The sequence below is a fragment of the Dermacentor albipictus genome, chromosome 10, assembly GCF_038994185.2.
Source record: "Dermacentor albipictus isolate Rhodes 1998 colony chromosome 10, USDA_Dalb.pri_finalv2, whole genome shotgun sequence".
In the NCBI taxonomy this organism is placed as follows: domain Eukaryota; kingdom Metazoa; phylum Arthropoda; class Arachnida; order Ixodida; family Ixodidae; genus Dermacentor; species Dermacentor albipictus.
The window spans coordinates 96,570,618-96,681,513 of NC_091830.1; the positions used below are offsets into that span (position 1 = coordinate 96,570,618).

The 110,896-nt window shown below is 47.0% G+C and overlaps 1 protein-coding gene across 1 annotated transcript; it reads right to left on the bottom strand.

The window, feature by feature from the left end:
- Positions 1 to 15,587: 15,587 nt before the first annotated feature.
- LOC135921437 (17-beta-hydroxysteroid dehydrogenase 13-like) lies at positions 15,588 to 72,919 on the bottom strand. The gene is made up of 6 exons (XM_065455800.2): positions 72,346 to 72,919; positions 34,729 to 34,971; positions 32,608 to 32,714; positions 31,382 to 31,522; positions 20,751 to 20,876; positions 15,588 to 15,995 (listed from the first exon to the last, which is right to left on the bottom strand). Exons 1-6 carry the CDS (start codon positions 72,571 to 72,573, stop codon positions 15,887 to 15,889), a joined length of 954 nt encoding a protein of 317 aa, XP_065311872.1. The 5' UTR covers positions 72,574 to 72,919; the 3' UTR covers positions 15,588 to 15,886.
- Between the last annotated feature and the right edge of the window lie 37,977 nt (positions 72,920 to 110,896).

Here is a 110,896-nt window from a genome sequence, read left to right on the forward strand (position 1 = left end):
CAGTCTGTAACCCTTAATGACCATCGGTTATCTTCCCTCCTCATTACATGTCCTGCCCATTCCCATTTCATTTTCTTGATTTCAACTAAGATGTCATTAACTCGCGTTTGTTCCGTCCCCCAATCTGCTCTTTTCTTATATATCGATAGATGGGCACAAAACGGATGAGCCCATCTATTCCTTTAAAGTAGAGCTTCTCAGACCCTTATTCTTAGCTTCTGACTAGCTTCTCAGACCTAATCCTCCGACTCGACTTTCTTACGGCGCATTGAGCTTTGACCGACTGTTCTGCCGGTACCCTCTGCCCGAAATTCCTATATTGTGCATTTTCGTGCTGAATAACTTTAGTACGGCCATCTTCGTCCGCCTGCTGCCTAAAGCCTTCACTTTCATTCATTTCCTATCATTTTTTCCTGTGCCCGACTGCGATTACGTCGCACACCTGTTCCTGATGTCCTTTTGATGCGCAATATCACGGCGCCCCACCCTGTCATCACTGTCGCCGATAACAGAACATGCCTCCCCATCGTCAATTTTGGCCTGACTAAGGAAATTCTACAGCAATGTATATTGCTTGCGACGCTGCGTGAAATAGGAAATGACCACGTCACGACGTTTGCGGTAGATGTCTGCTCTGATTCTTCACCATGTCCAAAGGATCCTATCCGCCCTGACCGAACATTTCGTCCACTGATTGCTGCGGACCTATTGCCTGAACAAACAGCAGCTCTGTCTCGCGTTTTGGTTTCCTATCACAACACCTTCGACCTCAACAATCGCCAATTGAGCCACACTTCAATTGTTAAGCATCACACAAATACTGGTGATGTCAGTCCTATTCTTCGCAGGCCATACCGAGTTTCTGCTCCAGAGCGTAAAATTATTCAAGCTGAAGTCAACAAGATGTTTGCTAAAGACATTGTTGAACCTTCGTTGAGCCCTAGGGTGTCACCCGTGGTGTTTGTTAAAGATAAAGATGTCACATGGGGTTTCTGCGTAGATTATCGTCATCTAAACCGCATTACGAAGAAAGACATCTACCCATTGCCTGGCATTGACGACGCCCTCGATTGTCTCCACGGTGCCAACAACTTATCATCAATAGACCTTTGGTCTGGCTATTGGCAAATTTCTGTGGATGAAAAGGACCAAGACCGCGTTCGTCACTCATGATGGTGAACATCCATTAAATGTTTTGCCATTCGGCCTCTGCAGCGCCTCAGCAACGTTCGAACGGACGATGGACTCTGCTTCAAGGGATCAAATGGTCAACATGCTTTTGCTACTTAGACGGCGTTCTCGTATTTTAGCCTATATTTGAGACGCACCTTTAGCGCATATCAGCTGTTCTTCAAGTCTTTCGCGAGGCTGGGCTCCAAAAAATTCATCGAAGAGTCACTTTTGTCGTCGGCAGATTACAGTGCTGGACCACCTCGTCGACGCTTCCAGTATTCAACCATACCCGGAGAAAATTCGTGCTGTCACGTCTTTTCCAACACATCAGTCTGGCAAAGACGTCTGAAGTTTTGTAGAACTCGGCTCCTACTTCCGACGCTTCATTACCGACTTCGCAGTAATTTCCCGCCACTTCCTGCTCTTCCGAAGAAGGAGCATCTTCAGAATTTACGTGGGGCCCCGCTTAAGCTGCCGCGTTTGCCCAGATTACCAACATTCTCACCACGCCACCTATACTGGCCCACTTCGACCCGTCCTTTCGTACAGAAGTGCGTACCGATGCCAGTGGTCACGGCATCGGAGGCGTCTTAGCCCAGCGCCAACAGGGTCAAGATCGTGTTATCGCCTACGCTAGCCGCACCTCACAGCAGCGGAGCGCAACTATTCGATTATAGATCGTGTATGCCTGGCTCTCGTCAGGGTGGCTTTCAAATTCCGCCGGTACTTTTATGGCACGCACGTCTGTGTAATCACGAAACACCACGGGTTCTGCTGGCTTTCCTCACACAAGGATCCTACCGCCCGGCTTGGTCCCTGGGTTCTGTGGCTGCTACAATATTCCTGTGCAGTTGTGTACAAGTCGGTGTCGATTACATAAAGGCGTAGACTGCTTATCACGCTATCCAGTGAGAGAATCACCCGCTGACCCTCACCCCGATACTGACGTTTGCGTTTTCTCCGTTTCTCAGCTGCTACGTGTTGCCGACGAGCAACTCCGTGAGACCACCTTGCGCGCCATCTTTGATGGCTTGGAGCCTTCGCCTTCTGATTCGCCCCTTCACCTGTTTGTTCTCCGGCATGGTGTATTACACCGCCACATTGTACGCCCCGATGGTCCTGCCCTACTCCTCCTCATTCCCAAGCACCTCCGGTCAGTGGTTCTCCAAGAACTTCCCGTTTTATCTATGGCACGTCACGTTGGCGTCTCCCGCACCTACGACCGGATTCGCCGACGCTTCTTTTGGCCAGGCCTTGCCCGCTCCGTCCGGAAATACGTTGAAGCGTGTGAGAATTGCCAGCGCCGCGAAACACCATCAACGCCCCCTGCCGGGTGCCTTCATCCGCTCGACATTCCTTCGAAGCCGTTCTTTCGCGTTGGCTTGGATTTACTTAGCCGTTTCCCTCTATCGACGTCTGGCAACAAGTGGGTCGCTGTGGCGGCAGATTACGCCACGCGCTACGCCATCACCAGAGCTTTTCCAACAGTCTGCGCCACAGATATCGCCGATGTTCTTTTACGCGACGTGATTATGCAGCATGATGCTCCACATCAGCTGCTCACTGACTGTGGTCGGACATTTTGTTTTAAACTCATCGCCGACATCCTGCGGCCCTGCTCCACCAAGCACAAGCTGACTACGTCTTACCATCCCCAGACTGATGGTCTGACGGGGCGTCTGAATCGCACCCTAACAGACATGCGTGCAATGTCTCGTCTGACCATACTGATTGGGACCTTGCCCTACCCTATGTCACTTGTGCATACAATTGTTCGCGTCACGAGAGTGCTGGTTATTTCCCGCTCTCTCTGTCGTTCGGCCGAGAACCCACATTGCCACTCGACGCATACCTTGCATCCGCCGCAGCAGAGACCAGCGAGTATGCACTTGACGCCATCGGCAGGGCAGCCCAAGCACGCGGCATTGCCCGCGCTCGCCTCCTGGCAACCAAAGAATAGAAACGGCGTTCGTTTGTACGATTTTGCTCAGCCCCAAGTGCCATCCTACGTTGACTGTCGACGCTTGCCTGATGGTACATTAAACCATCTGTCCTCAATTGTGACAGCACGCACCACAGCAAACCGTCATAATGTTGGCGTAGTTACCATTTTTCGGAACAGGCAGCTGGTCGAGAGCAAATTACTCTAAAACGACATGTAACTCGGTTTGCCTTATTTGTTCCTTGTAGTTTTATCTAGCAGTGTGCATTTAACATTCCTCTTGCTGAATTTTACTTACTGCATCATCCAAGCAACTCACGTTATTTCTCGGTTACTGCGAGCTATTGCGCTACAGAAAGGTAATGTTGTGAATCTATATTTACCTATAGCGTTACTTCGCAGATCATGTCATGTTGCTAATCAGAGTCATGGATAATTTCTTTATGTGTATGCAAGACTACCTTCACTCGGAGGTCTAGTGTGTGAGCATTACTAAATTTCTCGTGCAGGATTTTGCATTTGCGCAATATGATATGCAGGATGTTATGACAAAAATCACAGTTTTGCCACAAGGACGAAGCAATGAATGCGACAGCAACACGTTAGAAAATTACAATAAGTGTAAGACCCGTATGAGCAGTGTCATTATGAATTGAAGTAAACGTAAGCTGACTAAGTAAAAATCAGCTGTTGTGTTCGTGGTCTTCTGTTTGAATCCTACCGTTGGACAGCTTCATTCATGTTTATTATTTAAAGCCAACGTCCTTCCTGACGATTTTACCACCACTTTTCTGTATCGGCTAGGTATCAAGCCTCCTTCCTGAACCGATTCCGGATGTAGTGCACAGCCGCGCCAATAAAATTGCACCATTTCCAGGTTCGAGCTCTGTTATTGTTTGGCACTTTTAATATTTAAGTATGACGTGATTTAAGATAAAAGGCATGCGCTGTCCACATTTTGTTTAGAGCTGACATTCTCAAAACTCTGAGGAATAACATTTTGAAACGTGTAATGCCTTGTACGAGCAAATTTATTGGTAGAATGGTGGCCCGAATATAACGCATGTAATATAGTATTACATGATAAATAGCATACATATACCTAAATATTTTCACGAGCAACTTACTTGGACGAACGAAGAAGACGGTGATGGCCGGATCGTTGCGCATGTTCAGCCATCTAGGCCATTCCTCTAAGTACTCTTTGCTCGCAATCGTGCTTCGCTTTCATCTATTTGACGCCCTGTCACACGTTGGTGGAAGTACAGGTTACACTCTCCATACCACGGCGCTACGAAGCGGTGGGCGCCGTGGTGCCCCTACCATGGCAGAACAGCCGGAATCTACTTCTGCGACGGGGACCACCATTGTTTTAGCGCCCCTCAAGACTCCAGAACAGTCAACGGGACCAATGACACCAACGTAAAGGATTGGCTGACCTAATTCGAATGGGTGCGCGATCACAATCACTGAGACCTGGCGGTCATGCTGGCCAATGTGGCCTTTATCTTAGTGAAACGGCGAAGTTGTGCTGTGAAAATCATGCGGCCGAATTTAGGAGCTGGGATACATTTAAGCAAACGTTCCGTGGCTTGTTCGATACGGCGTCCAGTGACAGAATGACTGCAAAGAAACAGCTGTCAACTCAAGCTCTAACGTCCACGGAGTCGTACATGTCGTACAGGCAAAACCTGTTGGCGCTCAGCCGTAAATCTGACAGCGACATGTAATTGCCTGACAAGGGGACAGCGGACGACGCATTCAGTCTGCTCTTGGGCAGAAATCGTGCTATTTTCGATGCCTTGATCGAGGAGTGCCAGCGCTTCTAGCAGGCCGTCATATTGAACGACCATTCGCCCAGGTTCCCAACACCACCGCGACGACTCCGAGTGCATAGCAGCCGCCACCTCAGCCTTCACCGCCTTCGGCTGAATGGACGAGGATTGGCCGGTGGGAAATCAAAACGATGGCTCCAGCTGGCCTCTTTACCAACCCTAACGCCGGCGACTCGAACGCACCAGTGGTTTTACTCGTCCAAGCCATCGTGCGACACTAACATGAGAGTCTCGGCGTTCACACTCCTTGTGCCGTGGATAGTCGTACGTCCACTTCTCGGACCCTATGGTTATAAAAGCTTCGCTCCACAATCTCGGAACGCTGCTGATCGGAGAAGTGAAAACAATCGACCTATCTGTTTTAACTGCCACCGTGTCGGGCACGTTGCTCGCTACTGTAACTGCCGCTGGTTATTCCTGCAACGTACTCCTTCCTTTGCCCATGCTCGCCGCTTGATCGCCACCCCTTTGAGCCCCCACCTGTGGCATATCCATGCAAGCCTGACGATGCCACCACATAGTCCAGCCGCTCGCCATCACCTAGTGGTTACCAGTATCGTTCGTAACCTTCATGCCATGCGTTCTTCCGTTCCCCGAAAACTCGCGAGCTACCGTGGCTGCTTTCCTCCGGAAAACTGTATGATGCAGGTGCCGAAGGTAACGCCGCGTCCGCGACTCGACCCCAAATCCCTCTGATACTCTGCCCACTCGACGATGTAGCTGGACGTTGACGTTGATGGCGTGACCACCTCTACCTCTGCATTTGTTGACACCGGGGCTCATATTTCTATCATGGGCTCTGGTCTTCGCCGTCGCCTGATGAAGGTGGTCCCACCTGCTGTATCCGGCGTTGTAAGAGTGGCCGATGGAGGCATTCCCGCCGTCCTTGGAATCTACACTGCCCGCATCAGCATCACCGTCAACTCAACTTTTTTTATGTGCTGTTTTTGCGCAATGCCCTTATGACGTGGTACTTGCTATGTACATTCTGATAACTTATCCTGCTCTAACCGACTGTACAAATGACCTCCTGCAGCTCGAAATACCTCACCCAGCCGATGCTCCAACCTCGCCTTCGGCCCGCCTCTGCTCGCTCGACTATGTGCGCATGCCGTCCCAAGCCGCCATGTATATATCCATGGCCTCGAGCTCCCGTGTGTAGGATGGCAATCTCGTGCTCTCCCCATTAACATACGCTCTGCTCGCCAGAAACGTTGCCGTGCCTAACATCCTCGTGACTGTAACGGGCAATCACACCTGCATTCCCATTTTACACTTCAGCGCGTCTCGTCAAATGATTCCAGCAGGCATGTCGCTATCACTACCACCGAAGACTGCAAAATTTGCGGGATGGACTTCACCAGTCCTTCCAATTTATCCTTCCTTTGTACCACAACCAGTTTGCTGCGCGATGACTGTCGGAATGACCCTGCTGACCTTCCTCCTCCTCAAGCTGCCGACCTTCGCCGCCTTCTGGAGTCTTACCATGACATTTTCCAATTTAATGCTCGTTCTTGAAACCAAACGTCAGTTTTCGAGTATCAACTCGACACAGGAGACACGACCCTCAGCCGCCACCGTCCCTAGCAATGCCATCCCTAGCAATATTCCCTAAAATGAGCAATGGCGGTGGTATTCGGAGGCGGAAAGTTCCATCACTTCATGCACGAACGCAGTGTCGTTCTCGAAACCTACCACCTCCCACTAATAGCCATCGCGCAGAAAGCCTTCGGTGAAATGACACCGCAACTGCAGCGTTTTGTTTCCTTTGGCTGCTCAAATATGATCTTCAACTGCAGTTTACTCCAGGGAAACGGCTAGCGCTGGCGGGCATGCTCTCGCGGCTTCCAGTCAGCAGACCTGACACAGATGAAGACAACGACGACATGAAATTCCATGCCGTATGCGTCGTTTCGTCACTCGTTTGCGAAGGAAATGAAGATCGATTGTCGCAAGAAACGAACAATGAGGGTTACTTGAAGTGCGTCATCGAATCCATGAGGAACACGCCGATAGGCGAACAGCTTAAGACCTTCTCAAGGGGCTGACTCTTGTAAACGGTATATTGTTTAATGGGTGCAAGACAGTGATACCAACAAGTATGCGTCCGGAGGGGAGACGACAAAGTGTCCCTGCTAAGGTGGCTGCTCACCGCTCCTGTGAAAAATCTCGCCTTCCGCGTAAATACGTTCCATACATCAAGAGATTGGACCTCAAGATATTCGAGGACGCTCCGGACGCTCATGCACAGCCTGGTTTTCTGGCATTCAGCGAATGCCACTCCATCGGCCCTGCAGCTGAATTGTACACCGAGACTAGGCCTAGTGCCTCCGGTGACGCGCTGGCGGCGGTAAATTTTCGGGCACCGCTCGTCACGACGGCATTACCAGCCGCACAATTGACACCTGAGCCTGGATCCCAGCTCCTGGCTCCTGCTCCGAGACCTGCGACTACAGCCCACACGCCGCCTTCCCAAAATGCACATCAGACCGCGAGTGATCTGCCCTCAGGGCGGAGCCCGCCCATGGCTTCCCAGACACCGATTGGGAATGGGGCTCAAGTTGTGGTGCATGATGAACCGAGTACCCCTATGGACTTCTCTTCTGCGCTACGATCTGGGCCGTCGGCCCCCCGTGGTTCTCAGAAGCACCCTTCGGAGCAATCTGCACCAGATTGGTCTTCGGCCAACCGCGGTTCCCTAATTAAACGTTCCTGTCTAACGACTGACCACCCAGCTGCCTTGACACCGGGCTCGGTTTGCTGTAAAGCAATCATTAAAGCTCTGGTCCCCACAAGCCTCACGGAGATTCCGAACAGGATTATTCAGGCGAACCTAGACGTTTGTCTTGGCACCACAGGCGTCCGCGGCTTCACGCCAGTAAGAAGTCGAATACCATCGCCTTGTGGCTCCCGACATTGGCTGCTGTGGAGCGTTTGCAAACGCTTCAGCGTCTCTCGATCACAAGCGAAGTCACCGTGCCGGTCCAGGTGTACGTGGTAGAGGGCTCGGATTTTCCGCGCTGTGTCGTTTACAACGTTGACGTTGGCGAGGATCAGACTGCTCTCCAGCGTGAGCTCTACTGTACTACTTACCGTGTCATTCAAGCGTGTTAAATAGGAAAGGGGCGCTCTTGTATCGTCACCTTGCAGGGCCCACCAACTCACCCAGCCCGCCTGTGCTGCTATGGCTGCATTCTACGACCTCGGTCATATAAACCCAGTGTCGTGTATTGTTACAACTATTTCCGACCTGGACACATGCGCCGATCCTGTACATTTACAGCGACAGATAAAGCTGTACTAGCTGGCACAGTGTCTTACCGATGTGTACTCTGCAAGACCGGCGAACATGAGATCACTTCTCCAACTTTCCCACAAACCAAAAGGCCACTCGGAACGTTTGTCTCGGGCTTCATAAGCAATGGCCTCACCATGCTGCCACACAACCAGTGCCGATATCTAACAGGTTTGCGGCACTCCAGTGGCATGACGACGACTGGCCAGAGCTTTCCGAGCCCGACCCGCCTGCACCCAATTTCCAACAGACTTACAGCGACAAAGTTTGCAGAGACCGCCGTCGCCCGCTGGTTACACAGAAGCAGAGCGTGCCTGAACAACCGCGTGATGATATGGCAGCAGTTCAGAATCAAGTTGGCCGCCTTTTAGTGGAGGTTTCAAAGCTCCAACAGCACCGTGAACTGCTGGCGCGACGCCGACGTGCAGTGGAATCTCACACCACTACAACTATCGATTCCGCTGCATCATAGTCTCTGTCACGCCCTGCTGTATCGTTCGCAGAGTCTACCAGGTTGCGCTTCGGAGGATCCAGGTCTGTGTTGCCCTCACTCCTGCCGTGACTCGGAAGTGGCCGCACTTTTGCCCGTTATATCCTCGCCCTGAGTGACCAGTCTGCTAGTCGCGAAATGCTAAGCCGACTTCCACCACCTGCTGTGGGTTTGCCCTGCACTGAAACCCGCGAGGCACCGGCACCTCGCAGCAGCGGGACTTTCGCCGAATAATCCAAGCGATTACACTGCTTGGACGCAGGCACCAGATTATCGATTCCTCTGGGACTTCATTAGATCATCAAATCTCTTTTCATTTAATTAATCATCCTTATTCACTCCCATTCCATCCCCTGTATGCCCTGAGGCATTTACTCTCACATTTAAAAAAGTGCCTCGTTTTCTGGCAAGGAATAAATAATGGCATTGACAATCTAGTGAGCACGTGTGTAGTTTGCAAAAATACTCCTACAAAGAAGAGACTAACCTATCATGATACGTTCTGTTCTTGAACACGCGTGATACAGAGTCCATGTAGATATAACTGAGTATTCAGGGAACTCCTATCTCCGTGCACGCGATACGGTGTCCAATTTTCCCGAAGTGGCATTACTGCTCGACGTATCGTCTGCCATAGTCGTTGTCAAATTGAGCGCGTATGCCATTCCCATTGAGGCTTGTACTGACGGACGGCCTCAATTCAGCAGCCGAGAATTTTCAAGCTTAGCAAGAAACTGATCTAAACACACCATTTCAAGCACTACATTTTCCCGTTCAACCGGGCTGGCCGAAAAAGGCGTACAAGTCGTGAGAAGAATTCTCAAGAAAACAACCGAAGAAAAAAATCATTTTTGGCTAGGACTGTGCAACTACAGGCCCTGCCCCTGGCAGGCAGTCGGTCACCAGAATAGATCCTTCATGGTCGGCGACTGCACACGCCAATACCGGACTTCCAGGAAACAACATGCCAGGCTGCGAAAAAACACCAGCAGACTATGCCAACGAGGGCAAATCTTCCACCCTTACAGAGAGGGTAAGTCGTTTGAATTCAAGGAGACTCATGGCTGACGAAGGCGGCGAAGGAAGTGAACAAGATGCGGCATAGGTCTGAAGTTGTAACAGACAAGGACAAAGTAATGCGACGTAAGCGCCAACACCTGCTTGCAGCGAAAAAAAAAAACCATTCGGCAATTCTGCGGAAGATACGTAACTTGAGGGATCGGACGATGACGAACCAGTCCGGCATGAAGTACCAACAGGCAACGAGACCACGTGAGCCTATACGTTGAGATCTACCCGAAACAGAAGGCCTCCGGAGCGGTTAGCCTGCGGCGCGGATTTCGTTCAGGCCCTAGGACATTTGTTCCCCTAGTTGGTCGAACCACATGTTAATAGTTCTTGTTTTGCTCCTTCAGAGCAAGGAAAATGCTATCGCTATGGTTATCTAGACTCATGATACACGTCATACAGATACTTATCACCACACACACTCTGTACGATTCCCTTTTGCTGTCACTCGCCTTGCACTAATAAATACGAGCACTCTATAAACCAAGCTGTCTTTTGCTTGCTCGGAGATGGCCCGCTCGTATCTTACTTAGATGCTCAATGAAACAAGCTCCAATTTGCATATGCGATATGTGTCCTCAACTATTTAGCGTAATCTTATAAGTGATATTTTGTTAATTAGTCGAATATACCTTTCGATTTCTCCAGCAAGTAATACCCACCTCTTCGGGTAATCTAGCTCACGGGCTAAAATTGTTCTATATGCGATATTTAAACATTCTGCCACCACACACCACCTTGTGTAGATCTTCGGATACTATAAAAGAAGCTTCACTAAACGCTGCCTCCCAATTCCAGTCCGTTTTGCACCACTGGTGCTCTAGAAACCTTTTGCCCTGAAGTTGATACGTGTGAAGTGGGTTAATTAACCTCGACAAAATATGCAATCAAGCAATAGAAAGAACAATGCGACTTGCTGCATACGATGGCCAACAATGTGCATTTGGTTTCATGCTCCTACAGTGTTTAGACATATTTTAGAGCGCAGCTCTTTGGCGTCCGTTCCTGGGTTCCGCGTCGTCGTCGGCGTTGTCGTCCGCCTCGTAACCAGCTCCGCCCCCCTTTCATCCCCCCAGCGCTAGCAGCGACCGACTGATACCGCTGGATGCCGCTGACGCCGCTAGAGAGTCAAGATAACGTGACTGCATAGAACACCGTCGCCGCCATGCAGAAAGAGGAGGAAAGGGTCCCCCCCCCCTGTTCTTGTGTGGCGGATAGGGTGCTTTTCAGTTGCCGACGCACCGGTTATTAACGCGATAGCGTTAAGGAGCTCGTGTCGCAGAAAAGCCGGTGTCGTCGGCGTCGGTGTCGGGTGTCGGCGTCGGTGTCGGCGTCAGCGTTTTGCGGCGTTGACCGTGAGCGATAAATCACGGCATGCACTCCATAAATAAAAAGCAACTTCCAAGATGGGCTGGGTGGGAATCGAACCAGGGTCTCCGGAGTGTGAGACGGAGACGCTACCACTCAGCCACGATTTCGATGCTTCCATAAGGTACAAACGCGCCTCTAGTGAATGCGGTGTTGCCTTCGAAACGAGCCGTGGAAAGTTATACTGTGGTGTATATCGGTAATTATGAACATATAACTTACAGAAGTCGCAATTACACCAGTAGCGAAGTGCGTTTCGTTGCATTTCTTCTACGCTTTCCGCACACGGAGAGCCATCTTGCGGCAAACACAGAAGACCCCCTCCTCTCCATGTACGGCGCTGCCCCGACAGATGGCGCGCCACGCGCGCATTGGAGCTGTCGCGGCTCGCTCCCTCTGTAGAATCAAGCGTCCTTCCTTTCTTTAGATCACTATCTCTCTATCTCTCTGCCCGTGCCGATCACGGCGTTTGGCTGGCGTGCATCATTTCCCCCTCCGGGATACCGAGTTCTTTGGTTCGCTCCGCTTGCTCAGGCGCACGTTTCGTTGCTGCGCCGAACGCCGCGTTGCTCGACCATATGGCTCGACGCTCACCGCGTCTGATGCGGGGCGCCTCGTAAGTGATGGCTGCCCTGTAGCCCATTGTCTTACACCCATTGGCGGGTCGACGGGAACGCTATCGCGTTCCACTCTTGAAGGCGAAGCTTAAGCGTCCTCCAATTTTTTCACGTAGGCCCCGGCACGTCGACGAATACGTGACCACCTTCCCACGGCTAGACCTGGTTCTTAGCGCTGCGGAAGCGAGGGTATCATATTGTTTGTGTCGGCATCGGTGGCGTTGTCCCTGAAACCAACTCCGCAGCTGGGGTTGACTCACTATCGGCGTCAGCGGCATCAGTCAGTCGCTGCTATCTCTTCCCTCCTCCCTTTATCGTGTTGTCCGCTTGCTGCGCGCGCTTCTGCCCCCATCGTTTGCCGCTGGGTGTACACGCCGCCCCCCTCCCCCCTCTTCCTGCTAGTCTCCGGTTGTCAAAGCGCCGGCTCGAATTTAATTCCTTTCTTCGCTCCTCCTCCAATGCAACCCCTGTGCGGTGGCAATCAGAGAGCCAGATCGGTGGCGGCGGATCTGTATATGTGCACCGCCCGAGCCGAAATTGCCGCTGCCGTTCGCCCTGTGCGGTGGCAATTTGCCTCGATCTATCGAAAAAGTGAAACAGCTTATTTGCTGCGCTCAAATTTCGCATTAGGAAGTAACGTAATCGTCGGTCATTTTTTTAAACATTGACTAAAATTAGCTGCGACACTCTCCATATCTACGTTTAAGCGATGATGTTCAATAAAATATTTACTTGATTTCAGGGTAACGTAAAGATGTCTGCTGGAATACCGCAGACATGTCCCTCCACCCTTACCACTCTGGCTGTATCCATTGCAACAAATTTCACATATTAGGCTGCAGCATATCTGACTTCGAATAAAACAACGGTGCGATTGCCTTGGCATCTACTTCAGGGTTACAATTTGCATTCGTTGTCAGCTTAAAGAGCGGACGTTCTTACTTTTATTAATCGGACGCGCATCTGTGGAGTGTCCTCAGTGCAAGGGCACCGTCAGGGAGGTTGGACACCTGCATACCGAAAAGTATCTGAAGTATTCAAAGAATGCTAATCTAATAAAGGTTGTCATCACCATCATCATCAGCCTGGTTACGTCCACTGCAGAGCAAAGGCCTCTCCCATACTTCTCCAACTACCCCGGTCATGTACTAATTGTGGTCATGTCGTCCTTGCAAACTTCTTAATCTCGTCCGCCCACCTAACTCTCTGCCGCCCCCTGCTACGCATTCCTTCCCTTGGAATCCAGTCCGCAACCCTTAAAGACCATCGGTCATCTTCTCTCCTCATTACATATCCTGACCATGCCCATTTCTTTTTCTTGATTTCAACTAGGATGTCATTAACTCGCGTTTGTTCCCTCACCCAATCTGCTCTTTGCTTATCTCTTAACGTTACACATATCATTCTTCTTTCCATAGCTCGTTGCGTCTTCCTCAATTTAAGCAGAACCCTTTTCGTAAGCCTCCAGGTTTCTGCCCCGTATGTGAGTACTGGTAATACACAGCTGTTATACACTTTTCTCTTGAGCGATACTGGCAATCTGCTGTTCATGATCTGAGAATGCCTGCCAAACCCACCCCAGTCCATTCTTATTGTTCTGATTATTTCAGTCTCGTGATCCGCATCCGCGGTCACTGCCTAGCCTAAGTAGATGTATTCCGTTACTACTTCCAGTCCTTCCTACCTATCGTAAACTGCTGGTCTCTTCCGAGACTGTTCAACATTGCTTTAGTTTTCTGCAGGTTAATTTTTAGACCCATCCTTCTGCTTTGCCTCTCCAGATCAGTGAGCGTGCATTGCAATTGGTCCCCTGAGTTACTAAGCAAGGTAATATCATCCGTGAATCGCAAGTTACTGAGGTATTCTCCATTAACTCTTATCCCCAATTCTTCCCAATCCAGGTCTCTGAATACATCCTGTAAACACGCTCTGAATAGCATTGGAGAGATCGTATCTGCCTGCCTTACTCCTTTCTTTATTGGGATTTTGTAGCTTTTTTATGGAGGACTACGGTGGCTGTGGAGCCGCTATAGATATCTTTCTGTATTTTTACGTACGGCTCGTCCACACCCTGATTGCAAATGCCCCCATGACTGCTAAGGTTTCGAGTGAATCAAACGCTTTCTCGTAATCAATGAAAGCTATATATAACGGTTTGTTATATTCCACACATTTCTCTATGACCTGATTGATAGTGTGAATATGGTCTATTAGTGAGTAGCCTTTACAGAATCCTACCTGGTCCTTTCGTTAACAGAAGTCTAAGGTGTTCCTGATTCTATTTGCGATTACCTTAGTAAATACTTTGTAGGCAGAGGACAGTAAGCTGATTTGTCTATAATTTTTCAAGTCTTTGGCGTCCCCTTTCTTATCCTTTAGGATTATGTTAGCGTTCTTCCAAGATTCCAGTATGCTGGAGGTCATGAAGCATTGCATATACAGGGTGGCCAGATTTTCTAGAACAATCTGCCCGCCATCCTTCAACAAATATGCTGTTACCTGATCCTCCTCAGCTGCCTTCCCCATTTGCAAAGCTCCCAAGGTTTCCTTTACTTCTTCAGGCGTTACTTGTGGGATTTCAAATTCGTCTAGACTATTCTTTCTTCCATTATTCTCGTGCGTGCCACTGGTACTGTATAAATCTCTATAGAACTCCTCTGCCACTTGAACTATCTCATCCATGTTAGTAATGATATTGCCGGATTCGTCTCTTAACGCATACATCTGATTCTTGCCAATTGCTAGTTTCGTCTTCACTGCTTTTAGGCTTCCTCCGTAGCTTAGAGCATGCTCAATTCTATCCATATTATGCTTCATTAGGTCAGCTGTCTTACGCTTGTTGTATAACTTGGAAAGTTCTGCCTGTTCTATTCTAGCTGTAGGGTTAGAAGCTTTCATACATTGGCGTTTCTTGGTCAGATATTTCGTCTCCTGCGATAGCTTACTGGTATCCTGTCTAACGAAGTTACTACCGACTTCTATTGCACCCTCCTTAATGATGCCCACAAGATTGTCGTTCAGTGCTTCAACACTAAGGTCCTCTTCTGGGTTAAAGCCGAATACGTGTTCTGTAGCTTGATCCGGAATTCCTCTATTTTCCCTCTTACCGCTAACTCATTGATCGGCTTCTTATGCACCAGTTTCTTCCGTTCCTTCCTCAAGTCGAGGCTACTTCGAGTTCTTAGCATCCTATGGTCCCTGCAGCGCGCCTTGCCGAGCACGTCCACATCTTGTATGATACCAGGATTAGCGCAGAGTATATAGTCTATTTCATTTATAGTCTCGTCATTCAGGCTCATCCACGTCCACTTTCGGTTTTCCCACTTGCGGAAGAAGGTATTCATTAACGGCATATTATTCCGTTCTGCAAGGTCTACTAATAAAGGTTGTACGTCTACATGTATCGTACCCCGCATGTTCCATGTGATCGCCATTTGAACAAATGGGGGAATCATATAAAGGCCGGTAGGGTCCAATACACTGGATGACGCTTATAGAATCCTCTATGTTCCCATATATGGTTTGTGGAAAAGTCCTACGTGATATAAGGGAACGTACAAATTTTATTGCGGTAAGCCCTAAATTGTGCATTGGAACGTACGAGCATTTACAAGCCTGATACGATGTTTAGCAAAATACATTTGGCGTCGTCTAAGTTCATATATTAATGAAGAGCCCCCACATCATCAAACGGAAATTTTGCATTTTTGAAAAAAAATACATACTTTCTTTCGAAACGGTTTCCAGCCTTACATATCTGGTGTCGAGCACTGCTTCACAACCCGGCGAGAACACGACATTTGAAACACAGTATTTATTGCTTGTGGCAACGTATCGTTCTTTTCATGACTGACAAGACTCGAGGCATTCCGCAGAGCTCGACCGTCTTGTTCTTGCCTGCAAGCAGGACCCGTTTTGACGCCGCTCGTCCAAGCAGTCCTAGAACGAACGCCATGGGACTAGCGTCTCGAAAGTTTATGTCGCGTCCACTGCTGCTAACAAGCGAACAAACAACACCAAACTTGGGAAAAACAAGAGCGAGTGCGTCCGTTGGTGGCTCCTCCGGCTCGCACTTGGCACGAGCCGGAGGACCTGTCTTCATCCGAAGGCCGACGTTGTGGCGTTGGTCGAGGCAGCGCCCTCGTGCGGCTCCACAGTGCAACCCATGAACCGCTGCATGAGCTTCATTGCTTTTGACGGGAACAAACTGCGTTCGAGAAGTGGCACAAGGCAACGAGTTCAGACAACAAGGACGGTATGTAGTCCAAGAATCACTATATTTACGAACGTTGCTAGGCGTTCCGTAGCCTTAAGTAGCGGTCTCTGAGCTGTGCAAGAGAGCTATGAAATGTTCCTTAGCAGAATCGTGCGTATGTGTTTGTCTCCCGTGTAACCTGATGGAGACTAACGCTCAAAAACGCATTCGAGTTTCGGTATTCCTCTTTCTTAGAGGTGATTACAAGTTCGTCCAACATGCATTTCCCGGATGAGGAACTCAGTTTGTTTGCCGAAAATGTTTTACAGGCGAAGTTTAAGGTACTGGCGAACAAACTTTACAGACTTAAAAACGTTTGGGTGCGAAAGCACGAAATGGCCCATTGAGCGATAAAACCGGCGTCCGTAGCAAAGAAACACGGCACCCAAATTCCCATTGGCTGCGACGCCACAACACGAGCGTGCCTCGACGAAGTAGCGCGGGCGAATCGGAACGCCTGCTGCCGCGATAGCGCGCTAGGTGTTCCATAAGAGGAGAGGGCGTAGCCGTGACATCATGTGACCAGCGCGTCTCGACGGAGCAGATGGGATGACGCAGCGAGGCAGTCGCGTAACTGGCGCGTGCGGGAGCCTTGGGCTCGCTCTCGGAAGCCGACGCGCGGTCCGTATCTCTCTCTCTCGCCACACATTGCTTAACAGTTCTGCGTGCATGCTGGCGTTTGTGGTAGCTGCTGCTTCATCGGTCTCTCGTTGCCCAGGGCGTCGGTGGCATGTGGCGTCCTTGGTTTCTCAGCGATATCGTCCAAATGATTGCGGTCTACAGCCAATATGCTTACGTAGAAACTGCACGAAAAAGATATTTCGCACCAATTTTTTCGAAAAAATGGGTAACATAACCCGCAGCAAAATCCGAGATGATTATTCGCAGCGCCAAACTAGAAGCGGTGCTCAATGGGACATTAATGCTTTCACATTTGCATTTGATAAGGAGTGGTTGGGTGTTCTCGTAATTTTTTTTAACTTTTATCCGCGTTTTTTAATTTCTGAAAACACGGAAATAAATTAAGGAAGAGCGGTGTCACTCAGGTGTAACCTAAATTAATCTGCAGGTGCAAGTCGCAATTCAAGTAACCTTTACACGTATCTGCGTATATCGTCTGTATTACCTCAGTGCAGCCCCAGTGTCCATCATACGACATATACTATTTTACGAATTTCACCACTCAACTATTACTAGGATGTAGGGCATATGCTACAATAATATTATAGAACAAATAGCGTGAACGGAGAAGTTGAACTGAATGCCAGAAATGTCATCGGCGCTTCTCCAATCAAAAGGCCCTCAAAAAGGCACTACATGCACATCTTTTGAGCATGGTATAGAAAGGAAGCGAAGCTGCAAATGCAACTATAAAGTGGTACAAAACGTTATATGCTAGATTTAAGTCTTTTCCGAAAAAAAACTACGTCATTAACAAAGTTTATGTTTTCATAAGACGTGTCGAATGATACGGATAATATGCAGACAAATTTTGAAATTTGTTTTTCGATTAGGGGTCGAACAAAAATTGCGACATCCTTGTTTGCTGCTGCTCAGAGGCGTAATAGGAAACACTTGAAAGGTTTCTCCGCATGCCTGACAGGACTAGATACAGCAGAGATCACATAAACAGGGAATTGGGGCCAGTTTATGGGTAGCATACAAGGGAACATTTAGGTGTGTGCGTGACTCATGTGCTATTCAAAATAATTATTCAATACTCGTCCTCACCCGAATTCCTTTCGTTGTACATGGCACGTAGTCACTTTTGTTTGATTTCCTCGGATAACTATGCGCGGACCGGTGCTTATATATCATTGAAGTAGGAAGCTTGTTGCGATTGACGAAGGTCGAACGCTTAATCTGTGCAAGTTATTTATAGCCGTTCTAGAAAGTTACTTATTCGAACATTCCGGAGTGTCACATTGCCGTTATCCGCGACGTTTCCGACGTTCAAAAAACAAGAGATAAAGACAAAACCTTTGTGTGCCATGTTAAGGCCATGTGCATCAACAACTGCCCCTGTAACTAATTCGTGTGACTAGTTTTCAAAATTGTCACGACATTGCATTGAGCTACGTTTCCACATGTCCTAACAGTACTCTGCGTTAGAAAAAAAATATTGTGGAACTGAAATTTAGGGCATGTTAACAGCAATCTGCACCAAAATTTCTATATTCCTGGATTATTTTGGAGGTTAACAAAAATTACGGCATGTCTTTTTTTTGGTTCTTCCTGCGTGATATGAATATCGCCTGATGTCCTCGGTGAAATAAAAAAGGCAGCCTTTTTATGTTTATTTAGAGCAAGGACCAGGTAATAGTTGATGTCTCGGCAAAGTTGAAAGCAAGTGTGTTAAATGGGTCCTTGAGAATAAAGTGCGCATTTAAGGACTCGTTAACACTATGAAATGGTCTACCGAGTGGTGCAGAATTGAGCCTGTTGTTCTTGCATAACTACAAATAGCACAGAGATGATATCAAAGGGAATTGGTGGACGGCTACGCCAAATCTTTTCGCTAAGGTAAAAGATTGTGGTACAAATAAAGCCCTTGTAAAAAATGTTTCATTCAAGTGTTACAAATTGTTACATAGCAGCCATCACTAAATATCAGTGCGCAACTGTATGTTGCACTACGGTTATATGTTTAGGAAAAGGAGGCCACGGTAAGGTTAGTTTGTGATAACGTTTTCACATTCCTGGATTTATTAGAAGCATTGCAAATAAATGAGAAATCCTGGTCATTTTTGGTATGTTTTAGTGCGATCATACGACGTCCGCAATTGCTTTCACCCGTGTGCTCTGAACTAATCAAGGCATACTGTGTTTACATATACTGTGAATACGGGCCACGTTGTGGGTAATGTATGAGAAAATTTCAGAGCGTTGGGCTAATTACTGCCTTAGGAGTAAATTAGTGTGCCAGCGATAACGAGCTTTATCCGTGTCATGTTTGCCGATGGATGGAATAAACTTTATTGTGGCGACCAGGCTAGTATTGCCTTAGGTTGGCGGCCTCCTTATTCCAGGAAGCCATGGCTCCCTGCCGACGGCCTGACCCTGCCCACCAGCCGAAGCTGGTCCGCAGGGTCCTGACAAGTCAGCAGTGCCTCCCAACAACGCTGAATTTATGAAACTGGTTTGGATAACTGTGATCGCAACTATGATAAAATTGAGCGAAAATCGGGGAAGGGATGGGTGGGCCAAGGAAGGGGAAATATGGACAATGTTCTGGCGAAGGAAACTGTGCCAGGATGAATAAGTGGGACATTGTAAAGATTTCTTGACAAGTGTCCAAAGCGTTATGTGCGGGCAAGGTTTCAAAGTGAGTAGAAATTATTATATGGGCAACATATTCAAGTATGCATATAATTTCAGGTAGCTGAAACTCTTATTGCAACGGCTACAACCAGCTTCCCTGGAAATCGCATTATGCTTCTGTAAGGTCACGCAGCTCTGCTGTAATTGTTAACATCAGTTTTGTCTAAGCATCTGTTTTTAAATTTGCGTGGTTTCTTCCTCGAATTGTTCTTGTTGAAAAAGGAGTAAAACTCCAACCAAAATTTCCTCGGGTATTAAAATAAACTTTGCTTGGAACTTTCCTTTTCTTTCATTCGGTTGTCCCCAACCACGCACATATCTGCCCAAACCGTACCGTTAATTTACCTTCGTTTATTGAATAGTAGAAACTACATTTCTTGTTGCGCAACAGCCAGGCAAGGGTGCAGTGCGTTAGGGTGAGGCGTTCTGTACGACACCTTAAATTTATATCACATACGTCATGGACAGAGCATCCATACACAGTTGCTTACAGTGTACGTACTCCTATGTTCTTGCAACACTGTATTTTTTCAATATGCACATCTCGTTAAATGGCTTAGTGCATTCTGATTCAAACAGTTTTAACTATGCTATAATACATGTAAAAAAAACAACGCTACACGCAAGGCCATTAGTTTAGACGAGTTATGCGAAAAGAGGTCCTATTCTATTCCCCTCGGTCACAGTGAGTAGTTCACGCCTTCTTCCTGTATTACAAGGCTTTCTTTTCATCTGAAAGAAACAGCGAGGTTTGTGAAACAATTGAGTTCGTTTAACCACACAAATTCCAACCAATCATTTTAGTACGCTGGGTTCGATACTTAAAAAATCTCATTTGGCACCGTAAGCACCCCTCCGGCGTTTTTGATACGTCTCAGTTATGGCGAGTTGAGAAAATCACTTATTAAACGAATATACATTGCCCAAATTAATTTTATGAAATAAAATTTTATTGGTGGCAAAGGCTTCACGCAAATTATGTCAAGTAATGATGATTACAAGTAAACTAATCATGAAGTCATGATCACTGGCCAAGCATAGGCGAAAATACACAGAGGCGTGTCGTAGCCCGTACGAACTCATTACGCATGCAAGCAACCCATACGGTCTCCGAAATGTTACCGTATTTCTTTGCGTTCACTTGGTCAGTAACTGCAACTACTTCATAAGACTTCATTCTTTCTTGATACGAATGATTTCTATATGGACAGGAATAGCGATGAACATGTTAAAATTTTCCGTCCTACGTGATGCTGTTTGGGCTCAGTGAGGTCCATCATTAGGACATGCGCAATGAACCAAGCGCAACTGTCCGTCTAGAGTTCAAGCTTGCAAAAGCATTAAGTGAAGGGTGCAGTGAAAAGAGAACCAGGCATCCGTACTCACAACATGAGCCTGTGCAAAACGAGGATCCTGTACGGGATGACTACTTCGAGCTCTTCTCGAAGAATTGCGTCCATTGTCCGGTCTGCGACGGCCTTCGTTTCCAGGATGGGAGCCAGCCATGGGAACCTGGAAGGCATTTAAGGTACACGAGATGAGAATTGGAGCAAGATGGCGTGGTATCTGCGCTTTGAGCCTTGACTCTTTTGAAGTGATGAGACGGCTACCTTCAAGGTGCATCCTTCAGAAGGCGCGTGGATCATGGGTACATAAAAGTTGATACGGCATTTTAATCAACTAATTTCAAAAATAACGGAATTGTCAGTACCATCTAGCGAGCATTTAAAATTGAATAGTTTCACGTGCCCGACGTTCATGTACAATTGCATCAAACTACCTCTCTGGTACGCAGCATGATGATGAAGCAAATTCAGAATCTTACTTTCAAACCACTAAGACAAAATGAAATGAGACACGCGGAAAGATTTCGTACTGCATGTCATAGTTGCATGCGACCACTTCAAAACTGCACGACTCGAGAAAACGGCAGGTTGCAGAACATGTATCTTTATGGTCTTCAGGACACATTGTACACAATAGCGAGCGAGGAACGGTGTGGCGAAGAGCGCCTGCATATTTCCTGGTGTCGTTCCCATTAAAGTAGTTAACATACATTCAAATTTATTGATTCTTTCGCACACACAGGCCGATAGAGATAATGTGCGACAACGGTTAAACAATAATACGCGAATACGTTTCATTGTACGGCTCCCAGACCTCAGGGCCATTTACACTAGAAACCGGCCATGCTAAGCTCCTAAGAAAATATTCTACTTTAGCGTTTATTTAGACTTTCTATAGGTTGTTGCTGCATTTTGCGCCCATGAGCCATGTGCCGGGCTTTCTCTATAGCATCACGGTTGGACGCATCTGCAATGTAATTGAAAAACATTTAGAAAATGCATGTGATATAGGTTGAACATTCTAACTCTACGGATGTGAAGCGGGTGTTCTAAATTTATCCACAAGCACACTTATTTTCATGGGAGAAAGGGCTGCGCTATAATTCGTTAGTTCACGAAATTGTTTTTCACGCCCACGGATGTTTTAGCAAACACGAACTCACTTCTTTCCTGATTGACAATAAAAAGTAAACGTACGTAGAGCCGCAAGCATCACTACGGCTGCTCGTGTTCACACATCATTTAAAGAATAATAGTGAAATGAGAAAGCAGGAAAGAGTATACGATTGTGCCTTAATTTCATTTTTAACAAGATGCTTTGAACGGGTCACATTCTAAGTGACATCAAACATATGAAATGGCTCCTCTAGCGACATAAACAGGGAAAGCACCCACAGAAAGCTATTCTTGCCGATTATTGTGCGTAACTGCCCCGAACCATCTGCCACGTGCTAACCGCTAGACGCACAATGCCTCTTACGCAAGTAGTTACATTTGTATACTGTAGAAAACGGCTACCAATGCGTCGTTTGCGGAGTGCGCTCATCAGCAAAAACACCATTCTGGATAGGTGCGGCATGCATAACCGGTGCCCACGCTAGCCGTAGTTACATTTAGTTATTTGAGGATTGCAGTAACGTCAAGCTCTACAAATCTGTCGGACAAACTCGTGTACTCCTCATCAAGGCAAGACCTTCACGATAATTGCAAAGGGACCATTGCGCAAGCCCATCACCGTTTTTCCGGAAAACCTGTTCATCGGTGCACGTGACATGACGGCTTAAAATTTATTGCGCAAGGTTTGGTTCGGCTTCTTCGATGAATGTTGGTTTCGGTGAATTTTATTGAAGTGTCACGTTTTGAAATCGCGCGATTTTGCGACTTCTTGTCACGTTGTACTGTCGGCGCAGAACCGGACACTTGCGTCAAAAGTGCGCTAAGGTCGTTACACTTTGTAGGCGAAATGGTGACGGTAAATACATGAACATTGCACGCTTGTGAATATTAGAACGTGTGAAATGTAAGCCGGCCACTCGGAGAGCTGGTGCATTAGGAATGGCCGTGAAATTCGCAAGTCGACAGAGCAAGTGCAGCGGACGCCGTGTATGGTTATGGCAGCAGCATCGTCAGGAGATTTATTTGTCCCTAAGCAACGGAAGCACCATTAAAAGCAGGGTTATCCAGTCATCTAAAAACAAAATCGACAGAAGCACCTTTCGGATGTTTCGGGAATTTCTAAGGTTAGCGCGTGTAATTCGTGTGGCAAAATACCAGTCAGGAACCATCGCAATGTGGCGGTCATGAGGGCAGCCCTCAATCACGGTGTCCCAATGGAACGACTATTAGGAACATTACGACCTCGAGATGAAAGCAAGACGACTACCGTGGCACTCACACCAAGACTGGTCAATAAATATTTTGAGGTGTTCGATGCAGGCTTGCAGGCTGAAGAAAGACGACAAACTTATTTTTTGGCCAAGTGCAATTTGCTTTTTTCTTTGTGTTACAAAGAACATGTGCCATATTGAAAACGCTCTCAGTAGTTGGTTCAATACTACTCATTTGTAGCTTTACAAGTAATATTACAGTAGTACTATAGCGCCAAACAGACGAGACAAGAAGAAGAGACATGGACGAGCGCGTGTCCGCGCTCGTCTGTGTCTCTTCTTTTTGTGTCGTCTGTTTGGCGCTATAGCACTTCAGTAATATGCACCAACTAGCCCAAGAAAAAGTTCTGCTGTAATATTACAGTTCTTGTCTAAAGTCGAATTTAACAATTATGTTTTTTTTTTACTTTTCTTGTACCTAATGTCCAAAAACAGCTCTTTCTGGTACTTCTTTCCTCAGGGAACACGCTAAACAATAGCGTTTGGACCGCACGTGCAACGATACCTATCTGGTTATGAGGCACGCAATGTGGAGGACGCCGTGTTGATTACGACCAGCTAGAATTATTTAACTAGTACCAAAGTCTAAGTACACAAGAGTTATTGCATTTCACTTCAACAGAAATGCGGCCGCCGTGGCCAGGATCGAATTGCGGCTTCGAGTTGAGCAGCTCAACGCCATAGCCATTAGGCTAACACGGCGGGTCACAAGGAAAATTCATGCTATTTGTAATTTCACCAAAACTTTGCTGGACAACCTCCTTTGAGGAAGTTGGTATAATCTAAATACCTTGCACATATCGCTGTACTGGTAAATTTTCCGGCTGCAAGCCTGACCTAAACGATTTAACACGTCCACAGAAACTGTATGCCGCTGTCAACACTGAAGCAACAATTTGGTGTTGCGATGCGCGCAGGAGTTTCTGTTTTTATTTTTTCCACGTATATAACTTCCCAACCATTTCTTTGGAATGAAAACACACACAAGTGGTAATGAACAGTCGCATACTGTCTGCCACATCATAACGGCGAAACAAGCAGATGTTGGTCATACGCGTTTCTTGATGTTCATCGCTATGGCTCAAGTACGACGAAAAGATCGCATTCGCAATCACATGTGAAGGTTGCCCACCATGAGCTTTGAACAGCGACCTCATTTCATTATAGACCAGGGAAAGGCTGACAATGAGACCTCACGAATGGCTTGAGGTGGTCTAGAATGTTTTGTTCGATACAAGGACCTGGCCAGAATGAGATCACACGACTGCTTTAGTGCCGCTCATTGCGGCGCTGATAGACATTCAGACGACCATTGGTAGGTAGACTACAGACCTTAATGTGTATATGTAAAAGCAACTATAGAGCAAAATTTCCGTAAAATGTCAATCTTCGACAACGTGGATACAGCAAGGTTTGTTAAAGAATTTGGCGGCCGTGTATTACATACAATTAGTGAAATTCAGGGTACAACAGCAGGTCCCACAACTTGATAAGAATTACATTTCTGAAAAAGTCTATACGGATAAGTGATAACGCGCAAACGATAGGAATGATTGAGAGAGCATCCTAAATTAATCAGAAACGCTTCTTATCGGACAGAGGTTAACTCTGTCCGATAAAGAGATAAATATGAGGCAGCATGCAATAGAAATTTACAAATACTGTTTGACCTCAGTTAAACTGACTGCAAATTCATGATCAGCACAGTTAATGCTCTGAACACTCGCACAGCGGGTTAAATGGTCCTTAAATACCGACACGCAAGTGGCTTCCGTGGTGTCTTTTTGTGGTGCGTTTTGAAGCGCTGTTCTAAGATGCGCATTCCTGCATGAAGCGTCGGCATAACCGAGCGAACGAGCACAGCGAAGGATAAAATTGGAGGACGCTTAAGCTTCGCCTTCAAGAGTGGGACGCGACAGCGTTCCCGTCGACCGCCAAGGGGTATAAGACAATGCGCTACGGCACAGCAATCACTTACGATGCGCCCCGCATCGGACTTAGCGCCCACCTATCACGCGGTGAGCGTCAAGCAACGCAGCGTTCGGCGCGGCGACGAAACGTGCGCCTGAGCGAACGAAACGAACCAAAGAACTCGGTGTCTCGGAGGGGAAACGATCTACGCCAGCCAAACGTCGTGATCGGCACGGGCAGAGAGATAGATAGTAATCTAAACCGGAAGCACGGCGAAGCGTCGTCAGGGGAGAGGGAGTCCCGCGACGCGCCTGGCAGCGGTCCCAATGCGCGCGCGGCGCTCCTCCTGTCGGGGCAGCGCCGTACATTGAGAGGAGGGGGTCTTCTGTGTTTGCCGCAAGATGGCTCTGCGTGTGCGGAAAGCGCAGAAGAAATGCAGCGGAAACGCACTTCGCAACTCGTGTAATTGTGACTTCTGTACGTTACATGTTCATAATTACCGATATACACCGCAGTATAACTTTCCACGGCTCGTTTCGAAGGCAACACCGCATTCACTAGAGGCGCGTTTGCACCGCTTGGAAGCATCGAACTCGTGGCTGAGTGGTAGCGTCTCCGTCTCACACTCCGGAGACCTGGGTTCGATTCCCACCGGGCCAATCTTGGAAGTTGCTTTTTATTTATGAAGCGCCTGCCGTGATTTATCGCTCACGGTCAACGCCGCCGACGCCGACACCCGACGCCGACGACACCGGCTTTTCTGCGACACGAGCTCCTTAACGCTATCGCGTTAAAAGAGCAAACGCAGAGCGCAGCGCGGCATAAAAGACGGCGCTAGCGAAGAGATCGCGAGCCGGAAAGCCGAGGAGGAGGAGGGTGCAGCAGAAGCACGAGGAGGAAAGCGGAGGAGGAGAGTATGGCGAAAGGGTGAGGAGAAAACCGCAACGTCTCACGAGACATTCTCCACAGCAGCGGCCAGGCATGCAGCGATCTCGTCCACCGATAGCGCATATGAAAACGAAGCAATGCGCATGCGCTACTTCGCTTGTACATAGCGTCCCTATCCATTGAGCTACGCGCGAGCCACGCGATTCCGGGTTCACGCTTTCTTTCTGAGCAGCTAGCGATGGAACCATTGGAAATTCTTCGTCTGCTGCTTCTGCTGCTAAAGGAGCTGCCCAAGCAAAATCTCAGCGCGGCCTCCGAGTGGACCCTCCCGTTCAGTATCTAATTTCTTGTGGCATTATATCGCGAATTCAAAGCACCCAAACAGCTGCGCTCACAAGTCACGTTAGGGGTATCGTAACTGTCGGTCAGTTTTTTTATTATTATTTATTCAATACTGCAGAGTCAAGGTCCGAGCAGGGTGGACAATATGAATCAAACAAATGAATAAAACACAAAACAACACCAACGAAAGAACACCAATACATGCTCACAAACGTTGATTCACTCTCTGATCACTAGCTTCAGTAAGGCAATTCCAATAATGATTGCTCATTGGAAAATAAGAAAATTTAAACAGGTCAGTACGAGCAAAATATGGTGTTAGCGCCTTTTGTTGGCGGTGTCAGGTGGGCCTGCTAGTTGAGGGTGATGATACGGTGATAGACGTCGAGCTAGTTTGTTGTTCAAATATTGGAAAGAAATTCTAATCTGAATTTTTACTTCGTGTCTGTAATGTTGGTATGCCATTAGGTTTGATTAAATTATACCGCGAGTCTAACGCGGTAAGGTTGTCAAATACAAGCCTTACAGCCTTTCCCCGAATATGTTAAAGAATATCAGTGTTACGTTTAGCAAGAGTCCCATAAATTGCACGCATATTCTACCTTTAGAGGCACAAGAGAAGCGTAGCAGAGGAGTTTACCTTTAGCAGGAGCAGTTTTATGTTTACGTTTCAGAGCCTATAGCGTGCGGTAGGCAGATGAGCAACCACCGTCAACATAAAGATTCGAAGATAGAAGTCATTGTCACACCGAGCTATTTGTAGCAAGTTACTGTTGTAATGGTGAATACCCTAATAATTAAGTACATGAAAGTGTTCTTTTTTCAAGGTATTGAAAGGCACATTTGTTCACGTTTAGTGACATTCCCCGTTGTTTACACCTTTTATGTTCACTACCCGGCTAGTGTTGAGGTCGCTGTAATTGTCAGTGCAAATAATTCGCTTAACTAATACACAGTCATAAACAAACACTCTATTTTTTACACCAGCGCTAACAACATCAACAGTATTTTGTTCAGAGGAAGCCCACTGCATCAATGTATTTACAACTATTTACATGGGAAAAAGCTAAATAGGAAACAGCTAATCGCCCAGGCTGGTTCAAAGGTCACAGCGCCACGAGACAGTCGATCGCTTTCTCTTCGCCTCTCTCTTGCACGCACGGTCCTGTCCAAACGCGCCGTATGACAACGTCGTTAATACATAATAGAAAGAGCAATGGGCCTAGCACATTGCCCTGTTGTACACCGGATGTAGCTGGAAGACAATGCGAGAACTTACTCCTACACATACGTAATGCTTGAGATTAGTTCGGTAGGCTGAAATCCAAGAAACAAAGAATTCTGGAATACCTGTCGTTGTTTGAAAATTACTTTACTGTGTTGACCTTTGTCAAAAGCTTTACAGTGATCAAAGGAAAGCACACCTATTTTACCTCCTCTATCAAGAGTTAATGCAAGATAATAAAACAATGTGGCGAGTTCAGCTGCCGTTAGTTTCTTAACCCATGTTAAAACTTAGTCAATCCATAGCAAGCACTCTACCAGGAATATAGCTATATCGGTAGCTATGATATGTCCGATAATGTTACCACTTTACAAGTTAGTGAAATGGGACAGTAATATTCTAGCGTAGGTGCTCTCTCTTTTTAAAGATGGGCACACTTCGGGCTGTCCTCGATTCTGTAGGAAATTGGGAAGTCATCAAGAAAGAGGGAAAATACTAACCAGAACATTAGCAAGACGTAGGGGATGTTGTCGTGAAAACACGTTTAGGGTGCCGTCTGGACTGCACGGTGGTTTTCAAGTTCAGCAGCATATATACCACACATCGTTATGACGTTTTCATAGTTATGGAAGGCACTGATTAACAGCACGTTTTTTCATGCACCCAGCCATGTCCTCAACCGGCGATTAGCTGATTATTGTCCTTTGTAATGTATGAGATTTAGACGTCCTGCGTTCGCAGAGCAGCGCTGCGTTGGTGGAGTTTATTTGTGATTTCTAGGCGCTGAGATTGCGACCCTGTTTTTTATTAATGTGGCATTTTGTGGTGCACGGGCCAAGTATTGCCAAAAAGCTCCATACCAGTGTTAATACGTTCACAGTGGAGCGGCGACTCACGAGGAGTAGATGCGACGTGGCTGTAAAGGGCCCTAATTAAAGTCGCTGCAAAGAGCGTTAAAGCCATATGTGATACGAATAGCAATGACTAATGAGCTGCACTATGAAGGCGAAAGATATATACCGCACGAACGATATGGTATAATATAACATGTCAGAGGCACAGATTCGCGAGAAGCACTACTGCCCCAATAGGGCCCTTCAAACGCATGGCCTTTGGAGGCATGTGCTTTACAAAACACTACTGTAACAGCGGCATCCTCTGGCGGGAGGATGCACTATGAATTTATTGGGCTAATAACCTGTAACACTACATCGTTCAAAGAAACGTAGGGCTGCTTTGGTGCCAAAAAAGCATTACCGGACGGAGAAAGAGGCGCTGCCAGTGTGCTAGAGGAAAATGTTTATTTCTTTCATTTTCTGATTCCCAACACTCCAGGACGATGTGGATGACGACCAGCCTCTCAACACATCTACCACAAGCTGGATATTCATTGTCAGTCAGGAGAAAACTGTCGGTGCATATGTGTGTCCTATCTTGAGTCGACAGAATAGGACATATCTTGCAAAGGGGAGCGCAGAAGTGTTGCGGAAAAAAGGAGACCAGGACAGGAAAGACGCTCCCAGAGCCTGCTCCCACCTCACAAAACAAGTTCGTCCTGTTTTATTGTGGAGGGCCTGGAGTCTAACTATGGCTTAATTACGTGAAGCGTATCATGTTTTTCAGCGTCCCACGAGCGCTGTCAGTGGCTTCTCAGTCTCTTTCGCAGGAAACCTTTAGATCTAAGTAAGGGATAACAGCGGTAAGAGTGATAGCTTGCGATGCAATTGGTATGGCAACTCGGTCAACTAGCATATTATCCTCGGTGGCCCTAGGACCAAGCTCCAATCATATAACGACATGCAGCGGTGCCTTACGCTTTTCAGCGAACGGAATAAAACTCACTAAGTACAGGGTTCCTATTTTTACTCGTTAAACATTAAGGCTATTGTGACACTCAGAAATGCTGTCAACATAAATGTTTTTTTTTCATGTTTTAATTTCCTTATATGTTTTACAGCTCACAACAGTACATAGGTCTCAGTCGTAGAGACGCTTGTTTCCAAGTGCTATACATCGCATTCGGAGAAGGATGGACCGATTGCTTTAGAAAACAAGCGGGCATGTGACTTAAAGACATCAATCTAATATTCTGTGCACGAGTGCTTCGACTGGAATTATAGGGAATTGATTTGAATATGTGCCTCTGAAGCGTGTTTTCCTATTTCTATGAACACTGTATCACACTCTATGAGGTCTCACTGCGACGGTGGCAATGGCTTCGCTGGGACTATCAGGTTTAGATAAAGAATTGGAACTCCCGTTAACGCAGAAAGTTTACTCACGCGCAGAGAGAATGGTTCTCTAGCTGCAGGTCGATTACTAAACAGCCTAGCAGATGTCACATCGTTTATGGTTACGCAGGAGACATGGTCGTGGCTTCCGTTCACTTTCAGAAAGTACATGAAACGTTCAGTACAAGGCGTTGCACTCTCTACAGGACTTGTCCTGAAGGCACCAGTGGCCAGGCGGATACCTACGTTATGGGCAGAATGAAGCGTCTTCAAGGCGCTAGGAGTAGCCGATTGATACAATATGGCCCTGTAATCTAAGCGTGTTCGAATGAGGCTTTTGTAAAGGTTCATGAAACGCTTCCCATCACTACTCCACGTCGTGTGTGGAAGAATTTTAAGACTGTTTATGCTTGCCATGCATTATTTGTTTTTAGCGCACTTCAGGTGTGGAATAAAGGTTCATTTCGCGTCTTACATGATGCCTAAAATGTGTGCTCTCTGTTTTCAGGTAAGAATTTATCATGTAGCTCAATATGGCGGTCTGGGAGCCGGCATCTCTTTCTTGAGAAGGGACGCCGTAGCTTCTCAAGGAATTAGAGTAAAGTCCATTCTGCTGCGCCCATCTGGACACTTTGTTTGGGCTACGTTGAACCTGTCATTCGTAGATTGTGAAGTTACAGGGTATAAATCCCACCTACACGTCACAAACATAAGCAGAATAAGCCATACCTTGTAGAATAAATGAATGTAACGAATTTATTTTTAGATTATGGAGGGTACAAATAAATATTCACCCTGGGGCACCCCATTCTCCTGCTAAAATGGCCTGGAGAGAGCATTGCCAACTTTAAAACAGAACGTCCGCTTCGTTAACTTTTTATTATATCAAGAATGTTGCCATGAATGGCTACTTTCCAGAGATCTCGCAAAATTCTGTAACACCAGGCGGCGTCATATGCCTTTTTTATATCAAGGAACGCCGACAGGAAGGGCTGTTTTTCAACTGAATGCTCTCATTTCTACTGTATTCCTGTACTTCAGGAAATCTTCCGAGTAATGTTCTGATCTAGAAACATGCTCGAAATGCTCTCCAATGGTACTGGCCTGGTCTTGCAAACTCTGGCCTTGATCATGAACCGACGGGAAATGGTGAGAAGGCCGGCGCAATAATTTTGTAACTCTGTTCCATACTTTTGGTTCATCCGTATATGAATTCCTGAGTTGTACTTTTGCTAGCTCTCCCATTCAGAAATACGTCTGTTCGCCTGCCTTGTGATTTGATACGTCTAAAGCTTATGAGATTCTATGCCACCGAATGGTCAGTCCGGGCTTGCCATCTACGTGAACCGGATTCCAAAGAGGTGCGCTGCATAGGCCGAGGAGCCACAAGGATCCAAATACCCGGCACAGTCTCAACCCACAGAATCCCCTAATTTCCAGACAAGGCTAGGCCACGCACGGCTGTACTCAGGATAGCCCAACCCCCATGTGATCGTGTCCGTGGTGCCGTGGACTGTGTTTCTAGGTGAAAACTTGAGCACAAGTCAAACGTACAAGAAACGAAATGTACGAGGCGTACGCTCCTTGCTTTCTTTTATTCTTTGTGCCCCCTTTTCATCACGTCACTGTAACAACTTACGCGTTTCACTACTATTCCCAACTAAAACCCTCAGACTGACGGACCCACCTTGACTTTGGCTCCTTAAACATGCCAGTGTTGATGGCCATGGGGTACACTGTTGTCAGCTTTATCTTGTCGAGCAGGCCGAGCTGGTAGAGTTCTTCGTCGAGAGCGCACATCAAGCCCCGGACGGCGAACTTCGACGCACTGCAAGCAAAGTTCCACATGTGTACCGGGCTCCTGTAAGAGCTTCATGCTTCAAAAAAGGGAAAACTTAAATACGCGCAAAAACTATCAAACACACAACTACTAGGAAACCTACTTGAACGTTTTAGCTGCCTCCCTTTTCTTCCCAGCTAAAAACTTCACGCAAGCTTATGTATCTTTAGCTCGGTGATTGCAATACATTATGTCGAAGTTCGTGCGTTATTATGCCAGATATTGTGACAGTTCGTTGAAGATGGAACGGATAGTATTCGGTCCTACAACTTTTCACAATACATTGCGTAGAATTTGAGACTATAAATTGAGTCGGTTATCATATATACATTTGCATGTGCAGAAGCTTGTTTACATGGGTCGCTTTGTGTGCCGCTACAGTAGCAATTCCTTTATTATGATTGCGCACAGTGGTGTCTTGATTGAAATTGTGGTAATAGCGCAGATGTAAAAAATGTGAACGGTACCCGCATAAAACGAAAACGGATGTCTATGCAAGATCACATAATTCTAAACAACATTCTACTGAGCTGCAATGTCCCACGCTACAAAAGCCCCTGTCAAACCAAGTAGTCCAACGTCATGCACTTCTCCTGTAATTAAACAAAGAGCATATCCCTGCAACTTTGACTGTCTTCCACCATTTTTTTTTAAAATTGGAACATGTTGCAGTATCAGCTTGCTTGCGAGTGACCAGCACACTTTCCTTCACCGAGTATTTCCTTCACAATTGAGAATTCTGAAACCACCCTGATATGTCAATCAAAAGAACTGCTTACGTACTTCAACTATGAGTCGTGACTGGAGAGAACTTACTCATGGCACAGCCTGGCACTCCATCCGCGAGTACACAGCATCTTTTCCTACACATAGGGCAGCTTCAAAAAATGAATTTTAACACGGAGTTCTATAGATTCACTCTATGGAACTATATAGACTCTATAGAGTGCTGATTGATTAATAAGGCTCAACCCACATTTAGTAATATTTAAAACGGTTACAAAAATTCAAGACAGAGGCAATGACTTAAATGGAATAAAGAAAAGCCATTATTTTCAAGCTGCTCTACTTGCCAGTAATCTGTGAGGTACCCGGTTCCCACGTAGCCGGCTATGGAGGACATGGCGACGACGTGGCCTTCCTTCTGGACCAGCATTCCGGGCAGGAACTCCTGTATCATCTGCAACGATGGTAATGCAAAATGACTAAACAGCTACGTATATCCAATTCCTAACCACAAAGAACTGTACGACACGATGACCCCATGAGGTTATGCCAATAACTTCCGGAGTGAGAAGCAGCCTACTACCCACCATGTTTACTTTCGAATAGGAAAGATCTTCCTGAACACTTCATATATCTTCACTGGAATAGCATAATAACTCTGCCTATTGTTCTGCTAATAATGGCATGGAAGAAACTGTTCGACGTCCAGTACGCGTGGCGAAACGCCGCCGCAGCAGAACTGCTAAAGAATCGCACGCCTAATGAGCAAGATGGGAGCCCAGCTACCACTGATCGCGCGTTGTCGTCGTCCACACTTATTATTTCCTTATAGTTGCTACATTAAAAACTCTTATTTACCCGGACGATTTGCTTCGCTTCTTTGTCTAAAGCTTCATGTAATCGTTCCCACTGAAGAGCGAGGTTACAAGGTACGAATCCCATCCTCCAAACCATGTCTTTCCCTTCTGTACCGCTGTACCTCCCGTAAACCATCTCTGCACATTAAGGTTTGGGTACAGAATCCAGAACCTCAAGCGTACCTCATGTAAAAGAGCATGAGTGCAGCGAACATTTCTCTCAAAAAGAAAACAAAAGGGAAATTTCCTAAAGCGGTATTCTAAAAGTATAAAAGTACGCGGAGGGCAACCCGTTGGCAGAGGCACGTCACGCGAATCAATCGCTGACGCAGCAAAAACAGCACCAAAGTACGTCACAACGCTAGCGTGATGGCGGTTGCCGCATAGTAGCCGTCACATTTCAATCATGGACAAAATGAAACACAAATAAGCGGTAAACCCTCGTCCCTTGAAGTGTGCTGCCCGTTCAACTCACACAACTGTAGGAACAACGGTGAAAGTACACACGCAGCTGCTAAACACGAGCACCACTGTTTGTGTACCCAGTGCTCATGCCAGAAGCGGTAGGCGGAAATCCATGTGCTGGCGCCCCTGCAGAACCAACTGAACGTTGCGCGAAAGTGCGTTCAGTAGTCTTCCTCATTTTACTGCGATAGCAATTATGTGGATACCTCTGGCGCATTTTTGCCGTCGGCGTTGTCGTCTTGTTCCGTATAAGCTCCAAAGGCGACAACACCATCGACACGCGTCTTGCGCTGTATGTGCAAGTGAAAGCACGCGAGGGAAGCCGACGATCGCGGCTCACTCTGGAGTGCGCGAAGGAGGAAAGCGGAGAGCAAACGCGCCGTCTTCCGTCGCGCGAACGGCCGTGGGGAGATATGGGAGGGAGGTAGCAGGGCAGCGTTTTGTTCCGGCAGCAACCGCCTAATCGCGACCGGGCGCAATGGCAACCGACGATCGTGGCTCAATCTCGCGTGCAATAGGTAGTAAAGCGGGGAAGCATTGCAGTAGGGAAAGGGGGGGGGGGGAGGCGGCTTCGACTTCGCCAACAATTGCATATTTTGCACGGCCGCACTTGGTCCCGCGCGTCGTCTCTTGAATTTGATCTGCAGACGGCTCATTGTGCGGACTGTGTTCTTGCCACTCTTGCGTTGAAGCGATAGACAGCCGGAGGTCACTTCGCTCGCTGCTGCTGCCGCCCTTGCTCACACCAGCGTTCCGACAGCGAGTGTCCGCGCTCATGGAGCGTGATGTGTTCGTGTTTACTTCTGCGTGCAGACACTGTGCTGGTTTATTCACTTACTAGGCGAATGTTTATAGGTTTACATTTCCGATAAATCTACTATCCTCATTTCGTATAACTGTCTACTAATTCGCTATCGCAATCAATGTTGCAAATTTCGGGAGAAATTGCGACTTTATTCTAGTCATTTGTTCTGCGTGGTTCTCGCGTCTCTGGAGAATTCCTAATATTCAACACGTCGGGCGTGTGTTCATCGGGGAAAATGTAACAGCACGGCGATGGCGCTAACGCGCCTCTCGAATTAGCATAAATGTGGCAGCGTTAAAAGATGCACGAGTGTCGCATCTGAGCATCGCAGTAGACCTTACCCAGAAGTGCGAGAGCAGGTTGACGTCCAGGGTGCGCCGTATCTGCTCCGGCCTCAGCGTGAGTAGTGGCTGACACTGAGTGACGGCGGCATTGTTGACCAGGATGGCGACGGGCCCCACCTCCTGGGACACCTGGCGCGCCAGCTCGCGCACCTGCTTCTCGTCGGACACGTCACACTGGTAAGCGTGCGCCGACACGCCCACGTCCAGTTTGATCTCGTCGGCCACCGACTGGTTGTTCTCCTGCGAGGAAGTTAGGCGTGCTGCTCACGTGATGTAATGGTCTGGGAAACAGTTCTCTGTGCTGAATTGTTACAACTGCACTTCCCACGAGATTCGCCATAGTTGTGACCACTGGTGCTCTGGACAAAGAGGCTTGAAGGTGTGGCTCAACGAGAATTTGCACAACCGGAAGGTGCGTCCGAAGCAGTCGTTCTGGACTGTTAGAACGACTGTAAACATTTCCATGTATTGCTAAGGGAGCGATTATACTTATGCGAACCGCAATACTGTTCACTCGTTTCAAAGACGAAGGTAAGGTTGCTCATGCATGCATTATTTATGCTCAGCTTAGGTGTCAGCCAAGTAAGCTTCTATGTCCCTGCATAAACAATGAAGTTTTGTTTCATAACATGTTTTATCACCAAATGTCTTTTAAACGTTTTGGAATATCCACAAGTTTCAATATTTTCCAGTGATTAGCCATCGAGGAGGCATACGCACTTTCTTTTTACGAGGACCTGGTAAGTCTTTTCAGGAAACCACGTCTGTTTTCCTTTGTTAATGATTACATTTTAGGGTTTCACGCGACAAATCCAATCCACGATATGACTATGAGGAACGCCTCAGTGGTGGACGGCGCATTAATTTTGGCTACCTGGGATTGTGCAACGTGCACCCAATGCACAGCACACGGGCATTTCGGCACTTCGCCCCCATCGAAACGCAGCCGTCGTGGCCGCCGGGACAGAGAATTGATCCCGCGCCCTCAGTCTTAGCAGCGAAACTGCTGTTTTTATGTTTTTTTTTGCTATGTTTTATATTTTTCTTTTTCGGCTGGTGTTGTTCCTGTTAGCATTGGAAAAATTTGTTATATCAGAGGGTAACAGAGATTTTCTGTCGAAACTTCTTGGAGGCCGTCAATGCTTTCAATCAATCCGAAATTCTCTCTTTGTCTAGAAAAAGGGAGGTGCCTGATGAGACGCCACTACAAGCCTCCTATGCTACACTTGCCCAGTCGGCACAGTAGAGAAAAGCAGGACCGTATGCTTTCATCGCGGCGTCATGCTTCCACAGCTTTCTCGAATTTTCTCGGGCGAATGGACTGTTGAGCAGCAAGGACATCGCGGCTTTGGCAAACACCCAACTACTGCTATAACCAGAAAAAGTGTACGACTTTTCATGCCAAGACTAGGCCGTTGTTAAAAACAGGCGATCCAGATTTGGTTCACAATATAGCTCGTAGAAAGTACAGTCTCTTACTTTCCACCATGTGATGCATTTCGACAGGTTGAGCGCTGACGACTTACTTTATCAGTAGATGTTCGGAGGCATCAAATCATAGTTGTTATAGCTGTCTGTAAGTTAAGCTGTCTACAGTTGCTACTACAAGAAAACGCATACATGCAGGCCTTGAGAAAAAAAGTGCGCAGAGAGAATGTACGCTACGTATGGGTACAACGCAAAGTCACCAAAGAGACATCTGATATTAGCAAGACATAAATGATTTTGTGTTCCCTTTCAGTCGTTATAGTGTTCCTGGCACGCACGCACGAGTTCCTACGTTGGATAAAATCCGTAAGGACTTTTCACAAGGAATTTTTTTCTCAAGTCTTGAGTCTAATTAAAGCATGTAACAAAAGCGGTGGTAACTATAGGGTCGTTACTTTCCGCATAACGTCCTGGGGTTTCCCCATGAGCGGTGTCATTGTTGCATTACTGAAACAAAAGCCAAATAAGAAAGCTCTATTGTATTTTATAGCAGCAAAACTCTAACAATCGATCGTATTCGTAGAGTGTTCCTGGCGCTAGATGAACTTCTGTTTCAATTCTATTTTTGTTATAGCTATATGTATACTAAACTCATTGGAGGGCTATTGGAAGAGCGCTCATTAAAAGAAAACGGTGAGGACCAAAGTAAGACGGAATGGGCTGTTAACCACAACGCAGAAATAATGTATGTTATTTCTTCATCCATACGGAATAAATTTTCTATTCTTCATTTCGGAACATTTCTTTCACGTTGTTCTTTTCGTGTGTGCGTGTGCACGCGTGTGTGTGTTTCATTGCCTTTCACCCCAGCACCTGGTGACCCTTAAATTGGGGTGCATTCCATGGTGTCTCCGGCAGTAGGTCTCGGGACCGCTTTTCTGTTCAACTTTCGGGACCGATACAAATCGACCTTGTAATCCCCACCTAGCTCAAAAGAAAACGAAAGTGTTATCAATCGTGCCACCCTGTATACACCAAAGTGCACCAAACATTGTATCAGACCAGGACGAAGACAAAAGATACCCATCTGGGCAAAAGCGAATGCGCGCGTTAGACGATCCTTATCAGTCGTCGTTCGAGGAACGCGGTAGTGCAGGCCAAGGGGGCCGATCCTAGCACCAGCAGCAGCAACGTGTGGCCGTGAAACGCGGACAAGGGCCTCCACGAGGAAAAAGGAAGCACTCTCACTGAGTCGTTAGCTCCTGGTGAACGCGCGCTCGGCGTGGCCTACTTTCATCTCTCGGCGCTGGCTCTGCTCCCGCGAGAACCCAGTACACGTACGTCCCCCTACGTGCTCATACGCCGGCGCGGCCGCGAACGGTGGCGACTCGAAGAGTGAATGGCCGCAGTGGCGAGACTGAAAATAGTTGGCCGCTGACTTTGGGGCACCGCCGGTGAATGGCGAGAGGGATGTTGCATTATGCGCCTGCGAGCGGGCCTGACTCGGTACCAGATTGTCCTCTCGCTGTGTCTTTCTTTTCTTCTTCTTCTTGTGCCTGGGGGTGACCTTTGTGTCCCTGCTCGAAGCCACAGTCACCGTACGAAAAAGTTACTGGCTGTCGTGATCGCTCGCAGAGTTTGAAAAAAAAAACGTAAATTAAAGTAGATAAAAGGTAACTCTTCTGATGCTTCCTGCGAGGTGAGTAGATTAAGTTGACTTTATTACTACGCTGAATTTATATCGGCAAGCCTCCGCAAGTCAGAAGATATGTCGTCAACAGCCGAGATAGCCATGGCCTGTGGTGTTTCATTCCCGAGCGTGATATCGCTGTTTCGACCCTGGCCGCAGTGGCTGGCTTTGCATGGGGGCGAAATGTAAACACCCTCGTAAACTTCAATGTAACTGCAGGTTATAGAACCAAAGGATGTTGAAATTATTCCTCAGTACCTTCTACGACGTAATTCATGATCACATCGTCATTTTAGCACCTCATACCACCTTACACGCCTTGCCCTGAATTACTTCTCAATGGGGTATTGCGGCTCTCTCTCTTCAAATCGTGCTGAAAACTTCATGCGAGAGGAGCCAGGAGAAAAAAAGAAACTTAACTGGCATAACAGATCGTAATAGAGACCACGGAATACGAGTGATCGCACTGTGGATGAAGCAAGAAAAAAAAAAAGCTGCGCAAATTAGCCAGACACGGTAACACAGAGAAAGCAGCGGTGGTACACGCTTCCAATCAATAAATACCAAGTTTTCACTCTACCAGCCACAAAAGTCACCATGGTGGTGTAGTGGCTATGATGTTGCGCAGCTAAGCTCGAGGTTGCGGGATTGAATCCCAGTGGCGGCGACCGGTTCTTTGCTGTAGGCGAAATGCAAAAATACCCGTGTACCGTACACTGCTTGCACGCTACAGAATCCCAGGAAGTCAAATTTATCGCGAAATCCTTCACTACGGCGTGCCTCATAATAATACCATGGTTTTGGCACGGAAAACCCTAGAATTTAATTTTAAGGCAAAAGCTATAAGTGGCTCGTCGCAATGGCTCGTACCCCCCACCCCCCCCCCCCCCAAAAAAAAAAAACGCGGCGCGTAGCCAAGTGCTACAAAAAATATCATCATCAGGAATGGCTTGTACCGCCCTAAGCAAGCAAAGATGCAATGGCTGATACCCCCCTAAGGTTAAGGCTACAAGCGCTGAGCAAGTGAAGGGAACAGTGCATAGATTCATTGAAACTGCCAGTACAACGCAAAGAAGACAACACATGTCAATAAAGAACAAGCTCAAAACAAGCATCGGAACTATCAATAAAGCATTCCGTGTCCCCCTCGGAAGTACGCTACGGCCGAGTATGATCGCCAAGCAAGAAACAGGGTGCGACGTGTGAAGCGGCGGGAGCAAGGCTTTCCACCACTAGTGCTGATTTCCCCTGTTGAGAGCACGCACCGTAAAGACGAAGAGAAACTTCGTTGGCGCGAGTCTGACCTCGCTATACGAGCGCACGAAGCCACAGCTAAGCATCGAAAACGAGCCGAAGAAGCCGAACTGCGAAAGCAGCAACGCGACGTTACGAGACATCAACGTAGTGAGGAGTGAGGCTTGCCACACGTGTTTTTCACACTGCGGCTCGCTATGTCTTGCAAGAAGTCTGAGCGCTCCGATCGCATAACTTGATACATTACCAAGTGTGCAGCCAGCTTTGGCCTTCACGTGTTAGAGGCCTTCAGGTGTGACCTGCTGCCGAACTTTTCTTTATCAGGCACACGTTTCATTTGCGCTGTCTGGAAAAAAGTGTCTTCAAATAGCTATGCTTAGGCATCTTAATTAAGACCCATAATGTATTCTCCTGTAAAGTGTTTTGTTTTATTATTGGGCGCGGTACTATAGCAGCACTTGGCTAGGCCTGTGGTATTTCAAATTGTGAATATGGAAACAACAATTTGTGTTCGCCCTTTTTCACGAAGTGTCGAAAGCATTTCACATGGTTACTTATGACTTACTATCAAGACAAATTATACTGCTACGGATTCATGGGACCATTTTCACACTTTATCAACTTATAACGTAAACATATGGGTGGTAACAAATGGTTGCAGCGTGGCAAAATCATAGCAGTTATCCTCAGCTAGGCACCCCTCTCATTCATATTTGTACACGAATAATTCTGGTAACAACATTTCCGGCTATCAAGTGTTCCAATATGTTCAGGACGCTCGCCTTATATCTAAGCGTTCCACTTATAAAAGCTATTTGACTAACCTACAATGTCATTTGTAAGAGGTTATCAATTGGCTTCCCAATAACGTAATGTAAACAGTAGTAAGGCGAAGATTGTAATGTTTTCGGATCCCTTTAAAGCGAAGCTGAATATGCCTAGGCAAAACACTCGTGGTCCGACCACAGAAACCCTACTGCGGGGGTATGAGCTATGGTTTCGGGGCGTATGAGCCATTGCATTCGTTTTACGTGACGGACGAACAAACTTCTCGTTGGGCTGCAGATGTGATAGTGGAGCGACATGGGCTAACGCACCTCTGAGTGCAGTGGGGCCGTGGCTGGCCCGGGCTTGCAGCCCACACCTGTGGACATTAAAGTTTCGTCTATCTCGCTCTCTCTCGTTGGGTAGGCATAGAAATAATTCAGAGTCTGTAAGCTGCGTTCGTCTTTCTTTAGTGATGCTATGCTTAAGTTCATGCAGTCTCTCTCCGTCTTTGCAATATGTTTGAAAATGTGTCCCTGTGAGGCCCCGGTGTGTCACTTAGTTACTACTGTGCATAACCAAGTCATAAACACTATGATTAACCCATCACAAAACCAAATGTGTAACACAATTCAGAAAGACTTTATTGAACCCACTGGCTCAACATAATGATGGCTCATTGCACCCCTCCATGGTGGTGATTATGTGAAGCGCAATGTGTGGTATTTCAAGTAAATAATGTGATAAACCCAAGCCAAACGTGTGCGTAACCTCATTAGGAAACACGAAAACGTAACCAATAATTAAGAAAGAGTTTAATAGGCCGTCGGAATTAACCCAGCGATAAACGCCGGGGCCGCATATTTCTGTTTCGCTGGTTTACCATCGGTACGGGGTGCATGGGCAGTAACCTTTTTTAAAAAGATCCATACCAACGTTTCGCTTATGTGCGACTTGACTACTTGCAGCAGTTGTGCTTGTCAACCTCTCTAACCTACGTGTTCTGAATATAATTTGTTTCTTACGTTTTAATAATACTGACACAGTCGAACGTCTCTATAAAAATACGACACTAACGAAATCGCTTGACGAACGAACGATTGTGTGTGTACTAACCCAACCCCTATCTTTCATATGCACTGTGAATGTCTCAATAACGCTGACAACGGCAACAAATTTGGGTGTAAAACGAAGCAATTTAGTCGTCCCCGACGCCTAATTAATTAATTTATTTATTTATTGGTCCACTTACACCGAGGGCACCTAGCGGTGCAGCCGCTGCCCTTCGCAGCAGCCGCGCAGTCGCGGTCAGTGTTAACACTAGCGACGTGCTCATCCATGCGTGCCGTTCGCAGCGAATATTTTAATCCTGCTGCACAACTCAAAGAATATTGCTCAACTGAGCTCATAGGCTGCCTTTTGCAACACAGCAGCGGGTGTGGCGGCCGACGAATGGGTCGGGGTCAACGACCCCATGAGTGTCTCATAACTGACGACTGACCATAACGTCGAAGCCAGCAAGGACGTGTGAGTGACGAAACTAAAACGAATGCACCAGCTGTGAAAAGCGTGCAGACGAGAAAAACAAAAACTTCTCGAGAATGGCGGCAATACGGCATTCGACGCTCTGCAGCCGTGCATGGCGGAGCCTGCGCGAACCTCGATGACGTAAAATTGGCCACACGCGCACATTCCGTCGCATGAACTGTGCAAAAAAAACTCGGCGACTTCTTTCACTAAGCATGGCTACGCCCACTGCAGGGCAAAGGCCTCTCCCATACTTCTCCAACTACCCCGGTCATGTGCTAATTGTGGCCATGTTGACCCTGCAAACTTCCTAATATCATCCGCCCACCTAACTTTCGTAGTAGTATTTAGTAGAAGTTCGTAGTATCTTTGTATAATCGTGTCACCACACCACCAACGCCCGATTTCTCCCCTCAAAATCCATTTAATGATATCGCATTAAAAGACCTCCTTGATTATAGGCCTCAACGAGCGCTCCGCACACGTCAGCGTTTTGTTGTTCCTCATGTGTGCAGCAAATACGGGAAGGGCATTCGCGAATATTGCATTCTAGTCATATTTACTAATTTGCGTGTACAAATGTTCTCTCTGAATGGCCGCAAAGCTGGGGAAAGGTACCTTATGCACCATTACAGTATTTAGGCGGGCACGTTTCATGTTCGCTTCACTTAGCTATCATTGCTCCATCTGCAGGGTGCTGCCCCACAAGCATTCCTTTAGCTTCGGCTGCATCAATGTTGTACGTTGAAACAGTATTGAATATACAAAATTGTTATTATTATAATAGAGGTCTTGGTCCTACATGAACAGAGCGAGTAGAAGAGCCCGTTATTGTAGGAAGTTCACTATGCGAAAGGTTAATTCGCTGCTTTATAGGAAGTTAATGTGAAGCGCGAAGCCCTGTGGTGGCCCTTAAAGGCGGCTGTAACTGTCGCGGAGTTAGTGCACTTTAGTAAAATTTTCAAAACCTCTTAAAATTGCGTTACCTTTTGTAATCATTACAACTCTTCGATCGTCCATAACCACGTCTCTGGGGGAATTCTCAAACCAGATATGAGGTATTGTTTATATCTCGGAAGTAGAAACAAGTGCAACTGACTTGTAATATAGACAGTTTTTTCATTACAACGCCAAAATATTATTGGGGAAGATTATAAATATTGCGTCAAAAGTTCAGTAAAAGCCTCTACCTAATCGAAGCGGTGTTCTCAAACTTCAGATAGTTTTTTTCTTCAGTGGGTCGATGCACCACCGAACGCACTTCGGTTACAAAGTGAAGTTGAGGAATAAGCAAGTATTTGCAAATTCTGATCCCAAAATGCAATGCTCAGTGCGTACGTGGCGAGGGCTGCATTGGGTAGGCCAGTGCTCGTCGCTTGTATGCGAAGCACTGAGCGACTTGCTTTGCTGTAAATTTACTACGCTCGTAAATGTGCTGTACCTCATCAAGGTAACTAACAAAGACGCTACTGGGGAATATGGCATAAGTTTTTACCTAGTCCTTTTATAAAATTTTCATCGCATAGCGAGCATCAAAAAAATTAATCAAAACAGAATGCAGTCAGTGGTCCCTGACAAATCTTGTAGATGTCATTTTCGGAAGGCGCTTCAGATTTGAGCGCATGAGTCTTCAGCAAAAGGGCCTAGGTATGATGTTATTTTCAACACTGCAATCAGAATTTTTATAGGCTGAAATAGCAATTAAAAATCCCATCGTCGCCTTCTACATCAGTCATTTATACGGCTATTCTGGATACACAGGATGGTTGATGATTGCTAAACGTCCCCGACGTCTAGCACCGATAATGCACGCATATTTCAACATTTCGTCTCTATGAGGCGACAGTGCATAATGCGTCACAAATAGTTACTTAAGGAAGTCTAGTCTGGGGTAAAGTCGTCATTATTGGCTAACGAAAAAGCAGCCGTGATTACGCAAAAGCCCAATCGCTTGAAACCATAACAGGCTAGCCTTGGAGGCTATTCAGGTCGCTATGTTTCTATCCAGTGGCCAAGTATATTTTTTATTGGCCCATTCATCGCAGCTGTTGCCAAGTTCTAAGTCAAGCATGTGCCTTACTTAACCTTTCAATAGCCAGAAGTAAACGCCGCAGCAAGACACCGTTTGTCGATCACGTCCGACCTTGCCGTATTGCGGATGTTGTTGTCGGGTTTCTCCTCTCGCGTGCTGGAGAGCGGAATCCTTCAGATATGCGGCCTTGTTTTCATACAAACTATCACCTTCTCCTTTCGCCGTGCATAAAACCGCGCAGTTATTTTGCTTTCCGGAGTCTCACGCTAATCCTCATAAAGTCGGTCGTACTTTACGCGACGCTTGGTGCGGAGCCGGTGCCAACAAACATGTCAACTGCGAGAAGCAGAATATGGAGACAGAAATTCGTTGTGAAAGCTTTCGCAATCTTTCTCGCACGACGAGTTGCTTTCGTGCGCGATGTAGGCGTACCTCTTCTGCCAGCTATCTTCTTCGAGCGCTCAGTGATAACAAACTTTCAGCAGCGATGTAGCTGTAAAGAACAGAGAAAGGCGTTAGCATTACGCTGCACCTTTCTGAAGTCCCGAACCCTTGATTGAAACTGCGCGCCCTGCAAATCTACGTCCACTTGTCCTGTCTCCTCGAGGACGGAAGTGCAACTGACTGTGGGCCCGGAGGAGGGAATAGAGTGCATTCTATATATGTATATATATATATATATATATATATATACTTGTGTGTGTGTGCGTGTGTTTCTGAGCATTACAAGACACCAACACGGTTAACTCACACTGAAGAGATGAACCCGCGGATTGATAGGATTTAATATGCGTATTCTCCGAATTTACTTAGTTATACCGATCAATTTCAATCCTTTTCTTGCTTTATGCTTGTTTTTCTTTCTTTCTTTCGCTTCCACATGCCTGAATGAGTGAGGGTGCAGTGCATGTTTTTTTTTTTCAAACTTATTTTACCTAAAAGAAGAGCTTGGCGGAACAAGTGTTGATTACATTGCAGTGGCAAACATTTTTAAAGAAAGTAGAGAACGCAGCTGAACGGGGCTCGTTAGGCAAGAACAATATGAGCATTGATTGTATATTTATTTCGCCACCCGCGTATCTCCTATATTATATAAATCTCTGTCCGTGTATCCTATACTGAGCGGACCTGTGTTGACGCTCGATTCGTGTATCTACCTACAATAAAATCGACGCAGTTCCTCAAGGTAATAGTCATAAAAATATTTTTTTGTGGTGCCAAAAAAAAAAGAAGACATGTGCTCGCCAACAATACAAAGGAACATGACGTTTCGGGCCCTTACGGGTCCTTTGAAAAAAATGTATTATTGGTATATTATTAGTATTATATGATTCCTAAATTTTCAATAACTTATTAATTATTTATGATTATTTATTAAATTTAATACATTACTATACAATCTTATTGGTATCGGTAATATATATTACTTCTGAACATCCGATACGAAGCTCAGGAATCGCTCACGTTATTGCACAGGGAAAGCGAAAACGCATGCAATGGATTGATAAGTTCGTGCAGGAACAAATTACCGGACAAAACTTCCATTTCGAAATATCGAATGTGGAAACTTGTATATTTCGAAGATAAACTTGATTAACATCCCGCGCAATGAAGGGGATATTATGCGATACATATTGCGGTCGGCGTACAACCCTGCAACCTTATTTGTGCAAGTAGAGCCATTGTGCGTGTCAGACGATCGAGTGTGGGGGAAACTGGTTTTGTAGGCAACGCGTTTGAATGCGACAAGCCGCACGCGAACGACATTCGTAAGGCTAATAATTATTCACGCAAACTCTTTCGCTTTTTCTAAGCAAATGGCTGCTACCTGACGTAACGCCGACACCAAATCCTTTCAACGCGCTAGCTGGCCTTCGAACGAGCGCAACCTGCTTTCGTATATGGCGCAATGGCTTATCCGTATTGGTAATTCGTATAGGTTATCTATAATTGGTTGTCCGTATCCGTGTCCGTAATGGGTTATTGCGGATGTGCCCCGTTGGATTATCCTTAACCCGGTCCAATCCCACCGTCGGGAACGCTTTTCTTTCGAAAAGACTCGAGAAAAAGCGCGACAACAACATTCAGCGAAGTTCCCTTCATGGGGAAAAAAGATGCCTCGTAATAATACTCGACCATATATGTGGCAAAAAAAAAATCAAGAGAATAGCACATCCACAATCTCATAAGCGCACTTGCACGCACTGTTTTCGTTTCGGGGAAAGGTGATTCCACCCCTGGGATCAAGTGTCGCGGCAGAAGCGCACAAAACGCATTTTTCAGGTGCGGAATCGCTGATTTCTTTTTCCTTGCCGATAGGCATCATGCGGGTGAAAACCGCTTTTCATCGAATAAATCAGCCGTTGCTGCTCAATACATGCGCTTGAGTCGTCTTCCCGCTTTGCAACCCCGATTTTTGTAGGCTGCTCGCTCTTTCGTTCTTTCCCGTTTTTGTTTTGTTTTTCTTTTTACAAAGCTCGCAAGATAGCGCAAGGACAAGCACGGCATCGGTACAAGTGCGGCCCAGGCCGGCACGCCAAATTTATCTCCAACGCGGCGGGCTTCAGCGAACGACGCCGTGGTACGCGCGATGGCACGATCCCCGCGACGCGTCACGAAACGGCTCGCGCCGTCGCGGTGCCTCTCCTGTCCAGGTCCAACCTGGACAGCGCAAGGGCACCGTGCGCGCCCGTAACGCGCGCGAAGTCCCGCAACGCACGCGGCTTCGCCAGACGGGTTCAACGAACCTCGCCGTCGGCCCGGCGCAGCAGTGAAAGTGCCCGCTCTTCGGCGGGGCTGTCCGCCGAGCCGCACGACCTCGTGGCACCGTTTCGCCGCTGTCACGGCCGTCCTCCTCACCCGCCCGTGCCCGCACCTCCCCTACCCCCACACGCCTCTCTTTGCCTTCCGTCACGACAATACGCGCGAGAAGTCACAGTGACTCGCAGCCCCGTCTTGGGGAGCGTGCGCGCGCTCACGACTTTGTCACAGCGCCCACTTCCCTAAGACGCCGACGATTCCATTTCGCCGGGGCAGCGATATGAGTCGCCAGAGGGTCCCGGTTGTCCTCTCTCCGCGCAGCTTCAGACACGGGGTGAAACCCTGATTTTGGAATGTTATTTACCGATTCGAACTGGCAGTGAATTAAAATCACTTGTCGTATTTTTGTGGTCATCCGTGTCGTTTGTTTCGCTCCAAACTCCGTCGTTGCATGGGGCGCGACCGCGCCACCGTTCATCATCATCATCATCATCATCAGCCTGGTTACGCCCACTGCAAGGCAAAGGCCTCTCCCATACTTCTCCAACAACCCCGATCATGTACTAATTGTGGCCATGTCGTCCCTGCAAACTTCTTAATCTCATCCGCCCACCTAACTTTCTGCCGCCCCCTGCTACGCTTCCCTTCCCTTGGGATCCAGTCCGTAACCCTTAATGACCATCGGTTATATTCCCTCCGCATTACATGTCCTGCCCATGCCCATTTCTTTTTCTTGATTTCAACTAAGATGTTATTAACTCGCGTTTGTTCCCTCACCAAATCTGCTCTTTTCTCATCCCTTAACGTTACACCCATCATTCTCTTTCCATAGCGCGTTGCGTCGTCCTCAATTTAAGTAGAAGTAGCGCCACCGTTATCAGACGGATAAGGCATTCTGGGCAGCGTGTGACATTACCAGACTTGAGCGGCTGTAATACGATAGCATTGATGCGGTTATCGGGACAGCCCTGCCCCTATAGACTTGGCTCGCCTTACCACAGCGCATAAAGGCATTTTGCGCGTAAACAAATCAACTTCTGGTTTACGAAGAGACGAACTAAGTCAGTACCTTTGGTTGCAGCCTTCCAATTGGGCGCAATTAATAAAGTTAGTACTACACTGCCTAGAAGGAAAGTCCAAGGAAGTGTCATTGTCTACCCAAGAGAAACAAACTCGGGGACGACAGAAAATTAGGTGGGCTAATGGAATTAGCAAATTTGCAGATGCCCGTTGCGATGATCTAGCGCTAGACAGGGGTAATCGGAGATCGCAGAGGCACGCTTCCGACCTGCAGTGGAGATAAAATTAAGCTGCTGCTGCTGCTGCTGCTGCTGCTGCTGCTGCTGCTGCTGCTGCTGCTGATGATGATGATGATGATCATGATGACGATGATGCAGGCAATATCTCCCGGTGGATCCCAGTTAATGACCGTTTCCAAGGTTGGCCCCCTTTACTCAGCAAGAAAGCGACGGGCGAGAAATCGGAGAGAAAACACAGGAGTGAAAACCAGAAGATTTATGATGCCTACTGACGCTGCCTTGCCATTGGACGCGTAAGCCATCTGCACTAAGAAAAATGAATGGTCTAGCACATAGTTTGACGCTAACGTGGTGTAGTTCATTCACTTTAACTGATGAAATCTATAGATGCGATGATACAGTCCTCACATCAATTGCCACCAAGTAAGGGGACGAAAAAAGCAACTGCAGTGCCAGGACATTTCACAAATACCGCCTACTTGGCTCATATTCTAGGTCGACAGCTTTCTATGACGCCGCTGACACTGAATTTCGATTACCTAACCTATGATGGGCACAAAGCCTGCCGCTCCAATGAGGGGTCCCGCCGAATAGCACATCTCGCGTGAATTAATTAAGAGTGCAAATACTTAAACCAAACGCTACGGATGCACGTGTTTGTTGCTGTGCAATTTTCCAGTTTTTTTTTTCTGCGCGTGCAAGGCAGACATCCATGAGTTTGATTTCAAATTAACAACTTAGTTGTAAGTTAAGAGTTTCGCCGTCTCCCTTTTTACAGGTGCCCGCTTTTTATCTCCTGCCACAACCATCTCAACTTGACCAAAGCAGTCAAAGAAGCTCTGGAAAGTGGCCATACCGGAATACGGCGTCGATTTCTAATTTCGTTTATCATGTCAACTATCGAAGCAAGGATTTGAATTTGGGAAGCGTGAAGCAAAGTCGTCAGCATCACCGTCTATACTATACGGAAAATAGGTCCGGTATAACGCCCCCATTCCTTCTGCATCGGTTCTCTAACTCCTATTCCATGTCGTGCGCCGCTCGCAATCTGCCTATCACGCAGATGACGCAGGCAAAGGCGTCGTTCAGAGCTACTGACAAAACTCTAGAAGGCGCACAAATTGAAAAATATTCGTTAGATTACCCCAGCCCCGTAGGTGGCTTCCTGTAGAATCCACGCTACTAAAGGATAGTGCAAATAAACCCTGACTCTTCCAAAAGATGCAGAGGCTGCTGCGCCAGGCAGCCAGGCCTTTCGGGCGCAGGTCCCGAACGCAGATAGACATTGGCGACGCTAATGTTCCAAGTGGTTCAGTTGCTCCGGCCAAGGCGGTTTGCCCACTGACGTATTTTTGTGATTACCTCGCGGCTGACAAGGTAAAGCCAGCTTGCCTGCTGGTTCGATCACAAGAGATCTGCGTAAAACGCGCTCTGTTCGGCAGTCCGAAGATGAGAGGCCAAATGACTGAATAAAAGTACAGAAGAAAAAGAAAGAAAGGACGCTAACAAAATGGTCGTCACGCGTCACACCGTCGCAAGCGCAACCGGTTTTGATATAGTGGCAGCCTACGTACGGTTGCCTAGCCGAGTTCCCAGAGTTTAATTGTAGACAGGCCTCCGCGGAGCCGCATCCTCGATTTCTATTCCTTAGCACGGAAACACATACGACGCGAAACATATAATCAACGATACGCCATTGTAACCGCGGCAGCGTTTGTGCACGCATATTTCCGCCGCGGGAAACACAAGCTGCGTTTTCCTCCAAACCGAGGAGCACCACCTCTGTTACCGGCAGCGTGTAACGGTACCGGATGAATCATTGACTACAGTACCAGCTCAGTGACTACAGTGGTACGAGTATCTTCGACCACGTTTGTTCATGCGACGGGCTGAGGTGAACTGTCTGACACCAAGCGCAGAGAGCTTTATTATTAGGCCTCAGTTTTAAGACGCATGCAGATGCAATGCACATATTTTAGTCGGTGAAAATCGTAGCTTGTGTGGAGCGGGTAATTACATGCTGCGCGATAAAATGCGTTGACAACAGCACTGCTTATTTTCATTGCTTGCAGCGTGTAACCTCATGAACCCTTGGATACAGGTAAGCGCTATAATGGCATTCACTCTTTATGGTCTTTATGGCGTGGTCTTCGAACGTCACCGCAACAACGCCACCCCTTCAAATGTCTGGCTCTCTACCAAGGTCGCCGAGAGATCGACGTAGCGGAGGACTTCTGTGTCAAGGTTGCTGGTCTGCCGCCATCGTTCGTTACACGTGATCCCGGTGATGTTCCAATCTCGCGGGATTCACGTATGGACAATCCGTTCTCCATCGAGGAATTGCAGGCGGCGTTGGCAGCGTGCAGACGTTCCTCATCGCCTGGGCCTGACGGGGTGACATACGCAGCTCTCGGACACCTCGGTCAAACAGCCCGGCATGCTCTTCTAGGCGTGTACAATAATTCATGGCGTGAAGGACTGGTTCCTGCTGCATGGAAGTCCAGCCGCCTTGTGCCTCTGCTCAAACCAGGTAAATCACCCCTAGACGTGGCGTCTTATCGTCCCATTGCTCTGGCCAGTTGTCTCGGAAAGGTGATGGAGAGGATGGTGCTGACGCGCTAGAGTGGTATCTAGAACACTACCGGTTATACCCTGACGCTATGGCAGGCTTTCGACGCGGACGCTCTTCTATAGAGAACGTCATCGACCTTGTCACGTCTGTTCAGCACGAAAAAAGCCTAAGGAGGCTGTCAGCGGCAATGTTCCTGGATGTTAAAGGCGCTTATAATAACGTAACCCATCGAGCCATCCTAGACGCTCTGGGCAATGTCGGCCTAGGCGGCCTTGTTTTTCGGTGGATACTCAGCTTCTTGAAGGACAGGTCTTTCTTTGTGCAAACAGAGGATGGTGCGTCATCACAACACAACACCTGCCGTGGCGTACCACAAGGTGGAGTCTTGAGCCCCACTCTATTTAACCTCGTGCTCATCGACCTGGTTCACATCCTTCCGCAGTCCGTCCATGTGTCGATCTATGCAGACGATATATGCATTTCGTCATCAGGAGCGACGCGTCCCCAGGTGCGCGCCAGACTTCAAAAAGCGGCCACACTAACATCAGGCTATCTTCGAGCGCGAGGCCTGGAGGTGTGCTCCGAGAAGTGCTCTATGGTCGCTTTCACGCGCAAAGCAATGAAACCGTACGTTGTTTGTCAAAATTAATGGACATCCGATTGCCTACGAGAAGACGCACCGCTTTCTAGGGGTGATAATAGATCGAGACCTCTCCTGGAGTCCTCATGTCTCGTACCTAAAAAGGAAATTACTCATGATGACTCACGTGCTCAGATTTCTTGCAGGAAAGTCGTGGGGTGCGTCTGTGAGTGCGATGCTCCAACTCTATAATGCACTGTTCCTCGGTTTCCTGCGCTATAGCTTACCTGTACTGGGTGGGACCAGTAAGACCAACCTCCGTGCCCTCCAGTCTGTACAAGCTCAAGCTCTGCGAATTTGCCTTGGACTTCCCAGATGTGCATCCACGGCAGCAACAATAGCCATCGCGCACGACCACCCCATCGATACGTATCTTCAAGTCGACGCTTTAAGGATGCATATCAGACACTTCGCGCGACTTCCATCGCATCATCTCGCCTCCCTTCCTGCCACTCGACCTCGTTCAGCGTTTAGCAGGATTATTGCCGCCAACCACGGAACTTTACCATCAAACTTCACGCCTGCAGCACGACCATCTCTACCGCTGTGGTGCCTTCATCCACTCCAGGCTCTTCTTCATATTCCCGGTATCAAAAAGAAAACGGAGATGTCATCTTTTGCCCTCAAACAAACCGTGCTTTCATTCCTTCATGACAAACACAAAGAACGCATCCACGTTTACACGGATGGTTCTGTCTGCTCTAATAGCTCAGCTGGAGCAGTGGTTATTCCCGCAGAGTCTGTCACCCTCAAGTTGAAGACGTCTCACGTAACATCATCGACGGCTGCAGAACTCGCAGCTATCCGTGCTGCTTTAGAGTTTATTAGTCACAAATCGTCACAGTCATGGTCCCTCTTATGTGACTCGAAGGCAGCTCTCCAGTGTCTGATGTCCCCTTTCAACCACGGACCAAATATGCAACTAGTGGCAGACATCCGACTACTCCACCATCAAGCAATCAACAAAGGGCACAACGTCATCTACCAGTGGATACCGGGTCATTGCGGAATTGCGGGCAATCATCATGCGGATGACGCCGCCCGATCGGCCCACGACGGTGCCCGCGTTGTACCACTACCACTGTCACGAACAGACGCAGCCACAAGTCTTCGCTCTCTCGCCCGCGAGCTTACGCAGAATCTGTGGAACACCAGTGAGTTCACGAACGAACGTCTCCACAGACTGGATCCATGTCTGCAACTCCGGCTACCACCAGGGTTACCACGAGCGGAAGCAACACTTCTGTGCCGCCTGTGGCTCGGCGTCGCTTTCACGAACTCCTATTCATTCCGTATTGGAATGGCCGACATCCCTACTTGCGGAACCTGCGACTGCGAGGAGACGATTCAGCACCTCCTTTGTGACTGTCCCAGCTACAAAGTGCCAAGAACAGTGCTCGTAACCGCGCTCGAAAAACTGGACAATCGCCCCTTTACAGAGGAGAAGGCTCTAGGACACTGGTCCAGACGGGCTTCGGCACTCAAGGCCTTAAAGGCTTTGCTGAAGTATCTAAGGACTTGCGAATTGTGCGATCGCCTTTGAGTGTTGTATCGTGTCGTATCGCGGTACTGTGTGAATTTCCTTAATTTTTTCTTTCTCCTCTTCTTCTTCTTTCTCCTTTTACTCCCTTTACGCCTTTCCCCAGCACAGGGTAGCCAGCCAGTACTTACACTGGCTAACCTCCCTGTCTTTCCTCCTCTTTGTCTCTCTCTCTCACTCTTTATCTTTTTCTGCCGCGCGTCGTTCACACTTAAGCATTGTCGAATCGCAAGCACCAAATCGGGTGATGCGCAGCGAGAGGGGCCGTCGCAACCATGTCGCCTTGACGAAGGCATTGCGAATTCACAAGTGCACCACTACCTGGCCTTACAACGCTTCGTGGGCATTTCGTAAAAATAAATAAACTTATTTGAAATAAACGGGACCCGCGGCGATTCTAGGTGTACGCACAAAAGCTCCGCGGCTGTGTAAAAGCACTTGAACATACTGTATTTGTGTGGCGGTGCCATGTGCCCATTTTACAGTGGTAAAAGGTATGTACCTACTGGCAAACGTCCAATGGTAAGAAAACATGGCTGCCCGAACATAATAAACTTGGGCAAATCATAGAAGCCGTTGAAATATCACGCGGTATGGACCATTAAAGCTCTCCGCGTTTTATGATAACTATGAGCCGACATTATCCGCACAGGTTTTGCGTTGTAATGCATGGTTTCATTACGTGGAACAGAGATACCGTCCCCGGCACTACTCCAACATTAAGCTTTTTATGCATCACCGACTCGGAGCGACGCACCAACGAAGACATCCGAAGCCCGGGAAAAAGGCAAACAAAGCTTCGCCTTAAAATCTTACATTTCTTAAGTGGTATTTAGACCTTCACACTGCAACTAGCTTGTCGTATCCACACAATTAATAGCGTGTTGATACTTTCTATACATTTCGAATCTCCACAATCTGCTCTGGGCACCTCTAGGGACGGCCCCGTTTGACTATCGAACAGATGTGGCTGGCTCTTTGGTCTGAACAGATTGGAGGTTCCCCTGCAGCGTTAGTATGCCCGTGGCGTTGTATACGCTCTCTGATTGCCTTCCGCTGTGATCCTGCACGTATCGTCGGCTTCTGTCGCCAGGCAAAATCTTGGGCACATATATATTTCTGCCGCGAGACATCTATAGGAGTGGTCACACGCAGCTAAGCAACGGACCAAGCAAGCGCGCCTGAGACTTTAACCCCTCTCGACTGTATCCTAACCCTTGACATTCCTCTGTTGTCTGCACTACCGCAAAGGGCGTGACAGAAGGTTTATGGGCCCCGGGTGCCAGAAGACCTAGCTACGCCACTGTTCCAACGTGCCTTCTGTCTCTGTACGCGTGTCTGAATCGGTGTTCAATTGTTTCACCGATCGTAGGTGCAATATGCACAGAAAGCTGTTTGCGAAGCCGCGTCCCGCAAAGTTTTCAATTGGCCACCATCATTACTTAGTGCAATCTCCTGAAGTGATTAGCAATAGAGCGTGCCGTTGTAAACGTCTGCCTATCTGTATCGTTAGTTAAATTGCAAACGCATATTTGTCCTCCTCAGGTCTCACGTGCAGCTCAAACGACGCTCTCTCTACTAGCTCTCCAAGAACTTATATGCGAAGGTGCAGAGGGGCTGACAGCTTTAATTAAAACGCGGACCAAGGAGGGCCTTCTGGAGTGAAGCAATTTCCACTTCTATTGTGTCGCGAGTGATTGGGCCACGATCATTTATGTTTTATGTTAGGCCACATTTGTTTTTCTTTTTTTGTAAGTGTCGACCGAAATAGTTGTGCAGCGTTTAATGTAACACAGGCAAAGTACGGTAGTAGCTTACGCATCGTGTGCGACCCATGCATTTTCTGCCTGTTTTGTTATGCTTCATGTGTATCAAATTGTTGCCGCGAAATACGTTTCTCATTTACGAGACAGTAGTGTCATGGCATTTTCTCTACGTCCCACACACCTTACGCGATGCTTTGAGAGGCTTGAATGAAATATATATATATATATATATATATATATATATATATATATATATATATATATATATATATATATATATATATATATATATATATATATATATATATATATATATATATAAGGAACAAATGGTGAGAGCATCCGACAGTGAATCGATACCGTCAAAAGCGTGCATGGGTTGCTTCGGCACTGGTTGACATCGCATACACGAGCACCAATTGCTTCCACTCGCGAATGGAGGAGCGCCATCTCCTGATCTCATCGAAGAATGCGCTGACGATCGCCTCGTCAGACGCAACCTCGTCGTCGTTCCGCCGACCTTGACTCAGGACGCGCTGCTGCTCTCTATGTGTATTCTCCACGGTAGCTTCCGCCAAGACGGCCCGATCGGCGGTTGCTTTCTGCGGCATCACGTGCGCGTTTCGCCAAACATTGTTCGCCGGCGGCTGGTCGCCATCTTGTTTTCCTCTACGTGAATGGCGAAAGGGTGAGCGCCACTTGGCAATAGGATCCACTTGCCAGCGTCAACACAACGCCGCTCGAACGTCGATAATGCTGAGCACGATGCTCACATCTACAAACTGCGCCCACTCGAGCAAAATATGGAAAGTCGCTTCGTGGAGCTGGCAATACGATGCACCTTCGCAGCGTAGAGAGCTCGCCGGTTGCACGTCGATGAGCCTGATCACGCAGGCTCCAATCTTCGCGCTGGCGACTCGAGCAAAATTTTGAAAATTCCCGAAGTGCATCTCGGAAAAACCTAGCTTACGCGAATCGCACTGGAGGCTAATCTCGTTTACTTGCATAGTTTTCAAAATAAAGTTGTGAGACTCGCGTTGATTACGGATTTTTCAGCATAGGAAAGACGCTTGGGTAGGTATAACACTACATTGCAGCCATCAGATATGAAAGCTTTAATAACCTTTATTACTGAAAATGACATTGTATCTGTGTATTAACGCATAGTGCGTCTTTCTGCACTTCTGCTTGTTAGGGTTGAATTGGTTGTTCAACTTCTGTTTGATTGCATTCAATGCAGAATGTATAGGTTTGCTGAAGCATTTTTTCCCCTTCGTTCACTGTGGAAACGTGTTTCCTTAAAGTGTTCAATGCTGGAACATTTGTATATATCACTTCATATTATCCTCTTCTGATCATTAGACAGTTTAGTAGTAGTGAAGACGGGGACACAGTGGTTGCGTGCATTTCCAAATTCATACAAATAAGTACCACCCACTAACAGTAATTTCAAGTAATGCTAGAAGCGGCATCAGCGGCAATTATCATCGGTGCCAAGCGGAACTAAAACATGCGCATAAACAGGATAATTATGTATTTTTTATGCCCAGCCTATTGGCACTCCTCGTCGCATTAGATGAAGAGCCACATTACCCAAGAAAAGTACTGCTGCAACATAAGAATAGTAATACAGACGCAGATATTATACGGATAAAAAATTTCAAATTGCGCAAGAAAAGCTAGGAGCGCTCTCAGCGTGGCAGCTTGAATGATTGGAAATATGACTTCTGCACTGGTACACAATTCTGCTGTCAATCGTCCTTTTGGAGACGTTTTCACAAGACATTAGGCCATCTCCTTTTTTTAACATAACGCTTTTGAATTGCGCTTGAAACAGCTATTTCGCTTGGTATTCCACGAGCAACCACCAGGACAATTTCGTTAGAAATAGTGCGCGCTAAAGATGACCCGATGAACGTGGAATAAAAACACTCATTCGGCTAAGTGCTCCTTCACGACAACTGCAGGCTTTATCTCAGCAAATGCTGCCGTTACGTTGACATTGAGACCTCTCAGGAGTGACCTGCTTACGGTGCACGACCCTCGCCTGCGCTGTGTGCAGTGGTCCCCGAGGTACACGCATGGACGCCGCCCCTGCACAGTCCTCGCGGTAACACCATGTAGCAGGGGACCAAGCGGCACGATAGCGAAGTTCTTGAAGCGACATTAGAGAACAAAAGTGACTTCAGCTGTATTCCCCGCTCCAGCACACGAAGTGTTTTGTGCACGCTGTAATTCGTCAGCGGAGAACGAAGTGGAAATCGCATGCGACGCAGTTCAGTCGTATTGGCACAATAGTCTTAGGAAAGACAGCGACATCTCTTGTTTGCTGCGCCCTCACTGTGAATCCAAATGAAGCGTGTGCGCTAATTAAACTGATGTCAAGTGTTGATTACAGAGAATACGCTATCCCCTAGAAGAAGAAATTTCTTGGCGAAATGTGTGGTGATGCGAATCAAAGAGAAAGAAATAATGAGAATATAAATTCATATGTGATCTCGGGGCATATTCATTACGTTGAGTGAATTGATAAAGTTGAAATAGAATAGTGATGGCCACATTGAACTTCGCTGTCGTTGTATGCAGGATAGCGAAAGCACGTCTTATAAAGACGAAACAATTCTGTGCTAGTCGAGCGAACGCCCTCATAAAACTTATAACAATTCGATGAACTCCACACATTACATGATCACCAACATATACATCAATGCATATCATTTCTTTGAGGCTGGCTTGACTTTTCCTCCTGCGTAATGTTTCGTATTCGCAAGGCTGAAAAAAAAAAGGCGAACGCGCAAAGAAGAGAAAGATGGCATAATTTCAAATATTCTCACAGTTCACCTGTGCGTTGTGCTAATGCTGTTCCACAATGTCAAGAATTTCAGAAAACAGATATTTCGAGCTTCCCATAGAGCCGACAAATATATGTAGTCAAGACAACAACAATAGAGGCTGTCATTTATTCGTGTTATTCTGTTGATCGTTTATTGCTTTATACACAGAAACCACGTTTGACGAGTGCTGCTGAAAGCATGGAAGAGCTGCGCAGTATTTGACATTCTGCGTGTCACATACATAACACTTCACGAGGCTTACTAGAAGCTGATGACACTGTGCTGCCTTATAGTCACAGCAACAAATGTAGAGCGCGTAGCTCTGACATCGGCAGCATTTATCACATTCTGGCTGAAGTTTACCTGTCATCATCATGATCATCGTCATAATCATCGTTAGCCAATTTTATGTCCACTGCAGGAGAAAGGCCTCGCCCTGCATCCCCAATTACCCCTGTCCTACGCCAATCGATTCCAACTAGCGACTGCGAATTTTCTAATTTCATCGCCCCTCCTAGTCTTCTGCTGTCCTCGAATGTGCTTCCCTCCTCTTGGTAGCCATTCTGTAACCCCAATGGCCCACCGGTTGTCTAACCTACGCATTACATGACCTGTTAACGTCTATTAGAATACCCGCTATGCCCATTTGCTCACTGATCGACACCGTTTTCTTTCTGTCTCTTAATATCTTATCTGTATCTTATCTAATTACCACATGAAATCTAAAAAAAAAACGAAGATTCATCCTAGTCGACAGAGATGCAAATACAGACAAGGTCACATTCCCGCCGGCTTGTGTGTTTCACCAGACACCTTGGCAAATTGCCGACGCGTTCACGTAAGTTGTATTTATAAAAACTGACAACAAAACTAATAGCACAAAGCGGAATTGAATTGGGCTTACGGCCAGCACGGCTGGTAACTACGTTTGTTTTTGTTGCTGCCCCTGAAGAAGCTGCAATCAGTACTAGAGGAAAGTGCATTCAATGAAGAAATTGACAAAGGTGTTGTTTACATAGGAATCATCTCTCGGTAAACAACATCATTCGCTAATTGTAAGTTCACTAGCGCGGAAATCCGGGCTAGTTGTTTATCTTTGGTAACCTAATATAAGTGCCTGAAACGACCGACGTAACAAACACGCACACAAAGCTTTGAATACGTCTCTTCTGTGAAACGTCCCTCGTTTGTGTGCTGTTATTAGATGGTTGCCAATAACAGGTGCTCTGTTCTGAATGCCTGACATCTATTGTAATGAATGTTCTATCATAGGAATTGCTTTGCGAAAATTGGCATGCGTCCCATATGGAAAGAACGTACGTTGGTGTTATTGTTTGTTCTATACACAAACTAGGCGATGACCTCTCGGTATCAGCGGTCACCGTCATGCCTGCGCAGCTGGCGGCATATTTGGAGGAACATACGAAAAAACAGGACTATTGCTTCTACTGGCTTCGTTTACGGAAGTGGCAATCATTACATCCACTGCCAGAGGAGGGCTTATCACAGTGGCGACTCTCCAGTCCCCTGTCTCAAATGAGCTAATGGCATCCAATTGCGTCAAGATTTTCAAATATTATAACACAACTTATTTTTTTATCGTCGATACCGGGATACTTTTCTGTGGCATCTATACTGTTTTCCAAAACAGGATTAATTTTCCTCTCTACGTATCAACCGACCTGTGGAACTCCACATACTTCCTAATGTGGGGAAAAGCAGTTCTTCCGTTTTTGGAATCTAATACATTTTTGGCAAAAGGTGACAAAAGCGGGCCTCCATTCCGTGTAAACTATTATGTCACGCTTTCTTATTTATTTATTTTTTTGACATTTTTGACACGAAACTGAACTCACGTTTGTTTAAAGGAAGGCTTGGGGTCAGCATCAGTGCAAAGCAATCACTACGAAAAACATGGCAGTATTGTCACGCACCAGTGACGGTGAATAATACCGTTGTAAAACTGTGACTGAATGACGAAACTGGCATTTCATTGGGCAAACTTGTGCCCTCTAAAGCAGGCCACACTCAAAGCACAGCGATAGCGGCGAACACGGTCGGCGATCACCGAAACCCTGATCTGCCGGTCAAGCACGTCGGCTTCTATACACGAGCCATCGAAGGTTCCAGGGTAATCGCTGGTGCCCGTGTGTCTTCCAGAAAGTCCTACCCAATTCGCGTCGCGCATACATGAAATCAGATTACACAAGGTTCGGTGACAACAGACAGTGCATAGAACCATCGATGACATTCCAGAAAGCTCTGATACATGTGTGCGCGTCCCGCGAGAAAGATAACCAAGTAGACGTGTCATTATATAGGTAGCCAGTTGTTCTATTGTATATCAAAAACCGTATAAGCTATCCTCAATAAGCCTATATGAACCCCCCCCCCCAAAAAAAAAAAATTCCATCATGTTCCTTTTTTTTTTAATTTCCGTCGCGGACTACAAAACTAAATTAGGTCCGTGCAACGTTAATACATAATTTAGAGAAGAAGCAACACCATTTTGAACTAGTACCTCATTCCTGCTAAGTCCATGCAACTATTTCACGCTAATTTGTTTGAATGCAAAATGTAACTCCGACATCTGCATTAGAGTAAGTAAATAAAAACTGAATTAGTTAAAAGCAATTAACTGATCAAGTGGCCATCTGTCGTGCATGGAAGAGTTCACCTGTTCAAGAAAATAGATTACATGCGCATAATTACATTATCTGCGACGGGCTATTTTTAGTATGCCATTTCAGAACTCCGGACAACACGTAGCTAAAGGACTAGCACATGTCATGCTGGAATGTTGAAAGCGCAGCATATTGTCACGCGTACTTGCTTATCTTTTTTTTCCTGCGACCGCTTTTCAAAGGCAAACAAATGTTACACGTAATCGCTCGGCGCAGGACACGCCTCCATGTATCGTAAGTTTCTCGAATGTTGTCGATAGTCATATCCGTTGTCTGTTCTCATCGAACCTTGCGTTAGTGGGATTGCATGCGCCACGTCACCTGTGTAGCGCTTTCTGGAAGGCACGTGGGTATTAACGATTACGCTGAAAGCTTCGACGAGTAACGTATAAACGCCGCCGCGTTTAACCCGCTGATGAGATTTTCGACGACCGCCGACTGTGCTCGCCACTATCGTTGCGCTTTTGAGTGAAACCCGTTTTTCTGGGTACATGTTCACCCAATAAGGAGTTAGTTTCGGGATTCACCATTTGGCCACTGCGTATTCTGCCGTCCCTACTACGCGACGATGTCCTCCCCTCACCGATATGACTCATCAATGTTGTACCATACTTGTGTCAAGCGAACGTAAAGATCAAACAAGAGGTAGAAACGAAACGTCACTTTCTCAGCACTGCTATGAGGCCTGTCAACCACGGTAGTGTACAGATGGAGTACACGCTGCTTGTATTCCTCTACAAGCAGCTCTGCTAAATAACGTATAGGCTAACGTAATAACGTATAGGGTATATTACGGTTAGAGAGCTGGAATATACAAAATTTTATGCTAGATAGCTCGCTAGACATTTCATCTTTCCCCTGCTGTCGCTGAGCCGTGCTCCCACAAGGGTTGCAGAAGATAGTGCCTGCCTTTCCTCCTTTCCCTACAAGAATCACTTCTCTCATCTTTATGCGCCGACTACAAAGGTAAGACTTGAACACTAGAAGGAGGTTCTGCCCAACATATTGCAGTAAACCTGGCGCAGTTGGCGACCTGTGTTCATTGATACAAGGAGAATTCGGCCTGCAGGCACGCAAGAATGGTGTGACGGCATTTGAACACTGCGAACGCAGAAAACGACCTGAAGGAAGAGGCTACCGTTGTGATATGGGGCTTTGCACTGTCACTAGCTGCACTTATCTCTGTGGTAGGCGAGATAAAGTGAGTCAGTGCATTTGCGTTTTCAGTGCCTGTAAATATATCTGTGCCGGCGTGTGCTGGGCACGTAACAGGTTAAGAATATCGCTATGCACCTGCCGTACGTTAAACTAAAGCGCGTTATGAGATACACCCCTGAGCATCGTTTGAAACGATTCAGTACAGACTGTGTACAAATCAGGCCAATGGCGCAGTATAATTTGGAGTAACAAACCGGGTCTCCAAGGCCATGCTTTCTTTTTCTATGCTGCAAACGCCGAAAACTGTTGCAGGAGCCGTAAGCGCATAATGAACGCCATGCTTTGGATGTTACCTACACAGGAGGGGAAGCGGGCTTAAAGGAAAATATTAGCGGACAATGCGCAACATAGGTACCTTGTGTCCAATCTCTCAAGGCCAAGACAATAATTTCGCACGCGTCCAGGCGTTGCGATGTCGGCGCGTTTAGCCACGCTTAAGGACGCCAGAAATTCCGAATGATCTAAAGAAATGGACGCGCTAGCTGCGCATAGCTTTCATTTCAGGTGAGTTCAGCGGAGGCGATAGCTTAAGTCACCACTTAGTAGCCATCGACCATACTGACACGTCATCCATCTTGATTCATTGAACAGTAGCGAGAGCAACGGGTGCGTCCTTGCTTAACAGCGGTATTCGTTATCATACGCAGAGATTACACTCAGTAAACTTGCCAAATAACTAACATTAACGGCATACGGGAGCAACAGAAACCCAATAGCGTGTGATGCATCCGCAGTGCTAAAAACGATCCTTTTTTCGTTACTTTACAACGTTACATTTTCTTGTGAAAAGTATTACTGAGACTCTGCGGAGCTGCGATAAGTGCTGTGGTGCAAGCAACTGTGATTGCGTTCTTATTATCGGTAGGCAGCTGCTTTCCAGTCTTCGCCAGACTTCCTCGTACACTCCTTATCAGACCGACGTACTGCCTGCAAGAAACGCAGGTATGCGAAAACAGGAACGTATTCTAAATCGATACCTATGAGTCATGAATATGACGCGAACTGCAGAAAGGTATCCAGTAGTGTTTTTGCTTCTTTTTTTTTAATACTGGGGCGAATAGGGGGATCTCTGGATGGTGAGCTGGCAGGTGTGAATGCCTAAACTAATTTCAACACACACTACAAGTGCGGGCTCGCGGTCCGCCGTTTCGAAAGCACCAAGATGAAAATGATCGGCAATGCTTTGTGCCGCACTGCACGCAACTATTATAGCCCAACCTTCAAGGCAGCGACAGTGCGCTTTGTCATTTACTTCCGGATTTCTCCGCATGCCTATCCTACCTAATTCCACTTCCTACGAGAAGTTTCTTTTCCATCTTCTTCAATAGTGCAGCGGCAACAGAAGTTTCTCCTGGGCCTGAGACCCGTCGACGGCAATTAATTTCGAAATTCGAGCCGAAACGGTACCCTCATCATCTACTGCCCTCGCGTTAGGTACGTACGCGGCTACGTGTGTATCGCACGCTACTTTCAGACGTTGGCTCTGCCATACACCCATGCTATTTGCCGGCTGAACTGACGCGGATGTGCAACGAAAAACAGAGCACGCAATGCGCTATGCGATTGAGACGCCTTTGGAAGCTGTCGAAGTGGCTAAACGGACCGAAGGTTTAGTGCGCTCCTCCCCTGCCGCTCCCCCGTGTTTAGCTTGACGCACGTCAGCCATCGGCACGCAGTCTTTGTCACGTCCGGCAAAGCCGAGCGGAAAAAAAAAAAGGGCTTGACTATTTCTCAAAGGGCCACTGATCAAACGAGGTGGGGTTTCCCCTCCCGACGACAGTGTAAAGCCTTAACAAAAAAAAAATCGCATTCATTACTTGTTTCTCGTCCTCTTCCCTATCTTTCTTAATATGCTTCTCAATTAACTAATTATTTCTGCCTAGTTCTTCTATTCCAGATCTTCATAAGAGAAGACCCTGCCAACTTAACCAAGACTCACCTAAAGACCCAGGTGCCATCCTACCTTATGAAAAAGCCACTGCTATACAAGCCCAACCACTAGTGACCACACAATTTTGAAACCATCACATTTGTAAGTCAAGACCAAGAATTAAAATAGCACTGTAACACTATTCACTCAATAAATCCCGCTTTGCCGTCCGTTCCCTGGTTCTTGTTTCGCCTGGTGGTAGTTCCCCCCCTCCCCCCCAACTTTTTTTTCTTTTTTTTTCTCTCTTCTTTAATAAATTCCACTTGGCATACGCCCTCATCATTTCTTTTACTATCGGTTTAAGCCTGTTATACTTAGTGGTACAGGCCGGAGCACTTTTCTTTTATATTTCTCTTTTAGCACCCAAATAATATATATATATGTCCGCCGCACTCCGAGTACGCCCCCACAACATCCGGTGCCGGACACTGTGCCTATCCTCCACTGCGCGCGACGGTTCGCGCCAGGCTAGTCTTGCGCGGTCATCGAAGGAAACCAAACGCGGCCGCCGAGAGCCCTCCCTTTCGTACGCCGTCCTCTCGGCGTACAACGGCCGCGCCTCAACGGACCCCGGCCGCGCGAACGTTGACCTCAATGATAGCAGAAACACGTGCGCCGCCCGTCTGCTCCCTCCGATCACAAAAACAACGACGGACGAGCTGACTCCTCAGCACAAGCGGTTTCGTTTCGGCAGGCCGCAGGCTTGCCTTTTGGACACTATACTTCGTTTCATAAAAAGCGTGAAACGCTGTGCAGGCTAACAAGACTGATTGTAGCAGCTACGTACGTTCGTAACCGGAAATAGTTTACCGTTTTTTTTGTTTTTTTTTTTTGCCAGCGATTACATGAAACTGTTTTTATGCGTTGCATATTGCAATCACTCAGTTCAGCTCTTGGGCACGGCCGGGCAGCCACCATTGACCTTTAGCGCAACCACGTGACGTGACGTCATGACAGCCGGAGGAAAAGCTGGGCCCCAACTTGCGCAATATACAACGCATTCTTGGCTTAACCAAGCTAAGCCTGGCAATTCTTTATTTAGGTTCAGTAATAAATAAAGAAAACAAAAGTTTCAATCCTTAAAATTTAACAAGCTCTTTTTGACGGCGGTTATCACGTTCTTTTAGATCGTTTTCATTTTGTTCTTTTCTTTTGCGGGTTTTCATTAGCAGCCCCCCTTTGCGGCAGCCTCGCACAACCGCTTGCGTCGTCGAGACTGGAGAACCAAACCCGCGTGATACACTTTTATGACTAAACTTCTGCGTAGCTTCCAAAGCGTTGCACGCTGAAAGTGTGCAACGGATTACGCGTCCCCGGATGTGCTTCTGCTGTTCATTCGAAGCACCGACACTTATTGTTCCAGCGGAGTGATACTGCTATGCGGCATTCCCAAGGACCGAAAGTTGGCCGACTTGGTTGGCTGGCGCGGTTGAAGGACGCAGACCAAGGAGCAGAGAAATGTGACCAGACGAGCGCTGCTAGACTACATGGCATGCGATGAAGTCTCACACCGGTAAACAGGCGATATACAATCCTCAATCTTGCGGTGTGTACACTGTAGGCGAAGAGACAAATATATGACTGCGAACGACGCTACCTAAACGGTGGCTTTGAGTTTAATGGCTCGTTCCGATAGCTTGCTGTTACGAAGCACGTGCCAGCGTTCATTCGCTAGGCAGTGATACTAAGAAAAATTTTTTGTCGACGCATTAGTTTTCAGGTATTGTTGCTCATGATGGCCGTATTAAAAAGGAGCCGCTGTCATGTAACAAAAGTAGTGTTTAAAATTTGACGTTCCCGCCAGAGTTCATCCAGCATGCTCTAGAATTAATCAAACTTACCACTTTTGTGTGCACATTCTTTCAAAGGTCTGTAAAATTGCGCGACAGATAGCTTCAAAATTAGTAAGTACAATTAGTGTCTCACAACTAATTATTTTTATAGAGATAGATAATTACTCGTTCGGACCGGTACGTCATCGCGCCGCGTGTTTTATCTACCGTGAATCCGCACCGATGGTCACTCTATGACGAAGTTGCTAGATACTAAGGACTGCACCATCACTTTCTCTCGTCCTCCTCAGACTTGAGAACAACGTTAACTCCGTTCACGGCTGCATTCATGTGCACTTATTACCACAAACGTTCAGAGTAACCTGTTTGTCTACGTTTTCTGTTGTTTAGAGGGAGTACATTCTCATGAGAAGCATGTACACCTGGGAGATAAGGGTGGGAGGGGGGCGATGGTGTATATTAAAAGGGCCACACCCTGTGCCTAATGGCCCTGCTCACACACCGGTCACTTGGAAGCACGCTTTCGCATCACTTGGCGGTTCGGATGTCGTCTTTTCCTTCGTATACTTTAGACTGGCAGTTGCACAATTCGTTGTGCAGAAGCAGCGACCGTTTACCAGTTCAGGCAAAAGTGAACATCTAAACCTGATGTCCTCATGCCTTAATTTTGAACAAGGGCCTATTAAAATGAGTTTGGCGAAATAGTGTGCTTGAAAAAAAAAGAACAAGCACGTCTGAGCGTGTGTGAACGTCTTATTTATATTCTTTTTTTTTTCTTTTCATTTGCACAGCTTCACCAAAAGCATGGATTACAAACTAGCTCGTCCGTGCCTAAAAGTAAGCTTGTGTCATGCCGCAATCAATGAAAGGCTGCCGTAACAGAATAAATTAGAAGATGAATGTTTTCTTTTCCACGAGTGCTCTTTTGCATGACACAGGGGTAGTATACCCAGACGCCAGGCTGTCGTTGATACAGGCGCAATTACGGGGCCAGATGAGGCTTAGCGCTTGGACACGGCCACTATCACGCATATTTTGAACTAATCGGACGTAATAAGCGTATTTTTTTTTCTCAGTTGCTGTTCTTTTCAAGTGCTTACACGCAAACAAACATTACGAAGTGCCCACTGCTGTGTCATTGTGAAGTTTGTCATTGGCGCTGCCGGGAAACAAAGAAAGCGTTATGTTGGCTGCTTCTGAACTGTTCGTTTCAGATTCTGCAGGCGTCTCTAAAGTCCGACTGCATTTCGGGTTCACGAACTCAACGATTGGTTATTGATAAAAATGCAGATCTTTATTTTGAACTTCGCTAATTTGAATAAAATCATACAGGTTAGGAAAGCAGTACAAAGAATTTTCGCAAATTTTATTTGAACGCATCTGATGTCACTAGATCAGAGCCCTGCGTTTATTAGGTTTAAGCTCACGTGTGCATGCGCAGTTCTGGTACTGTGCGTTTACCGACGAAACGGTCTGTGGAGCACTCCGTGTCAGTATATTGCGAAACTGTTTACGATCACAATGGGGACGCGGGGGTGGGGGGTATGATTTACAATGACTGAGCGCCTGGTCGAGGCTTACGTCACGCACAAACACAGCACTCGCACATATTTCGGTGCCTGTTATCATGCTTCGCCTGAAACATGCAGACATGGCATGTCTGAAAAATTTCGTAAACGCAACAACGACAGTGCATGCATGCCTGAACTTCAAAAGTCAGTCATGCGGCCTTTTAGCAAATATGTGTCTCGCGCAAAGCTCGCTCTCATTACTACTCGGCAAGAATCAGTGAACAAAAACGAAATGAAAACGCGTGTGTCCGGACCTTGTTCCTCTATAGTTCTTGCTGATACACATTCAGGTGTAGTAAAATAGAAAAATGAAATTGCTTGTGACCTGGTGCCGTCAAAGAGGATGCCGAAAACACATGCGCGTGAACGGGTGAGGGAGCAATGCAGCGCCAATATCTGTTCGTGCTTCTCCGCACATCGCATTTATCTGCGCCGCAATGATATCTACGAATAATTATCGGTAGTAATTCTACGCCAATAAATTTATGGGGAAGAATCGGACTGAACGTGTGTAGTGCATAGTTACAAAGCACAGCGTTAAGTCCGTATTTGGGCGCATACATGTAAACCATTTTATATAGTGTTTATTTATTTTATTTCTCTAGTTCTTTCCTCGGGCATTGCGTAGCATAATGTAAAAATATGTTTCTCACAAATTTGTAAAAGGAAGTGCTTCCTGCGCAAGTAGCCCAATACTAATCTTCCCTACTACTGGGTTTTGTCAGTTCGGGCTTCAGAAAATGAAATAAACCAACGACAAAAAAAAAAGACTATAAGCTTCAGCCGCAAATTAAAGCAACTAACGAATGCTTTACAACAATGTTTACCAACGTGTTTACATTTGAAGACAAAAATTTGATGCTTTAGCTTGTGCATAAGAAGATTAAGAAATGGAATTACGTGTCACAAGTCTTCATCGCCTATCTCCTTGAGCGAGATGTTACTCATGTTTTATCGCGATTCAATTGACACTCATCAAAACCAGGAAACGCATTCGGTTGCCGACACATCACGCGGGCTAGCTTGATTTGCATACCGAATGTTGCAGTATAGCAGCAAGCGCAGATCGTCTCGAGTTTGTCGCCGCAAAGTGCGCGATAGAAGGAATAGAAAGAAACAAAAACGAAGAAACGAGCCTGGATTATGTAATCTTTAGTTTTGTTGTTTCCCATACGAGTTTACTCTTCCGCAATGACAAGGAGTAGTCGCTTGGTGTCCTCCAAGCTTCAACTACACATCTAGAGAATTATATCATGGAGAAAAGGAACCAAGGGCAGTGAGAGGAACGACGTATTACGGCTATTCAGGTCTGCGAACGGATGAGCGAAATGACCATGTCACCGGACTCCGGCGGTGCTCGACGCTGGTGACGCCGTATTGTGAGGCGTCGCGGCAGAAAAAGCACAAAAAAGATTGATTCCACTGGTTGAACATGGCAACTATATGCTGGACCTACGGCGGAAGACGTAACAGAATGCTCCGAATTCCTTGAACGACCTGGAGTTCATTATTCTGCATAAAACTTTAGGTACGCCAGCATTTGTTTGTTCTTGTTTTTTAATGTGACAGCTTTACATGCCCCATTACGCGAAAATCCGGCGGCGTAGTCGGTCTGACCGAACGATAATACCGGAAACGGCTGACGGCGGCAAGAGTGAAAAGACGTCCAAAAATGCTCGGCGTGACGTGAAATTTATCAGGGAGGTTATTGTAAACAAAGTACATTTATGGCTTTAAAAAGAAAATCTAGTAAATTTCGGTCTGGGTGGGAATCGAACACGGGCCACCAGAATGCGGGACATGCACCTTTCTCCGACGTCGCAGCGGCTCCTTTTTTTGTGTTTTCGTTATTGCAGACTTCCACATTTAAAGTCACGGGGTGCAAGGCATAAACGTGCCGACCACTCCTTCGCTAAGGCGGCATATTTTTTAATTTTCAGCTAGACCAAATCTTCAAGCACAGAAATGCACTCTCGTTGATCAGAGAGTGCAGGATACACCCCTCTCACACATTGGGACGGCGCTGAGTGGTCCTTCGAATTGTTAACTCCTCGCGGGAAGGCTATCGCATTTAAAAGCTCGGCGCGTTTGCATTTGGTCCTATGTAGGCGGACTTAGAACGCAGGAGAGAAGTTGCGCGGACGAGGAAGGCGCGAAAAAAAGAACATTTCACCAACTGTAATGCTTTGGCATTCCAACACGGACGCGCACACGCAACCCCCCCCCCACACACACACACGCACATACACACGCACACACACAGATAAGATATCGGGTTGGGGGAGGTGAGATACTCCAACTCACGCCCCCTCGAATGCCTCTCAAACCGTGCAAAGCGGCCAAAAACTCACAAAGGGGCCCTACTCGCGTATCTAGGGCATGTAGGTTATTTCAGGACGCGCACTCAAGCGGTAACCATGGCATGTGAAGTGTGGACACACATAGACGCGTATAGGTAGGTTTGAGAGAGTTTAGATCGGAACGAGGCAAAGCCAGGGGACGCGTACGAGCGCCATCTTGCAGTGGTGTCCATGTTCGACAGGTGCGCAAATGCGTACCAAAACGACAAAAGAAAAGAATACGGTGACACATTCACCTACAGTAGAGAGGAAAAACAAACGCATTGCCCGTTTCCTACGGGGCTCCATAGAACCGACGCTCGCTTCCGCTAAAACAATATCCAAGTTTTCAACAGTCCTGCTGCGCGTGCAGCAGCAGGATGGCACAGGTCGGTATGCGCATAGACGCAACGTGCACGCCGGACTTCAATGCATAAAAATGGGGCTATTGATTTTGTGTGCGCGAATTCTTTTGCCACAGCAGACTCACTACTGTAAAATCATAACTTTTTAGCTAACCCAACACCGAATTATTGCGACAAGTTCAATGACAAGAAATTTTAATACGCATCTTTTATATAGCTGCGTAATTTCTCCCGTCGATTGCGACTCTTCTCGCACAAATCACCGAGAACGCGCCCATTCGCTGCTTGCTCTTAGCATTTCAGACCTCATTTCTGATTGTTGGAAAATCAAAGGAGCAGACGATGTGCCAAAAGTAAGTGAACCAGTCTAACACCGCTTGCGATGATGCGATTCAAAGTTTAAACCCACGCTTCATAAGAAGTCCATTCCAAGGACGTTTGAGCAATAAATAAATAAATAAATAAATAAATAAATAAATAAATAAATAAATAAATAACACGTTTACACTCACATGCAAAACTCAAAGCCGATAGGACGCTACCTCTCTCTTCATCAGGGCTTGTATTCAAAAACATCGCGCTATATTTCTTCGTAAGAGCGCGTGAGAACAAATCCCGATGCTAGGTACGTTGTTAGCGAAGGCAGCAGGCCAACGGTAAAGATCATTCGAGAACGAAAGACCTAATTCCATAAAGCTATAATCTTTTGTCTAATTTGTGCTTGAAATGAGGGATTAATTAAGAACACTACGCAGCCGAACTACGAAAAGAAGGGGAACCGAGTGGCTCGATTTTCGATAGTAGCCAAAGACACTACTAGTTAATCAAGTCATTCAAATTAAATGTGGAAATAATACGAAAAAGCTAAATTGATATAGACAAGAAGAAAAAGTGCCGCTGCCTGGATCCGAACACACATCTCCCGCATTAGACGCGCGATGCGCTATATCGAGCTGTTTAGGAAAGAAGTTAATCCTATCGCTATCAGATACCTTGAGACATAAAACAGATAATCTTGCCATGAGATCTCATTTGCCTTATTGTACTGCACAGACTCTGGAGGGCAAGAAGCAGTTGAACAACGAAGAACGTCCTCCAGGAACAAATAAATCAAATTCGCGAGACATGCGAGTGTTCAGGCGACTCTCGTCACTGGTTTCCCCTCTCTGAGTTGTGTTTAAACTTTCCGTACCATTGACTTACCTGTTTAGTGTAAATGCTTTGGTTTTGCTTCCCCTTAAAAAAAGGTGGGGAGGGCTAGGGTAGAATCTGTCCCACCGTCCAATGTTTGGGCACATCTGTGTGCGTCACAACATCGACCAGTTCGGAGCTTGTTGCCCCCCCCCCCCCTCCCCCGAGGTACCGTTGATTACATTAACAACCAACCGGCTAATCGCTGGGCAAAACTGTGCGGCTCAAAAGCGGCCATACAATGTCCTTTGTCAGCTCTTCGTCGCAGGACCTGCGAACAACTCGTATCAGAGGTACGGGAAACGCACCGCCACATCATGGCGAAAGGACACGACGTCGCGTTTCAGCGGTTGCCAGGACTTTGCGGTATGTCCGGCAACGACCTCGCTGACGAAGCTGCTAGGAAAGCACACCAAGCAGCGAACCTTGCTTCTGTACCTTCATAGAGGACCGACGCAGCCCAACACTTAAGCAAGCTAGCGCACCGTATCACATTGGATAAATTAGACACACCCTTAATTAACCCAGCAACGAGTGCACTATCTCGATCCATCTATGCAACTGCGGATGTTACCTGGGCTTCCGCGAAGTCAGAAAACAATGCTGTGCCGCTTACGCTTGGGCGTCGCATTCACGAATGCATATACGTGTTTCATTGGAACGGCTGATAGAGCAGAGTACATTGTCTGTCGCTTCGAGATGGCTATAGTACACGTACTGCGCTACTGCCCGTTTCTTTGGAAATCAAAGACATGACCTCAACACAGCTCTAAATTGGATAGATAGAAAACCGTCCACCTTGAACAAGATCGTGGCACCATGGCCTCTCACATTGCCCATATAAAGGACACAAAAGCGCTGCTGCGATTTCTGAGAGCTACCGGACTGAGTAACCGTCAGCGATATAGAGCAGAAAACTGTTACCAAGTCAGCGATGTCCGCGACATTCCCTTCTTCTCTTAATCCTTCCCTCCCCTTTCCTTTCCTCTCGGGTAGGGTAGCCAACCGGGCTCAGTGCTGGTCAGCCTCCCTGCATTTTTCATTTTCTCTCTCTGCCTCTCTATGTGCACTATATGTGGCCCTGGAAGAATTACCACCGGAGGCCAAGTTGGCGAATGATTTCTACGTCGCAACTGCAACTACTGTTTCTTCCTCCTACGCCTGCTCGGATTGATTGTCTATTGGCTCCATACGGCTGCGACGCAGACAAAGGGATACATTACACGTGCTCTCCTGTGATACGCGGACTGTATATATTACCTCTGGTTTTGCCTTTGTCAACGTCCTGCTGCTACAATTTATGGATCGGTACCTATCGCTCTATTCACTATTCTTACTAGAAGACCGCGCCACCAGAGCTCGGCAAAGCTTACACAAAATGCGTATGAGGCTGTTCAATCATAGCCGGAAGGGATTCTATCTTGGCTTATGCATACAGCCTTATAGTATTAGAATTATTGATAGTACAAGAACGTGGCCTGCGAGGCCGCCTTGAGTTCAATGCAGCGCCTGGCAGGAAATTATAAGCAGAAGTTGTGGAGTGTTACGTGCGAAAACCACGATCTGATAGGCAGCAGCGCCTTAGTGGGGGACTCCGTAATAATTTGGAGGACATTGTTTTTTTGTTTCTTTTTAAAGCGTACCTAAACACCAAGTACAGAAGCGGTTTTGAATTTCGTCCCATCTGGATTTGGACTCCACGACTGGGCTCAAACCCGCTATTTAGAGCTTAGCAGCGCGATCCCTTAGCGACTGTGCTACCGCGGTTGTGCACATATTGTAGTATGCATATTTTCTTAAACAGTTATGTTACACTTTAGCTCTCGACTAACGAATCAGCTGCACTGCGTGTGTGTGCAAAGTAGCGTTTTCTTTTTCATTTTTTTTTATATTCGCGGCCTCTATTTTTGTTTTCTTATAACATATCACCCGAATATAGGCTTTGAAGTTAGTCCCCTTATTGCTTTACTACCGCGGTAGTCACGTATTCAGGTATTTGTGGCGTTAATCATATACATTGAGTGACTGACCTCCTAGCATTTATAACCTTTGAGCCATCGATCTAGCCCTTCTGTTTCCTATACGCGAGTTCTCAACCCAAAATAGCGTCTTCAGGATACTGCAAGCTGCTGCCCACTATATTGAAATCGACGCCACGCTAGTTAAAGCCATCGCGAAGCACAGGAGTGTGCGTTCCGTGTCGAATTGGGAAGACGTCATGACAACGCTCCGCGAAGGCGCTGGGAGAGCGACTCCGCTGCTCTGGTTGGTCGAGCGGAGCTCGCTCACGAGCATAACGATAACGCGCACCCACCGCGATATACAACGCAGAGCGAAACATGCGCGTCGCTGCCGCGAAACGCGCTCACGCGTGCGACGCTCGCCTTCGCACCACCGCTCGCTTCTCCACTTCGCACCGCAAGAACCAGGTCGGCCGGGCCGAATACTCGTCTCACCTTGTGGATGTCGACGAGGACGACGCGGGCGCCTAGCCGGGCGAAGCGGAGCGCCAGTTCGCGGCCAACGCCATGGCCGGATCCCGTAATCAAGACGACCTTGCCGGCAACCGACTTGGGGGGCGGCGGCGCTGTCCAGTGGACCGCCTCGCGCAGCGCGATCCACAGGCACTGCACGCTGAGGAGCACGAACTCGAGGAGCACGAGAAAGAAGTCGGCAAGCGTCATGGCGTTGGCTCGCCTCGCAAGGCCCGCGTCGTCTGCTTCGGGCGCACACCAGCAGACGCTCGGCCACCCCTTCGGACCCCGCTATTCTCCCGAGGTGCCGCACGCGAAGTGTCGTCTGCTACCCGCTGCAGTCGACTCGCTGGGTATATTTGACGGAGGCTGCAGCTGGACTCTCCGCTATGCGGGTGACGGCGATGTTTTGCGAGCGAAGCGCCGGACACATCTCGAACCGGGAAGCCATGTCGTACGCGGTGCGGTTCCCTCTTCGCCGCCGCTCGCTGACCTCCTCGCAGCGCTGCCTGTGCGGAGAAGAGGAGAGGAGATCGCAGAGGGAGAATCGGGGTCATGACGTCACGTTACGAGCCAACGCCAGGCTGCCAGGAAGTGACGTTTCTGCGAGGAGAACACACGCTCGAGGCGCGCAATTTTTCTCTTTCCCTTTGTCATACAAGTCTCTCTCGCATGCTGCGCGCAGTTCGTCCGCTACCAAAAGCGGTCTGACGGCGCGCGCAAGATCAGCGCCTTCAGCAACGGGAAAAGAATCGCCGAGCACGTCGTCCGTTTTCGCTTCGCTTTCGATGCGATGCTTCGGCAGGGGTCCACGAACGGGAAGGAGCTGCCCAGATGGTGCAATTTTGCGGGTGGGGGGGTTCGCGGGTCGGGAAAACGTTCTCCGCGTTTTGTCCAGAGTCGTCGCGCAGTGGTCGGGCCGGCTGCGGACGCGGCGAGCGTTTAAGTTTAGAAATGAGGAAGCACACAGCACGGGCCCGGCCTCACTGGCTGATAAATGCCGTTGCTGACCTTGTCGGCTATGTGTGGGCGCAGTTGAAAGGAGCGTGCACCCACCGAGGCGAAACGCGGCATGACCGCAGCGATGCGTTCTCCTGATATTTCTTTTTTTCCCCCTTTGTGCTTCGTTAGTCATTCTGGTTCGTCCATTTCATCCCCTTTCGTGTTCTCGACTGATACGCATTTCCAGGCCGTGTACGCTATAATTAAATAAAGTTGTTCTGTTTCAAAGGAATGTTTGTCTGTTCCTTCCGTGAGGTTCCCATGCTGTGCAGTCGCTTCCAACAAAAATAGGCAAGTTGGCGCTTGTTTGAGTATTTCCTAGTTCAAATAGCTATTAAGCAGTGTGGCCGGCACGAAACTTTTGGCATTTTCAGACGAAGACAAAGCATTCCAAGGCATAGCGTTTTCACAAAGCGTTCGAACAATACTCGGACGTGACAAGGAGCGAAGCGGTACGCTAGACAACTCCTCATGTGCAGCAGGAACAGCGCCTTGTCAGATACCAGCCATGCCACAGCATGGACGCGAACAGGACCACTTGGCCTCGCACTATGACAGTGCACGAGATGACACCGATCGAACAGCATCAACGCTTGCTAGTGCTTACTGAAAGGATTACGTACATGTAGCTCGAGATATACGGCTCATTCTGCTCAGACCCGTGTATGCACCACGCCGTGGTATGCGCAGAGCTCACGCCAGTGCAGCTGAAGCCAGCACGCTACCGTGGCTCCTGCAAAGCCTATGGAGAAGGTCGCGACGTAGGTTATGATTGAAGGGGAAAAATTAAGAGACAGAGCTTTATGGAAAGGCAGAGAAAGAGAGAAAGAGAGCAATAAATGGAGAGGAAGAAGAGAAGTTAGCCACAGCACCATATGCAGTTTGTGACCATGCGCAAGGGGAGGTGAAAGAAGGAGGGTACAAAACGAAGAGAAGGAGTGAGCACAAAAAAATTGGTAGAGCTCAAACCTTGAGCGAAGTCAGGACACGCTGAGGTGTTTATTGTCGTACGCCCAAGAATTGTCCGAAGGAAGCGCATCATCTTCTGCACTATAATCGGAGAGGCCACTTTTGGATTTTATATGCGCAAAATCACGATAGCTTGTGGAGGATTCCTCTTCTACTCCTGGAATGGCAGCACTGTCTGTACTCAGTGAATGCAGCACGTACATCGCATTTTGAGCACGTGGTTGACTAAAAGCACACAGATGACGCCCAACATTGCCCGTAGCATGGATATGACTTGTCGATATGTTACTGGTACCTCATCAGCAAGTGTTGTGCATGCCAATGAAGAGGCAACAAACTATGACTCCCTGACACTCTGCGAATACGACAGAGCAGGCAATATTCCTGAACAGTTAGCCTTGTCGGCTTTGGTCTCCGACGTGCCCTCAACGTTGGCCTTATACCACCTGGTTCTTGCCTGATGCTTCAACGCGCAATCTGCATGTCGTTAATAGGAAAGCTCTATCATTATTGATGAAAGTCCTTGCTCCGAATCACATTAGTGTTCTGGCACTAAACACCAGAAGAAACATGCTGGCCATTGATCCTATCGACAGGAGTGCGCTTAGCACACTGCGCAATACAAGGCATCTCGGCAACATCTAAGTCCGGTGTCGTATACGTGAAGACAGGGTGACCACAGCCGGCGTCATCTATGTTAGTGTCATGGATGTACGAAATGCTGACCTCCCAGTGCACATAAAGCCTGCTATCGGAGGTGTTGAGATAACGAATATCGGCCGCCTGGGAACGCGCTCCGTGTCAGGGTTACAATTAAGCGTTACTCCATCCCAGCATTTCTAAAGGTCGGCGACTTCCGGCGCGCAGTTTGCCTATTTATTCGAAAACAACTTCACTGCCGCAAGTGCCTAAAACCCGGACACGTGAAGGATTGTAACTGTAGAGGCTCAGTGGTGTGTTCGCGGGCAGCGGAGAACCACGCAAGTTACGCTTGCCGTGACACCATCTTCAGGTAGTCGGACTGCCTGCCAGAGCTCTCGAAAAAAAGTGTGACCCCAAGTTAAGAACCAACTCCCCTATACGCAGAGAGATGGTCAGGGAAAATCCGATGTATAGAAAAGCCACTGCATCCGTCCGGCATAGCCGACGTCACCATCGACAATCTTGCAGGTAGAATGTACGGCTGTTGAGAAGGGGACGTCTGCATCTGCAGTACTTTCAACCGCTCCAGCGCAGCGCAGATGATTCTTTCGGCTTATATGCAGGAGTCTCGGTTCCTTTGGAGTCTTGGATTCGTGGCTTTTACAGCCAACCGCACGGCGTGTCTGGCGAGGAATTCGAGTTCTCTTGGCGCGGGTTGCGCACGTGCTGAAAATACTAGAACTGCCCGACTGTCGCTTCGCCGACGGCGTCAGCGCGCTTCGAGGGTCTGCACAATCGCATATGCAATAATAAGGGCAGGTTAGTTCTAATAACTTAACCAACCAGGCAAGCAATTTCATTGCGGCTGCAATTATGTGGATCCTAAAGGACACTTACTTGGATACTTCGCACTACCGCCGCCGTGCTGTCCGCGCATCGATGACGCAAGCGTGTTGAGGGCGGTATGTATCCAGAGATGCGAGGGACGCGCAGTACGTCTTGCTACAAAAACGATTTTTAAAAGAAACACGACGAAGCCAAACGGATGCACCCTCTCTCTTCACTCAATCGACTGGGCATGCAGTGAAGCCAAGGAAGCGTTCGGCCTTCCGCTGCTCACATGAGCGTTGTGGGTGCAATTGCCGAGGTAAATATACCTGGTAGTGAAGATTCCGTAGAAGCCCATACGCTCAAAACATGGCGGTTCATCGGCTGTTCATGGGGCTTAGCGCCATCTGTGTGAGGGGGAGCACTTCCGGCAGAATAAAAGATTATCTCACGAGATATCCGGTAATTGATTAATTGATTGAAAACATTATTATTCGACCGAGCTGGGGTGCCCGCCTCTCAACCTACACGTAGGGGGGAGGTGAGGACGAAGCAGTCCCCGCGCGTTGAGGATGCATAGTCTTCACGGCCTTAACGGCCAAGCGGATTGCTCGATGCTGGTCGTCTTCGGTCTCGCTCTGGAGCAAGACCTCCCAGACTTCTCTACTGTCAGTCTTTTCTTTGGCCCCTGGGGAGCCAGTACACTCCCATATTACATGGTCTAGCGTACCTTTCTTCTTACAAATTTTACAGAAGGCGTCATTATAGTCCCTCGTCTGAGTTAAGCAGATCCAATAGGGTGACGTTTAATTGTTGCCGTAGAGGCGCCGCCAAATGCGAGCGTCCACCAGAGAGAGAGAGAGACCGATGCGGAGACGGAAAGATTCTTCTTGCGGCTTTGTAATTATCAACGATTTCCCTGTACGTGATAATGTTATATTTGATCACTGGAACTGGCTGCTCTAGAGAGGCCCGGTGGTAGAGTGTTCGGGCGAGCTCGTCAGCGGCTTCGTTACTTGGGACTTCTTCGTGGGCTTTAATCCAAATAAAAGTTATGTCCTTCCTAGGAGGTTTTTTGAGTAGAGTTTAGAAGGCCTTTTGCGAGATTCTCCCTTTGCTAAAATATCGGACAGCTAATTTGCTATCGCATAATATGACTCCCGCTTTTCTACCCTTACAAGCGAGCGCTACTGCAACCTCCTCGGCTGTACAGGCGTCCCTCGTGTATGTGAAGCACGCTATCTTCACGCACCTGTGGCCATCAACCACCGTCGATACCGCTGCCCCGTCTCTGCCGCAAGCGGCATCCACGTACGCTACTTTATGCGCCGGTGTGCTTTTAAGTTTATTTACTAGAGCGTTAGCCTTGTGAGCTCTCCTGTCTATGTTATAGATAGGATGCATATTTTTTAGGTAGCGGGGCAATTTGGAAGCGTTTACGCATGTCGAACGGAATGTCTTTCTTGCCAGTCGGGGCACCCCTGTAGCATGGGATTCCTAAACATTACATAATGTTTCTCCCTGGTATGGACAGGCCTAATCTTTCCAACTGAGACACTCGTACTGCCTAAGTGAGACCAACTAGCGTGTTCTGAACTCCCATATTGAGAAGGAGCTCTGTCGAGGTCGAGTCTGGGAGCCTTAGAGCTGGCTCTCTTAACTCTCTTCCTAATAATCGCATCTATTTCTCATTTTCTTCTTGTTTAAACACCAGATAGGGTGTGGCATACGCTATTCGTTTAGTAATAAAGGCTCTCATGAGTATGAGGAGGCTCTTCTCTTTGAGGACCCTGCCTTTGAGTGCAACTATTCTAAAGATCCCCGTGACCTGCTCTGCGTATACTTATAAGTTCTTGATTGTCGTGAGGTTGTATCCATTTCTCTAAATATACATGCCCAGAATTCTAATTTCCTCCACCTTGAGAACCTCAGTTCCGTTTACGAAAACGTTGATGGGAATGCTGATCCAGCGTGTCCCCTTTGATGTATTGGCTCAATGATTGATAGCTCCGATTTCTCTGGCGAGCATGCCAAGCCTCTGCTCTCCGCATACTCTTCCACGATATTCTCCTCTATCTGTAGTTTAAGTTCGATGGCTGCGTCACTGCCACTGTTAACCCAGATGTTGATGTCATCCGCGTACATGCTAAAGTTCCGCCGGGAGACCCCTCATCGCTATGTTGAAGAGGAAGGGTAATAGCACCGACCCTTGCGGGGTCCCCTTGCTCACAAGTGTTATGGGAGGGAACTGTACATCCCGAAATTTTATATTCGCCTCCCTCTGTGACAGAAAGTCTATGATGTATGCATATGCCCTATATCCTACACCTTCCTCTTCGAGACCTGCCATGATAGCCTTGTGGCTAACGTTGTCAAATGCCTTGGTGAGGTCGAGACCTAGGATGTCCCTGGTGTCAGTTGCGTCGTATCGATCTAGGAGGCCATGCTTAAGTCTGAACATGAGATCTTATGTACTGAGCCCTGGTCTAAATCCAACCATTTCATGCGGCTAGAGATTGTTCTCCTCCATGTACCTGGCAAGCCTCGTTTGAACAACATGCTCCATCAATTTCCCCACACATGAGGTTAGGGAGATTGGTCGCATGTTGTTCAAGCCGGGTACTTTGCCTGGCTTTGGAATAAAGACTACGTCCGCCTGTTTCCAAGTCTTTGAGAGTTCCACTTTCTCCCACACCTGGTTCATGTATTTAGATAGTGCGATTATAATTCGTTGTGTAGATTCCTGAGACCTGTGTTCGTTATTCCGTCCGGACCGGAGGCAGTTCTCCTTTTGAGGTTATTAAGCTCTGCTCTAACATCTGTCGTGGTGATGGAGCCATCGAGACCTCGTTTGGAAGGTTCCTCGTAGTCCCTAAACATCTCGTTCTCTGCTTTTCCAAGATATGTCTTTTGGGCCTCGCCAATGAGCCCGTCATCTGTGCCTACGAAGCCATGCCTCGCTCTCACCTGGTTTGTACGAGCTTGCATTTTTTATTTGCTCGGGTCGATGAGATGTCTGAGAAGGCTCCAGGTTTTGGAGAGACTCATATTGCCTTCCATCTCATCGTACTTGCTGTACCGATTCTGCTCGTTGACCTTAATCGCATATGTTTCGATTTCTTTGTTCAGTCTGGCTAGTTCGCGCCTGATATTCCTGTTCCATCTTTGTGCCTCGAGTCTTCTCCAAGTTACTCTTTCTGCTCCACATGTTCAGAAGTTTGCTCTCTAGCGCTGGGGGTACATCCTCATCCTCTACGGTTGTAGTAGCTTGCCCTATGTGGGTTTTAAGGAGGTTTGTCCACTCGTCCATATTGTAGATATCATCCGGCAGTGATGCCTCCTTCCTTATCTCTCTGAATTTATCCCACTCCGTTAATTTCGGCTGTTTGGTAGGGCGAGTCTTCACGCCTTTTCCTAGCGTGAGCGAAATAATAAAGTGGTCGCTGCCTAGATTTTACCCTGTGCTTCTCCACGTTACTGTTCCCGCCATATGGCTTATCGTGAGGTCGGGTCCAGTGTCCCTCGTTATACTGTTGTCTGTGCGTGCAGGGATGCATAGGTCAGCATGTAGAGTAAGCCCTAGTGTTTGTATATCCTCCCAAATTCCTCTACCTTTGGGGTCTCCGTATGTATATCCCCATTCCTCGTGAGCCGTGTTGAAGGCTCTCATAATGATGAGAGGACTCCCATCTGCGGCTCTGAGTGCTTTGCGGAATAAAGTAATGAATTTCATTTTCTTCTGCCTGGGTGTGCTATACAGATTCAGCAGGAATATGCTATCTCTATTTTTCGTTACCGTGATAATCTCGACGAGAACAGCCTCTGCCTCGCTCGTGGAGATATCATTGACCATGGTGGCAATGTTTCGCTTTACGAAGGTGGCGACTCGGCGTTTATCCCCCTTGCCGCTGTCAAAGCTTTGGTAACCCAATAATCTAACACGGACCTTACCCGTTTCCTTGCTAGCTGCGGCTACGGGTGCATCTTGTTGTAGCTCGAGGTATTGTTGCAGCAAAGCTCTTTTCCTCTGGTAGTCCCTACAATTCAACTGCCAGAGTGTGGAGGTATTTTTCTTAGCCGAACGTTTATTAAGCATCGCTTCTATTGCCCCGATTTTCTCGCACAGCCTAGCTATTGTCATGCCTAAGGTATCCATCCACGCGCTTAGGCTGTCTATCTTGCAAGACTGTTGGTTCACTTGCGCCTGTTGTAGCGCAATTGCTCATTAATTCTGTAGCTGTCCTGCTTTCATAGTTTCGATCTCCTTGTCCATTATCATGAGCCACGTTTCAATTTTCTTTTGCCAGCTCGCAAGCGGGTTGGTCCCCCCCGTATTGAGTTTTGAAAGCGGTTGTCTCATAAAATAAACATTCATCTCATCCTCTTGCCCAGATGTAGCTGGCACAGGAGCAGAAGGAGTGACTTGGGTGTTGCATTATTGGGGACCTTCTATGCGGGCCTTCTCTGTGTTTAGTGTGATCAGTGAGTTTTGGGTTTCCCTCAGCGATCGCTCGAACCTAAGGTTTGCTTTTTTCTTCTCCTCTATTTCTCTCCTAAGTAAGCTAACCTCATCTTTCTCAGCCAGGCAGCCCCTGCTACCAAAACTTACCCGCTGGGTATTTTCTTTCTCCTTTTTGCCCACGGGTCGGAGAGGTCCCTGGGTGGCAGGCCGAGTCCCCGGCCCTGGTCAGCAGGCCCCTTCGCTGGGGTCTGCCCGTGGGCCCCTCCGGACCAAGAACTTGACCTCCTTCCGGGTCTCGAACTGAATCTCGCTCTCAACTGCTGTCTCGCTTGGTGTCTGGTAGCATCCCTTGCTCTGCCTCGGTGCTCCCCTCTAGGTGCCAAAGCGGTGGCCTTGGGTTGTCTTGAGTAGGGGCTTGCGCCTGGAGCTTCTATTGTTTCGTCTTCTTCTTCTATATTTTTTCTTGATGTACGGCATGCGATATATGTACCGGCAGTTGTCGCCTAGGAGGTGGGCTTTCTTGCATAGCAAGCATCTAGTCTCGCAGCTGTGATTTGGTTCCGGGTTCGCGGCACCGTACCCCCGTCATCTGACGTCGTCGGGGTTCGGGCAAAGGACCGCCCCATGTCCATGTTTTCCGCAGGTGACGCTACTTCATATTTTTTTCTTGTACAGGTAGCAGCGTGTAGGTGATCGTCGGAGGTAAACTTCCATCCACTCTTCCACTCTTCCACTCTTCAAACAGGGTCAATACATATTTGGATTTCGCCCCAACACATCTGACTCCAATGATCGACGGGTTTTTCTTACTTCTTCTCAGTGCATCGAGGATTTTCCGGTGAGTTGGATCCAGTGGGAGGTCGCGGATCACTCATTTCCCTCCGTTTTCTGGTATGGAAATATACGCCTTCGTCTCGACCATCGATCCACCGACCCGAAGTACCGTGATCGCAGCGTAGTTGCTTTGGTCGTGCCGCGTCTCGCGTAGCTATCATGATCGACTGCTGCGTCAGGTTTGGTGATGCTACGTCTCCGTCTGCAGCCTCCGTGTCGACCCCGGCGGCCTGGGCCAGGTAGACGTGCATGCGCAGTCTTCCAACTTCCTCCAGGATGCGATTAATACCTCCTTTCGGGCGAATCATAATTTTATCAGCGCCTACCGGAACCTCCGCGTGCTCCTTCTCGACCGATCTTGCAGCCAGCTTCTTCCCCAGCCGGGGGTTAGGCCTCGTACCGGTCCCCGTCGGCTTGCGCATGGCGGATGCGTCGCTGTGCTCGGGCGGGAAGCGGCCTTTTCTCCGAATAAACCACGTTCCCCCGTTTGAGAGCTCGTCCGGGGGCCGGCATCGTTCACGGTCTCCATTTCGAAGCTCATGCTAGTTGCGAGCGCCGCACGGCCTCGCCTAGGCCTCGGCTGGGCCCCTTCGCGTGTGGAGCTCGGTTAGGCCTAGAGCTCAGCTGGCCGAGCTAAAACTTCACATGTCCATAGAAATCGAAAAAAAATTGGCCTACCGCCACAAATCTGGTATCCCCATGTCAGTTGTAGGTTCCCTCGATCGCTGGTAAGAAGAATTTCCACGAAACGTTCGATAATGCGCCAAAAGCATAGGCGATATCCGTTAAAAGCTTATGTGACGTGATTTTGTTCTCAAAAGCGCGAAATTTATTTCGGTGGCCGGTCATTACAGCTGTATATTGAAATTTCCCCGCATTAGGTTTTATGGGAGTCCTGAGCTTTGTGCGCGGAAAGCGATGCAGGAAAAAAGGTCAGCCGTTCGGGCCTCCGAATCGTATCCCTGCAGAGAACATACTTCCTTTGGACGCCGAAGAAAGCTTTAGCTGTAGAGCGCGGTACCATCACCGGACACCAAGCCCGTATGGCCACCGCAGTCGCACGGAAACAGCTAAAGTAAACAATTATGTGGAGGTAATAACTCGCATTTTTGACTGAACAGCTTCAGAAACGATAAAGGTGGCCGCACGTCGGCAAGCAAAAGAACACAACGTGTGAGGGGGGGGGGGGGCATTGTAACGGGTGAGTTCTACGACCGCGGCGCCGTAACGCCTACCTCAAGATATGCATTGCAGTGCAAGGGATAGCGGCGTCAACGCCCGCTCTTATGGTGGGCGCTGAATAAAAGTATTTAGTGACAATGATCAAGTGAAATATGGCTGTCCTTTCTTTTCGCGTCATGCCCATGTGAAATTGAATATGAATTTTATTTTCCTGGACTTAATGTAGCCGTGTCACGTTTTAAATACAAAACGCCTTTTTTCTTTCCCCATATTTGTTCGCTCCTGACATAGCCGCGCTTCAATGGCTGCTCCCATAAGCAGCCGTGCTGACGATTTGTTTTGATACTCTTTTTGCCCGAACCTTCGCGACCTATTCGGATCGACCTTCCGAGCACTTGTGTTCGCCGTTGGGCAGCTGTGTATGCGTCACACCGCGGTGCATGCAGGGGTCCGAGCGTAAAGGACAGTGCACTTGAGGGTGCGCGAACGCCGACGGTTTTTCCTTCTGCCTCACAGTGCACTATTGTGGTGGGACGCCGGTGGCGGCGCTTCTCACAACGCCCGCGTTGTGAGAAGACTATGACGATCAAGCGCTTTTCTGTACGCTTGCCGGCGCGCCCGCGCATGCACAGACAGTGCTTTGCTTACCGCACGCACCTATGTAGTGGCGCGAGCACGCATCTCTGTTCCGTGCAGACGTCGCTGCTTGGCTGCCTCGATATTGCACGTGCCCGGTGACGCAGATACGGCGTCGTACAGTTATGTGAGGCAGATTTAGGTCGTGCGAGAAGAAAGCTGATCTAAGGACTCAGAAAAGAGGAACTGTTGCGCCTATCAATAATCGAGCATTTTGAAGTACTATCGATAAGGAAGGGTGAAACGAAGTGCGTCAGAACGGCGAAGAGTGGGCCAAGCAAACGAACGGCCCGCTGGCGCGAGCTTGCGCACGTCGGCAAGCGTAAAGTGGGATCCGCGATCAATAGTTCCAAAGGTGGGGTTTAGTGACCATATCAGAAATTATCTGGCGTGCTGGGTCGTACCAGCATCTTCTATATGCGTATTATTCAAAGGCTGCCTGAAGAGCTTGAGCGTAACGCTGAACATTGCTAGCGCTTGCAATGATTCGCCGTTAGGGCGAAACTGCCCAAGGTTTAATGACTAGGCGAATAATTTCCTGCAGTCGTAGCTGCGAGTGCATAATTAAAGATTTGTCGCGAAACATAGCATAATGTTGCTTTATTATTCGAGGCCACGGAAAGCCTGAAGGCACGCGCAAAATACGCTATTTGGCTGGTGTACTTGAAGAACGAAACAAATACAACGAAACATGGTTGATTTCCTAACGTTCAACAGGTTGTTGAATTAATTAGGTTGATGAGAAAATATCCGGTGAGTTTGGTTGCTGCCCAGTAATTTTGCTTCCTCAAAGATAACTGCATCGAAGTTAATTTGGCATCAACCGCAGCAATTACAATTTCAGCTTTTCTATATGTGCAGTGCAAATGCAACGTTGTATGTCTAGCGCTTGTGCACATTACCCAAGCATCAGCCAAATAAGTCTTATAAATTTCCAGCCGCATCTTCAACTCTTTCTATGCTTGCACCACTTCATCTCAAGCTGCGCCTGCTATGAAATGTCAGGCATGAACTGCACCCTCTGTGCGAATCCAATAATTTCGCCATGATATATTTCTTAAACGAAAATGCATGGTAGTGGAACTATAATTTGAGTTTTATTGTTAGGATACAAACCTTCGTGAAATCCCCTTAACAGATGCTCCACGTGTGTTCCGTGTAGTACGTGTTGGTGGGTTGTCGGTTTATACAGAACAACTAACTACAAAACATATGGTCACTTAGCAAAAAATAGAAATAAAAAGGGCAGGGGACAAAGTGAGCGCTCACCTTGTCGCCTGCTCTTTTTTTTTAATTTTTGTGCTAAGTTGTCTTAGATTTATGGTGTGAAATTGGTTGGTGTGTCCTACTTTCATTTGTTTCTTGCACAGCTTGCGGGACACGTTAGTTCTGGTTGCATTCTCGCTCTAAATGCGTTCGAGGAACCACACTGTTCCTAGTTGATGCTATTGTGGAAAAGAGGTGAAAAAACAACATCATTAGAAGTTAACTAAACTTTTTCTTGGGTTAGACAGGTATATATGGAGTCGCTCAATAAGACAGCGCCGTCTTGTCTTGCATTTATTAAGTGACGTCTTCTCGCGCTTGTACAGGCCGGACTACGCAGTAACTACGGAAGAAGCCTCCATCCTGCGGGAGGCTTAAGCATGCTGATGATAATGGTCACAATGACGGTAGCGAAGGCGTTCCTTTAGTTCAGGACCATGTGGGCACGTTTTCATTGATAACCGCTAATCGCGATATAAACACAGCAGCTCGACGCCAGAACAAACACTTCCGACAAATATGTTGAATTACCCATATTGTCGCTCATTGAGAAATTAAAAGAAAATGAACTTTTAAATCAAGCGTACGAAAGATAGGAAATAAAAAAAACGATCATACTTGTTGAGATGTTTCTGTAACTCGTATAGTTCCAGATCACGTTCGCTATATAAAAGAGGCGGGAATTTTAAACAGCACAGTTTTTACGTTTAAATTTCTTTTCGAGTTTTTAGGCTATGCACATACAAGATGAACAGCTCTAAGCTTACTTTAGACATTGGGATACAATAACAGAGAAGATTGATATTCGGAGAAGCTCTGAAAGTTTTGAAGAAAGAAAATGTAGATCCAACGCGTAGGTTGGAATCTATGTTAACTGAAGCTTAAAGTAAGCAGTTATCTCCAACTTTACTGGGCACGCAGCAGCTTGGGCACCAAGTGGATGCGGTGAGAAGCCAGCGTGTTTCCAACAGAACGAGTGTGCTTTTCCCAAACAATTAAAAGCACAGGGCTGATACTGAATAAGGCTGGTGACAGAATGGCTCTAAATAAGCAAGCCACAAGAGACAAACACAGTGATTATGGTTTTTAGTATATTGTTTCCGCAGAGGTTAAAGGAATGACGAAAGCTTCAGTTTGATTTATGAGACAAAAACGGTTAACGAATAAAATTAGGAACATTTTCGTTATAGCCAAAGCGTTGCATTTAATCCGAACACTCAGCTTTAGACTGTTGCCTGTCGACTCTGCGCACTTAGCGTTACACTTTTCCCAAAAGGAATTTTTGAAGCACAGTCGCCGAAATTCACGTGGCAAATTGATAGGCCCGATTGGCATGTGATTGCTGAATGGTAGGAAGCACTGGCCGACTGCTTTAATCACGCTCACTCTTAGTGACGTTTATGCATGTAGCGGATGGCAGTAACCACATAGAACTCAGTTCCACAGTCTACCAATAAAGGGAAGAAAAAGAAATCCCAATCTTTGGTTTCTTTTTTTTTAATTTTGCTCTTTAAATATTACAGTTTGGAATTTTCCCTCCAAAGAAGTGCCAGTGTGTGGCTCATTCACTAGGTCTTCAGTTTGATAATCAAATCTTATTCATTCGACAACATAACTAGAAGGATACGCGCTTTCCTTTACTATGTAAAAAAAACTTTTGTGCCTTTATACTCAAATTTGCACTTTTGTCACTACACTGAGAACGATCGACATATAGTTATGTTACCGGGCTTATGGAGGCTTGTATAATTGTGGCGGAGAAACGAAATACGCACATTTGTTTGAGCAGGAGAGAGGAGAATGCAGCCAAATTAAGAACTCTCTGTTGAAAAAATAACAAATTAGTGTTAAGCGTTCGTTTTTCTTAGGACTTGTAAGTAGTTTTAAGCGGGCTCGCTGCCTCTTAGACGAGCAAAACATTAGTGCGCCTCACCGTTTCACCTATTTGCAATTTAATTTAAAAACCAACGGCATCAACATCTTGCGCAGCAAAAACGACCTAGCTTCAGAATACTTTGTTAATAATAATCTTTGAGCAAAATACTGCGTTTAAAGCAAAAATCTGTGCGTTAATATAAGCAACAAATATAGAAATTTTTGACATCGAAACTGACAAGAACTACACTCGCTCGGTGAAATGACACAGAACTAGAAACATTGAGAACCATCTAGCTTTTCATTTTTCCATAACCAAAGAGATGCGACATCGCCCGGGCATGTTTACAATAGCGCAGGTCATGCTTTGCGGTAGGTCTGATTTTCGCTAATTACAAGGTACACTCGCTCTCTAGTTAAGTGCTATTTCCTGGCTGAAATCGAATCTTTTTCAACGTCGTTATGATGGCATATATGGCGCTCATTTGTAACCAACTTAGCCAAAGTAAAGTTTCCTTACAGCTGAACTTTAAATTGGACGTAAAGTGCCATTTGGTTTCGAATACTTTAGTTCGGGGCAATCGTGACGCCTCATGCAGGATGGATATAAAGATACAGCTATCTGGAATGGCGCAGGCACTTACCGAAGGTTTCCGCATGTACTCAACACTGAGGCAGGCACCGGACACTAAATCCTGAGACAGGAACTGAACACCGAGCGTTGTTCCTTGGTTACTCTCGCAACCAATAAACCTCAGAATCAGCTGCATACAGTTTATTGTGCTCCCTAGGAGAACAAAATCGCCATTTCTGTGGCGTCCTCCTGGGCAGGGCGTCTTCTTCGACTTTGAAGTTTCCTCAATGCACACACAGGGTACACTGTACTCATGGCTGTTGACATCGCGAAATATCCGCCACGAAGCACGCTGACGATGACATCGCGAGTGAGGTCCTCGCATATGCCTTTTGCACAAAGAAACACTGTAGCAAATGGCCGTTTAGAAGTTTTTGTTGTTCAACATGGGTGAGCCTGGGTATGCTATGAGGCTGCATGTGCAAGTACAAATGTGCGAGGCTGAGCCACTGTACGCCTTCACTCATGAAGCCTAGCAAAGAGTCCGGGCGAGATGAAAGAATTAATTTATGCAAACAGAAGGTGCAGGTGACTAGTCATCGGCTCGAGAATAAGGCTGCCCTGCCCTCAGTGCCTGCCTTGAAGCATAATTTTTTCTCAGGTGAAGCCTTGTTGAAATAAGGAGTGCATCAATTAGGCAAATAGGTAGAGGCATGGAGTAGCAGTCACTGTTGAGTCGCGTCTGTAGCCATGCAGTCTACTTGACGCCATCATCACATCGCGACTTGTCTCGCGCCTGTCAGCGCATCGATAGGCATATCGAGTTGGAAACAACGCTGGAGGCTGCAGACAACGCCTCCGGACGCAACCATGACTTCATCCCAGGACAATGAAATCACTGAACTGACCGCAGAAAAGCATCGTTCGAGAGCAGTCCAGGCAGCTGCAGGATAAGACGGAATTTAACCTCAAAGCTTACTTCCCGCATGTATGTGCTTTTGAAACGCTCTATTAGCGCGCGCTGTAGCTCTTCGACTGCTTTCTGGGTGAAACTTGTCTAACTTGCCAAAATGAGTACTGTAAACGAGCTGGCAAAGGGAATGTCTTAATTAACTGCACAAGTTCAAAAGAATCAGAAAGAATTAAAACGTGATCTCATCAAAGTGTTTGAGAACGAAATGGAATCAGTGAAATCAGCAATGAACGTCATTAATCGGAATTTTGAAGCAATAAAATTGGAAGTGAATGCACTGAAGTCAGAAAACATTGAATAAGAAAGAAGAACAGCCGCCTGTCAAAAGAACTGAAGGATGTTAAACAAGAAGTGAATGCCCGTGTACATTACTGTCGTAACTGTAACCTGAAAATAAAAGGTATTTCAATTAAGGCTGGGCAGGACCTCGCTAATGTATTGCAAACCATGTCAACGTGCTTGAACGTAGAAATTAATGACTCTGACATTGATGAGACACACAGCGTTTCCACAAAAATAGTACAACTGCACCAAGCATCAATGTCAAGTTTGTTTTTCGGAATATTAGGGACAAAATTAAAAAAGGCAACCTAACAAAAAAACACGTCTCACCTTCGTTTTGATTGGGACGTCACCCCGATCTTCACAAATGAACATTTGTAGCAAGCAAATAAACAACTTTTGGGGCTTGCACTAAAAGCAAAACGAGAAATTCACATGGGAAATTCACATGTCAGTTCACATGAGCAATTCACATAGGTGTCGGATGGAAAAAATGTATGAGGAAATCCGAGAATTCACGTGTTGTACATATTACATGAACCGACTATTGAGTTCAGATTGTATAGACACTTGGAATTTGCACCCCTGGTAACACCGTTATTTCGTTTTAATGGCTTATAACCTTGAAGAACTTGACATAGCAAACAAGATCATTGAAAAATATTGGCAATAAATTTGAGAACCTGCCACCCTACTTGTCGCTTCATACGTTTACTTATTATATTATAGCGATAACAGAAACATGGCTCAAAGCACATGAAGCAGTTCAGTTTCCGGGTATCTTACAGTGTCGCAAGCAAGACTGGAGTCAACCTGAGGTGGAAGTGTGGCACTCTCAATTAAATGTTACATTAAGCATGTTACCCTCCCAGAAGGCTCAGTTTGTCAATCACGCGCTGAAATTGTATTTGTTCAGTTTAAATGGCATGCCACAGTAGGAGTCGTGTACCGGCCTCGTTCTTCTAACATTAAAAAAATGAATTATGGGGTTTTACGCGCCAAAACCACCTTCTGATTATCAGGCACGCAGTAGTGGAGGACTCCGGAAGTTTTGACCACCTGGGGTTCTTTAGCGTGGACCCAAATCTATGCACACGGGTGTTTTTGAATTGCGCCCCCAACGAAATGCGGCCGCCGATGCCGGGATTCGATCCCGCGACCTCGTAGTCAACAGCCCCACACCATAGCTGCTGTGCAACTACGGCGGGTGTCAAACGTAAGTGATTTTATTACAAGCATGGAAAAAAATAATCGTACACTTTTTTCCACAGATGACCCCATAATAGTTTGTGGAGATTTCGATGTTGACCTTTTGATCCGCAATTGTAATCATTACGTGCTCTTATTTGAATCACTACATCTAAAAAATATAATATCTCCTGAGGCACGCATTACAAGCTACTTCGAATCTCTTAATGACCACATATTGTTTAACTCTGAATTTAGCGTATTATTAGATGTTTACGATGTTACCATTGCACACCACAACCCCACGTTTCTCTTGTTGCCTCCTATGTACATGTCCTGTTTGTGTAGTACACTGGATAGGTCTACTTGTACAAATTATGAAGAAGTGCGAGAATTGCGTTACTGCATAGACTTTCATAGATTTGTGTGACGTACATACTATGTTTGAAACGCTAATTCAATGTATCTGCAATGTCATTGAGCAATTTAGAAGGGTGCAAGTGCACTCCAATTACGAGTGATCAGTGTGTCCTTGGATAACGAAAACAATACTGGAAACATATAAACAGAAACACTCTTGTGCCGTGCATGCAACCGCAATAAATCAAATTCATATTGTAGGGAAAGCTTTAAACACTATAGAAATATCCCGGTTAGTATGTCTAAAAATCGAAAAAGCAATACTATACTAATCTTATTAAGAACGCGAGTGGTAACACGAAAATAGTATGGGAAATCATAAAAGAAGGTATAGGCAAAGGAAAAATACAGAGAATTCAACCTGACAAACCATCGATGCAAGTAGCTAATAATTTTAGTTATTATTTTGCTAACGAAGCAACGAATTTAGATTATCAGTTTCTATCCTGTAAGGCCACACCTATTCTACCTAGAACAGTTGACAACTACTTTCACCTATAGGAACTAACTCATAACAAATTACATCAACGATAGCGCGGCTGGTAATGATGGTAAACCTACTAGAATGTTAAAAGACAGTATGGACATTCTCTGCAGTCAAATATGCCATGTATTCAAGCTACCGTTTCCCGATCCAGACGTATCCGAATATATTATAGAACAGCCCAAGCCATTCCCGTATAGAAGTCCGGAGGTTCTAGCCAACCAGAGAATTATGGACGTGTTTCTGCTCTGAGTTTCATAAAAACAGTCTTTCAAAAAAACTAATTACCAAAAGATTGTCGCGATCGATAAAAGACAACAATGTAATTTGTCCGGAGCGGCATGGCTTTGTTCCTTCTATATCGACATGAACTGCAGCCTTAACACATTTGAAACTAATATGGTGAGATATATAACTCGCTCAAATTTTATTCTAGCTATTTATCTACACTGAAAGAACGGTATGTAATGGATGATTATTATTCTGCATACAGCACAGTCACTAGTGGGGCACCACAAGGTTCGGTGCGCGGTCCCGCGTTATTCTGGGCGTACTATAATGACCTCCCCAATGCTTTTCAGAACTCAAGCGTTCTAATGTATGCCGATGACACAGTGTTGTTATTTAGTGGAGACACTCTCTGTACTGCTATCAGATTTGATGGCCGAGTTATCATGAATTTCTTCGTAATTTTTGTAAAGCAAACTAACTTGAAACTGCAATACGAGAAAATATATAGTTTTTCGACGGAGAAGAAACGATGTTTACACCTGCCAACTGTCACGTTAATAATAACCGCTTCGAAGAAGTTGATTTGTTCATTCCCTGGGCGTATTATTTTACCAACATATACAAGATATGCACAACATATATATGTATCCAAGAATGTCGTATACGGTTGTTACTCCCTAATTAAGGCAAAGCATCGTTTCTCTCGTGAAGTACTAAAATAGCTTTACTATGCGTCTTTGGCGTATCCATATTAGTTATCATCTGGAATCATGGGGCGGGACATACGCGACATACAACCAGCCCTTGTAAAAACATCAGAAAAATGCTCTGAAATAGGTAGCTCTTCTAGCTGTACCAGTGGTACATTTATTACTTTGTAACACAACATGTGTTATCGGTTAACGCGCTTTGTAATCATAAGATCTCAATTTCAGTAAATAATATAGTCTGCTGTAAATTCCCATTCCGCGAAACGTGTTTTCTTTCATCTCGCAGTACTAGACATGCTTGAAAAGGTGACCTCAACTTACCAAAGTGTTACCATGTATACGGCGAAAGCGTAATTGAATTCAGTGGCATAGATATGTGGAATATCTTACTCCTTGAGGGCTAGAACCGCACGTAATCTCAAGCAGATTAGAGAATTCTTTTCTCTTGACAACGATTATCTCTAACTTACTTCCATTGATTAATTAGGAGTATTTCCGAATATTTCTTGACTGCTGCAATTCTCGACGTGTTCTGGAATGCTGTGCTGTTAAAATCTACGCTTGACCTGTCTGTTAAATTTTGATGCTGTCTACATAGATATAGATGTCCTGAGAGCACACAAACGAGACCTTACTCGGATTCCCTCATACCATCTTGCTAGCTTGCCAGCAAAGCGGCCACATTCTACTTTTGCCAAAAGTGTTGTAAGACATCAGTCCTACTTGCCATCAGAATTTACGCCTGCTACACGATGATCAGATCCATTGTGGTGTCTGCACCGGCCGCAAGTGCAATTGACAATTCCAGGAATTAGAAAGAACGCTGGAGCGCCTTGCAAGCTTTGAAACAAGCAACTTTGGAACACATTCACAACGTACACAGATTCCGGCAGCATGTCTACACAGATGGTTTGGTAAAACTCAACAGCTCAGCTTCTGCAGTCATCATCCCGGCAAAATCTGTAAAAATCAAACTAAAAACTTCATTTTTGACCACATCAACGGGTGCTGAGCTTGCGGCACTACGTGCGGCACTTGATTTCATTAATCATAAACCACCGCAACGATGGATAGTCTTTAGTGACTCCAAGACAAAGCCCAATGCGCCACGCACCCTACGAACAACTGGCCTCAGAAATTCGACACATGTATCATCGCAGCCATGACAAGGGACACAACATAATTGTTGAATGGCTTCCGGGACACAGCAGCATCAGCGGGAATTAGCACGCCGACGAAGCCACCCGATCTGCATATGCAAGTGGTCATGTGTCTTGATTCCACTTTCGCGAACAGACGCTGCGGCTAGGCTGCAACTGATGTCCCGTGAATATACTTTGCCTCTGTGGGACTCGAACGCTTTCACCATGGTGTCGTTTGCGTTCGCTGTCTCCGGACATGCGGATGCACATACCGCCTGGGTTACCACGATGTGAACGGACTATGCTGTACCGTCTGTGGCTAGACCTTGCATTTATGAACTCGTATGCTTTCCTTATTGGAATGGCCAAGAGCCCCACGTGCGCCACATCCAACATCTATGAGACGCTCGCACATATTATCTGTGTCTGCCCGCGATATAGTGCTCAGAGACAAGTGCCGTGCAGAGTACTGAACCAGTTGGACAATTGTCCACTGTCAGAAGTGAATGCTTTAGGTTGGTACTCCCACAGAATATCCATACTAAAGGCCTTCATCATCATCATCATCAGCCTGGTTGCGCCCCCTGCAGGGCAAAGGCCTCTCCCATACTTCTCCAACAACCCCAGTCATGTATTAATTGTGGCCATGCCGTGCCTGCAAACTTCTTAATCTCATCCGCCCACCTAACTTTCTGCCGCCCCCTGCTACGCTTCCCTTCCCTTGGGATCCAGTCCGTAAACCTTAATGGCCATCGGTTATCTTCCCTCCTCATTACATGTCCTGCCCATGACCATTTCTTTTTCTTGATTTCAACTAATGTGTCATTAACTCGCGTTTGTTCCCTCACCCAATGTGCTCTTTTCTTATCCCTTAACGTTACACCTATCATTCTTCTTTCCATAGCTCGTTGCATCGTCCTCAATTTGAGTAGAACCCTTTTCGTAAGCCTCCAGGTTTCTGCCCCGTAAGTGAGTACTGGTAAGGCACAGCTATTATATACTTTTCTCTTGAGGGATAATGGCAACCTGCTGTTCATGATCTGAGAATGCCTGCCAAATGCACCCCAGCTCATTCTTATTCTTCTGATTATTTCCGTCTCGTGATCCGGATACGCCGTCACTACCTGCCCTAAGTAGATGTATTCCCTTACGACTTCCAGTGCCTCGCTGCCTATTGTAAATTGCTGTTCTTTTCCGAGACTGTTAAGCATTACTTTAGTTTTCTGCAGATTAATTTTTAGACCCACTCTTCTGCTTTGCCTCTCCAGGTCAGTGAGCATGCATTGCAATTGGTCCCCTGAGTTACTAAGCAAGGCAACATCATCAGCGAATCGCAAGTTACTAAGGTATTCTCCATTAACTTTTATCCCCAATTCTTCCCAATCCAGGTTTCTGAATACCTCCTGTAAACACGCTGTGAATAGCATTGAAGATATCGTATCTCGCTGCCTGATGCCTTTCTTTATTGGGATTTTGTTGCTTGCTTTATGGAGGACTATGGGGGCTGTGGAGCCGCTATAGATATCTTTCAGTATTTTTACATACGCCTTGTCTACACCCTGATTCCGTAATGCCTCCATGACTGCTGAGGTTTCGACAGACCTTACACACGAAGGCCTTACTCGCGTTCTAGAGGTTCCTGCGGTTTGCGGGGCTGACGATAGGCTGTAAGAACGCCGCCCCTACCGTTCTGTAGTGTACGCGGTTTGGTCGTACTCGTCTGTATTCCTTTCTATCTCCCTCTTTCACCCTATTTCTCTTTTTATCCCCCCTTCACCCTTCTCCTTGGGCATGGTAGCCAACCGAAACTGCCTCTGGTTCTCCCTGCCTTTCTATGCATCCTTTTCTCTCTCTCTCCCCTGATGCTGGACAGGAAACTAGCCTTCCCTGGCTATCGGTCCATGTACCTGTATAATCAAGATTATGTGAACAAAAATAAAGCACACGCCTAGCCAAAAAAAAAAGATGCGTGGAGATGGCTACAGAAAATGCGTTTTCTTATAGGTGTTTTCAACGCAAAGGGCGTGCACCTCAACCATGGACTGCGGCGCGGCAATGGAAAAGGCTCTCGTGGCAGCGTCTGCAATGTTGTTGGCAATCACGGGCGATTTAACCGTTCACAAAAAAGAATATTCTGCGGATCAGACAAGTTATATTTTTTTCCAGGCATAGATGCTTGAGACAGCTAATTTTGCCACAAAGATACGGGGTCGACGTACGTCATTGTATTACTAGATTTAGAATGAAGTATCAAGTTTTATTGGAGATCACGTGACGAATATTCCGCCGGGGATAATAATTTTCTTCGGAAACATCAAGCTTTTATTTTGTTATAAAAAATAAAAATCACTGTATCTACCTCTGCATGGACTCCAACTCCATTGGCCGAGAAGCGGTCAATTTTCACCGAAAGCAATAGCGGGGATATGCCTCCTCTTTCAACCGGAAGAGTTGAAAACGTGTCGCAGCCCACAGGTCATCATAACGACGCCCCAGGCTCTCTCTTTGAAGATGTCTATACATTCCGGGCTGCGCTTGCACCGGTCTATGTATATAGGAGCCTATTTTGGCTAGTCGTGGCCATTTAAGGTTAGCATATGGTGTCCTTCGTACGGTGCATCGTTTTTTGGAGGCAGTAGCTTGTGATGGGGGGAAGCCACTATATATTTCTGATGCTGTTCGGCACCGGTGCATATATAATCTATCCCTCTATGTGTCCTGACTACGCTCGTAGCCGTGAAAAGGTCAGCGAGAGATGGTTCACCTTGTGCATGCCGCATCCGTTTGTAATAGCAGGAGACGGAATAACCCACTGAGAGCGTCCGTAAGACGCGGAGCATGCATTCTTATTAAAGCAAGGCTTTATTTGCCCTTTCTCCCGCCTTTGCGGGCGTCGCTGCTGCGATGATCTTGCCGTGGTTGCCGCTGGCTTTCTTCAAACACCACCAGATGGCACTCGCCTCCGCGCGCCCTGGAAACGCTGATAAAAGCACTGGATGCAGTCAACGAATAAGCAAATTCCGCACAGCTGAAAAGAGAGTAAAATGAATTTGATTTATAAGGGAAAGGCAAATAGACGAACATAAAATCCTTCCGACCAATTACGATAATATCAGTTATATGTAGGCTGGCGATGCAGACGGTGAAATTAAAAATGTATTCATTGGTAGACATTAATAGAATACTCAGAGAACTTCAGAACAGGTTGAGAAATGGTAGGCGCTTAGATGACAGCCTGTTTGTGCTTATCCAGTGCATAGAAATGCAACTGATCAGGGGTTTGCGATACAAGGCCTTGAAATACCGCGAATGGCTGAATACAAATGTCTCGGGGTATGGATAAGCTAAGCGCAAATGTACACAGAAAAGCACGAACAGTCTCTCACAGAAAAAGGGCGAGAAGATGCCGGGATATTGAAACAGGTCATTGTGGGGGTACAACAGGTATGAGGTACTGAGAGGTATTTGGAAGGGAGTAATGGTGTCGGGGCTTACTTTCGGGAATGCGGTCCTGTGTTTAAGGGCAGAAGTTCAGTCGAGTCTAGAAGTAAATTAGAGAGCTGTTGGAAGATTAGCACTAGGTGCCCACAGGAAAACCACAAACGAAGCAGTACAGGGGGATATGGGCTGGACATCGTTCGAAGCACAGTAAAATCCTATACTAAAAACGCCTGAGGAAATGGGACGACAACGGGTGGGCAGCTAACGTATTTAAATGCCTATACATAAGGAGCGTTGACTCACAATGCTGAAAAAGAACTAGGAAGCTAACGAGTAAATATGCCAGACACGAGGACGGAGAAAGGCAGAGCAATAAAGGAAAAATTAAAAACGCGGAAGGTAAAAACTCGATAAATTCAATGGAAAAGAAGCATAGTGTTGGACTATATCGATGCTGGAAACAGCAGATCAGGAAGGAAACGTTTTATGATAGCTCAAGAGGCAGCGCCCTACTCTTTGATGGCAGGTCAGGATGTCTTCGAACGCGGAGCTATACAAGGAAATTTAACGAAGAAGAACACATATGTACGGTGCGGGGTAAATCTTTAGAAACAATAAAACATATAATACTAAAATCTAATGGTATCCATCTCTATGTCAATGCGGTCACACTCACGCTTACTGAGGCCCTAGCGTTCAGAGATAACACTAGTCATGCAAATAAATATGCGGTGGAAATTAGTAAAAAGGGATAGGAGGATTGGTGGCTCAATAGAAAAAAGGTTACTTCAGGTTAAAAGTGCAGGAAAGCGTATTTAAAGAAAATCGCGAATTTTAATAATTTACAACACAGCAAACCAAAATAAAAAGCTGAGCATGGTGGCAACTGTCATCACCCCGTTTCAAAGGGGGTGATGCAGTTGCCACCATGCACGTAGTGCTCTGACCTTCCATCCATCCATCCATCCCGGCCGGTGGCGCCGCGGCAATGTTGCACAGTTTGTCCATTTGGCACGTGCTGTACTAGCTCTCCTGCGGGGCGAAAGCGCAAGTGCTTGGCTGTAGAGGTCACGTGCTGGTTTTTGATACTTTAAACCAATACAGTCTTCCATACACTCAAGAGAGCACTTGGAGCTGGCGTCTTCAACAGCGTGCTGGCCACGTATGCATAAAAACACGTAAACACACGCCAACAAAATGGATTCATCATAATAAATGAAATATTTACAGCCTCATATTTCAATTAAAACTAGACACTTCTGCCACGATGCAATGTGCCATGTGAGGCAATGATAATGCTCTACCCTCTGAGACACTATGAACAATGACGCAAAACACCACCTCAAGGAAACACGGGTTGCTTGAAGTTCTGTGGACTACGCTCACAAACTGCAGTGGTGCACGCAAGGTAAGGTGTAGCATAAACTCTCCACTTCCTATTGGACTAAAGGCTGACGAAATGACACATTTGCCGCCAACATCATCGATAATTACCGTCAATTAAAGGAAACGGCATTCAAAGCTTCGCTTACATCGATTCCCGCACTGCGTGGGATCGGCTGACTTCTTTAACATGGTGGTTGGACGCAGGAAGGGGCACATGGAGTAGCCCGGGCCGCAATTTTGTGGAAACGTCTTTTCCAAGGATGTTCGCTTTCCGGCTTTTCGTGCTCTGTCAGTGGTGAGAGCGACGCCCCGCCCCCGTTATGAACGCTACCAGCCTGCCATGAACGATGTGAACGGACGGCATATAATCGGCCGGAAGGCTGCACTACATAATCGTGCCTCCCTGAGTGTCCTCCTGCGTGGAACTGACGAGGAGTATTGCTATAGCTATGCCCATGCTTGGACGCTGTCTCAGTCTGCATGCTTAATAAAACTAAAATTACAGGGCTGAGCTCTAAACTAGCCCCTCTTAGCTCATAGCCTCATGTGCGACGGGTAGAGAAACATACGCAAACATACATTGAACCAATAAATAAAAATACTGCTTCGCGAAGCACTGATTCTCCCTGTGAGTGGAATCTGCATAATTTTCTTGTTTTATAGGAACTTAGTAGTGGCTATGCTTTTAGCATAGCCACTACGAAGTTGACAAACGCTGCCCGTCAACACCCTTGCACTTCTCACTGATCAATACTGTTTTAACGCGATAGCGTTAAGGAGCTCGTGTCGCAGAAAAGCCGGTGTCGTCGGTGTCGGCGTCGGCGTTTGCGGCGTTGACCGTGAGTGATAAATCACGGCAGGCGCTTCATAAATAAAAAGCAACTTCCAAGATTGGCCCGGTGGGAATCGAACCAGGGTGTCCGGAGTGTGAGACGGAGCCGCTACCACTCAGCCACGAGTTTTTTTTTCTTTATTGCCTCGCTTTTCACAGAGTTTACGAGATCAGAAGAACAGATTAACAAGATAATGGTACCGAGAACCGTCAGCTGTTTGCTGACTACAAGCCATCAGTATTTCGGCATCTGCAACAACATTTCTAATCTTGGAACCCACTCTGGTACATACGACTGCACCTTCTGCACTTCGACAAAATGGGATACCGATTCGCGAAAATATTCGCGAACCGGTCTGGCGTCAATATCCGCATTGTGTACAGCAGTCCGAGTTCGCCATATACTGTGCAGGCCCAGGAGCGTAACTAGATCGAAAGGCACACCATCGTCGTTTTCGACCGTGAGATAACGGATTCCGTGCGGACTTAATGGCAACTCTTTTTTCAAGGTTCTCTGTAAGATGTCCCAGAAGAACACTCCACCCCAGCAATCTAAAAACACATGCTCAATTGTCTCTGGTTTTTTGCATAACAAACAATGAGTACCCCACGGAACAAATAAACCCTTTTCTTCTAACCATGTTTTAACAGGTAAAGTTCCTGTGTGCAGCTTTAAAAAAAAGGTTTTAACCCCTGGCGCAACTAGCATTTTTTTAACACGTTTCAAAACATCTTTTCCTTTGCCTGCACAGTATAATTCACGGTACAATGGCACAGGAAATAACACATCCACAAGGTCCTTGTACTGTTTCTTGCGTGGCACATCTGTCAAATATTGCAAAGAAAAACGTACCGATAAGAAGCGGAAAGATGACACCACTTCTTTTAGATATCCACGTACTGGTCCTTGCTGACACACCGAAGACACAACAAACTCTAGTAGCACTTTACCCAGCCTCAGTTGAATCATAGTCAAATCATAATCAAAGATTTAGTCGGTCCACATCAAACGTGCGGAATAAAAGGAAGGACAATTAGGACAAATATACACATAGCACGATCAATCCTTGAATGCTGTGACGCAATGCAACTAAGTGTCGCTATGCTGCAGGTTGACCTTGAGAAGTCATTCGACCGCGTGCCGCACGATCTGCTTCTATGTATGCTTGAATATGTGAATGTAGGCAATGTGATCAGTGAAGGTGTGCGGATGGCTTACGCCGGATGTACGACGAGATTGATAATAAACAAATCAGTAGGTGAATACATACCAGTACAGCGCTCGGTCAGACAGGGGTGCCCATTATCACCGCTTCTTTTTTGCATATATATTGAGCCCTTTTGTTTAAGCGTAATTAGGAACAACGCGATACGTGGATTTCAGTTACATCAAGCCGAGGTAAGCCTTCTTGCTTACGCTGATGACATTGCAGTTTTCTGTGTTGATCATGAAAGTATAATGCATACCGTCAATGCAGTTAAAAGTTTCTGTCAAGCAAGTGGTAGTGCAGTAAACTGGGACAAGTGCGTTGGGTTCTGGCATGGGGAATGGGACGTCGCGCCAAGGATGTTTTTGAACATTAAATGGCAAGAAACACCGACAAAGTACTTAGGAGTACCCCTACAGTACTACTCTGACAATGAGCCTTATTGGAAAAAACAAACAGAGGTGTTACGTGAAAATACACAAAAGTGGAAAGGATGGGATAAGTAGATTTTCGCACGGGCCACGACGTGCAACCTATTGTAAGCAAGCTATGGTACGTAATGCAAGTTTTGCATTGCAGTAGGTTAAATGTACAAAAAATGCACAGAGTGTTCGCGGTCTTTATCTGGAACTCTCTATGGGAAAAAACGAGCCGAACAAATCTGTTTAAAAGAGGGAGTGATGGTGGGCTTGGTCTAGTGCATCTGTATGTGAGACAACTCGTCAGTCGATTTGTTTTTCTCAGAGAAGTAGATCATACCTTTCTTAGCACGCAGCCACGAGTTCGATGCTTCCAAGCGGTGCAAACGCGCCTCTAGTGAATGCGGTGTTGCCTTCGAAACGAGCCGTGGAAAGTTATACTGCGGTGTATATCGGTAATTATGAACATGTAACGTACAGAAGTCACAATTACACGAGTTGCGAAGTGCGTTTCCGCTGCATTTCTTCTGCGCTTTCCGCACACGCAGAGCCATCTTGCGGCAAACACAGAAGACCCCCTCCTCTCAATGTACGGCGCTGCCCCGACAGGAGGCGCGCCGCGCGCGCCTCCTGTCGTACCCCTGTCGTACCTCCTGTCGTACCTCCTGTCGTACCGCTGCCAGGCGCGTCGCGGGACTCCCTCTCCCCTGACGACGCTTCGCCGTTCTCCCGGTTGCAGAATCAAGCGCCGTTCCTTTCTTTAGATTACTATCTATCTATCTGCCCGTGCCGATCACGACGTTTGGCTGGCGTAGATCGTTTCCCCTCCGAGACACCGAGTTCTTTGGTTAGTTCCGTTCGCTCAGGCGCACGTTTCGTTGCCGCGCCGAACGCTGCGTTGCTCGACGCTCACCGCGTGATAGGTGGGCGCTAAGTCCGATGCGGGGCGCATCGTAAGTGATCTCTGTGCCGTAGCGCATTGTCTTATTCCCCTTGGCGGGTCGAGGGGAACGCTGTCGCGTCCCACTCTTGAAGGCGAAGCTTAAGCGTCCTCCAATTTTTTTGTTGCTGCGAGCACAATCGGCGGCATTTGCTCGTTGCAAACGTTTGGTGTGATTCCACTTGTTGAAGGTGGGTACCAGAAATGGGTACGTTTCTTTCGGAACACAGATGTTTTAATATTACTAGCACTTTATTTATTAAGGGCAGAGCACATTAGGGGCCCGGCAGTTCGTGCCTCCAAAGTCGTTGGGCGTCACTAACCCAGGCCGATACCCAAACTAGTCAAGAGTGGGCGCCACAGCACCCATGTTCTTACCAAAACTAGCTAAGAGAGGTCGCCACAGCCTCTTGGGCGTCACGCACCCAGGCTGATACCGAAAGTAGTCGAGTGGGTGCCATAGCACCCATGCTGTTACGAAAACTATTCAAAAGAGGGCGCCACAACACCCAGGCGAGATACCAAAATTTTTCGAGAGGCCGCCACAGCCTCTTGGGCGCCATAGCACCAATGCTGTTACCAAAACTAGTTAGGAGAGGCCACCACCGCCTCTTGGGCGCCACAGCATCCATGCTGTTACAAAAACTAGTTAGGAGAGGCCACCACAGCCTCTTGAGCGCCACGTACCCAGGCTGATACTGAAACTAGTTGAGAGGGCGCCACAGCACATATGCTGTTACCAAAGCTATTCAAAAGAGGGCGCCACAACACCCAGGCTGATACCAAAATTACTCGAGAGGCCGCCACAGCCTCTTGGGCGCCACAGCACCCATGCTGTTACCAAAACTAGTTAGGAAAGGCCGCCACAGCCTCTTGGGCGCCGCGTACCCAGGATGATACCGAAACTAGTTGACAGGGCGCCACAGCAGGAAGGCTGTTACCAAAACTAGTCAAGAGAGCAAGCCATAGCCTCTTTGGAGTCCCGCATCTAGGCTGATACCGAAACTAGTCAAGAGAGGGTGCCACTGCATCCAGACTGATACCAAAGCTAGTCGAGAGAGGCCGCCACAGTTTTTGGGCTTCACGCACCCAGGCTGATACCGAAACTAGTCGAGAGAGGGCGCCACAGCATCCCGGCTGACACCGAAACTAGTCAACAGAGAGCACCACATCACCCAGGCTGACACCGAAGCTAGTCAAGAGAAGGCACCACAGCCTTTAGGGCGTCAAGCATCCAGGCTTATACCGAAACTAGCCAAGAGACGGTGCCACAGCCTGTGGGTGTCACACACCCAGGCTGATACCTAGCCTAGACAGGAGAGGGCCTCACAGCAACCAGTCTGACACCGAAACTAGTCTAGAGAGGGCACCCCAGCACACTCTAAGAACAGTTTACACCCTTTAGCTTGCCCCTTCTGCCACACAACGATAATCGTCATCTGCCTTGATGCGTTTCCTTTCTTTAAAGCTGCGAGCCCGGAACTTTCCAGTAACGAACGGCACGCGCGTTATCAGCATAGAACAGTTTACGCGCTTTGGAGTGCCCCTTCTGATAACGCGCATGCCGTTCGTTACTGGAAAGTTCCGGGCTCGCAGCGTTAAAAAAAGGAAGCGCATCAAGGCAGATGACGATTATAGTTGTGTGGCAGAAGGGGCAAGCCAAAGGGTGTAAACTGTTCTTAGAGTGCACCCTAGCTGACACCGAAACTAGTCGAGAGAGGGTGGCACAACACCCAGGCTGATACCAAAACTAGCCAAGAGACAGCGCCACAGCCTTTGGACGTCACACACCAAGGCTGATAATAATAATAATAATATTTGGGGTTTTACGTGCCAAAACCGCTTTCTGATTATGAGGCACGCCGTAGTGGAGGACTCCGGAAATTCTGACCACCTGGGGTTCTTTAACGTGCACCTAAATCTAAGCACGCGGGTGTTTTCGCATTTCGCCCCCATCGAAATGCGGCCGCCGTGGCCGGGATTCAATCCCGCGACCTCGTGCTCAGCAGCCCAACACCATAGCCACTGAGCAACCATGGCGGGACCCAGGCTGATACCTAAACTAGTCAGGAGAGGGCCTCACAGCAACCACACTCTAAGAACAGTTTACACCCTTTGGCTTGCCCCTTCTGCCACACAAAAATAATCGTCATCTGCCTTCATGCGTTTCCTTTCTTTATCGCTGCAAGCCCGGAACTTTCCAGTGACTAACGGCACGCGCGTTATCAGAAGAGGCACTCCAAAGGGTGTAAACTGTTCTATGCTGATAACGCGCGTGCCGTTCGTTACTGGAAAGTTCCGGGCTCGCAGCGATAAAGAAAGGAAACGCATCAAGGCAGATGACGATTATTTTTGTGTGGCAGAAGGGGCAAGCCAAAGGGTGTAAACTGTTCTTAGAGTGCAGGCTGACACCGAAACTATTCGAGAGAGGGCATCACAGCATCCAGGATGAAACCGAAACTAGTTAAAAGAGCACCACAACACCCAGGCTGACACCGAAATTAGTCAAGAGAGGGCACCACAGCCTTTTCGGCGTCACGCACACAGGGTGATACCAAAACTAGTCAAGAGAGGGCACCGCAGCTTTTTAGGCCTCACGCATCCACGCTGATACCGAAACTAGTCATGAGAGGGCGCCACAGCACCCGGGCTGTTACCGAAACTAGTCGAGAGAGGTCGCCACAGTTTTTGGGCTTCACGCACCGAGGCTGATACCGAAACTCGTCGAGAGAAGGCACCACAGCATCCAGGCTGACACCGAAACTAGTCAAGAGAGAGCACTACATCACCCAGGCTGACACCAAATCTAGTCAAGAGAAGGCACCACAGCCTTTACGGCGTCAAGAATCCAGGCTTATACCGAAACTAGTCGAGAGAGGGCGCCACAGCCTTTTGGGCATCGCGTACCCATGCTGATACCCGAACTAGTCAAGAGAGGGAACCACAGCACCCAGGCTGACACCGAAACTAATCGAGAGAGGGCGCCACAGCGCCCAGGCTGACACCCATGGAGGAAGGAAACTGAAGAGAGTTACCCCCTCCGCGCGCTAGGAGAAAAGTGTGGAGGAAGTGACGTAGTACGTTCGCATCTTTTTTGCAGATTTTTTATTTCTTTGCCGTAGCGGCCACGCCTTTCAGGCCACAATGGCGGCTTTGTTTTGGTTCTGTGCGCTCACACGTGTTGCTCCGTAGGTTTCGTACCGTGGCATAGGCGCCGTGCGGGCAGTTTTGCGTTGGTCTCCGTATTTTGTTGCGCTGCGTTATCTGGACTGTGCTCTACCGGATGTTGCTGTGGCCAGGTCGGACAGGAGGAACTAAAGTTCGTGAAATGAACGCGCATGCAACGCTGTACGCTATGTACCGCGCCACGGCAATGGCTATGGACGAGGGAATATCCCCGGGAAATATTGCTCTCTTTGGCGGAATCATGCTAACGTGCTAACGATTCTTTAGTATTGCTGCGGAGCGCGCGGGTCCGAGCAGCACGGTTGCGCGCAGGGTGGCGTGGTTTCGCGAGAAACGTAAACAAGAGAGGAGAGCTGGCTCGAAAGGCGGAGCAACGCCATGAGCAACGCCAACTTCCGGCTTCACTTTAGCTTCACAAAGACTGACGTCAGGGCCTCTCTTGAGGTTTCCTTTCTCCGTGCTGACACCCAAACTAGCGAAACTAAGGCGCCACAGCCTGTCTGAATGGACGCCATGGGCGCCGAACAGTTGGCACGGCTCCAGCGACAGTGGGCGCTTGCTCACGAAAGACAACGAATTACTGCTCCGAACTTCCGACAGCTTTCACGTTGAGTGCACTGCATCCATTTTTAAACATTGTCCTAGCCTTTTCGTACACCACTTGCGTTCATATCCAATATTGTGTGTTAGGGGACATGACGGCTAGCGCTCATCAGCGCTATTCGTAGCACTAAGTATACGAAAGGAATAACAATTTTTCTAGTATAAACGCTGATTTTTATGTACAGACATGTTGCTTGAATTTTGATTGCGATACGCCTCTCAAGTGCATTACTTAAAAAGGTAATCATGCGACTTTAGTTAGTTTACGCAATAGTTACGACGGTTTATGCTACTTCGGACGCTCACCGCTACACACACCATGGTTCCGAAGAAAGAAACCATTATTTCTGGGGCAGAGGAGTGGGGAGTATAATTTTTTTGTGAAATGCAGTGACGTCGAAGCTGGAATTGTACATCGTAAGGTAAAATTTCCCCTCAGCGGCAAGAGGGGAAAACTTTCCTAAGGTTGATCACAATGGTGTCAGTAAGGCTGAAAGCACCCTATTTATTTATATGCAAAAGAAATGAGATGTTTTGCGAAAATTGGCGAGAATATATTTTGCCTTATACATGCATTCAAAAGATGTACAACACACTTCCACTATCAAAGCTCTAGAGAGTTGTTCCGCGCCGCTGCGGTGACTTGTTGTACACTGTAAAGCTTAGCGGAAGCGCGCCAAAACGCTATACACATGATTTTCCCGTGTCCTGGGAGAACCAAAGGCAGAAGAGGGTTTTAATTTGTCAAAAATGAGGTCAGCGTTGTAGAGCGTATGAAGGCGATCTTTTTTAATGTGTTGTGTAATTATGCCTTTAGCAGTGATTCACTATAAGTTTCACTGCTTAAAAGCCCCGTGCAAGCCTCGTAGGCATGGTTTGACGCTCTTCTTGAAGAACAAGATCAGACCACAAGTTTATCTCTACAAAAAGAGAAACATTGTATCGGTATTATGCGGGCGAGTGTTTATATGCGGGGTTTATTACAGGATCAAAAATTGCTAATAAAGCTTATAAACCAGAGCTCACTGTAATTTTTGTTTTAAACCTGCAAAGTGACTCAAGTATGCCATTTATCTTTTTCTTTTGTCACGCAAAGTGAGCCGCGGAATGAAGCACGCGGCTCTACCATGGCATACTGCTTGAAATAAACGCCGACGGTTAAGCTAGTACATCGTTGACTGAGAAAACTTAACTAGCTGCAAACTTTGTGGCTTTTCGCTGTTCTTCACTGTGGTGAGTTTCGCGTTCGAATCAAGAAAAGCAACTGCGGTCCACTAGGCCATTTTCTCTATTTTCTTTTACGTTAGCAAATTGTGAGAAAATAACCTGCCGCATCCATCACAGATCGACTCACTAAGCTGGATTACTCGAGAAGGTGCGGGTTTTTACGGTGGAGGTCTAAATGGACACGTCACGTATTATTAGAATTTCAGTCATTAGCTTTTTAGTTAATTACCTTAGCGTACATATGGCAAGATACAAATTGAAGTCAGCGAGTTCACAAGGCCTTAGAATGAATATTCAAATTAGCACCAGTATTCACATTAGCGCTGCCCAACTTGGGGCAAAAAGCACTGTGGTTCCACTTCGAGAGAGGTGGTTCCACTAGTCGAGAGAGGTCGCCACAGTTTTTGGGCTTCACGCACCTTTTTTCCAAAACAGCTTTTTAAGTTTTTATGAGCTGAAGCTGTACAATTACTCGAAGACCAGTGCATTTGGTCGCAAACTTTGGGAACGCATATCTTGAAAATGGTGCCGTCTTCTCACTTTGTTTCAAGTCAATTTCGTTTTCATGGTCACCGGCTAGAATTCATACGTTGAAATATGTGCCCTATTGTAAATAGATGGAGAATGAATTATATGGCGTAATTTGATTAATTTAGCAATAATTCATTTTGAATTCTGGTGAAATATATGTCCACTTCTAAAATAGGGAAGCTCAAACAGTAGAATTGGGCTACCCGCGACGAGTGCGTTAAACGTCCTGCTAACGGTAGGATGTTAATGTGTAGGATGTCTTTTCTGATGAAGCGGGGGGGGGGCGATAATCGTTTCAATTTGCTCCAAACGTTACCTGGTGGAAGCTGCATTATTCTTGCTATTCTACCTATTTTAGAATACGGAAGCATAGTGTGGGACCCTCATCAAAAGTACCTTCGCGATAAACTCGAAAGATTACAGAATAGGGCTCTTAGGTTTATCTATTCAAAGTTTTCTTGGCACGACAGTGTAACGGACATGCGCAATCAAGCGCATTTGGCAACTCTTTCCTGCCGGCGTCATGTTGCATCTATGAAGTTTTTTTATCTCCTCTTTAACGGACACATCGAAATAAGAAAAGACGACTATATTCATCCGCCTGGCCGTCGGTCTAGTAGGACAAACCACGATAAGTGCGTCCGGCCATTTAATACGCATTGCAATACGTTTAAGTTTTCCTACTTCCCTCGCACTCTGAACGCTTGGAATGCGCTACCAAGCGAAGTTGTAAATAATCCAAATTTAGACCAGTTTTGTTCTCTAGTGGAGCAGCTAATGGACCCTGTATAACTACTTTTCCTGTTGTAAAACCCCAGAAAGTATCTTGTAGTGTTGTATTATTTTCGTGTGTACATTTTTCTCGTGTATATCATAGGATACATGATGCTAGATTTTCTGTTTTCGTGTACGCGAAGCGTAACCATGTAGGTAATATAATATTGATGCACTTGTTGTTGAAAAGTGTTCTGATCTGCCTCATGTTTTCCTGTTGTCTTTTTGAGAACTTGTTGTATCTTATTACATGCCTATGATGATGAAAGCCCGCTCCCTGTATGGGTCTGCAGAAGACCTACAGTATTGATAAATAAATAAAATAAAATAAAACATATATACAGACCCGCTAACATAACCAGCGTGTTCAACCCACGACCCATTTGTCAATGAGAGCATGAGCAGTCCAAACTATGAAAAGGATGTCAGAAAAACAGAAGTATGTTTCCAGAAGATCGGTTTGCATTTTGTCTTTTCTGATGAAGCGGGGGGGGGGGGGGCGATAATCGTTTCAATTTGCTCCAAACGTTACCTGGCGGAGGCTGCATTATTCTTGCTATTAGTTTGATTTCCTTTGTGCCATCAATCTTATTATTGCTACAGTTTTGTTATTGAGAAACCAGCGAAATGTTTGCGTTTCCTTTGTTAAACATTAAGTAAATGAAGCTTGCCCAACTGTTTGACGTAAATAGTCAACAGCGCTTCCTCACGCAAGCCGGAACGTGTAATGCTTATTAACAGCACCATTCTGAACGGCGTCCTTTCTTTTTCTTCTGACATGAATATACTACCCGACTTTAGAACACTACGTCAGGGCATCAATTTCTGTTCTGCAGCATTTCGGCAGCACCTACTTAGTGTGGACAACTGTACGGTTGCACGCCATTACTGTACATTGGAGAAGGTGGTAAGCGAGACTGCCAAGACCACGGTCGGAAACGGGTTGATGGTAATGTGAACGCGCAATCTTCGCTGATCTTTTCACTTGCACGTTGAGAAAACATTTCTTGAATATTTTCGCCTGCCCTATCCTCGTGCCCATTTGGTTGTAATGTGAGGTACTCCGTAGTGTCGAGCTATTAGGTGATTGGGGAGAACAAATGTGCTCGCGTAAGGAGTACAAGCAGAAGTGCGGGACTGTCCGGGCGTGCATCGCGACCGTAGCCAACGAGAGGCCGGAACAGGTTGTGAGACCCGCACAAGACACTTCAACATTTCATTCATAAGGTAGTCGGTGTACGATCACCATAAGTGTACCGTGCATTTTCATGGAGACACCTTCAACATAGACATTCAAAACACTATTTTCACTAAGAAGTAAATCCAGGAGAATAATCGGTATTTCTGCGAAGGCGGCGACACATAAATAACGCTCCCTTTAGTTGATCCATAGAGCATAATTATCAGAGGCCGTTGGATAAATATAAATAGTTCATTACTTCTCTTCAAGTTATCCAGCTTTCGCTGCCGACAAGTCATCATAGCATTGCTTAACATCAAATATTTTCATAAGGAGAAAGGCATTTAGGGTCCGTGAAGCCAGTGACTTTGTCCTTTATCGTCACAGGCACAGGAGGAATCGGAAACAAATATCAGGCCGCAATGTGCCAACGGAATGTTCTACTAACTGGCGTCTCAAATGTACTTGACAAATATGGTGCGTGCTGCTTAACGTGCTTTGATTCAAGTGCTTTAATTGGCCCATGGAAGAGAATATTTATTGTCATGCAATTTTACTGGTACGCAGTGCACATGAGCGGACTTTCACTAATATGCATATAAACGGAACACTGCTTAAGGACTTGCCGCACAAAACCACCATTCCACATATTCGTTGTAGCGCTTATGTGCAGGTAAGAGATGAGAAATAACATAGCTCCTCTTCCAAGCTCCTTGTAAATCAAAGAACGTCCCTGGGAATTTGTTGCTTTCCCATTTAAAGAATTCACACACCTCTTATGAATGTGCTAAGTTTTGGTGACGAATATTTCAAGGTATTCGCAGGGCACTCGTAAAAAAACGTGCGCACTTAGATGACAATCACCTTGATCAAAGAAATATAGTTCATTCTTAGAGCGATTTTTGTTCACAACATCTCAAACATACTTATGCGCAATAACTTATGTATTCAGATTATCTTTATCAGATTATTCTTCAGATTATTCAGATTATCAGACGTCACTTTCTTTCATGCACATCCTTGGTTGTCCTTCTTAAGATTATAAAATTTTGGTTGCCTGACTTTGAGGACTTCTGCTTCAATGCCAACAAAATGAGCGTCATCATCCCCAAGCGCTCTTTGGAAACGTAGTCACTGTCGCTCCAATTAGCATGACCTCTACAATACTACAGTCCTGCTTGGGGATTACCAGCTAAAGGTCCTTGACGTAGTCCCTGCTATATAAAAAAGAAGTCGGAGTACACCTAAGCACTGTTAATGAGTTCTTAATGCGAGAGCATTAATATCCAATTGAACGGCGTTGAGCGATCCTTCGAGTTATGCATTCCTCGCGCGCAAGCGAGCGCGTTGAGACGCTCGACCAGTGCCTTCCAGATAGCACAACGTCGTTACACTTCGATCTGTGACGTCATGCTACCTTTACTCACTTCCATAGAATGTAAAGGGGATGCTCCCAAGTAAGCGGCGGACATTCTGAAGTCACCGCAGCTTACGTCGCCGCGGAAAGTGCACAAGCCTGCTATCTAGAACGCGCTGGTTTATCCCAGTGGGTAAGACACTCTGCTACTGATGTGGGGTACTTGGATTGAAACTCACCACCGCCAACGTTTTCTCTTTCGAACATATTCTGTTCTTTTCATACGTTATATTTGTTTATACCGATTACTGAGGCGAAGTTGGAATGCAGGCTTGTTCTGGGGCGGCCAAGGAATGCGCGGTTTACAAAGGCTTCCGAGAGCAATGGCAGGCGTCGCCGTGATGTCCTCAGCCCTAACGCAACATCTGGCAACGCACCAGCCAGCACGGTAGCTGATGACCCTTTTCCTCTGCTCTGCTCACATGACCTCACATTGCAGTGATTCCCTCCACCCTAAACTCTTACCAGCATTCTCTCCTAATTAAGACTGTCTTCATGTTTCTATTTGCTTGCTTTTATCTCGTATAATAGTGTTCACCAACTATATAGAAAAAGCCAAGAAGCCAGCGATTTTGGGAACAGAGTTGTATGCTTTCGTTTTTATTTGCCTAAAGTTCGACATACAATCTTTTAGTCCCCATTTCGCCATAAAACATGGTGACCTTTGGTGAATAGATTTTATCCGGATTAATTTTCAGCGTCTTTTTTCTCTGCGTTATTTTTCGCGCCGAGCGTTTTCTTTTTTTCAGATGAAATACTTTGTTGAAGCTGAAACCTGTTGTATAATTTAGCATCTTGGTTTCTCATACATTACTTTTATTCGATATACCGATATCTGATTTACTTTTATGCGATATACGGAGGATAGGATAGGATAGGATAGGATAGGAATAAACTTTATTTGTCCAACGGTTGTTGAAGTTGGTGCCCGGGGTTAGGCTGCCAGGGGTCCATCGCTCGAGGAAAATCTTTCGAGATCCTCGGCAACGGCCCTGGCCCGCTGGACGACCCACTCCTGGTCTTCGGGTGCCTCGCTGAGGAGGGTGGCTTGCCATCTCTCAGCGAGGCGCCCCACTTCAGAGGGTTCTGCTGTTGTATTCCCCCTTCCTCTTTGTCCTTGTTCCACGTGGCGTCGGCATTCCCAAAGCACATGGGCCATATCGGCCCGTTCGTGCTCGCACCACGGGCAGCCGGGCGACGGGTGCAGCGCGGGTCACAGGCGGTGCAGGTGGTAGGGGTTGGTGAAAGTGCCCGTCTGCAACTGTCTCAGGTCGACCGCCTGGGACCTGTCTAGGCACCCGTGGGGTTGTGGATATTTTCTTCTTTCTTTCCTATAGTGACCAAGCACCTCCCGGTACGTTGCCGGAAACTCCTTGACATCGCAGTCGGCGTCCGCGTGATCCTCAGCTCCGTCCGCCGCGATTTGTGTTGTATTGGTAACAACAGCGGCCGCGCCAGACGGGGTGGCAGCCGCCGTAGATATTACTCCTCCGCTGGGATCCCGCATAACAACGGCAGCGGCTGCCCTTGGGTGACCGCGTCGCGGCGGGTAAGCTGCCTCGCGACGAGGTGGGCGCGCTCTTTGTGGTTGGGTGGAGTATAGTTGCGTCTTCGGCCGTTAGCATTGTTGGTGTCATTATTGTCGTGTCTGTTGTTGTTACTCCCAAGCTCCCCGACGTGCGCGGGGAA

Bases quoted from the DNA above. Each gene is read 5' to 3' on its own strand.
- LOC135921437 (XM_065455800.2), bottom strand. From the start codon at position 72,573: ATGACGCTTGCCGACTTCTTTCTCGTGCTCCTCGAGTTCGTGCTCCTC. The intron at 20,877-31,381 runs GTGGGTCCGTCA...AATGCCTTCCAG, and splicing joins TTTAAGGAGCCAAAGTCAAG to GTTCCCATGGCTGGCTCCCA. The intron at 15,996-20,750 runs GTGAGTACGGAT...TCTCGAACGCAG, and splicing joins GTTTTGCACAGGCTCATGTT to TTTGTTCCCGTCAAAAGCAA.